Here is a 144,179-nt window from a genome sequence, read left to right as displayed (position 1 = left end):
ACTACAACAGAACAGTACATTTACTTTAGCCTTTAGGCAAGATTGCTTGGAAAACAGCCCAGTCCTCTTTTCTTTTTGTTGATACAAATCATGTGCAGAGCTTTGGTTTCTAAAAGAGATGGCAAATTGGAAAGGAGAAGATGGTAACTACAAACAAATGGAAGACCCCATTTATATCCCTCTAGAGAAGTAAATCAACAACACAGAATTATGTCTGTAATGGAAGAAAAGCTTCCGTTTCTTTTTGCCCTGTTAATGAGCACTTCCAGATATTGGAACTCAAAACATCTCCTAGTCCCACTTTGTTGAAAGCCTTAAGTGAAAGTAAGGAAGTATGGGTCTTCTTCTTCATTATTATTAGGAAGCAAAGATCTGAACCTGAAGCGAAACAGCATCTGCTTACACAGAATTGAGAAATAGACTGCTGGGTGGATTGAAAAAAACAATCCCTCTAATGTGTTAGAATCACATTAAGAAGAAAGGGCTAAGATTTCCCCAATGTGTGTGGTAGCTCATGCTATTCAGGAATACTTTATCAAAACTGGGGGTTGACCAAACCCCTAGTTTTTCTTTCTTCTCTCTATTTTTTGCTGAGCAGGATATGATCACTTCAGTGCTGTTGACATCTCCACTGGGTGGTAGAGGATCCAGACTTCTGGGAAACTTCATTATGCGGGACACAGTTACAACCCTGAAAATATTTGAAGAAAGAGACTGGGAGATAAAGCCAATTGCTCGTCCTAGGCCAGTTCACTTTTCTCAATGGGAGAGTTCTGTAGTTTCCCTTGCTACATGGTCTTAATGGGCACTCTAAACATCATTAAAAGATTAAAATATTTTTAAAAACAGGAATATTTTTGCAGAAGGATTTGTTTTCCACAGCTGCACAATAATGCTTATTATGGGTATTGTCCCATCTGCTACCAGGATTTTTCCTTCCTTCCTTCCTTCCCTCCCTCCCTCCTTCCTTCCTTCCTTCCTTCATTTATGGCAACACACTTTTTGTAAATGTCTATGAAAATTGTAAATTGTTTACAAAGTTTCAACACTTAAATCAGTGATTATGCTTCATTATCCAAACAGCTTTGTGTCCCCAATTATGCCAGATAAATGAGGGAATATTGCTGTACTTGAACTACATTGCTGGGGACTGGCCCCCCTCAATGCACCCAGCATGACTGAATATCTGTGCCCTCCCTCCCATCCCACTTAAGCCTCTCTGCCTGGCCTGGAGATGGCTTTCACAGCATCCTCTTTCTTCCTGTTATTGTCTGGGACTGCTGCCCAATCCCTGGTCCCTACCTGCAAGGAGCGGGGACTGTCTTAGGGCTGAAACTAGGACTGGAGAGGAGCCAGTGGGGCAAGGTCAGTATATCTTCACGGAGTAGACCCTGGGAATGAAAGTAAGTTCCTCTAACTTATTAATAGGTCCACTAAAATACAAGATGAGCTACAAGGTCGAAATCAATGTCTTGAATGAGGTTTGTGTATTATCAATGCATTTAAGTGACCCATAATATCTTTGTCCTGCTTTTACTGAGAAACCAGTTATATTTAAGCAAGTTAGCTTAATGCTAAGAGGTGATTTTACATGTGTTTGATAAAGCCCAAACAGCCATCATTAGGTATAAGCATTTAAGCCCTAAGCAGGCAAGTTTCTGATGACTTTTTGAGACAAGGAAAATAAATCAATAAACATACACCTCTAACTTTACCCATTCTTTGCTTCAAATTACTTAGTTCAAGCATCTCCCTTCTGACTTAAGATTTACACTATTTTGGTGGCTTTTAATAAGCCACTTCTTTGACAGAGTTATGAAGGTGACTTCTGAAAAATAACTTTAGTAATAGCTAATAGTGATGGGTATGAGGTGTTGTTTTTAAGTGTATCCTGAAAAACTGCAAAAGGAAAGTGACAAATCCTTAGCATTGTAATATTTGAAAGTGCTTCAGAATGAAGAAAAAGAAATAAAGCAGTTATAACTTTTGAAAGACTTGAAAAAATAACCCATTTAGCCATATATGACTTTTCTTCACCTACGATCACATATATTCTATTGGAACTAGATATGTAGATATAAATATCACCACAATCCAACCCCCAAATCTAAACATCATTTCTAAAAGCAAAAAATAGTCCTTCTCCATATAGTACTGGGTTTCAAGCCTGGGATCTTTGAGAGAAGAGTCTTAAGTTGTTGTTTAAACAACCTTTATTACCTGCCTCTGTCATTCCCCAGGTTACAGAGCAAGGGATATCTGAGCTTCATGTTCCATAGATGAAGCAGACAGCTGCCATAACAACTGAATCAATATAGGAGAGACATTTGGAGGTATTAGGGTGATATACCCAGCAATGATTACCCATGGCAAAAGATGGATGGCAAAGCTACTAAAAATCACGCAAGTTACCTTTGGGTGACAACTAGATTCAAGAACACCATACAGTTGGGGTCATAGGTCTTTCCCTCCCCTTTGTGCCCCCTCCCACTTCAGTCCCCATTGAGTCCATTCTATTCCACAGACTGGTCCTACTGTCCTGCTAGCTCCCTGCTGAAAGAGGGAGGGAGGGAAATGATGTCTGAGGTCTCTTCATTTTCTTTGTCTCTGTCCCTACCGCAACAGGAACCTGGAGCTGCTGCAGCTGGCCTGGCAGTGATGGCAAACCCATTGCTCTGCAGAGCGAGCAGTCCCTGGCAGCCTCTGGAGCAGCCGCCAGTTAGACGGCCCAGAGTTCTGATAGACTTCATTGCTTCAGTTCAATGCCAACTGTTGGACGTGTTGGATTCAGTTCCCAGAGGGCTGGAGCGTGGTGTCAGGGCTGTCTGAAGACAAGAGAGCAGAGGCAGTTTAGTGCATTTGGATGTGTGGGATGGGGGGTGGGATGGGGGGTGAGGTGGGTGGAGGGATAGGAGAGAGGAGGGAGAGGAGGGGAAAACTGGCCAGCAGTGGGTAGGTCTCCTGGCCTCTCATAACGGTCTGGGCCGCAGGTGAGGCTAACCCTGGAAGGAGAGGAAAGGAAAAGGCGGAGCAGCGCCCAGGGATAAGCGAGGTGAGGAGGGCACGAGCAAGTGAGCTGGGGCTGCGCTTCTACACCCCTTCAGTGCCCTGGGTGAGGGAGGGCAGTCTCCCGGGGGTGAACTGGCGGCGGCCCTCAGCCGGCGAGCCGGTGGCAGTCTCGGCGTCGGCGGCGGCCAGGGCGCCTCCCGCGGCCCACTGGTGCTCAGCGCAGGACTGGGACGGGTCCTCCTTGGCCTGGACGAGCTTGCGGGAGCGGGTGTAGGCCAGGATGAGGCCTCCGGCCAGGCAAGCGTAGAAGATCATGATGAGCAGGATGTAGAGATAGGCGTCGTCGCCCTTGGCGCTGGTCACCTCGCGGCCCACGAAGGGGTCAGGCACAACCCCCATGCCCATGCTCGGGCCGGGGCCGGCGCCCAGGCCACTGGCGTTGCCCCGGTGGTGCAGCTCGAGCAGCAGGCGGCTCAGGAGGTTTCGCAGCCGCTGGCTCTCACTGCAGTTCATGACTGTTGGAGAGTGACAAGGAGGCTCCAGGACGCTGCTGACCTTTCCCTCTGAGCGAGGGGAAGGAAGAGAGCGACGGCGGTGGCACCCAGCTCTCGGGCGGGCGGCGCAGTGGCTGGTGGAGCCCGCCGCCTGGGCCTCCTTATCCCCGCACCCCTGTCCCTCCTCCCTTTCCCCACCACGCCCCCTCCCGCCCCAGGCCGCCTCTTCCCAGGCTCCCGCTGTCTCGCCGCTCCGGGAAAAGGGGACAGCTGGTGGAAGGAGGAAAAGGGGACAGGGAGGGAGCGAGGCCGGGCGAGGGGCGGAGGGGGCGGGGGCTCGGAATGCGCGAGGCCCCAGGCAGCAGAGGCTGGCCAGGCACTTTGCTGGGGCCAAGCCTGGACCCTGGGCTGCGGAAGAGAATTCCTTCCAAGTTCTGGCCACCTGCCCTACAGGCCTGGCTTTGGCCCAGATACAGTATTTGGCCCCCCAAGGCAGGCCCTGCTCCAGGGTTCCATCAGCTCTTCAGCAAAGCAGCAGCTGAGATTGCTTATCCTCATCTTTCGGCAATTACTCTCATAGACAAGGACCTTGGCCTATCTTTTTAGCCCTCATTCCTTCCTCTGGCCTGAGGAGAGCATCTTATTCAGAAGATGTTGAGACCAAATTTGGTGACCGAATGGTTAGGCACTAACAAGAAGACCAAAGCAGAGTAGGACTCCCCAGTCTTCCAGAAAGGTTTCTGATAATGTACCAGCCTCCTTGGAAGTAATTCTGCTCTGATCTCCCTTCATAGTTTTAGAGGTGCCCACACATCTTAGCATGTGAGTCTACCATTCATGGTGTGACCCCATTTCCCCTGGGTAAGCCATCTTTCTAGAAATGAAACCAACTTCTTCCATTAAAAGGAGCGGAGACATTAAAAAGGCCCTTTAACCATACTTTCTAGATGTCTCAGGGTCTGAAAGGTACAGTTCTAGAAAACATGCCCTCCTTCCCCCATCTAGTTAGGCCATCACAGCTCTGTGCCTCTCAAGAGTTTGGTAAGAGATCTAGGGCCTGCTAGCTTATGGGGCAGCCATTTTTTTCTCATAGGGCATCTTCTTTTAGGGGAAAACAAGGCACTAAGACAAAGATCAATCCACAGTATGTCGAACTGGAAACAGGCTGGGCTACATAAAGAAAAAGTGCTCAAAGTGTTGATTTGTGGACAGTGAGTAGGCAAAAAATAATGAGGTAGTGCTGGCCAGGTCTGGGTGTAAGTGGTTGCCAAGAAAGAATAGAAGAAATGAAAGAAAAGTATATGCCCTTATGTACCTCTTGAAAATCAAGCTGCCTGTTCAAGACCACTCGGTCCAGGGGCCATCCAATCTGCAGGTGGCACGGTTTAAAAAGGAAGGTTTTCTGTTGCCTCTGCCGACCATCTTCTCAGGAGCTACAACTTTCAGTTGCTGGGGTGTGATTGGCACAAACTAACAATATCCAGGGTCTCAAACAGAGCTTTCCTTGCTTAACAACCTCTATACAGTTCTCAGACACAGTCTACGTGACCGTGACCACTGGCTCCTTCCTAATCACCTTGCCTCAATATTCTGGCTTCAGAGGGGCTCGGGGAAGAATTGTTAAAATGACTTGGCATGACAAATGCCAGAAGACAAAGCTAGGAAATCCTCAAAGCAGTACCAACTTAGGGACAGTACTGTTAAGCTAATAAACACCTCCTCTTATCTGTTAAAACATGCCCATAAATCTCAAGGCTTTTTGGGGGAGCAGGGGGAGGAAGAAGCCCCTTCACTGTAGCATAAAAATAATCACAACACATTACTCTTATTACATGGGTAGTATCCATGAGCTGCCTCTATTTCCCCACCTCTCCCTTTCCTGAAACCTTCTGGAGTCCAGCACTTCTGCGAAAACACCTTTCTAAGTAAGTTCAGTAACAACTCCCTGGCCAAATTCAAGGGTCTCTGCTCAGTTTGCATCTTTGATCTCAAGGATGAATTTGATACCATAAACCACCCACTCTTTCCTGTACCTCTCCTGCCCTGGACTATCATGGCATTGTATTCACAAATTTCTCTTCTTATCTCTCTGACCCATCGTTCTCTGTCTCCTTTGCTGGCTCTTCTTCTTTCCTCCTCCCATTAACTATTGGAATCCTCAAAGACTCAATCCTCAGCTATATCTCCTTTAATATTCATATCCTTGGAAAGTGTCTCCTTACATGGTTCTCCTTAACACCTGCCATATATTTAGCCAAATTTGAATCTTTAGGTCTGATTTTTCCTTGGTAACATCTTTCAGATCCAGCTGCTCCCTCCTTTCTGGTTTTATTACCACAAGCTTAACCCAGGCTCTCATTACCTCAGGTCAAAATATGCAAACTGAGAGTCTACTGGCAGATCTCTCTGCCTACAACCCAATCCACTCTGCTATGGCTAGAATAATTCTCCTCCAACACCACTTCCATCAGTTCACCCCTTTGTTCAGGAACCCAGAGTTGCTCCCCATTGCTTCTTTAATGGAATACCATCTTCTATGGTGGGCCTTAAGTCCTCACCGCCAATAGACACCATCTCCTCCCTTTTGCACTTGAAAAGCAGCATATTCCCGGAGTTCCTCTCCAATGCTCTGTGCCTTTTGCCTTCCTCAAAATTAACTGACTGAAGGAAGCCGTGCTTGATACCTGTTTATGCTCTCAGACTCTTTATAATGCATCCCTCCTGGTAGTGCCCCAACTCAGACTGCAGCATTCAATGCAGAAAATTTATAAAACACAGAAAAACACCAAGAAAAAAATTACCAATACTGCATACATGTGCTGCATGCATATACACAGAGCTCAAACATTGTTTTGTAGCCTATCTTTTTCACTTAATGGTATATTGTGAATTTTGTCTGTCAATTACTATTTTTATAACATCATTTTATTGTTTACACAGTATTCCGGATTATGGATCAACCATTATATATTTAAATTAGCTCTTATTATTAGATTTTTGGTTATTTCTGGGTTCTTGCTACTAAAAATAATGTTTTAATGAACACGTACAAGGCTAACTTTAATTCCATTAAAAGAAATAATTACCAGAAAGAAAGTACATTACTAATTTATAGAAGACGGGCATGGGGAGTGGGAGATGTGTGGAAGAAGGTAGAAACAGAAAGGGAAAACAGTCATAAATTTTAAAAAGGCCCAATCCTCAGGAAAAAAAGAAAAACAGGTGTGTGTGGGGGATTCTGGCCTTCTTTTCAAGCAAGGGTCTGCTGGACATCCCTTCAAATCCCAGTACCAGGCCTGTCATAAATGGCTGAGATGCCAACCCTCATTACCCCACCACACTTAATGAAACTGCAAACCCATCAGGCAAAGATTGGGTCTTCTTCCTCCCCACCCTTCCAACCCCCTTCTACACCTGCCCCACACCGTTCAAGTAATCATCTGTTTATCCATCATCCAGAATTCACTTATTTCCTGAATGGTAATCAAGTGTGTTGACAAAGGGAAGTAATTTATAATCGTGTATTTACACTTTTAAAATGTCTTGGGAAAAGTTCTGTTCCATGCCAAGGTTGTTTTCAAAGTACAATTGCGGCGCCATGGGCTAGGAAATGCATTCGCCATTCCTTGAGACTGTGAGTGCTTCCTGCCAATAGTGCAGCTCCATGGAAATTGAACTGAGTTGAGTTTGGTTAGTTGCCAAAGGACGGGCACAGATGGTAAGCATTGTTGGAGTCCAGGACGCTGGCAAAGCCACAGTGGGCTCTGAGGGACGGGAGGAAAGAGGTTTCATGAAGTATCAACTACAGACTGACATTCATTCATTCAACAAATATTTATTGCATGTTACACTGTGCAAGTCACTGTGCTGCGTCCTAGAGACACAATAAGTGAACAAGTCACATTGGTGAAATGTCTGTGGTTTCATAACTCTCACGGTTACTTCTTTGTGAATTGAGGAAAGAAGGAAGTGCCAGGATCTGGAGCTGGATGAGCAGTGGGTAGGGAGGCCAGCCAGAATTCTGGTTTTGAGAGAATTTTGACCCTGGATCCAAGGTTTAAGCACTAGAGTCCAAAGCCTTTTTTGAAAAAGGAAGATCCCAAGTAGTCTGAGCTCACTGTTGTTGCAACCCACCCTACCTGCTCCTAATAGCACCACCCCGAGGGTGCAGCCTGCCACAGCCACCACAGTAGAACCATTCTCAAAAGAAGCAGAAGAATAAATGGGACAGTTGCTGGGTCCAACTGAGGCTTCTCAGTTGTTCCATGGGAATATGTGCAGTATTTTGGGAGGACTGCGGTTTGATAAAGATACAATATTTGTGGGTTGAAATGGACTGCAGGGGCTTCAAGTACCTATTTTAGAGACTTTTGGGGGGTCTTGGTGGACTTGTACTGAGGTCACCCTATATCTAGACCACATACTGAAGCATCAAATATGGTCTCTGATCTCATTTAGCAAATGCCTAGCATGTGTTAGGCATACAAGGGCTGACGATTAAGTTTGCGAACTCATCCTAGAAAATGTGCTACATACCTCATTGCTGAATATCATTATGGTCATCTTCGAAGTACTCCCCTTAGGAAGCTATGCACTGATGCCAGCACCTAGTCCACCCTTCAAAGCAATTTTGGAACTCTTTGTCTGGAATGCTCATCAGAGCTCTCATTGTATTACCCTTGATGTCTTGAATGTCATCAAAATATATTCCTTTTAATATTTCCTTTATTTTCAGGTAAAGAAAGAAGCCATTGGGGGCCAGATCAGGTGAGTAGGGAGGGTGTTCCAATACAGTTACTTGTTTACTGGCGAAGACAGTGCCATGTGAGCTGGTGCATTGTCGTGGTGCAAGAGCCATGAATTGTTGGCAAAAAGTTCTGGTCATCTAAGTTCTGGTCATCTTTTTCACACAGCCTTTCCAACACTTCCAAATAGTAAACTTGGTTAACTGTTTGTCCAGTTGGTACAAATTCATTATGAAGAATCCCTATGATATCAAAATAGGTTAGCAACATCATTGCAACAAGTTTGCAAACTTAATTGTCAGACCTCGTATTACATACATTGCATTAATTAACCTTACAACAACCCTATGAGATGGGTAAAGTTGATATAAAGATTTTAAGAGCAGTATGTCTTGCGCACGGACCAGTCAGAATGAACTAACAAATAATCAGAATAGATGCTGTCTGGAAACAAGTATAGCTTTACAAAGCCACAACATCATGGGGCAAGAAGTAGGAGAGGGGCAAAGACTAAACAGCTTCCTATGTCCCAGAAAATGAACCCAAGATCTTATCTCTTTCTGAGTTATTCTGAACCTCCCTCTTCCCTATGGAAGCTTCCACTTACTATCTGTGCTCATTGCAGTTATGTGAAAAGCTCCCTTGCCTCACAATCCCTCTAAAGCAATGATAGTATGATATGTATTGCAGCTGCCCCTTTCTCCCAGCAATTTCCTCAGGATGTTACTTGTTGGCTCACAATTCTTGAATGGATGGGCCCCACTGGGTTGCCAAATTATCACCTTAGTGTGGCCTTCAAGATATTCTGTGATCTCGCTTAAAGATGCCTTCCAGTTATATTTCTAGCAGTAACTACACAGCATGTCTTCAGTGACACTTTTCTTTTCCTTTCTTTTCTTTTCTTGTCTTTTTTTTTTTTTTACAAATTATTGTTTTCTTATTGAGACATAATTGACATATAGCATTGTGTAAGTTTGAGGTGTACAATGTGTTGATATGATACATTTATACAGGGGGTGCCTAAAAAAGTATACACACTTTAAGAACGGAAAACTGTATTAAAATTGTAATACTCATTATATACTGATAACAAAAGAAGAATACAAGTCACGTTTGACTTCTGCAGTTACAAGAGGTGCTCAAAGTGGTTACTATCAACGTCCAGACACTTCTGATTATGGCAAACTACTGCTTGAGCAACATTGACCAAAGTGTCCACTTGTTGACAACAGACACCACAGAAATACAAAAACAAAATTTAAGAAATTACTATAAGCAACTATACACCAACAAATTAGATAATCTGGAAGAAACGGATAATTTCCTAGAAGCATACAACTTTCCAAGGCTAACTCAAGAAGAAATGGAAAACCTGAATACACTGATTACTACCAGGGAAATTGAATCAGTAACCAACAAGCTCCCAACAAACAAAAGCCCTGGACCAGATGGCATTACAGGTGAATTTTACAAAACATTCAAAAAAGAATTATCACCTATTCTCTTCAAACTATTCCAAAAAATCCAGAAGGAGGGAAGGCTCCCAAACACTTTTTACGAGGCCACCATCACCCTGATCCCCAAATCAGACAAGGACACCACAAAAAAAGAAAACTACAGGCCAATATCCCTAATGAACATAGATGCAAAAATCCTCAACAAAATATTAGCGAATAGAATTCAGCAATACATTAAAAAGATCATACACCATGATCAAATGGGATTCATTCCTGATATGCAAGGTTGGTTCAACATCTGCAAATCAATTAATGTGGCACACCATATTAACAAAATGAAAAATAAAAATCATATGATCATATCAATAGATGCAGAAAAAGCATTTGACAAAATCCAGCAGCCATTTATGATAAAAGCTTGTAAGAAAATGGAAATAGAGGGACCATATCTCAACATAATAAAGGCCATATATGATAAACCCAAGCTAACATCATACTCAATGGGGAAAAGCTAAAACCATTCCCCTTAAGATCAGGAACAAGGCAAGGTTGCCCACTTTCTCCACTTCTACTCAACATAGTTCTGAAAGTTCTAGCCACAGTAAACAGACAAGAAAAAGAAATAAAAGGTATCCAAATTGGTAAGGAGGAAATAAAATTGTCATTATATGCAGATGACATGATACTATAAATAGAGCACCCCAAACTCTGCACCAAAAAACTACTAGAACTGATAAATGAATTTAGTAAAGTAGCAGGATACAAAGTTAACATTCAGAAATCAGTTGCATTTGTATATACCAATAATAAACTATCAGAAGGAGAAATAAAGAAAACAGTCCCATTTATAATTGCTTCAAAGACTATAAAATACCTAGGAATAAATTTAACGAAAGAAGTAAAAGACCTGTACTCAAAAAATTATAAGACACTGAAGAGAGAAATTAAAAATAGAAATAGGTGGAAACACATACCATCCTCATGGATAGGAAGAATTAATATACTTAAAATGTCCATACTGCCTATGGCTATATACAGATTCAACGCAATTCCTATCAAACCACCAAAGACATTTTTCACAGAAATAGAACATATAATCCTAAAATTTATATGGAACCATAAAAGACCCCAGATAGCCTCAGCAATCTTGAGAAATAAGAACAAAGTGGGAGGTATCATGATACCTGACATCAAATTATACTACAAGGCTATAATAATCAAAACAGCATGGTACTGGCATAAAAACAGAAACATAGATCAATGGAACAGAACAGAGAGCCCAGAAGTAAATCCATGCCTATATGGTCATTTAACCTACGACAATGGAAGAAAGCATTTATGGTGGGGTAGAGACTATTCAATAAATGGTGTTGGGAAACCTGGACAGACACATGCAAAAAAATGAATCTGGACCACCTCCTTACACCATATACAAGAATAAATTCAAAATGAATTAAAGACTTAAATGTAAGATCTGAAACCATAAAACTCCTAGAAGAAAATATAGGAAGAAAGTTTACAGACATTGCCCTGAGTAATAATTTTACTGATATATCCTCTCGGGCAAGGGAAGTAAGAGAAAAAACTAAACATATGGGATTACGTCAAACTGAAAAGGTTTTTGACAGGAAAGGAAACCATCAATAAAACAAAAAGGCATCCTACTGAATGGGAGAAGATATTTGTCAATGATATATCTGATAAGGGGTTAACATCCAAAATTTATATATATATATAAAAAAAAAAACTCATTCAACTCAACACCAAAAAAACCCAAATAACCCAATTAAAAAATGGGCAGAGGACTTGAAGAGACATTTTTCTAAAGAGGACATACAGATGGCAAACAGACATGTGAAAAAATGCTCAACCTAACTAATCATTAGAGAAATGCAAATAAAAAACACAATGAGATACCACCTCACCCCAGTCAGAATGGCTATCATCAATAAATCAAACAAAAACAAGTGCTGGCGCGGATGTGGAGAAAAGGGATCCCTCATGCACTGTTGGTGGGATTGCTGATTGGTGCATCCATTGTGGAAATCAGTATGGAGGTATCTCAAAAAACTGGAAATAGAACTACCTTATGACCCATCAATTCCACTCTTAGGTATCTATCCAGAGAAATCCAAAACACTAATTCAAAAAAATGTATACACCTGTATGTTTATTGCAGTGCTATTCACAATAGCCAAGATATAGAAACAACTGAAATGCCCATTGGTAGATGACTGGATTAAGAAACTGTGGTACATTTATACAATGGAATATCATGCAGCCATAAAGAAGAATGAAATCTTACCATTTGCAATGATATGGATGGACCTAGAGAACATTATGCTAAGTGAAATAAGTCAGACAGAGAAAGACAACTACCATATGATCTCACTTGTATGTGGAATCTAAACAATAGAATAAAGGAACAAACTAATCAGAAGCAGTCTCAGAGATATAGAGGAAAATCTGAGGGTTGGTAGATGGGGGGGTGGGGATGAGGAAAAAGGTGAGAGGATTAGAAAGCACCATCGGTAACCACAAGATTGCCACGGGGATGCAAAAATCAATTTGGGGAATACAGTCAATAATGTTGTAAAGATTTTGTAGGGTATCCAATGGACACTTGTCTAATTAGGCAGACCACTTCATGGACAGTGTAGATGCCTGACCACTGCAGTGTACACCTGAAGCTGAAGCTGAATAATAATGAATGTCAACTATAATTTTATATATATATATATATATATATATATATATATATATACACACACACATATATATACACATATATATATTCACAAGAAGTGGAGTACAGCATAAGGAATAGAGACAGTGGAAATGTAACGGCTGTCAGAACTGTAGTAGATTGGGGGAGAGGGGTCATCACTTTGTGAGCGGTATAATGTCTATTACATTTTGTACATCTGAAACTAATAATAATAAATATTTTTAAAAAAACAAAAAAGTGTCCACTTGTATACATTTTTTTCGCACCCCCATATATTGAAGTATGATTATCACCATAGCATTAGCTAACACCTCTATCATTTCACATAATTATCATTTCTTTTCTGTGGTGAGAACAATTAAGACACTTTCAACTAGATGAAATTTCACTCTCCTTAGCAACCCCACAGCATAGGATAACAGTGATATGTGTGCTTGTCAGATGGTTCCTACATTCCCTTTAAGGGCAAATGCTGTGCTCTTCATCTTTGTATCCCTCACCTAGCTTGGCACAGTGCCTGGTATACAGTAAGTGCTCAGGAAATATTTACCTAGGTCTGAGGTCTGCCTTCCTCCAATAGTTTCAAGTTTGAAAAAGTATTTGTTCTGTGCAAGATGTTGAGCTTTGTGGTTACTTTTTTTCTCAAAAAAGTTTATTATGCAAAATGTCAAGCATAAGGCAAAGTTGGAAGAATTTTACAGTGGACACTTATTACTCACTAGCTAGACTCTACCACTAATGTTTTCCTGTACTGGCTTTATCCATCCCTCACCTATCCATCTCTCCATCTATCTACCAATTGTCTTTTTTCTCTTCTTCTTGAAGCTGCAGACATCAGTTCATTTCACTCCTAAGCACCTTCCACACACCTATCCTTAATTAGACCTCAATATTTGATTATTATTCTTTTTTTTTCCTTTTGAGGAAAAATATGTGTACAATGAAAACCACAAAAGGGGAACTGACTCTGGGTGGTGAACACACAGTGTAATTTATGGATGATGTGATACAGAATTGCACACCTGAAATCTATGTAATTTTACTAACAATTGTCACCCCAATAAATTTAAAAAATAAAATTAAAAAAAAAACACAAAGATAAATTGTACATTTGCTGAGTTTTGACAAATGTAACTGTGTAACTTAAACCCCTACTAAGATATAAAACATTAATCACAATTCAAGAAAGTTTCCTCTTGTCTCTTCCGGGTAATCCCCTCCCTTCACCCCCAGAGACAACCACCACTGTTCCTGAATTATTTTTCCAAAATTAATTAGTATTGCCAGTTATAAAACTTCATATAAATGGAATCATATAGTATTAACTCTTTTATATAAGACTTCTTTTCCTCAGTCTGATGTTTTTGAGAACCATCCATGTCATTGCAAGTATTAGTACTTTGTTCCTTTTTATTGCTGAGTAATACCCCATTGTATGACCATACCACAGTTTGTTCATCCCTTATCCATTTACCCATTATCCATTCTCCTACCAATAGACATTCAGTGGCTATTAAGAATAAAGTTGCTATGAATATTCTCATATAGATCCTTTTGTGGATATATGTTTTCCTCTTTCTTGGGTAAATATCTAGGAGTGGGAATGCTGCATCATAGTTTAGTTTTATAAGAAGCTGCCTTTTTCCCAAAGTGGTTGTATCTTTTTATACTCCCACCAGCTATGTCTGAGAATTGCAACTGTTTATGGTTACTTTTGCAACTTTCTGCTTCAATTGCATATTTAGTCTTGTCTCGTACTGTGAAATACTTACCCTTATACTTATAAAAGGGCCAAGCCTGTTTGTGGATTATTACTTCAAACCTGCCCCCTATTTTGCTGACTACTAAATGTACATCCAAACTCTAGATAAAGCTAAAATATGAGTCAGCTGTATGTGATAATAGCTTTTACTGAAAATTATGCGTGCCAAGCACTGTGTTAAGTACTTTATAAGCATTATCTCACTTAATCCTTGCAAGAACCCTGTGAAGTAATAGGTACAATATCATTCCCATTATACAATTGTGGAAACTGAGGCCCAGAGAGGTTAAGTAATTTGCCCAAAGTGAAGTAGCTTGTAGGTGGCCCAGCTGAGACTTGAACCAGAGTCCATAATCTTTATTACCACCATGCTATAATGCTGCGGTATGATGTCCTTTGTACATATGCTAGCAGAAAAACAAACAAACAGCCTCTGTGTTGCAAGATTTATCTGACCCCATTATTTTCCAGCTGAGGATTCAGAGGTCCAGAAAAGAGAAGGGACTTGCCTGAAGTCCCCCATTAGTCAATAGCAGAGCCATCAGAATCCAAGTTTCCTGCTTCCCAGTCTAGAAATCTTTCCACTCCACTGCACAGCCTGCTTCAATGCTTTCGGCAATTCAGATTTTATTTCCAACTTTTTAATGTTACAAGAGTCTGAAAACCACTCTGAGATCTTTGAAAGAAATACATGAATCTAAAAGGATTTGGGGCCAAAACATAAGGTCATAAATTAAATTGTCCAATTTGTGTCAATTCATGCTTAAACATTATCTTGAAAATGTTTCTCCCACCCACTCAACATTCTCTGGAAAGGGAAAGAAAACAATGTGGATACTTGGGGTATTCTGTGGGAAAGGAGTGGGAAAGAAATAGTCCCAAGGGCACTTTTCTGTTGGATTCCCACAGCGCCATCTGGTGGAAGTTTTCGTTTCTCCTCGTTTCAGAATGTTTTTCTAGGTTCCGTGGATGCGGATGAGACTTGCTTCCTACCCGGATAGGAAATAACACAAGATCATTATAACACCTTGTGGTAAAGGCTCTATTAGAAGCACACTGTAGAGCATGGGCTTAAGAGCAGCAGCTCCAGCCTTAGATAAACACGCGTTTTAGTTCTGCCTTGGCCATCTACCAGCTGACATTGAGCAGTCACTCAACTTCTCTGTGCTCTAGTTCCCTCTTCTGTAAAATGGAGATGATAATAAAAATGCTTACTATAGGATTTCTATGGCAAGGATTGAATAAGATAATGCCTGTAATGCACTTAGCATAGTGCCTTGAACATATTAAATGCTCTATAATGTCAGCAGTGATTGTTTCATCATTAATAAGAGACAGTGCTATGGGACACAGAAGAGGGGCATTTAACTCAACCTTAGAGAGCTCAGAACAGACGCTTCTGAGGATGTGATACTTGAGGTCCTTTGAGTAGAAGATAGCCACTTGGACCCTTTTTCCATGTGAAAAGCAATATCTGAAACATATAGGTAAAGAAAACAAGACGGTTCACCTCCCCTACGTCATGAGGGATGGCCCAGCCTCCTTTGTCTCAGAGGTGCCAGGGGTTTCAGTGAGGGTCTGTGATCCAGAAGATGATCTGGAAACATTAAGGAATTAGGACTCAGACCAAGTGAGAAATTGGTTCCCACAGTCGGTAGGCAGAGCTTGACGTGAAAGTAGATGTTAAGAGAAAAATCAAGACCAGTTGCATCAACTACTATGTGTTTGTTTTAATCTTTACTTTGTTTGGGGACAATAATGTTTCAGTAGCTCTTGGTTCATCCAGCATTATATTTAAAAGGCAATATGGGACCTGCTAATTTCCCACTGTTTCAAAACATGAAGAGTTCTGGACCCCTCAGCTTTTCTCCAAATTGTGCCTGGCAAACACCATGACAATATCTGACTCTATTCATATTGTTCTTCCTGAAAAACTCATAACCCTTCCACGTTATCCAAATTTTACTCATCCTTCAATGTCTAGAGTTTCTCCTTCTTCCCTTCCTTCCTTTCTCCCTCCCTTCCTTCCTTCCTTCTTTCTTTCCTTCCTGAAATATTTCCTTTTTTTAATTAAGATATAATTGACATACAATATATTAGTTTCAGATGTGCAACATTATGATTCAATGTTTGTATATATTGTTAAATGATCATCATAGTAAGTCTCGTTAATATGTCATTTTATATGGTTATAATTTTTTTCTTGTGATGAGAACTTTTAAGATCTCTCCTTGGAACTTTCAAATATGCAATACAGTATTATTAACTATAGTCACCATGCTGTACATTACATCCCCAGGACTTATCTATTTTATAACGGGAAGTTTATACCTTTTGATCCCCTTTACCCATAGTACCCTCCACCCCCACAACCAATCTGTTCTCTATATCTATGAGCTCATTTTAAAAAACAATTTTTAGATTCCACATATAAGTGAGATCATATATTTGTCTTTTTTCTGTCTGACTTATTTCACTTAGCATAATACCCTCAAGGTCCATCCATGTTGTTACAAATGTCTAGATTTCTTTTTTATTGCTGAGTAATAGTCCACTGTGTGTACCACATTTTTTAATGAAATTTACCACAGTGATATTGGTTAGTAAAATTATATAGGTTTTAAGTATACATTTTTGATATACATCATCTATATATTGAATTGTGTGTTTACCACCCAGAGTCAGTTCTTCTTCCATCACTATAAATTTGATCCCCTTTACCCTCATTTACCACCTCCTTCCCCTTACCCTCTGGTAACCACTAAACTATTGTCTGGGTCTATGAGATTTTGTTTTGTTTGTTGCTTTCAGTATTATATCCCACATATGAGTGAAATCATATGGTTCTTGACTTTTTCTATCTGACTTATTTCGCTTGGCATGATAATCTCAAGATCCATCCATGTTGTCACAAATGGTACTATTTCATCTTTTCTTATAGCCAAGTGATATTCCATCGTATACATGCACCACATCTACTTTATCCAATCGACTATCGAAGGACACTTCAGTTGTTTTCAAGTCTTGGCCACCGTGAATAATGAATGCTGTAATGAACATAGGGGTACGTATATCTTTTTCTTTTTTAAAGATTTTATTGGGGAATACTGGGGAACACGTGTTTTTTCCAGGGCCCATCAGCTCCAAGTCAAGTCGTTGTCCTTCAATCTAGCTGTGGAGGGCGCAGCTCACTGGCCCATGTGGGAATCGAACCGGCAACCTCGTTGTTAAGAGCTCACGCTCTAACCAACTGAGCCGTCCAGCCACCGGAGGGGGTACATATATCTTTATAGATAAATGTTTTCAGAATTTGGGGGTGGATGCCCAGAAGAGGGATTGCTGGATCATATGGTAATTCTATTCTTAATTTTTTGAGGAAGCTCCATACTGTTTTCAATACTGGCTGTACCAATTTACATTCCCACCATCAGTATATGAGGGTTCTGTTTTCTCCACAGCCTCTCCATCACTTGTTATTACTCGTCTTGTTGAGAATAGCCATTCCAACATTGGTGTGATGTGGTTTTGATTTGCATTTCCCTAATAGCTAGTGTAGTTGAAAATTTTTCATATATCTGTTGGCCATTTGTATGTCTTCCTAGGAGAAGTGTCTGTTCAGGTCCCCTGCCCATTTTTTAATTGGATTGTTTGTTTTTTGTTATTGAGTTGTATGAGTTCTTTATGTATTTTGTGTATTAGCCCTTTATCAGAGGTGCTGTTCACGAATATCATGGTTGCCTCTTCATTTTGTTGATGGTTTCTTTTGCTGTGCAGAAGCTATTTAGTTTGAGATAGTCACATTCGTTTATTTATTTATTTATTTTGCTTTTACTTTTTAGTAAAAGCATTATTTTTGCTTGTACTTTTCCTGCCTTTGAGGTCAAATTCATAAAACACTCTGAACCCAAGGCCCATATGTTCAGCACCTATGCTTTCTTCTATGCAGATTATTCTGTCAGGTCTTATGGTATTTTGGGATTCCATACAAATCTGCTCTTTTCTGTTCTATTTATTTTTTGAAACTGCCATTGGGGGCCGGCCCGGTGGCTCAGGTGGTTGGAGTTCCGTGCTCTTAATGACGAAGGCTGCCGGTTCGACTCCCACATGGGCCAGTGGGCTCTCAACCACAAGGTTGCTGGTTCGACTTCTCGACTCCCGCAAGGGATGGTGGGCTCCACACCCTGCAACTAAGATTGAACACGGCAACGTGAGCTGAGCTGCCGCTGAGCACCCAGATGGCTCGGTTGGAGCGCAGGCTCTCAACCACAAGGTTGCCGGTTCGACTCCTGCAAGGGATGGTGGGCTGTGACCCCTGCAACTAACAACGGCAACTGGACCTGGAGCTGAACTGCGCCCTTCACAACTAACATTGAAAGGACAACAACTGGACTTGTAAAAAATCCTGGAAGTACACACTGTTCCCGAATAAAGTCCTGTTCGCCTTCCCCAATAAAATCTTTAAAAAAAAAAAATGCCATTGGGATTTTGATGGGGATTGCATTAAAATCTGTATATTGCTATGGGTAATATGGCCATTTTAACTATGTTGATTCTTCCAATCCGTGAGCATGGAATGTCTTTCCATTTCTTTGTGTCTTCTTCAATTTCTTTTAAAAATGTCTTATCGTTTTCAGCATATAGGTCTTTCAAATCCTTGGTTAAGTTTATTCCTAGGTATTTTATTATTTTTGCTGCAATTGCAAAAGGAATTGTTTTTTATATTTCTTTTTCTGAGATTTCATTGTTAGTATATAGGAATGCAATGGACTTTTCTCCGTTGATTTTATAGCCGGCAACTTTACTGTATTCGTTGATTGTTTCTAATAGCTTTTTGGTGGAGTTTTTAGAGTTTTCTATATGTAGCATCATGTCATCTGCGAAGAGTGATAATTTAACTTCTTCATTCCCAATGTGGATGCCTTTTATTTCTTTCTCTTGCCTGATTGCTCTGGCAAGGACTTCCAACACTATTTTGAAAAGCAGAGGTGATAGGGGACAGCCCTGTCGTGTTCCTGAACGTAGAGCAAAGGGCTTCAGTTTTTCACCATTAATTATGAGATTAGCTGAGGGTTTGTCATATATGGCCTTTATTATGTTAAGGTATTTTCCTTCTAGACCTATTTCATTAAGTGTTTTAATCATAAATGGATGTTGTATCTTGTCAAAAGCTCTTTCTGCATCAATTGATATAATCATATGATTTTTCTTTTTTATTTTATGTGATGTATCACATTGATGGATTTGCGGATGTTGAACCATCCTTGTGCCCCGAGGATGAACCCCACTTTGTCGTGATGAATAATCTTTTTAATGCATTGTTGTATTCGATTTGCTAGAATTTTGTTTAGGATTTTTACATCTGTATTCATCAGAGATATTGGTCTGTAGTTTTCTGTTTTTGTGTTGTCCTTACCAGGTTTTGGTATCAGGGTAATGTTGGCCTCATAAAATGAGTTAGGGAGTACTAACTATCACTTCTTCAGTTTTTTGGAAGAGTTTGAGCAGGATTGGTATTAGATCCTCTTTGAAGGTTTGGTAGAATTCACTAGTGAAGCCATCTGGTCCCGGACTTTTGTTTTTGGGAAGGTTTTGGATGACTGATTCAATTTCCTTACTGGTGATCAGTCTGTTTAGATTTTCCAGTTCTTCATGGTTCAGGCTATGAAGGCTATATGTTTCTAAGAACTTGTCCATTTCTTCTAGGTTATTGAATTTGGTGGCACATAGTCCTTCATAGTATTCTTGGATGATCCTTTGTATTTCTGTGGTGTCCGCGACAACTTCCCCTTTTTCATTTCTGAATTTGTTAATTAGTGTCTTCTCTCTTTTTATCTTAGTGAGTCTAGCCAAGGGTTTGTCAATTTTGTTAATCTTTTCAAACAACCAGCTCTTTGTCACATTAATTTTTTTCCATTGTCTTTTTTTTCTCTATTTCATTTAGTTCTGCTCTGATTTTTGTTATTTCCTTTCTTCTGCTTACCTGGGGTTTCATTTGTTCTTCTTTTTCTAGTTCTTTAAGGTGTAACATGAGGTTATTTATTTATAAGGGATTTTTCTTGTTTCTTGAGATAGGCCTGCAATGATATAAATTTCCCTCTTAAAACTGCTTTCACTGCATCCCCCAAATTTTGGTAGGATGTATTTTCATTGTCATTTGTTTCTATGTATCCTTTGATCTCTCCTCTAATTACTTCTTTGACCTGGTCGTACTTTAAAAGTATGTTGTTTAATCTCCATGTATTTGTGTTTTTTCCTGCTTTCTTTTTGCAGTTGATATCCAATTTCAAAGCCTTGTGATCAGAGAATACGCTTGGTATGATTTCAATCTTCTTAAATTTCCTGAGGCTGATTTTACATCCCAATATATGGTGAATCCTTCAGAATGTTCCATGTACACTAGAAAAAAATGTATAGTCTGATGTTTTAGGATAAAGTGCTCTATATATGTCAATTATGTCCATTTCATCTGATGTGTCATTTAGGGCTGCTATTTCGTTATTTATTTTCTTTTTTTTAAATTTTATTTTATGTGGTAAGGACACTACCATGAGATCTAAGAAATTTTTAAGTGTACAGTACAATTTTGTCAACAATAGGGACAATGTTGTATAGGCACAATGTTGAATAAGATCTGTAGAGTTTATTCGTTTTCTCTTTATTATTAGTTTCAGGTGCACAAGACAAAGTAATACTTAGACGTTTATCATTTATATCCTTCACACTGTGTGAACCCCCCTACCCCCATCCACTAATCCTCTGACATCGCACAGAGCCATTACATTTCCACTGTCTCTATTCCTAATGCTATACTCCACTTCTTGTAAGTATATACATATATATATATATATATGTGTGTGTGTGTGTGTGTGTGTGTGTGTGTGCAAAATTATAGTTGGCATTCATTATTGTTCAGCTTCAGCTGTACAGTGCAGTGATCAGGAATGTACTTTATCTCTGAGGTGGTCTCCCAAATGGGACAAGTGTCCATCGGATACCCTACAAAATCTTTACAACATTATTTATTACATTCCCCAAATTAATTTTCAAAACCCCGTGGCCATTTTGTGGTTACTCACTGTTTTCAAATCCCCTCACCTTCCCTCTTATCCCCACCCCGCCTCCCATCTAGAAACCCTCAGTTTTCCTCTATGTCTCCAAAACTGTTTCTGATTAGTTCATTCACTTATTCTTTTCCTTAGATTCCACATAAAAGTGAGATCATATGGTATTTGTTTTTCTCTGTCTGACTTATTTCACTTAACATAATGTTCCCTAGGTCCATCCATGTTGTTGCAAATGGTAAGATTAATTTCTTCTTTATGGCTGCGTAATACTCCATTGTATAAATGTACCAGTTTCTTAATCCAGTCATCTACCGAAGGGCATTTCGGTTGTTTCCATGTCTTGGCTATTGTGTATAGTGCTGCCATAAACATAGGAGTGCACAGAGATTTTTGAATTAGAGTTTTGGATTTCTCCGGATACCTAGGAGTGGAATTACTGGATCATAGGGTAGTTCCATTTTCAGATTTTTGAGATACCTCCATACTGTTTTCCATAGTGGCTGCAACAATCTGCAATGCCACCAACAGTGTACAAGCGTACCCTTTTCTCCACATCCGCGCCAGCACTTGTTTGTTGATTTATTGACGATAGCCATTTTGACTGGGGTGAGGTGGTATCTCATTGTGGTTTTTATTTGCATTTCACTGATGGTTTGTGAGGTTGAGCACTTCTTCATATGTCTGTTTGCCATCTGTATGTCCTTTTTAGAAAAATGTCTCTTCACGTCCTCTGCCCATTTTTTAATTGGGTCGTTTGTTTTTTTGGAGTTGAGTTGAGTGAGTTTTTCATAGATTTGTGATATTAACCCTTATCAGATATATCATTGGCAAATACCTTTTCCCATTCAGGAGCATCCCATTATGTTTTATTAATGGTTTCCTTTGCTGTGAAAAACCTTTTTAGTTTGACATAATGCCACATGTTTATTTTTTCTCTTACTTCCCTCCTGTGAGGGGATATATCAGTAAAAATCTTACTCCGGATAATGTCTGTGAAGTTTCTTCCTATATTTTCTTCTAGGAATTTTATGGTTTCAGATCTTACATTTCAGTCTTTAAGCCATTTTGAATTTATTTTTGTATATGGTGCAAGAAGGTGGTCCAGCTTCATTTTTTTGCATGTGTCTGTCTAGGTTTCCCATCACCATTTATTGAATAGACTGCCTTTACCCCACCGTACATTCTTGCTTCCATTGCATAGATTAAATGGCCATACAGGCATGGATTTATTTCAGGACTCTCTCTTCAGTTCCATTGATCTATGTGTCTGTTTTTATGCCAGTACCATGCTGTTTTGATTACTGTAGCCTTGTAGTATAATTTGAATTCAGGTATTGTTATACCTCCAACTTTGTTCTTATTTCTCAAGATTGCTGTGGCTATCCGGGGTCTTTTATGATCCCATATAAATTTTAGGATTATATGTTCTATTTCTGTGAAAAGCATCGTTGGTAATTTGATAGGAATTGCGTTGAATATGTATATTGCCTTAGGCACTATGGACATTTTAACTATATTAGTTTTGCCCATCCATGAACATGGTATGTGTTTCCATCTATTTGTATCTTCTTTCATTTCTTTCTTCAGTGTCTTATAATTTTCTGAGTACAGATCTTTTACTTCTTTGGTTAAATTTATTCCCAGGTATTTTATAGTCTTTGAAGCAATTGTAAATTGGATTGTGTTTTTAATTTCTCCTTCTGATGTTTTATTATTGGTGTATACAAATGCAAATGATTTCTGAATATTAATTTTGTATCCTGCTACTTTACTAAATTCACTTATCAGCTCTAATAGTTTCTTGGTGGAGTCTTTAGGGTTCTCTATATATAGTATCATGTCATCTGCATAGAATGACAGTTTTACTTCCTCCTTACCGATTTGGATGCCTTTTATCTTTTTCTTGTCTGATTGCGGTCGCTAGAACTTCCAGCACTATGTTGAATAGAAGTGCAGAAAGTGGGCAACCTTGCCTTGTTTCTGATCTTAAGGGGAATGGTTTTACCTTTTCCCCATTGAGTATGATGTTAGCTGTGGTTTTATCATATATGGCCTTTATTATATTGAGATATGATCCCTCTATTCCCACTTTCTTAAGGATTTTTATCATAAATGCTGCTGGATTTTGTCAAATGCTTTTTCTGCATCTATCGATATGATCATGTGATTTTATTTTTCATTTCGTTAATGTGGTGTATCACATTAATTGATTTGCGGATGTTGAACCACACTGGCATACCAGGGATGAATCCCACTTGATCATGGTGTATGATCTTTTTAATGTATTACTGCATTCTGTTCGCTAATATTTTGTTGAGGATTTTTGCATCTACGTTCACTAGAGATATCAGCCTGTAGTTTTCTTTTCTTGTGGTGTCCTTGTCTGATTTTGGGATCAGGGTGTTAGTGGCTTCGTAAAAGGTGTTTGGGAGCCTTCCCTCCTTCTGGATTTTTTGGAAGAGCTTGAGGAGAATAGGTGATAATTCTTTTTTGAATGTTTTGTAGAATTCACCTGAAAAGCCATCTGGTCCAGGGCTTTTGTTTGTTGGGAGATTGTTGATTACTGATTCAATTTCCCTGGTGGTAATCAGTCTATTCAGGTTTTCTGTTTCTTCTTGACTTAGCCTTGGAAGGTTGTATGCCTCTAGAAAATTGTCCATTTCTACCAGATTGTCAAATTGGTTGGCATATAGTTGCTCATAGTAACTTCTTAAAACTTTTTGTATTTCTACGGTGTTCATTGTCACATCTCCTCTTTCATTTCTGATTTTATTAATTTGGGTCCTCTCTCTTTTTTTTGTAATGAGTCTGGCTAAAGGTTTGTGAATTTTGTTTATCTTCTCTAAGAACCAACTCTTGGATTCATTGATCTTTATATTGTTTTTCTGGTTTCTATTTCATTTATTTCCGCTCTGATCTTTATTATCTCCTTCCTGTACTTCCTTTGGGCTTATTTTGCTGTTCTTTTTCCAGATCCCTTAAGTGTGAAGATCAACTGTTCATTAGTGATGTTTCTTGTTTCTTTAGGTAGGCCTGCAATGCTGTAAATTTCCTTCTTAGGACTGCTTTCGAGTCATCCCATAGATTTTGGGTCGTCGTGTTTTCATTTTCGTTTGTCTCGAGATATCTTTTAATTTCTTCCTTGATCGCCTGCTTGACCCTTTCATTATTTCGTAATAAGTTATTCAGCCTCCATGAATTGGTGTGTCTTCCAGTTTTTTTCCTGTAGTTCATTTCTAATTTCATAGCAGTGTGGTCAGAGAAGACAATTGGTGTGATTTCAATTTTCATAAATTTATCAAGACTTGTTTTGTGGCCTAACATATGGTCATCTTGGAAAATGTTCCATGTGCGCTTGAGAAGAACGTGTATTCTGCAGCTTTGGGGTGAAATGCTCTGAAATTATCGATTAAATCCAACTGGTCCAATGTGTCATTTAAGGCCGTTGTTTCCATATTGATTTTCTGTCTGGAAGACCTGTCCCTTGTTGTCAAAGGTGTATTGAAGTCCCCTACTATGATAGTGTTACTGTTGATCTCTGTCTTTATGTCAGTCAATATCTGTTTTATATATTAAGGTGCTCCTATGTTGGGTGCATAGATGTTTACTAGGGTTATGTCCTCTTGTCAGATCGATCCCTTTATTATTATATAGTGCCCATGTTTGTCTTTTAATATGTTCTTCATTTTAAAGTCTATTTTGTCAGATATAAGGATTGCAACTCCAGCTTTTTCTCATTTCCATTTCCATGAAATATCTTACTCCAACCTTTCACTTTCAGCCTGTGTGTGTCTTTTGATCTGAGGTGAGTCTCTTGTATACAGCATATACAAGGGTCTTGCTTTCTTCTCCACTCAGTCACCCTATGTCTCTTGATTGGAGCATTTAATCCGTTTACCTTTAAAGTGATTATTGATAGGTACATAGTTATTGCCATTTTTAAATTTGTAGTTAGCTTGTTTTGATCTTTCTTCTATTTACAGAAGTCCTTTTAGTATTTCTTGCAATGCTGGCTTGGTGGTAATAAATTCCTTTAACTTATTCTTTTCTGGGAAGCTCTTTATCTCTCCATCAACTTTAAATGATAGCCTTGCTGGACAAAGCAATCTAGGTTGTAGGCCTTTGGTTTCCATCACTTTGAGTATCCCCTGCCACTCCCTCCTGGCCTTCAATGTTTCTCTAGAAAACTCATTTGATAGTCTCATGGGAGTTCCCTTGTATGTAACCCTCTGTCTTTCTCTTGTTGCTGTTAGGATTTTCTTTTTGTCTTTAACATTTGCCATTTTAACTATAATGTGTCTTGGTGTGGGCCTGTTTGGGTTTATCCTGGTTGGAACTCTCTGCACTTCCTGGGCTTGTCTGTTGGTTTCCTTCATCAGGTTAGGGAAGTTTTCAGACATTATTACTTCAAATAAGTTCTCGATCCCTTGCTTCCTCTCTTCACCTTCTGGTATTCCTATGATGCGCTTGATGTTATCCCAGAGGTCTCTTAAACCATCTTCATTGTTTTTTATTCTTTTTTCTTTCTGTTGTTCTGTTTGGGTGATCTCTGCTAACTTGTCTTCGAAGTCACTGATTCGATCCTCTGCTTCATCTAACCTGCTGGTAATTCCTTCAAGTGAGTTCTTTATTTCAGTAATTGTGTTCTTTAGTTCTAACTGGTTGTTCATTATGATTTCTACATCCTTCTTTATGTTGTCTCTAAGCTCCTTAAACATTCTTATCATCAGGGTTCTGAACTCTGTATCTGATAGGTTGGTTACCTTTGTTTCATTTGGTTCCATTTCTGGAGGTTTCTTCTGTTCTTTTATTTGGGACATGTTTCTTTGTTTCCCCATTCTGGCTGACTCTCTGTGTTTGCTTCGATGTATTAGGTAGATCCCCTAGAGTTCTTAGTTCTTGCTGGGTTATCTTATGTAGTATGTGTCCTTTATATTTGACTTGCACTACTTCGTTCTTCTCCTCTGCCTGTGCTCCAAAGGTGAATCTCGTGTTGTGTATATTGTCCTGTTAAAGAAGATCTTTAATTACTTTTCGCTTGTGAGTAGGAGTGGTTAACTCCTAGGCTGACTACTTGTGAGACTTGGCTCTGCCCACCACAGGGTGTTCTGCTGCGTGAGGGTTGACCACTTAAATGTCGTTTGGCCTCTAAGGGCTCTTGTGCCTGTAGAGAATTCCCTCTGGGTGTGTGACTTGTAGGTCAAACCCAGTAGTACTCTGGTTTGGTCTGGAGTTGGCCTCTGGGTATGTTGAATCTTGTGCCTCTTAAGCTGGGCCCTGGTAGGGCAATTTCAGTCAAAGCAAATCACCAAGCACAACAACAACAACAAAGAAAAAATCAAATGCCTTCACATGTAAAAACAACCGACAACCCCCACTCAACACAGGCAAAGATATCAAAGATATAAAGACAAAACAAAACAAAACAAAAGCCGCACCAGTCTTGGCTTAAGCCCACCAAGTAATGTCCAGGTTGTCATCTGCTGTACCAAAGAGTCCTCTGCAAAATGTGCAGGCAGAGCTGGTCACCTGGTGCCCAGAGTGACGTTGGAACTGCAGATTTAGATGCGTGGGGCTGAGGGGTCTGGATGGTAGTTTCTACAAAGTCGGTGCAGTTTCTGTCCTTACCTGCACATATGCGCACTGAGAGTAGTACCACCAGCCCTGTGTCCAGTTCTCCTGAGTCTTAGGGCACTTCTTCCGTATGTGTGTGTGTGGGGGGGGGGCGGGGGGGTTGTGTGTGTGTGTGGTGGGCGGGAGATTTCTGAGCTGCTGAAAGCCCAGAGCTGCATTTGCCACTTACTGCAGATCCCTGGGAGTGCCTCTGCAGTTGTAATTGCCCCGCCCTAGGCAGGCCAGAAAGGGTGGGGCTGGGGACGGAGGGGTCTTCTCTCTCCCAGCCCAGGCGTTTCACACTTCCCGCAGGCCAGAAAAGGTGGTGGCTGGGGGTGAAGAAGTCTCTTCTCTCCTAGCCTAGCAAAAATCACATTCTTCCCAGCCTCTTCCCTGGGTCAGAGCTGCACGCCAGTCTTCCCAGAGCCTGAGCACTAACGCTCCTCTGTAATCTGACACTACTCCTCAGTTCAGGGGCCAGTTTAAGTCTCTGGAAGGGCGGAGGTAGGATTGGAAGAGTGGGGGGAGGAACCCAGGTATGGAGTTTGTGTCCTTTATCAGGCTTAGGGCCCAACTGGAGCAATCGGCTGAGGTTATTGCCTCAAATGCTGGATATGCTGCCCCCTCGGTGGGAGAGATCAGCTGTGGGATGCAGGGAAAGAGCCTATCTCCTGGCTTTTGTGTTTTCTGTTCCGTCCTGGGATCCCCTGTGTCTGTGCAGCTGCGGATGCCGGCCGCATTTCCACCGCCACAGATGTGGGCTTGTTTCCACAGCCGCAGTCAATTTCTCCCTTTAGTTCTGTTAGTAGTTGCTTGGTATATTTCGGTGCTCCCCGATTGGGGGCATAAATATTGATGACTGTTATGTCTTCTTGTTGTATAGTCCCCTTTACCATTATGAAATGTCCATCTTTGTGTCTTGTTACCTTTTTCACACTGAAGTCTGTTTCATCTGATATCAGTATGGGTACACCTGATTTTCTCTGGGTACCATTTGCTTGGAGTGTCAATTTCCACCCTTTCACCTTGAGTTTATGTTTGTCCCTGTAGCTGAGATGTGTCTCTTGGAGACAACATATGGTTAGGTTTAGTTTTTTGATCCAATCTGCTACTCTGTGCCTTTTTATTGGTGAGTTCAGCCCATTTACATTTAGGGTGATTATTGATATGTGAGGATTTCCTGTCATTCTATCTTTAGTTTTCTGGTAAGGTTGTGTCTCCATTGTTTCTTTGCCTTTTTGTTGTTGTCTATTATTTCTGTGTGGTGGTATTCTATGATGTTTCCCTCTGTTGCTTCTTTTATTACAGTATATATTGCAGTTCTGAATTTTTTTTGAGTGGTTACCCTTAAGTTTATGTAAAATAAAGTTTGATATTTAGAGTAATCCATTTTCTTCATCACGCTTACTTTCTCCATTCCCATATTCTGGTTCAGGCCTTTACTCTCCCCCTTTTTATGTTTTGGTTGCCACAAATTGTCCCTGTTGATGGTGGTTGAATAGCCTCCTTTATTATTTCTTGTAGTGCAGGTTGTGTATTAGAAAATTCCCTCACTTCTGTATGTCTGGAAAGGTCTTTATTCCTCCTTCATATCTAAAGGATATCTTTGCTGGTTATATTATTCTTGGCTCATAATTTCTCTCTTTCAATAGTTTGAAAATTGGTTCCACTCCCTCCTGGCTTGTAGAGTTTCTGCTGAAAAATCGGATGATAATCTAATGGGCTTTCCTATGTAGGTTACCGTCTTCTTTTCCCTGGCTGACTTGAGGAGTCTTTCTTTGTTGTTGATTTTAGACAGCTTCAATACAATGTGTCTTGGAGAAGGCCTGTTGGGATTCAGGTAATTAGGTGTTCTATTTGCCTCTTGGATTCGAGGATCCAGTTCTGCCCACAAGTTTGGGAAGTTCTCATCGACAATTTATTTGAATATATTCTCTGTTCCCTTCTCTCTTTCTTCTCCTTCTGGTATGCTCATTATTCTTATATTGCTCTTTCTGATGGAGTCAGAAAGTTCTTGTAGAGTTCTTTCATTTCTTTTAAGTCTCAAGTCTCTTTCTTCTTCCATCTGTGTCATTTCCAGGTTTCTATCTTTGATGTCACTGATTCTTTCCTCCATCTGGTCAACTCTACTACCTAAGCTGGCTATTTCATTCTTAATTTCTTCTATTGACTTCTTAATCTCCAGAAATTCTATTTGGTTCTTTTTTGAAAATTTCAATCACTTTCGTAAAATGCTCATGTTGTTCTTTGATTGTGTTTCTGAGTTCATTAAACTGACTTTCTGTGTTTTCTTGCATCTCGTTGAGTTTTTTCAGAACTGCAATCTTGAATTCTCTGTCATTTAAGTCACATATTTCTATATCTTTAAGTTCCTTTTCTGGAGACTTTTCACTTTCTCTCTGAGCTGTCTTTTTGCCTTGGTTATTCATGGCAATTACTGATTTATTTCTCTTCCTAGACATCTATAGGAGTGGCTTCTGCAACAGGTTGATAGGAAGAGGTCTTTCTTTTGTTTTCCAATACTTGTTGGTAGAATGTTTTATTTTCTCTCCGACTGCAGCCTTTTTTCCTCTCTCACACTGTAGTGCTATGTTTTCTCTGCACTGTTCCAGCTTCTCACACAATGGGAGGATTCCTTGGGAGACGGGCTTCTCTTCTGTTAATAGTTTGCCTGGGTCACAGGGCACAGTGTCCATGTGGGTATGCGGAGAGCTTTTGAAGTTCCAAAGCTATTCCTGCACCAGATTCAGAGCCCGTGTGTTTCAGCAGTTCTGTTTACTCCTGCAGGAATCCGCCCAGATAGGTGGAGCCAGGGGTGGGGTGAGTTGTGAGAGGTGGCCCAGAGCAATGTTGGCGACCACCACCATAGCTCCCTCCCCTTTGCCAGAACTAGTTGGGCTGCGAATCTGTGTCTGCAGTCCACAGTTCTCAGAACAGCAAATATTCTGTTTTTTTGATCTGACACTGCTACTGTCCCGCTTCTAGCACCGGCCAGGTGGGGGCGGGGTGAGCTCTGGGAGGGTAGGGAGGGGGACGCTTGTCTCAGTGCCTACGGCTTCTGTTCTCTGCTTGGCAGTGAGGGCATAAACCACCGTTTTCAGCCTTCTTCCCTCAGTCTTTGCTCCAAGGTCTCTGCCGTGAGCGTTGGGTTCAGCCGTGTTATATGCTGTCCCCTCAGCCCTGTGGGCCATAAACGGAGCCCTAGCAGTCCGAGCTCAGAGCAATGAGGTAGGTCTGCATCCTGCGCTCACGCGGCTCCGTCTCTGTCCTTCTCCCTTCCCTTCTCCCCCACTCACGCGATTCGCCCACCTTTAGGTGAATTCAGTAGTGGGCCTTTTTATCTTGCCTGTCTGCTGTGCAGGGAGTCCTTTGTGGAGTTATAGTTGTTCGATTAGTTGTAATTTCCAGAGGAGCTTTACAAAGGCTCACCTCACGCCGCCATTTTAATGACGTCTCTTCTTACTGTCTTTTTGTTCTCTATTTCACTTAATTCTGCTCTGATTTTTATTATTTCCTTTCTTCTGCTGATTTTGGGTTTCATTTGTTCTTTTTCTCGTTCTTTAACATGTAATTTTAGGTTGCTTATTTGGGATGTTTCTTGTTTCTCGAAATAATCCTGTACTGATACAAGTTTCCCTATTAATACTGCTTTTGCCAAATCCCAATAATTTTGATACAATGCATTTTCATTCTCATTTGCTTCTATGTATCTTTTGATCTCTCCTTCTATTTCTTCTTTGACCCAGTCGTTCTTTAGTAGCATGTTGTTTAATCTTCACATATCTGTGGTTTTTCCTGCTTTCTTTTTGCAGTTGATCTCCAATTTCAAAGCCTTGTGGTCAAAGAATATACTTGATATGATTTCAATCTTCTTAAATTTGCTGAGTCCAGTTTTGTGTCCCAACATATGGTCTAGCCTTGAGACTTTTCCATGTGCACTAAAAAAGAATGTATAGTTTGGTATTCTAAGACAAAATGATCTGTAAATGTCAATTATGTCCACTTCATCCAATGTGTCATTTAGGGCTGATATTTCCTTACTTGTTTTCTGTTTGGATGATCTATTCATAGCTGTCAATGGTGTATTAGGTCCCCTGCTATAGTTGTGTTTTTGTCAGTTTCTCCCTTTAGTCGTTAGTAGTTGCTTTAAATATTTTGGTGTTCCAAGATTGGAGCCTATGTATTGATATATGTTATGTCTTCTTGTTCAATTGTCCCCTTTATCGTTATGAAATGTCCATCTTTTTCTCGTTACCTTTTTTATCCTGAAGTGTTTCATCAGATATAAGTATGGCTACACCCACTTTCCTTTGGATCCCATTTGCTTGGAGTACTGTTTTCCACCCTTTCACTTTGAGTCTGTATTTGTCCTTGTAGCTGAGATGTGTCTCTTGGAGGCAGCATATGGTTGGGTTTTAATTTTTGATTCAATCTGCTACTCTGTGTATCACATTTTCTTCATTCATACTCTGTATATCACATTTTGTTTCCATATCTTGACTATTGTAAATAATGATGCAGTAAACATGGAGGTGCATCTCTTGAAATTAGTGTCTTTATTTTTTTCAGCTAATACTAAAAAGTGGAATTGCTGAGTTCTTAGTTTTTTGAGGAACCTCCATACTATTTTCCATTGTGACTGTACCAATTTACATTCCCCCAAACAAGGCAAAAGAGTTCCCTTTTTTCTACACTCTTGCCAACACTTGTTACTTCTTGTCTTTTTTTATAACAGCCATGCTAACATGTGTGAGGTGATATCTCATTGTGGTTTTGACTTGCATGAAATATTTTCTGTGAACGTAGTATGTGCTAGGCACTGGAGATATAGCAGTGAATGAGACCAACAATCTGTCTACCTTCAGAGAGCTGACAGTCTGCCTGGGACTACAGACATGAAAACAAAGCATTGTGACCATGAGTTACCAATGCTTTCCAAGAAGAGGGATAAATCTAGAATAGTGCTTTCCAATAGTTTTCACCACACAACACACATGACCCCATGGAATAAATGGATAAGAAAGCAACCTGCCAGGAAGCTCTGGCCACCCTAAGGGCAGAGGGCATTAATATATCAGGCACACCAGCAATCTCTAGAGAATTCTGATCTAGAATCTCAAGCTATGGCCCATGAGATTGCTGTTGCTTTCATCCCACTTTGTCCTTGAAGGCTGATGGACACAGAAGGAATACTCCCACAGGTGCATATACATTCTTTGTTAGCTAGAAGTAGGTAAGGATCTCTCTTGTCTCTTCGGCATTAGGCTCAGACTGGAGGCCCCAAAGAAGCCTTCACAGACAACTGAAGCCTAAAAAGCTTTTTCAAATTCCTACATACTTAGAGTCTTCATCTCACAGTTCAGCTTCTAATTCACCCCCGTGGTTTGCTACAGTCGGTCCTGAAATAACATCATTTTGTTATAACATTGATGAGATGCTATAAGAACTCTTATTCTTATCAATTAGCCTGTAGAAAAACTGGCTTCATTATATGTCATTTCAATTAAAGTCACAGAACCTATTGATGACGTTGAGGACTTACTATATTGTGTGCTTGACAGCACAGGACCCTTTTTTTTGTCTCCCCTAAAGCACCTACATCCAGGTAAAGTTCACCCAAGTTATCTGGGCCCCTTATTTCACACTATATCTGCTTCCTTCCAATCAGGCCCACAAAGACGCTCCTTCCTCATCAGATGAGTCTTTCAGGCTCTCCTGCACCCTTATTTAAACACACTTGCTCCAAAGACTTATGAGCTTGAGGATTAGCAGATGTTGGACAGAATATAATGAACCTAATTGGTTCATCCTCCAACACAAATACACCCATCCTTCAGTTTCTCTTTTATACTACCAATCTTATCTGCCTAGGCCAGACATGTCTGACCCTACCCAGGATGCTCCTATAAACAAGATATAGGACATTTCTGGCATGCCAGAAGGGTCCCTCATGCCCCTTTCCAGGAATAACACCACCCTTTTCAGAGAAAACCATTATTCTGTATTCTATCATCATAGATGTTTTTGCCTGTTCTTGACTGCATATAAATGGAATCATAACATATTCTTCTGTGACTAGCTTCTTTTGTACAACACAATTGTGAGATTCATCCATATTTTTGCATGTAGCAGTAGTTAACTTTTTATTTGCGATGTAGTATTTCCTTGTAAGGATATAACACAACTTATCTATCCATTCTCCTGTTGATGGACATTTTAGTTGTTTCCCATTTTGGGTCATTATGAACAGTGCTATCATCATTCTTGTATGTGGACAGAATTACTGCAGATCCTCGAATAGCATCATTTCATTCAATGTTGTTTTGTTATATTGTTGATGAGATGCCATAGGAACTTAACTCTTGTTTATATCAATTAGCCTACAGTAAAATTGGTTTTGTTATACATCACTTCACTTAAAGTTGCAGAACCTATCGACATTGAGGATTACAGTACTTATTTCCCTTGGGTATATACCTGGAAGTGAGATGACTAGGTCATTGGTTAAATGTATATTTAGCTTTATGAATAATCAAACAACATTCCAAAATCGTTGCACCGATTTCCACTCCCTCTAGCAATGTATGAGAGTTGACATATTTTATTCCACATTCTCATGATCACTTAGTATTGTCAGTTATTCCTAGGTTTAGCTATTCTGGTGTGTAGCTAAGCACCTCTTAATAACTTAGATACAGACCTCACCATATTTGAAAAAGAAATCTTGGGGTGTTTTCTGAGTAAAGAATACAGGAGTTCCAGAAAGAAAACCCACTAAAACTACAGTAAATATTTTTTAAAGGTATAAACACAGAAGCACAGAGGAAATAGAAATGACAACAGCAATAATTTTTGGAAGCCAAAAGTCTGATGGAAAGCCACATCTTAACAGAACTAAGTGGGCAGTCAGGACAACAAAACCAACCTATTTATACTGTTCAAAAGGCTCTGGAAATGGCAGCATCAGGTTCTTCTAAAAGTGGAGGTAAAGGGGCCAAAGCCAAAATAAGGACTGAATTAAAGCTTTTGTTATAGACTGAATGTTTGAGTGTCTCCAAAATTCCTATGTTGAAGTTCTAATTCCCAATGTGATGGTAATAAGAAGTGGGGCTTTGGGAGGTACCCTTTGGGAGCTTTGGGGTTTGGGTGGAACCCTCATGATGAGATTAGTGACCTTATACTAAGAGAAACAAGATCTTGCTCTCTCTGCTCTCTACCATGTAAGGACACAGCAAGAGACTGGCTGTCTGTAAATTAGGAAGGGGGTTCTCATCAAGAACCCAACAATATTGGCACCCTGATCTCAGAATTAGTGCCCGTGAGAGATGAATGTTGTTTAAGCCATACTGTCTATGGTATTCTGTTATAGCACGACAAAGACTGAAGCAGCTGTTTAAAACAAAACAAAACAAAAAACACACAGATCCATCAACCACTTCCCTCATCCATACCACTGGGGCAATGACTGCCCCTCCTCTCACCCTGGCAGAATATTGAAGCAGGAAAATTGAAGAGACATTGGACACAGGACAGGGGTACTATACAGAAAACAGGGCAATACATGATGAATACAGAAACAACTCCCTTCACAGCCTTCTTTTTGCACATGATCCCCGAGAAAACTGGTAATTCAAAACTTACCCTCCATACGAGTGATTTGAAGAAACTTCTCAGGAGAATCCATTTGGCCTTAGAGGGAAAATCTCTAATCACCTTATAGCAAAGCTCTTTTAATAAGCTCCACCCATACTCTTAGAACTTCCAGTCAGCTTTCTAGTAATTTCTTCTATTAAATGAGCAGACAAGGATTACCAAGCCTTTTTTAGAACAGAGACAAAAGCAAGCAAGAAAAAAGTAGATTGGAGTCAATTAGATCTGCCCGGTAAAGAAAGCTTAAAACGAAAAACTTAAAAAGAAAAATACAATGAAACATGAACAGAAACTTGCAAAAAGGAATATATAAAGAAAACAGCTCTTGGAAATTATAAACATGATAGCAGAAATGAAAAATTCAAGAAAAGGGTTCAAATAGCCAGTAGAGGATATCTCCCAGAAAGAATATTTTAAAGATAAAAATAGGAACAAAAATATAAGAATACTAAAAGATCAGTCCAGGTGATTCATTTGAACAATAGAAGTTCCAGAGAGAGAGAGAGAGGACAAAGAAAATGGAGGGGAAGAAATCAACTAAATTCTACAAAATTTCCCAGAAGAAATGTACATGAGTTTCTGGATTGAAATGGCCTAGCACAATGAATGTAAACATACCCACACCAAAGTACATCATCATGAAATTTCAGAGAGCACAGAGAATGTATGAGCTTCCGTGAAAAAAAAAACAAGCCCTGTAGAAGGGATGGGAGAAAACAGAATGTCTTTGAACTGCCAAAAGTAACACTGGAAGCTTAATGTCAGTGGAATAAAACTTTCAACATGGAGACACTTTCTATGTAGCATTCTACACCCAATCAAATTATTAATTAAGGTCTAAAATGTACCTTCCATCTATCCCTTCTCAGTTAACTACTACAAGATGTGTTCCACCAAAAAGAGGGAATATTCAAGTAAGAAAAAGACCCAGGATACTGAAAAGAGGAGATCCAACACGTGATAAATGTGAAGGGAACTTTCAGGATGGTAGTGAAGGTAGATCCAAAGATAATGGCCTCGTACTAGGTAAGGGAGGCCAAATGATCTAGATTGGAGTAGGTCATAAGGTTCTAGTAGAGATTTCCTCCGTGAGATAAAATTGTTAGAAATCTTGTTATCTGCAAGTCTTGAGAGTCTATAGTTGTATTCTTAGTGACAAGTATATAGAAAACCAAGGAAACACAAGAGACTATGATTAGTGCCATGGGGTTAAAAGTGCAGGAAAGGAAAATGAATCATGGTTTTCCTACATGTCTTAGCTCTGAGTAGCATAATTATAATTTAAACACTTATTGATATAACCACATCTATACTGAGAAGATAGGAAGTGTGCTTCTGTATAGTGAGAGGTCAATAAATAACGACAAAGTCGAAAAGCAGCAATAAAAGCACATTAGATACAAGGCAGTAAATAAACAATCCACTAAGAATTCAAGATTGTTGCCTGAGGTAAAGGAAGTGGTGAGGTGAGGCCAGGGTGTAGCTTTCTTTCATAGACTTTGTAGTAGAGTTGACTTTAAACCAGTGCTTTCCAAACTGTGGCTTACAAACTCTTTAAAGCTGTGCTGTCTGTCCAACATGTAAATGAAATGTCAAGTCCAGTTCCTCAGTCACACTAACATTTCAAATGCTCAACTGTAGTGGGCGGGTGCCTGTAAGGCACTATCACATGACTGAGAAGCATGAGATAGAGGAAGTTACTTGGGTCTTTAGATAACACTCACATTCTGTAGGGTATGTCCAGAGGGCTTAAGACCATCAGCCTGCGGCAACCCTGCTTATGTTAATGCCCCTCCACCCAGCACAAAAATGTATATAATCCATGATTGAACTGCAATAAAGAGAGACTTGATCAGAACTCCTGTCTTGTCTCCGGTCTTTGTGTCTCCCATTTTCCTCCCTTCTAGGTGCTTCGGGGTCCCTCGTGTAGTGTCCCGCGGGTCGGGACAACTGGCGCCCAACGTGGGGCCTGAAGTCTCCTAGAAGACGAGACGCCTGAGTTCGTCCGGTCTAAGGAGCTGCAGCATATTTCTTCTTTGATCACCATAAGACTACCCAACTTGTGGGAGATCTGTACAGGTAAGCGGACGACTCCTTCAAAAAATGGGACATATATTTGTGTTCTAGACTTATGTATAGTCTACAGGCTTCCCCTCAGACACTTAGACTAGGGTTCCCCTAACCTGTTGTCCCAGTCTCCCTTTTTATCTGCTCTCAGCTCACTTTGGGTTTTAGTCGTTCACCAACGAGACAGTTTTCTAGGTGTTTGGGACCTTTTGAGCGAGATTTTGCCTGCTTACTTTCAGCTCCAATCGTCCACCCAGAGGATTTCCCAACCGGTTGAGTCCCGACTGGCTTTCGCCTGAGGGTCGTTACCAGCCGCGTCGCCTCTCGGGATCCGTGTTGGCGGATTATACCAACCGATTGCTCACGTAAGGGCTTTTTCTCCTGTCACCCCAACACCCCCATCGCTCCGGCCGGGTGAGTCCCAAAAGACATTCGTCTGCGGGTCGTTACCATCCGTGCCGTCTCGTTTGGGTCCGTGTTGGCGGATTGTACCAACCGACTGCCTACGTGAGGAGAGTCTTTATTCCTTATCATAATGGGACAAGAGGTTAGTGTTCATGACAAGTTTATCTCAGGACTAAAAGAGTCCTTACAAATAAGGAGAGTTAAAGTCAAGAAAAAAGATTTAGTTATCTTTTTTAATTTCTTAAAAGATGTTTGCCCTTGGCTCCCTCAGGAAGGAACCATAGACCACAAAAGATGGAAAAGGGTTGGAGATGCCCTTAATGACTTTTATAAAACTTTTGGCCCTGAAAAAAATCCCCATCACTGCTTTCACTTATTGGAATTGCATTAATGAGCTACTTATGGTAGATCGCTACACCCCTGACATCGACCGAGTGTTACAAGAAGGAAACACATTTTTACAAAACGCTTCCCGCCCCTCCTCCTCCTTACAGGACCCCTCTTCTAAGTCCTCCCACGATTCAGATTCTATTTCTATTTCAATGCCTCCTGAAGATCCTGAGACCACCAAAAAAGATCCTAGTAAGCCCTTATGTCCTCCCCTACCACCTAATTGTCCTGATCTTAATGTAAATTCTAGCCCACCTGAGGAAGATCAGTTAAGCCCTGAGGACGAGGCTGATTTAGAGGAAGCTGCCGCTAAATATCATAATCCTGTCTGGCAGTTTCTGGCCTCTAATCAATTGCCCCCTCCCTATAATCCCCAAATGCCTTTAGCTCCTATCCACGATCCTGATCAAACGCTCCTCTCCCACCAAGTCCAACAATTACAAAGAACCGTTCAACTTAAAAAACATCTAACTCTCCTTAAACAACTTCAACAGTTAGATTTACAACTCTCCTCTGCTGCTACTCAAAAAATCCCCCCCCTTTATCCCCCCCATAAATCCTACAAAAAAATTTCCCATCTCAAATAAAAAACCCCCTCTTAATCTTTTCCCCGTTATTGAATTCCCCCCAATAAAAACTGAAGGAGGCAGTGCAGATAGTGATGAAGACCCCGACAGAGACAATAAAGAACCCACCAGACACAATAAACGCCTTGACTTAAAAACCACAAAAGAACTCAAAAAAGCGGTGGACGAATATGGCCCCACGGCCCCCTTTACACTCTCAATTTTACAATCCCTAGATGACCTCTGGTTAACCACCCACGATTGGCACTATTTGGCCCATGCCACCCTATCGGGGGGCGATTATGTTCTCTGGAAATCCGAGTTTTCTGAGGCCTGTAAAGAAACTGCACACCGCAACGCAGAAGCGGGAGGCGAGTGCACTGATTGGACCTATGATAAGCTCAGGGGCTTTAAGCCCTACGATACAAATGAAGCTCAACTACAATATCCATCTGGCCTTTTTTCTCAAATTCACCTTGCCGCTACTAAGGCATGGAAAAAACTTCTCCCAAAGGGGCCGGCCACAACTCAACTCACTAGTATTAGACAGAGGCCAGATGAACCTTATGCTGACTTCATCAGTCGCCTAACCAACGCCACTGAAAGACTCCTTGGTAGCACAGAAACTGATAGTGATTTTTTCAAACAATTAGCTTTTGAAAATGCCAATTCTGCCTGTCAGGCAGCCATCCGCCCTAGAAAAAATGATTCACTCTCTGATTACATTCGCCTATGCACTGATATTGGTCCTGGTCACCAAATGGGCCTCGCTATCGGGGCAGCTTTAAAAGATTCATTACTTAATCTGTCTAAAGGCAAAAACAATTGTTTTTCATGTGGCCAGCCCGGACATTTCGCCAAACAATGCCCAACCCCTCGCCAGACACCATTAGGCCAACCCACTCCCACACCTATATTGCCCCCGCGAGTATGTCCCAGATGCAAGAGAGGCAAACATTGGGCCAATCAATGTAGATCAAAAATAGATGCCCACGGCAATCCTCTCCTGCCCCAGCAGGGAAACTTCCTGACGGGCCAGCCCCAGGCCCCTACAGAGAATACAAACCTTGGGGCGACTCGGTTTGCTCATCCACAACAAAACTTTGTCCCGTCTCAAGTCTCCTCCGAGCAACCCCCGGCAGTGCAGGACTGGACCTCAGTCCCTCCTCCAAATCAATATTAACTCCTGACATGGGACCTCAGATACTACCTACGGGTGTCACCGGACCCCTACCACCAAACACTTTTGGTCTAATAATCGGAAGAGGTAGTTCGAGCCTACAAGGCCTATATATTTACCCTGGTGTTATAGATAATGATTTTATGGGAGAAATACAGATTGTAGCCTCCTCCACTTCCTCTCTCATTTCTATACAACCGGGACAGAGAATAGCTCAACTACTCCTTCTCCCACTCCAGACCACCCATAAATCTGCCAACAATGAGCCTAGAAACAACAAAAATTTTGGATCCTCAGATGCTTATTGGATTCAAGATCTCTCCCCCAATAAGCCCATGCTAGATTTAAAACTTGATGGAAAAACCTTTAAAGGCCTTATTGACACTGGTGCTGATGCAACCATTATTAGACAAGAAGACTGGCCGCTTTCTTGGCCCCTTTCTGACACGCTTACTCACCTACAAGGCATAGGACAAACAACTAACCCCAAACAAAGTGCCAAGTTCCTAACATGGCTAGATAAAGAAAATAACTCTGGCACAGTACAACCTTACGTTGTACCCAACCTCCCAGTAAATCCGTGGGGCCGTGACATATTATCCCAAATGGGAGTAATCATGTTCAGCCCCAATTCCAAGATAACCACCCAGATGTTAAAACAAGGGTTTCTCCCAGGTCAGGGATTAGGAAAACAAGGACAGGGAATTAAAAAAACCCTGTCTACTGCCCAGCGCCCGCCTCGATTAGGCTTAGGACATTTTCACTAGTGGCCTCTGACCAACCTGCACCCCATGCTAACCCTATATCCTGGAAAGACAACTCGCCCATATGGGTGGATCAGTGGCCACTAAGTTCAGAAAAACTAAATGCTGCCAATCAGTTAGTGCAGGAACAATTGGCGGCAGGGCATCTAGAGCCCAGGAACTCCCCCTGGAACACACCTATCTTTGTCATAAAAAAGAAATCTGGAAATTGGAGACTTCTCCAAGACCTTAGGGAAGGCAATAAAACAATGATAATTATGGGCGCCCTTCAACCAGGCCTACCTACCCCTGTAGCTATTCCCTCGGGATCCTTAAAAATCATTATTGATCTCAAAGACTGCTTCTTCACTATCCCTCTACACCCTCAAGATAGACAATGTTTTGCTTTCAGCATACCTATAACTAATTTCCAAGGGCCCATGCAGAGATTTCAGTGGAAGGTCTTACCTCAGGGCATGGCCAACAGCCCGACACTCTGTCAAAAATTTGTTGCTCTGGCCATCGATCCCATTCGAACTCAGTGGCCCTCTCTTTATATTATTCATTATATGGATGATATCTTAATAGCTGGCAAGAATGGGTCTGTACTTCCTCTCCCCAATATAAACAAGAAAAACCTCAGCCTTGTCCTGCTGAATGCTCTACTATTTACCCTATTATTCATAGTTCTTGTTACAATACCTATAAAACATGTACAAAAGATAACTCCTCTTATTATACGGCTGTCATGACAAGCACTGCTCCCGCTGTCCCTCATTCTGACTGGTCTAACAGCCCTGCTGCGGTTGGCATTGGCTCCTATAAACCCGCACTCTGTGCGGCATCTAATATGTTAGGAAAAAATATTTGCTGACAGATCGAATCCCCTATACCATATGTTTCTGACGGCGGGGGTCCAGCCGATCTCCAATCCAATGAAAAACGCATTAAAAAATTTGCTGAAATACAAAAGACCCTTAACCCTAAACTTACCTATCACCCTTTGGCCCACCCTAAAAAACCGGGTCACGTGGACATTGATCCTCAGACTTTTGACATTCTTAGTTCTACCCACAAGTTATTGCTTTCTGTTAATTCATCCTACGCCACAGACTGCTGGCTGTGTTTACTACAAGGCACCCCTTTACCATTAGCTATACCCTACCCCTTTGTCACCTCTACTACCAATAATTCATGCAACATAGCTCTCCCTTTTTTACTCCAACCCCTTGGCTTTAACAATACCCCGTGCATCCTCTCTCCCACACAAAACGATACTACAGAGGTTAATTTAGGAAGCCTCTCCTTTACAATTTGCTCCTCCTTCATTAATGTATCCTCTCCTATATGTGCACCCAATGGATCGGTATATATTTGTGGAAATAATTATGCCTACACCTATTTACCACAAAACTGGACAGGAGTTTGTACCCTAGGCTCCCTCCTCCCAGATGTATCCATCATTCCAGGAGATGAGCCAGTCCCTATCCCGACTTTCGAACATATTGCAGGACGCACTAAACGTGCAGTCCATTTTATTCCCTTATTAGCGGGTCTAGGCATCACCACCGCACTTGCCACCGGGTCCGCGGGGATAGGACATTCCCTAGTACAATACCATAAATTATCTGGACAACTCATATCAGATGTCCAAGTACTCTCAGAAACTATCCAAGATCTTCAAGATCAGGTTGATTCCCTAGCAGAAGTTGTCCTCCAAAACAGGAGGGGATTAGATTTATTTACTACAGAAAAAGGGGGCATCTGTCTGGCCCTCGGAGAAAAATGCTGTTTTTATGCTAACAAATCTGGAATTGTTCGTGACAGAGTCAAAAAATTACAAGAAGACCTTGAAAAAAGAAGAAGAGACCTCCTTTCCAACCCTCTCTGGACCGGATTCAATGGACTTTTACCCTACTTACTACCCCTGCTTGGCCCCATACTTGGGTGCTTTATCCTACTATCACTGGGACCCATCCTCCTCAATATACTCATGCGCTTTCTCAGACAACAAATAGAGGCCTTGCAGGCCAAGCCCATACAAGTCCATTACACTCGACTGGAGATGCAAGAGCGAGGAGATCCCTATCTCCAATAACAGGAGTCATAAAACAGGACTCCTGTGAGATGAACTGGATAGCCAAAGACGGGTAAGAGGACAGCTCTCTAAGTAACATAAAAAATCAAAAACCTGTCACTGTACCAGGTTTCACAGAGATGGACTGTCCCAACCTAAGACAGGCACAGTTCCCTAGGGGCTCAGAGCTCTTTTTTATAAAACAGAAAAGGGGGACCTGTAGTGGGCGGGTGCCTGTAAGGCACCATCACATGACTGAGAAGCATGAGATAGAGGAAGTTACTTGGGTCTTTAGATAACACTCACATTCTGTAGGGTATGTCCAGAGGGCTTAAGACCATCAGCCTGCGGCAACCCTGCTTATGTTAATGCCCCTCCACCCAGCACAAAAATGTATATAACCCATGATTGAGCTGCAGTAAAGAGAGACTTGATCAGAACTCCTGTCTTGTCTCCGGTCTTTGTGTCTCCCATTTTCCTCCCTTCTAGGTGCTTCGGGGTCCCTCGTGTAGTGTCCCGTGGGTCGGGACACTCAACAGTCATATGTGGCTAGTGGCTACTGTGATGGAGAGCAGACACAAAACATTGCCAACTTCACACAAAGTTCTATTGGACAGTATTACTTTGCGGGGGCATGAACTCAATTTTGGTAACAACCAATTTATTTATTTATTTTACTGAACATATTCTCATTTTAATTGGGAAAACTGGTTCTCAGCTGTGGCTGCAAATTAGAATCGCTTAAGTGGTTTTGTGTTATTTTTTAATTATGGTAAAATGTACGTAACAAAATTTACCACAAATCATTTTTAAGCATACAGTTCAGTGACATTACTTTCACATTGTGGTGCAACTATCATCTCAGAACTTTTTCTCATCTTCCCAAACTGAAACTCTATACCCATTAAACACTAACTCTCTCATTATCCCCCACAACTGCCCCTAGCAACCACCATTCTTTCTTTTTATAAAAATTTGATGACTCTACATACTTCACATAAGTGGAATCATACAGTATTTGTCATTGCCATTGTGTCTAGCTTATTTCACTTAGCATCATCTCCTAAAGTTTCTTCCATGTTATAGCATATATCAGAATTTCCTTTTCAAGGCTGAAAAATATTCCGTTGTATGTATTTATCATTTTGTTTATCCATGCATTCATCAACGGACCTTTTGGGTTATTTCCACCTTTTGGTTGTTGTTAATAATGCTGCTATGGCTTGTACTACTGGCAACAATAATCAAAACAGTATGGTATTGGCAGAAAAAGACACACAGACCAATGGAATAGAAATGAGAACCTAGAAATAAACCCACATAAATATGGACAGGTAATTTTTGACAAAGAAGCAAAAAACATACAATGGCGAAAAGAAAGCCTCTTCAGTAGATGGTGCTGGGAGAATTGGAAAGCCACAGACAAAAGAATGAAAGTAGACTGCTATCTGTCACCATGTACCAAAATTAACTCAAAACGGATCAAAGACTTAAACATAAGACCTGAAACAATAAACTGCATAGAAGAAAACATAGGTACTAAACTTATGGACTTTGCGTTCAAAGAACATTTTATGAATTTGACTCCAAAGGCAAGGGAAGTAAAAGCTAAAATAAATGAATGGGACTATATCAAACTAAAAAGCTTCTGCAAAACAAATCATTGACAAAATAAAAAGGCAACCAATCAAATGGGAGAAGATTTTTGCAAACAACGCCTCCGATAAGGGACTAATAACCAAAATATATAAGGAACTCATACAACTCAACAAAAAAAACCCAGAAACAATCCAATTAAAAAACGGGTAGAGGACCTGAAGAGACATTTCTCCAAGGACGACATACAAATGACCAATAGACATATGAAAAAATGCTCAACATCACTAATCATCAGAGAAATGCAAATAAAAACCACAATGACATATCACCTCACCCCAGTCAGAATGGCTATCACCAACAAGACAAATAGTAACAAGTGTTGGAGAGGCTGTGGAGAAAAAGGAACCCTCATACACTGTTGGTGGGAATGCAGACTGGTGCAGCCACTATGGAAGGCAGTGTGGAGGTTCCTCAAAAAATGAAGAATTACCATATGACCCAGCAATGCCTCTCCTGGGTATCTACCCAAAAAATCTGAAAACATTTATCCATAAAGACATGTGTACTCCAATGTTCATTGCAGCTTTATTTACGGTGGCCAAGACATGAAAACAACCAAAGTGTCCTTCGATATATTATTGGATAAAGAAATGTGGTATACCGTGTTTCCCTGAAAATAAGACCTAGCCAGACAAGCAGCTCAAATGCGTCTTTTGGAGCAAAAATTATTATAAGACCCAATCTTATATTATTATATTATACCCAGTCTTAGTAATATAAGACTGGGATATTATATATTATATTATATCCAGTCTTATAGTAAAATATGACCGGGTCTTATATTAATTTTTGCTCCAAAAGGTGCATTAGAGCTGATTGTCTGGCTAGGTCTTATTTTCAGGGAAATATGATATATACACAATGGAATACTATTCTGCCATAAGATGAAATTGTACTATTTGTGACAACATGGATGGATCTTGAGATTATAATGCTAAGCGAAACAAATCAGACAGAAAAAGTGGAGAACCATGTGATTTCACTGACATGTGATATATAAAACTGAAAACAACAAAGGAACAAGACAAACAAGTGAAGACACAAAAACTCATAGACATAGACAAATAGTTCAGTGGTTACCAGAGGGTAAGGGGGAAGAGTGGTAGATGAGGGTAAAGAGGGTCAAATATACGGTGATGGAAGGAGAACTGACTCTGGGTGGTGGACATACAATGTGATTTATAGGTGATGTACACCTGAAATCTATGTAACTTTACTAACAGTTGTCACCCCAATAAACTTTAATAAAAAAAAATAATGCTATGAACGTGGGTGTACAAATACCTATTCGAATCTCTACTCTGTTATTTGGAGTATATACTCAGAAACAGAATTGCTGTACCATATGATAATTCTGTTTAGTTTTTTCAGGAATCACCATATTGTTCTCCACAGGAGCTAAACCATTTTACATTCCCACCAGCAATTCACAAGTGTTCCAATTTCTCCATATTCTCACTAACACATTATTTTCTGGCCGTGGTTGTTGTTTGGTAATAGCCATCCTTATGGGTATGAAATGGTATCTCATTGTGACAACCAGCATTTAAATAAATGAGATAGAAAAGAAAGTCAGTGAGCATCTCATTCAGTTTTTTATCGCATAAACATTGTCATAAAATATTGTTTTATATACACCTAAGTGTATGTGCACAGCATAGATTACAGTAAAAAAAGTTTGAAAGCACTGCTTTAAATTATGTGTGCACCACCCTGATTTTTTTAAGAGAGAAAGAGAACATGAAAATGACAGAGACTCCTTGTACCTCGTAGAATCCTCACTTCTTGTGATGGCATCATCCAGAGCCTTATATCCCTACAGGAAACTTGGGACCTAGAGCATCCTTGAAAAACAAACCAACCTTGGGAGAGCAGAATTACAATATGAAAGACCTTAGGGTCTATCACATTCCCTATTTCTTTTGCCATTCATCTTTCCCTTTTTGCAAAGGGCACCTTTTTTGAAGTCCAGTCTGTTTTTCTTTTCTTTCTTTATAAATAAAGAAGAAACTAAGGCTAAGAGGGTGTTACAAGTTTTGTTCATGGTTACAAAGCTAATGAGCCCAGGTCTCCTCACCTCTAAAGTCAGAACTCTTTCCACCAAGTTTTCAGGGGCAGGCAATCCTTTAAGGCCCTGGATGTGATAGCCAATATGTTAAACAACCTGACTGATGAATACTGTCTGGATACAATAAGAATGACGATGATAGCTAACATAAGTTTACTATGTTTTACACACTTTATGTGGATTAACTCACATTACCTCATAACCATCCTATAAGGTAGACCCTATTATCAGTCAACCCCACTTTTCCAGATGGAGAAATGCAGCTGAGGGATGTTAATTCACTTGCCAAAAGTCACAATGCTAGTGAGTGGCAAAGGCAGGAAATACCTCGTAGATTGAGGCAGTCGGGTTCCAGAGCTCCAACACTATTTTACATATACCTTCGCATAATTCAAGATAAATCTCTCCCTAAATTTTAATTAGCCTAAAGGTAATAGTTATTGTTTATTAGCACCTATTAATTCATGCAACATGACTATGTTTTGTCCCACAATATCAGTGTTAAATAAAGGGGTTCCACTCTTACCTACACCAAAGTAATAGCTTTGGGTTCAAATACTCCAGACTACTGGATGGATCTTATACAAGCCAAGTTAACTGCTTAATGCAATTCCATAAACCTAGAGAGATGAGTACTTTTTATTTAAAAGTTTGGCTAATATTCTTCAAACTTGCAGATTTTATCTGTGTATAATTAAGCACAAATTAACTTGATAACATGGGTGGATTTATTTTATGAGATTTGAGTACAAACTTAAAAACAAAAACAAAGCTCTTCATTAAGAATAAACACAAAAATCTAAGAAACAATCCTGCAATCGTGCATTGTAACAGAAAGTACAAAGAGGGATACATTCTAATTTGTAACTACTTTTGAAAATTAAAATATTTCATTTCAAATACCAAATACCACACAATCTTTAACCAGTTTTCATCTTCTTATCTCAGAAACACATTTGTCATATGCTACCAGGAAAATATAGACGAGGATTATTAATCAGTCATTATGATCAAAGAAACATCATTCTCCTTGACTTCTGACTTTTTGAATCATTCATCTCTATCTCAGTTCTGAAAAGCCATACAATTATACCTCCACTCTAGGAAAAAACTCAACATAAACACCAAGGAGGCAAGATACTTTCATGTTATTAAAGCAAGTCACAAGTGTTCAACTTAGAAATGTATATAACTGTAGTAAATTTTTAAAGTACAACTTTATTTGAATGGCTGACATGTAATAACCACAGCGAATGATTTAAACAGGTATAAAAACGTATGATCAAACTCTTTAGGCTCAAATACTTGAAAAGTCACTATGAATATGGAAAGCTCTGTTTACACAGACATGTATATTTCCTAATGAAACTTCAGGGGGTAGTGGCATCTCCCTGGTCCCTTAACAATATTTGGATTTTCGCAAAGAATTAGCAGCACCCAACCTTAAGTGTTAATTACGTGTTTCTAAAGGACCTATATAACAGAGTAGTTGGCAGTGTTCTAGCTTTTGGGAGATGGGAGTGTGTGGGGGTGCGAATATCTGAATATGCATGCACTCGCACATTAAAAATCACCATTCCAAATGGGAAGAAAAATCACACATTGAAAAAGTCTAAGGAAATCATCCTTAAAGGATCAACAGTGGGCCAGGAACAGTAGAAGCTGAATAGTAGTCTACTTGATAATAATGATTCTTCACTCTTCAAAGGCAAGTTGGGAAGAATGAGAATACCCACATATACATAATTGCAAGGAGAACTTGCCTCCAATTTTACACTGCACAACACTGAACAGAAATCTTTACAAAACCCTTCATTCTTGCTTATTACACCAGATGATTTTTTCCTTTTTACCACCATATACATAACATTTAAATATTTCCTTATAAATATTTTAGAGCAAAAAGAATGTATTTTGTTGCAGTGGTAGCCCACATCCATACAAAGCAAGATAAGCAACACATATATATACACATAGATGTATGTATATATATATAAAATGATAAACAAAAAGTGCAAAGAGTAACAGTATTAAGTATTTTTGCTTTTTACAGTAGCTATGGTTCAAGTGTGAATATCTATCAGGGAAATATAATCCATGTTTAACTAAAGATTCAAAAAGAAGCCCATACGCCAAAATACTGCATAAATATCAGTCCCTAATTAAGTAACTTCCCTTCTCCAGAATCTAGCATTTCCAGTTTCTAAACTCTTCTCACAAACAGGAAAAAAGTGGTAAGTGTACTCTTCCCTCTTTCACTTCCCAAAACTCATCCAAGTTAGCTAATCACTCATAGATTCAAACAAGATACTGAAGAAGTCATTCATCATAATCTGCTTTGCTAAAATTAAAGCAAAATTGAAGGTTTTCTGGAACATAAACTATTGTTCAAGAGTCCAATTAGCAACAGCAAAACTTAAATTACAAGTATAATTTAATATGAGTACATTTTAAATCAGTCCCTGTTATCAAAGATAAATTCAGAGTCTACATCCTGTGTAAGGGTTATAATTCCAAACATTTATGATTTCCTTACCTTTTCTAACAGAGAAAATGCTTCCTGTTAGAATTTGATTAACTTATCATTTTACTCTTGGTCTCAGTCTTATGTTTTGAAGAGAGAAAGGCAATTTTCAGCATTTTTTCAAATGTACTTAAATACTTTTAAGTCACTGAAATAATTACAGTTACTGACTTTAGACCTCCAAGTTAAAAAAAAAAAAACAGTTTAATTTCCCTTTAAATATGTTACTAGATATTTTTTGGTTTGTTTATGTTGTTTTATTCTTACTTCAGGCACTGTAATTATTCACAATATTACAATGATTCTATTATGAACCTAAAATGGTTTCTAATGTACTATTTGATTCTGTATGTTATATTATGGTTTTTTCCCTTCAAGATAAATGGTTGGAAGAGAATTTTAAAGGCCTTAGCACTTCTGCTTAGAGTAGTGTTAATGTGTATTTTTTGTCATGCTTAATATTTAAGCTTCTTCTCAACTAGTAAGACAACGGATATTGGAAGCCGTAAATTTCCTCAAACTAAATTGTACTCCAATTTTTTTTGCTCAACATCAAATATTTTTCTTAAAAAACAAGTACATCTTGGGCTAATTTTTAAAAACAGAATTTTTGCTCTAAAATTAACAACACAGCTAAAGGGAAATAACTATTCAAATTCAGCTTCACTAGAACTATGCAAAACCAAGTTAAAGTAGATGACAATTATTTTAATCACTTTTGGTATTTGTTATTACCATGTCTTTAGAACTATATACCTTACATTCTAACAGACAGCTAAAAAACCACCAGGCCACGTCCTGCACAACTGTAATAACAGAGCAGCATTTTATTTGCCCCCATACATTCGCTCAATGTCTTTGAGGTAATGGTTCTTCAGTTCCTTCCTTTTCAGTTTGAAAGCATCAGTAACCAAACCAGTTTCAGGGGTCCATGGCTCTGGGCTTAATCGAACCTTGATTGGAATTTCAAATCGCTCCAATTTCACTGAAATGAGAAGGGTGGATAGGTGGGGGGTGGGGGGATGGGAAAGTGGGGGAGAGTGGCAGAGAATTAATAAAACATGAATTTTGCAGGATTTACCTAGATAATGCAGGTGATGAGGCAAACTTATTTAATGATGTTAGTTAATGATACTACTCACTACCTTACCTTACCTTACCTATTCACTACCTTTATATTTCTCAAAATATGCTTAAATTGTTTCAGTTGGATAGTTTTGGTCTATGCAGTTTTTACTGTAATATATATGTAGACACCCTCCTCTTCAGTCTTTCTATTTGCTGTTCCCTCTGCCTGGAACGGTCTTCCCCCAGGAGACACACAGCTCACTTTCTTACTTCATCCTGGTGCCCACTCAAATGCCACTTCCTCAGACGACTTCCCTGACTGCTCATAATAAAACACAAATACTTTTGTCTCTCTATATCATCTTACACTATTTTTTCTTCAAAAAACTTACCACCCAACATATTAGCTATTTGTCTCCCCTATTAGAAAGTAATCTCCATAAAGCAAGGTCTTTGTTTTCTTCACTGCCATCCATAAGGCTACATTGAGAGCCTTTAATAAATAGGCCACGTCCTGCACAACTGTAATAACAGAGCAGCATTTTATTTGTATTTTACAAATATGTATTCATAAATACATATTTATTAACGAATTCTGCAGAAAATTAAACCTCTAGACAACTGTTTTTCATAAGCTTTATTATACATTCAAATCTGAATCAAAAAGGCATTGTGAGTTTCATACTTTCAAATGGCATAAGATCGAGCACATACTGTATTTGAGATAGACAACTTAACAAATGTTGAAAGGAATGGAAGAAAATGTAAATTAAGGATATAGAAGCAATCAGGATAGTATTCAGTAATTTTAAAATTCAAAAAATTACACTCCATCAAGTTACTTATTAATACAAGCTCATCCTTAAAATTCTGAAAGTCCATCAACAGCAATGTTAATCTATAGATGAGCTTTATTTTATATGCAATTATTTTAAAAAGCAATTTTGAAACAAACATCTGCATGTTTAAAAATGACTACTAACAGCCAAGTGACTTGAGAAACAACCTGGTTTCAGTGACCAACACAAGTAACTCAATTTCAGTGAAGTTTTTGTTCTAATACTAGTGTGAGTTTTATGAAAGCTTGGTTGAATTGTGAGTTTATCACTAAAATGAGAGAAAAATATAAAGCTGAGTATGAAAAATAACCTTTGAAATTACTTAGAACCAACTTCCCAAAAGCAATGAAACAGGTAAACTCTCAACTATAGATTTTGCTCTAAAACCTTTTATTTCATATTACTTTCCCTACACAGGTCCTATTCTGGAAACCTTGACAAAATTGGGACAAGGCAGGCACATTATTTCAGTTGCACACAAGCAAATTAAACATATTTATGAAAGTTCCTATATTTAATCTTTATTAACTAAATTACTGCTCAAAGGCAAAAAAAAAAAAAAAAAGGCTGTATTAGAGGTTTCACTTTCATTTTGGGAACTCCTAAACATAGCTAGTACCACAAGCTATATAGACAGCAAAGGGCAATCATGCAATTTCCTATAAACAGGATAAATTGCCTACAACTGAGAAAGATTAGGGGGAAATAACAACAAAAATGATTTTACATGTGTCATTTTATCTGAATTATCTAGAACATTATAAAATGTGACCAGCAGGTGGTAGCACATGTCAATTTTTCTAGCCATTGGCAGTTGTCAAATCACCCCAAAACAATTCCATATTTCACGTTATGATATTACCTATACCTCAATTATATTTAAAACATGAAGAGGACTGCTATGAAATATGTATGATTTCAGACAGATTTAGCCGAACTCAGTCAAGACTATTTCATAGTTTTTTGGCATAAGTCTCAGAAATTATAATTTCAAGCCAAAGGTTGGCAAGATAAATCTTTTGTGGCACAGAAATAGCTTATGGTTTATACATTTAGCTCATGATTAGTGTTCATTATACAAATCATGAATTGTTCAGTTTTATTCCTCACTCCAAGCACAGGAAAATTACAGAGGCCTAGCGGGTCCTAGAATTTTATTCCATTTTCCACCTGATTGTAATCCAGCTTGACTTTCCCCATTACTGCTTTTACACTGTTAGATAGACAATGACAAATTATTCAAGTCACATACTACTCCATTAGTACATTCAGAAAACTAAGGGGGCGGATAGAGCGCAAGCTCTGAACGACAGGGTTGCCGGTTTGATTCTCACATGAGCTAGTGAGCTGTGCCCTCCACAACTAGACTGAAGGACTACGACTTGGTGCTGATGGGCCCTGGAGAAACACATTGTTCCCCAATATTCCCCAATAAAATTCAAAAACGCGGGGTTGGTTAGAGCGCAAGCTCTGGGCAACGGGGCTGCTGGTTCGATTCCCACATGGGCCAGCGAGCTGCGCCCTCCACAACTAGAGTGAGGTTAATGAGCTGCCGCTCAGCTCCCGGGGGGCCGGATGGCTCAGTTGGATGGAGCACAGGCTCTCAACCATGAGGTTGCCAGTTCGACTCCTTGACTCCTGCAAGGGATGGTGGGCTGTGCCCCCTGCAACTAAGATTGAACACTACACCTTGAGGTGAGCTGACACTGAGCTCCCAGATGGCTCAGTTGGTTGGAGCACAGGCTCTCAACCATGAAGTTGCCAGTTCGACTCCTTGACTCCTGCAAGGGATGGTGGGCGGCGCCCCCTGCAACTAACAACGGCAACTGGACCTGGAACTGAGCTGTGCCCTCCACAACTAAGATGGAAAGGACAACAACTTGACTTGGGAAAAATCCCGGAAGTGTACACTGTTCCCCAATAAAGTCCTATTCCCCTTCCCCAATAAAATCTTAAAAAAAAAAAAGAAAGCCTAAGAATAACAGCCTATTGGCTGAAACACCTTTTGAAAAACTACATTTAAAGAAAAAATTCAGAATTTGTATGAATGAAAAGTCTGGCAGCTTGGTAACATTAATATAAAAAGTGTGCTATATCAATAATACCGTAATGAACAAAACCATCTTTAAGGAAAAAAATCATTAAGTCACTGTCTTTAAGGTTATAAAGTAACTTACTTTTCAGTCTGATTACGTTAATAGGCAATTGTTACTTAAATAACTTTAAAGTGTCCAGAGTTGACTATAAGAATGTTCTTGAGGAAAAAGAGTTTTTCAATTTCAACATGCTAATATTACAAACCATATTTTAAAACCAAAATGGAACCTAAGTAGTTAATTCAAAAAATAAATAACAGTAGCCTGGTTAGGGGAATAGGTGTGCATATGTATCTCTGATAGGAGTACAAACTAGTCCAGTTTTTGTGGGGAAAGAGGGAGGTATTTGGCAACATAGGGGAAAGCCTTGAAAATACACATTTTCTTTGACTCAGGAATTCCATTTTTAGGGATTCATACTAAGAAAATCATTATGTTAGAAAATAATTGATTATGCAAGATATGTGTTATATTTATTTACATGGGTAAAAAATAGAACTCATCCTAAAAGTCCAACAACAGGGACTTAGTGGATACTCTTATACTGGAAATACTATTTACCTATTAAAAATGATAATGCAATTCTATTATCTACTGACTTAGAAAACTATCCATGATGTTGATAGGTAAAGTGTATATACCAGAATGTAATGTCACCATCCAAAGATAGCCATTAAATAATTTTTATTTCCTCCTTTATAATTTTCTGTATTGTCCAATATTTATAATGAATAAAGATAAACTATAACCGGGAAAAGGACGCTTTTATTTTTCAGGAGGGAAAGCAACAGGTTAAAACTAGGTTAATAGCTTCCAACTAAACATGAAGATCACAGCTTATTTCTGCTTTCCCTGGAAAATAAACAGTTTAAAATAATTTTAAAAATTAAATAGGTATTAATCACAAAGAAAAAACTGAAAGCAGAGAAAGAGGACACTGGATGAGAAAGTTTGACAAAATTTTACAAGACCAAAAGCAAATGGACTAGCAGTAACTGACTGTGAGCAAAGAGAGCTAAAAGCTAACTGCCAAGAAGAGGCCCACAAGAAGCAAAGGGACCTCCCTCAGCCCATGCCTCTGAAGAGAAGAAATAAACGGTACACCAAAAACAGGAGGGCTGGCCCCCAGATGGTGGAGAGGACCGCTCTCCTTCACCTTGCTCTTCCCCAGCCAGGCTGGAGACAGGTTTACTTTTTGGAAAAATTGAACTAGAGACTCCGGACTCAAAGACACTGGGTACAATAGAGGGAGGTAAATAAAGCTGTAAACAGAAGGATTCAGTGAAGGTAAGACCCACCCACCCTAGCCCTTTTCCAATTTCCTCTATTTGGCTACCATAACACTGGCAGTCAGGCTAATATCCCCCAGGGAAGAGACTGGAGAAGTATTCTTTGGAGAAATTTGAATAACTTTTCAGTGAAGCCCAGTGAAATTTCCAAATGTGTTTTCAGTACCTCATTCTCAAATGTAAATGGACACATAAGGATCCACAGACATAAATATGAAAGGCCATGACCAAAGTAAGCAGACAATGGAACTTGGAGGAAACAGCCAATAACAGGAGAAGAAAACTTCATAGAAGGAATCCCTTTAACATCCTCAAAGGAAAGAGACAACACATTGATTGCATCCATGAAAGAGCAACAGTATGCTATTACAAGAACACTGAGAAAGCAGGAAAGAGCCCATGAAATTAAAATTCTGATATTGGAAATTGGAAATGCAAAAGACAGAAGAGATGATTAAGTTGAGGGACTCTGCCAGAATATAAAACAAAAAGGATAAGATGGAAAACAAAAGAAAAAAAGATAATAAAATTAGGGGATGAAAGCAGGCGGTCCAACGGCCATATAAAAGTCGTCCCAGATAAAAACACAAACAGAATTTGGACGAGAAAAACTATGAAAGAAGAGCAGACAAGCAAAAACAGATAAAAGGCTATTTCCGAGAACTAAAGGCCAGAGACCTCTACTTTGAAAGGGTCCACACCAAATAAGTTTACACAACGATAAACAGTGAAAGATCCATACAATGGTATATATCATTATGAACTATCAGAACAAATACTGACCATTCCAAACACAGGCTAATGACCACTTAGCAGAGATGCTGAAACATGCAATATAGAACTAGATAGGTTATTTACTATATGACGTTTAATAATTCTTCCAAATGGAAATTCATTGTATATATTTAAGAGGCAGATTTTTAAAACCCTGTACTTTATTATTAAAACAAAACAATACAGATATCTTGAAGAACATAATGCATAAGACATCACTAAATGACTTTTAGGGACTTCAACAGACAAGCAATTTCTTACTTACTGGCATTTGCAGCTTCTCTAATTTCTTTCAGTATTTCCGCTTCCATGGCAGGGTTATTGCAGATATCAACCCAACTTCCTTCCACCCCTTTCTGTTGTGCCAAAAGTGTCAACCTTTTCTGATTAGGAACCACAAAACTAATCACATAGGACTGGTCACTAAAAAAATTAGAAAATAAAACAAAACAGAAATGAAAACATTGAGAACAATTATTCATATTCAATGAAACAGTACAGATAATTTCAAATACATATTTATCTTATTTGTTAACAGTTTCATTAAAAAGTAATAAAGCCCATAGTACTGGCATAAAAACACACAATATAGACCACTGGACTAGAAAAGAGAGCCCAGAGATAAACCCTTGCATATATGATCAAATGATTTTCAACAAGGGAGCCATAACTACTCAATGGGGAAAAGACAGTCTCTTCAACAAATGGTGTTGAGAGAACTGGATATACAAATGCAAAGGAGCGAAGTCAGACCCTTACTGCATACCATACACAAAAATTAAAATGAACCAAAGATCTAAACATGTTAAGAGCTAAAATTACAAAACATCTTCAAGAAAACGGGAAAAAACTCATGACACTGAATTTGACAATGCTTTCCTGGATATGACACCAAAAGCACAGGCAAAAACAACAAAATGAATGGGAACATAACAAAAATTTAAAATTTCTGTCAAAGGATACAATCAACAGTATTTGAAAAGGCAGTCTGTGGAACTGAACAAAATATTTGCAAATCATGTATCTTATAAGGGGTTAATATCTAGAAGATATTAAAATGCCTATAATTCAGTAACAAACAAACAAACAAAAACAACAAATAACCCAATTCAAAAATGGACAAAGACCTAAAACCATAAAACTCCTAGAATAAAACATAGGCAGTAAGCTCCTTCACAGTGGTCTTGGCAATCATTTTGTTTCCACTCAAAAAGCAAAGGCAGGGCAGGGAGGCCAAATGGCTCAGTTGGTTAGAGCGCGAGCTCTGAACAACAGGGTTGCCAGTTCGATTCCCACATGGACCAGTGAGCTGCGCCCTCCACAACTAGATTGAAGACAATGACTTGGAGCTAATGGGCCCTGGAGGAATACACTGTTCCCCAATATTCCCCAATAAAATTTAAAAAAAAAAGCAAAGGCAACAAAACGAAAATAAACAAATGGGATTATATCAAACTAAAAAATTCTGCACAGCAAAGGAAATCATCAACAAAATGAAAAGACAACCTACGGAATTGGAAAAAATGTTTGAAAATCATCTGTCTGATAAGGGGGTTAATATCCAAAACATACAAAGAACTCATAGAGCTCAATAACAACAAACAAACAAAATCCCAAACAATCCAATTTAAAAATGGGCAGAGGACCTCAACAGACATTTTTCCAAAGAGGACACAGATGGCCAGGCCAAAAGGCAGAGGAAAAGATGCTCAACATCATTAATTATCAGGGAAATGCAAATCAAAACCACAATGAGATATGACCTCACACCTGTTAGAATGGCTATTATCAAAGAGACAAGAAATAAGTGTGGAGAAAAAGAAATTCTTATGTACTGTTGGTGGGAATGTAAATGGTGCAGCAACTATGGAAAACAGTACGGAGGCTCCTTAAAACTTTAAAAATAGAACTACCATGTGACCCAGCAATCCCACATCTGGGTATATACCCAAAAGAAGTAAAAGCAGGATTTTTAAGAGATATTTGCATATCCATGTTCATAGCAGTATATATACAACGTCAAGAGGTGGAAGTGACCCAAGTATCCATTGACGAATGGATAAACAAAATGCATTTTCTATACATACAGAATGCAATATTATTCAGGCTTAAAAAGGAAGGAAATTCTGACACATGCTACAATACAGATGAACCTTGAGGACATTATGCTAAGTGAAACAATGCAGTCACAAAAAGACAAATACTCTATGATTCTATTTATATGCAATTCACAAAAAAAGAAAGCAGAATGGTGGTGCCCAAGGAGTGGGAGGAGAGAAAAATGGGGATTGTCTGATGGATATAAAGCTTTAGTTTTACAAGATGAAAAGTTCTGCCGACTAGATGTACAACAGTGTGAAGAGACCTAACATTAGCAAACTGTACACTTAGTCATGGTTAAGATGGTAAATTTTATGTCTTGTGTTTTTTACAACTGAATTTTTTAAAGGAAGTAATAAAGCCCATCAAAATAAACCATATTAAAATATAAAGAAAATCTCTCAGGTTTTGTATTTAGAAAATGTGTACTAGCTGTGTTACCTTCTTGGGAAAATTACTTATGCTAAGCTCAGTTGTTATGGATGGTAAATGAAATAACTTGGTAGCATAACTAAGTATTTGGCAAGGCATAGTAAGAGTCTAATAGTTAAAATGTCTGAATTATATCAAATAATCTTCAAGCTGTTGAATCCAAGAATGCGAATTTCAAAAATGTGTAATACTGCCCAACTCTCAGGGAAGTTTGATGTTTCCCTTACAACACAATCAAAAAATTTCCCCATTATTCTTTTACTGTAAGTATATGAAACACAAATACAACTTTTAAAATTACCTTTTGGCAAAAGCACAGATGTTGTCAATAAGTGGACAGTTCTTCAGCGCAGCTTCCACTTTCCCAAGAGATACATATTCTCCTGCTTGTAACTTCACTAGGTCTTTCTTACGATCTGTTAAGTCATAAAACATGTTAAGTGATCCATCATCCATTTTATTAAGGTCTGTACAATTCTGATTTTCTTTCAATTTCATTGCCTTAATCTTTATTTACAAAGATACTACTTCTTGTTGTATATAAAATCTTGTTATACATAATGTTTGCCCATACATAGCAGTTTAAAAAAATGCCTAAATAAGTACTGGCTAAAATGTTACACCCTATACCAAAAGCTCCAACATCTTATGTCCACAATGCCTCTTGGGCAGGAGGTAAACATGAGGCAGGCCTAGAATAGGGTATATTATGGGAGATTGTTATACAGAACCACATGCAGGTGAACAAAACAAGAACTCTTCTGAACAATTTTTGTTTTCTCATTACCCATTTTCCTGCCCATCATCCCCATCCCCAATGCTCCTGCTGCCCCTACCACTTACTAAGGTGCAGGCACTGCCCTGCTCTGAACATTTTACATGTATCAACTCATTTAATCCTAACAAAAAGCCTACCAGGTCAGTATTCTTGTCCCTATTTTACAGACGGAGAAGTGCAGACGTAAGTTAAATAACTTGCCCAAAGTTTAAAACAATGGAACCATCAACCCTATTAATGACTTGACCTATATCACCTTTCATGTATGCAAAAACCAAAGAAAACCATGAAAAGGGAATTCACTGACCAATAATCTGTAAACATCCATCAGGATGAAATTCTCCAATATCACCAGTACAAAACCATCTTTGGCCATTTTCATCCACAGAATAATCTTCTGCCGTTTTCTCTTCATTTTTAAAATATCCCATGGAGATATTTTGTCCACCGATTACGATTTCACCTCTGGGGTTTGGCTTGTCGTGAATTGTATAACCACCTGGAAGTTATTAAAGCAAATTAGTTATTGTTCTAAAACAAATTTACTTGAACTAATTCTTTTTTCTAAATTAGTTTCAGGTGTACAAAACAATGTACTAGACATTTAAACACCTCACAAAGTGATAAACCCCTCCCCCAATCTATCACCCATCTGACATCGTATATAGCTGTTACAATTCTACTGACTATATTCCCTATGCTGTACTCCACATCCCGTGACCATAAATATATAAAATTACAGTTGAATTGAATTAATTCTTAAAGCTCTTTTGCTAATACTTTTATGCTGATCAAATTGTACATCATTGTATAGGAGGATATTAGTTTGCATTTACTCAGATTTCTGTGCAGATAGTGGGTGACTGATTTCAGGAATACCAGGGAAGGCTCGATTATAATCACCAACCATCACCTATCCCAAACCTTCCCATAACCACAAAATTTCACACTGAGAACATTATTGAAGCTTAGGGTTGATAGAGCTCTGTTAAGATAACATTACCCCCAAGGGTAATGCTGGAAGCTGTTATAAGTAAATTAGTAACATATTGATATCAATGCATTTCAGATTTATCCTAAGGTTTTTATCAAAGGGAGCAGACAAGACAGTAAAGGCCTACCAAAGGCAACACTGTTAAGTGAGAGAGAAAAGGAAGCTACGGGAAACAGGAGGGAAATTTTCTTTTCTTAATTTTGCCTATGGCCAGCCTGACTTTAAAAATTAAAACACTGGTAACCACTAAACTAGTGTCTGTGTCTATGAGTTTTTGTCTCTTTGTTTGTCTTGCCCTTTGTTGCTTTCAGTTTTATATCCTACATGTCAGTGAAATCATATGGTTCTCGACTTTTTCTGTGTGAATTACATATTTCACTAGATGAGGGTAAACAAGATTAAATATATGGCGGTGAACACACAACGTGATATATAGATGATGTAATACAGAATTGTACACCTGAAACCTATGTAACTTTACTAACAATGGTCACCCCAATAAACTTTAAATTAAAAAAATTAAAACACTGAATTAATTGACAATAACTATTAAAATATGTAATCACTATTCATTACCTGTTTATTACGGAATAATGCTTACTTTAAGGAAAATATACAAAAATCTGAATTCATAACCTGAGAAGCCGATTAGATTTTATGTCAAAAGGATTAAAAGCAGACTTCCCTTCAGCTGTTAGATACTATTCAATATTTCAATGTGACAAAACCCATTGTATGTAAAACATTAAACATCATTCCTATATATAAAGCAAAGGTTCCTTCATAACAAGGAAAACTCCAAATAAATACATGACCAGAATGGAGATACTCTGGAAAACTGACATTAAAGCACGATACCAGAAAATCAGAAAATAAAAATCAAAGGCAAAAATCTCCTTGCCAAGTTTTATATATCTTGTTTCTGATTCCACTGCCTAATAGACAACCTATCTCATAAAACAATTTTGAAGGTGATGCCCAAAACACAAAGATACATATACTATCTGTATTTTCTTCAGATCTGTATTCTAAAATTGCAAGGCATTATCACAGGAGAAAGGAGGACTTATTCAAGAAGATGTAAAAACACTCTTGGGAATGATTGGCTCTTCAACATGGCATTTAAGAAGGAATGGCTATTTGTTCATATAAGGCATTAGCAGTAATGCACATAAGAAAGTCACATAGGAGAAACACTGTTAGAAAGTTTATGTCAAATAAAACCCATTCATTTTCTGGGGGTTGACCAATGTATGGGATGTCCTAGAAGGTAACTGATCCTTTAAATTCTCAGTCTGTGGCTCCATCCCAAGGTGAATATTCTCTTTTAAAATCTTAAGCTTTTTAATTATTTTCTTTGTCTGGCAAGGCTAGGCTGTTAATTACTTCTATATTTTGTAATGTATATGTTTAGTATTTTTCACAATTTCATCATAGAAAGATTGGTTTCCTTTTTCTTTAGCTGATTCGTATACAATGTCTGTATAGCGCAGGTTTCCTCTAAGTGGCTTACCTTTGCAGTTACTTATATTCAACTATACAAATAGCTGAAGAGTTGAGTCTCAACTATGAAAATGTTTGCTGGGGTCAAGATCTAAGAAGGGGTGTGTGTGTGTGTGTATGATTAGTCACTCTATCCACTGAAAATGATACACATCCTTCTACCCCAGGGACTGCCCCACTAAGAATTTTTTCTTCTCTACCATATTAAGTATTTCCAAGTTCAGAATCATCATGCCTCGATTCTAGAGATTTTCTTTTCCTCTTGAGAATCTAAAGATGTTACTGAGGAAAAAGAAAGCACAGGGAGCAAGCAACAACAGAACCTAATACATTAAAGAAATGGAAGTCATTAGGCAAAATGGTTTTCAGCATATCTAGAATGAGTAACACTTGTCATAAAATTCTTACCTTCCTGCCAGTCTTTTAGCTTAATTTCACAGCAAATAAGAGGGGCTCCAACTCTTCCAGTAGTATAGTCAGTAACTATGCGGGGGGAAAAGCAATAAAGATATTATTCGCATATCAAATTCCAGACTGGCACTAATGTGATAACAGGAATACTGGAGTTAGAGCTAGGTGAATGATTTCAAAAGAGGCCATAGAAAGAAGAGTACGAAGTGTGATCATTTTTCAGTATGTCAATTTCATTTCAACAGTGCAATTGATCCCAATGTCATTACATCATTTTTGCTTCTCATGCTATATTTCAGACAATTAAGTATAAAAATCTGTTAAAGGAGAAAAGCTGGCTCCACCATTATCTACCTAGGATTCTGATAAGACAGATTTTGATTGGAATTCCTTCTCTATCACTTACTCATTGGCTGTGTAACTCAGACAAGTTATTTAACCTCTCTAAGCCTCCATTTCCTCATCTATTAAGTGGGGATAGTAACAGAACCGAATTCACATACAAATATTTTGTGAGGATTAAATGAGATGATATGTGGGCAGTGCTTAACACTTCTTGGCAAAAATAAATTGTCCAATAAACGTTAGCTGCCATTATCAAAGATGACGATGATATTATCCTTTTGTAATTTGTGATAATTGCTAGCAATAATCAAATACTTATCAACAGCCTATTATGTACCTAGCATTGTATTAAATATTTGTGAGGACAATATAAGGATAAGGAGACTCTGCCCTCAATGAGCTTACAAAGTACCTGGGAAGAAATTTAGAACACATTTAAATACTAAAACTGCATCATACTGATGGTGAGTACAACAGTACCTTAGAGACTAAAAAGATCTATGTAAAATGAAATAGTTGGGGAAGACTTAATTGAAGAGTTGTGCATTAGAAGATGGCTATGACCAGTTAGAAAAAAGGGCACTCAAAGAGAAGGGAACAGAAAATATAGAGAGGTAAGATTAAGAATGCCTGTATGAGAAAAGGTGAAAAGACTGGTTAGTCTGGAGAGAAGAGCTAGGTGTGTATACAGGTGGGGAAAAAATGGAAAATAATGATGGGTAGGCACAACGGTGCCAGATTAAAGATGTCTTGAAAGCTAGGCTCACCAGGTATGAAAAGCAGTGTTTCAGGTGGATGCGTCTGACAGAAGTATACAGGATGAATCAGAAGTGATGTAATGGAAGCAGACACAACAGTTGAAAGGCTGTTACCTCAGAGCACTGTGAAGTAAAAGGTTGGATGCCAAAGGTGGCATGTAGGGGTAGAAGTGATCCAATGAAGAAATGGGAAGATCTGATGAAAGTTAAAGAGATTAAAATTAAAAACAATCAGGACTTCAAAACTAATGTCCTGAATGACTTTAAGGATGATAACACCACTGTCACAAACAATTTGGCAATGGAGAAATGGTTTGGGATTGATTTTGGACACATTAAGTTTTAAGCTTATGTGGGCTAATCCAAAATAAATGAAAGAAAGAAGAAAAGAAAGGAAAGAAAGGAAAGGAAGGCAGGGAAGGCAGGGAAGGCAGGGAAGGCAGGGAAGGAGGGAGGGAGGGAGGGAGGGAGGGAGGGAGGGAGGGAGGGAGGGAGGAGGGGGAGGGAGGGAGTGAGGAAAGGAGGAAGGAAGGAAGAAGTAAGGAAGTACGTAATTCAGAATGACGACTGAGGAAGAATTAATGACTTACTTAATGCAGTTAATCCTCCCCCTACCATCCCTAACTCCCTCACGCACTCACGCCTCCGCCCTCCCTCCCTCAATCAAGCCCGCCCCTCCCCCCCCCAGAAACGCATCACTACTACCTGTACCCACTGTACCACAACCTTGGGTGATTCTGCCCTCCAGGGAATATTTGGCAATGTTTGGAGATATTTCATTGTCACAACTGGCGTGAGAGGGTTACTATTATACTACTACCTAGCTGTTAAACATCCTCCAATGCACAGGAGAGCCCCCACCAATAAAGAATTATCTGGTTCAAAATTTCAATAGTGCTTAAGTTGAGAAACCCTACCATACGTTGCTGAAAATAACAGAAGAGAAAACAAACAATAAGTCAGAGCAACAATAGCTTTGTGAAGGAGTAAAAAAAAGTAGTATTTTATTCCAAGCGTGTAGTTCTCCAAGGAAGTGATCATTTAGAGAGAGAAGATTAAAGGGCCAGGGTGACAAAATTTTGAGACAATGTGGCATAAATATATACAAGACTTAAAAATAAAGGGTACATATGACAGTGAACTAAAAGTTTCTAAAACTAAAATTATGTAGGTTTGCACTGAATCCTGATATTACTTAAGAAGTATAAAATGATCAAAGGGGCTTTATGAGTAGCGACCAATATAAGATTGTTTGCCACATTAAAAACGCTTACCTTCAGTAACTGCCCCAGCACCACATGATTCTGTCAATCCATAACCCTGACCAACTGGGCAACAGAAGCAGACATTCATGAATCGGTGTGTCTGAGGAGACAGCGGGGCGCCACCAGACAGCATCATACGGACATTCCCTCCTAGCAGAGCCTTCACCTTTTTAAAGAGTATCCTTAATAACAGGGAGGATAAATTATTTTAGTACATGTATGCATTATTCTTGGCAATATGCTAATTTATAAGTTCTAGGAACGATTTCTCAACTTTGGTTGAGACATTAAATTTTAGACCCATGGTGATAATGAGAGGTTAACAAAGCAACAAAGTAACACCTTGAAAAAAATGACAAATAAACTCTCAAACATGTAAACAAAAAAAAAAAATGCACTCTCGGGAAATTGCTTTGACACACAGTAAATAAAAGAAAATGATGATGTCAAAGGAAGAAATTTTTAAATTATCTTTGGAACATTTAGTCATCTATCTTATCTCACTTCCAATGAAAAATGCTTCCCCACCTCCATGTCCCAGCACATTTAAAATATTAGGTTGGTACAAAAGTAATTGCAGTTTTCGCAATTATTTTTAACCTTTTAAACCATAATTACTTTTGCACCAACCTAATAACTATTATACAGAAACAGACTCATAGATAGAAAACAAACTGATGGTTGCCAGGTGGGAGGGTGTTTGGAGAGCTGGGGTGAAAAAGGTGAAGGGATTAAAAGGTACAAATTGGTATTAAGTAGTTACAAAATAGTCATGGGAATGAATGTAAAGTAAAGCATAAGGAATATAGTCAATAATATGGTAATAACTATGTATAGTACTAGGTGGGTACTAGAATAGTCAGGGGAATCACTTTGTAAATTATATAAATGTTTAACCACTATGCTGTACACCTGAAATTAATACAAAATAATATTGAAGGTCAACTATAATTGGAAAAAATAAAATTAAAATAACTTATATTCACATCCTTATACTATTTCATGAAAACAATAAATAAGAAATCTTCATGCAGACTAAATCTTAAAAATCACTTTTTAAAGTTAGAAATGCCACTTTTTAAACTCTAATGTCTTGATTCAAAAGTCTACTCTAGCTTTTCTTCTTGAGACCAAATTTTATAATTCAATCTTAAATATTTATTCAATTATTAAAATTTGTTAAATTGCCAAGATCAGAGTTCAGGGTCCTCTGCTTGCTGTATAAGCAATGATGCTTCAAAGTAAATACAAAAGAAATTCTACCTTATGATCATGGCGGTGATGCTCAAATTAAATTAACTTGCCATTTACTTAATTTTCTTCCAGATGTAAAACCACAAAAACATTTAAAGGCTCAAATTATAAAATGTACTTACAGATTGCAAAGTGGTGCATCATATCCCTTTTTGATCTGTTCCAATTTGTAGTCATAGCCTATCTTGAACAGAGTTTTCTGAATATAATTCATCTCTTGGACTTTGCTCATAACATTCTTATAAATTCTATCCATGATTTCCTATAAGGTAAGCAAAATTTTCAATAATCTGAAAAGAATACACCAACATTGAGAAAGTCTTTAGTTGAAGATATCTTATATACAATATCTTATATAAGTTTTTAGTATAATGGATATATTCATTATATAACAAATTTCACTGACTTGCTCACTATTTCAAAAAGACTAAATAGGGGTCTCTTCCAGTTCTATATATTAGATTATCTAAAAAAAAATTTTAAATGTTACATAGAATATAAACATTCACCTCTCACATAAAGGTATTTTTTCTCAAAATTCTGTTCTTTCAAATATATTCACTTATTCTCAAATAGCACCAAAACAGCCAAGTAATCTGGTCTAATCCTGATGTTTCTCTTTATTATTATTAACTTGTGACTCTTACATGATGAAGAGCTTTACAGTTTCTTAAAAATCTTACGTCCCTGTAATTTAGGCATTTCTATACCATTATAATACAAGCTAAGATAATAATTGGGGAAAAAAAGAATAGGATTCTTGGTCACAGCACCTTGGAAAATTAGAAGGAGGACTAGGTTTGGGATATATTGACTCCCAAGGTAATATATACAAAATAAAAAACAAAACAAACTAACTAAAAAGCCCAGACTCACTGAATTATGCTTTGTTTGAAATTACTTTGCACAAATTAAGAATACTGTATAAAGAAAGCACACCTATTTATAAATACCTAGTTTTAAACATTTTAAATAGCAATTAGTGTAAATTCAGTTGTGCTACAATGAATAACTTTATGAAGGACTCTTAATAAAAGGAGGGGCAAAGATAAAGAGCCATTCACAAATAAGGACAGCAGAACCATCCCTTGGCATTATTCTAAGTGAAGTAAGTCAGAGGAGAAAGACAAATGCTGTATGATCTCACTTATATGTGGACTCTAAAAAAAGTGAACTCATAGCAACAGAGAATAGATTGCCAGGAGCTGGGAGGGTGGGGGAAATGGGGAGATGTTGATTAAAGGGTACAGACTTCCAGTTATAAGATGAATGTGGTTAACAACAATATATTGTATACTTTACAGTTGCTAAGAAAGTAAATCTTAAATGTTCCCACAACACATACACGCAAATGGTAACTATGTTAGCTGGTAAATGTGTTAACTAATCTTACTATAGTAAAAATTTCACAATAATATATAAATGTATCAAATCATAATGGTGCACACCTTAAACTTATACAATGTTACATGTACCTTTTATCTCAACTGAAGCTGGAGGTTGGGGAGGCTACCATGGCATGCATGCATGAAACAATGTTGTCTCCATTTCCACCAAAGGAATCACTATTGCATAACTAAAGTATTTGTCTAGATCTGTGACTCAGAAATCCCCAAGTTCCCTAAAAGAGCTTTGACATCCTGTAACTATCACTCTTAAAAGTGTATGGGATTTTGGGTTAAAAAAAGCATATGGGAGTGAGACAGATGTGAGACTGACAGCGCTTCCACTGCTCCTCCCAACACCAAATACCCAATCACAGGGACAGAAAGGCCTCAAAGGCAGTATTTCACATAAGGATTTTGAACACAATACAGTTGCAACAAGTTAGCAAGATTTATTGTTAGCACATCAAGTAATCTTTTTCCTTACCCTAATATTACATGATGTTCAATTGAGTCACTGCTTATAAGAAGTAGTGACTTATTGTGAATTCTCACATTGTGAATTTTATAGTACTAATTGGATCTTTTATTCTAGCTCAGGAAAAGAACAAACTCAGAAAACAGAACCTACCAAAACCAATTGTCAATAAAGTCTTTTTTTTTTAAATTCTATTTATAGAGGAGTGCAAGGAACTAAGGGAACCAAAAAACGTTTGGTGAAGCATTAGTGGACTAGCAACATGGGAGATTATTAACAATCTTTAGGCCTGGAGAAGGAGAAAAGTGTTATTGGAACCTGAATGAGTACTGTAGCCATGGGAAAGACCTGAGTACAATCAATGGGAAAGAGACTGTCCAAAGGGTGCCTGACAACTGCCCAAAATTGCAGCCCAGAATGGAAAGAGCAAAGGCAGTAAGTATGCAGACTACTCTCTTCCTGCCATCTGATCTCTCATAAGTGTCAACAGTTGGCTGTAACCAACCAGAAATCAGAAGGCACGCAAGCCCTGGTAATTCATTAACAGAAGTTAGCCTCCTAAGACATAAAGAAGAATGGAGAGTGGGCAATTGGAACATACACTGTGCATCAGTTAACTCCTTTCACCCTTTCCAGCCTAAATTTAAACATTACTTCCTAGACTCCTCAGCCCTTCCCACTCCCTAACATTGTTCTCTGATAGGGCTTACTAAGGATTCCTGTACTTTGGGTAATAAAGGCAACATACTGTTTCCCAAAACAAAACAACACAATCTTAAATAGCCACAGTGGTTAAGAAGACTCTGGGATCAGACCGGTCGAGTTCAAGCTTTAATTCTACCACTTATGGGCTGTGTGACCTCATCCAAGCTTTCCTCTTTATAAAATGTGGATAACAGGACCTGTCTAGCAGAGTCTTAGGGAAGATTAAGTGAGATAATCTACCTAAAGCACTTAACACAGTGTCTGGAACACAGTAAGTACTATCCTACCTATTACTACCGTCATTTCAGTTTGTAAGCTTGGTGAATTCTACAGCACCTTTAAATAAGGCACCTTAAAGAAAAGGCAAAGGGTACTCTGACCTACTCTAATTCTTCGGTTAATTGGTAATGTTGTCATTAGAAAGTTAAAAAAAAAAATCACAAAGTGCCTTCCATCTGTAATTCTTAGAAAAATTTGGTCTGAACACTTCATTTTGTAATCTCAGACTTTCCATGTGCAAAAACAATTCTGTGAAAGATACTGGGGTAAGATTTTAAACTCTGATCATAATACAAGCAGTAGTGATACACAGCCCCACTGAAGTTTCCAAAGCCTGAAAGTGGTAGAATATATTTGATTAGGTTGGTGCAAAAGTAATTGCGGTTTTTGCAATTATTTTTAACCTTTTAAACCGGAACTACTTTAGGCCCAACCTAATATATATAATTTGAAACACTGTTAAATATTTCAGAATTTGTCAAATTTACAAAGCTATAAAACGTAACATCTTATTTTTTTTTTTTGTAAAAGGCAGTATTTCACATAAGAATTTTGAGTATCTGGAATGAAACTGTTTTTCTTTGGGAGCTCTCTCAAATGACAGGTTTTTTTTAGCAACCATAAGGGTCAGGAGGCTTGGATGATTCTAAACTCAGCTGTCACTAACCAGCTCTGTAACCTTACAAATGCTGCCTCAGTTCTCCAGGATGGCCTAGGTTTCTTCATTTTTTGAATTAAGCAATTAAAATTATCTTCAGAGTACATTCTACCTTTAAAATATTATGACAAGTCCTCACACTATATAATTTGAACTTGGTCATTTTCATCACCTAATTTTCAAGTATCAGCAAACTACCAAACATACATTTCATAAGTTTGGCATTTCATCTTTTCCATACTTACCTAAGATTTTAAGGAACACACTTGCCATAATTACAATGAAGTAAAGTTATTTTAAAATGTACATAAATACGTAAGAATATTACTTTTTAATAAGTCCAAGTGCGGATTTCTGGTCAAGATGGCAGAGTAGATAAAGGCTATGCTTGCTTCCTCTCACGACCACATCAAAATTACAAATAAACTACAGAACAACCATCATTGAGAATCACTGAAGTCTAGCTGAACCAAAGCCCTACAACTAAGGACATAAACAAGCCAACCTGAGACTGGTAGGAGGAGCAGAGACGCGGAATGGGTTGGTCCCACACCCATGTTTGACCATTAAACCCACACCCATGTTTGAGGGGTATCTTGGCTGCAGAAGTCCCCCGGTCCCTGGAGGAGCGAGGGGACCCAGACTCACACCAGGCTCCCCAGCCCAGGGTTCCAGTGCCAGGGAGATTAGTCCCCGTAACTTCTGGCTGTGAAAACCAGTGAAGCGTGTGGCTGAGTGAGACCAGGACAGCTGCAGTCCAAGATGCTCCTCTTAAATGGCCCATGCATGGACTTACTTGCTGACAGACTCACTCACTCCAAGCTTCAGCGCTGGGGCAGAAGCTCAAAAGGCACCGAGGACACATGGGGAGGAACTGAGTTGTCCGGCTACAGGATGAAGGCTGGAGGGGCAGCTTTCTCCCTGCTCGAGGAGCTGGCAGAATCCACTGTTTCACTGTTGAGCCCTCCTGCCTCCAGGCGTGTAGTCGCGGGGAGACGACATGTCTGAGTCTCTATCAACCTGGCTAGCACTGTTCCTTCACCCCACCCTGGTGATTCCATGAAACTCTGCCCCACCCAACTTTTGGGCCCATCCAAACCATTCCAGTGGCTTTCCCATTAAAACAGCCTGTCTTGGCTCATGCTGAAGACTTTCCTAAAATATCTCAAAGGTTCACAAAACCCAAACAAGCAGCATTTGGCTTCGACATGTCCTGTACCACTTGCTGAGTAGCCCTAAACCTAACACTAGCCACAGCCAGCCACAGTTCATGGCTTGGCCTCTTGAGGCACCTTCAAGCCCAGCATGGGTGGTAGCCATCTGTGGATTGCTTTGTGGCTCATGCCAAGTGGCCCTGGGCAGGGTACAGGCTGTGGCTGAACTTGGCAAGATACAAGCTGTGGTGGGGCCCTCCCAGGAAGCACCAGAACTGGCATGCCTGGAGGCCAGCTTCGGACAGAGCCCGAGTATCACCCGGCCACCTCTAAGAACAACACACCCAAAGGACAGACTGGGCAGGCACCAGAGCCCTGTTAAAGCAAATCCTACTCTATAGGTTCAGCCCCTGCTCCACAGCTCCTCCACTATAGTCATGGCCAGTCTCACAGCCAATCAGGCTCAGGGTCAATCCCTCCCATTGACATGCAAACAGCAACCAAAGCTCAACTACAAGAGGAGGGCACACATAACCCACACAAGGACACACCTGGAGTACACAGCTCAGGTGACCAGGAAGACTGTGCCACTGGGCCCCACAGTGCATCTACTACATAAGGTCACTCCACTAAGATCAGGAGACATAGAAGCCCTACCTAATACCTAGAAACAAACACAGGGAGGCAGCCAAAATGAGGAGGCAAAGAAACATGTCCCAAATTAAAGAACAGAACAAAGCTCACAGGGAATATAGCCAATAATATTTTGATGGCATGATATGGTCAGTGTCAGATGGTTGTTGGGCTTATCATAGTGATCACGTCTTTAAATATATAAATGTTGAATAACTATGGTGTATACCTGAAACTAATGTAATATTGTGTGTTATCTACATTTTAAAAACATTATTTTTAAAAAGTCAAAGTACAAGCAATAAATGACATTTATACTCCATACTCACAGGAACAGCTGCCATGAGCGTAGGCTTTAGTACAGTACAATCTCCTTTACTTCCTTTTTTAATTTTGCTGGACTACATTGAAGAAAAAGTAAATAGGATCAGGGAAACCAACCTTAGCAAAAAATGATATAATTCAAATATTAACAATAACAAAGGCATCAATTTACACATGGAATTTGATCTTCTACTGCTCTGTGAGTTACCCATTATAACTATCATACCCTATAAGTCTGGCATGTACGTGCTTTAGTGATTTATCCTATAGATTATTTCTTCTAGCACATTTCAGCCTGCCTTAGAGGGGAAACTCTGATCCAGAATCAAGGAGAAAGGGATATTTTGGTAAATCAAGAATTATTAATAACATTATCATCAAACATAGGAGAGACCACACATTTTCAACAAAACACCTCAACCAAGGTAAATCAAACACTACAACAAAATTGAAGAAACTTTAACTATACTTGATTAGACAAAAAGGAAAGCCACATCTCAAAATCACCAATATGAACATCAATTAACATACAGAAATACTAATTTGGTAACATTTTGGTTGACAGAATACTGAAGACACTGCCAGTGATCACGTTGGGGTATACACACGTATACGCAAATGTGTACACATTCTTCTTTTCTTTCTTATATATACAAATACTATTTGGGATTTCAAATGTGAGATCAGTAGGTGATCTGAAAAATTGATAGCTGCCCAGTGAAAGAGGTAGATAAAAATAAAAATCTGCTATAATGTAGATCATTAGTCTGTAAGTTCAGCTGTATCACGTGTTAGCCGTGACCAACACAGGCAAAAAGAAAACCAGCTCTTAAAAACTAGTGTGATCCACTAGTATCACCAGCTCTGCCATATAGAAGGTTCTGCTGATAGAACTCAATAGCTTTTATCCTACTTTTCTATGACAGATGGAGAAAATAAAATAACTCCTTTATTTTACATGCGTACATCTGTAAGTGGAAACCTACACCCTGCATGCACACTATACATGGAGGGTTGCTCTGTAGAGAAAAAGATGGGTTCTTAACGTCCTTTAAGTTGGAGCTGCCCTCTATGTGCTGCTGACCAAAATTTGCTACAGAGAGCAGTAGCCACAAGGAGCCCTTCCTTCTTTCTTTATTATTCTTTGTAATATTTGAGTTCTTCTTGTCATTATTATGATCACAGTAACCCTACTTATGACAATATCACTATCATCTGCTGGCTTCCACTGTAGTGCCTCTGGTTTCCGACCTTTTTCTGATTTCCTATGTGAGGAAGACTCCTGGATTTTAGATTCCTAGTCTGACTGAGACTCTTTATAGTAAAGTTTATTAAAAAGGTATCGTGTTTCCCCGAAAATAAGACCTAGACGGACAATCAGCTCTAATGTGTCTTTTGGAGCAAAAATTAATACAAGACACGGTATTATGTTTATATTATATTATATTATATTATATTATATTATACTATACTAGGTCTTATATTATAGTAAAATAAGACCTAGTCTTATATTAATTTTTGCTCCAAAAGACGCATTAGAGCTGATATTCTGGCTAGGTCTTATTTTCAGGGAAATACGCTAGGTGCGAATGTTCCTGACAGTTTTGTTACAGACTTTTTAATGTACTACTTGGCCTAAAAGACAGAGAGAATGAAGTCAGACCAGCAACAGTTTCTGACTGCCCTCTTTCGCCACGCTGAGGCTATTGTTATCAGAAAGGCAGTGAAAACAAAGGTTGCTAGTCTCCAGCTTCCGAACTTCCCCACTGGGGAGAAGAATCATACTCAATACTTACTGAAATGTTTTTCACATTTTGAAAACATCTGAACATAAGAAAAACTCACTACAAATGCATTAAATGTACTCATCACAGATTTTTCTTTACATTTTTTTTCACAATTTATTCATAGGTCTATTTTGATTTTATTAAATCAAGTCCTGTTTATTAGTTTACATGATAATTTACTTATTCTCTCCATTACTACTATTCTAGCAGATTTTAAATGTGAACTTTTAACTGAGTGGTCTGGTGAAAACAGCTGCTCTCTATCTTACAAAGAGGTTGTACTCTAAGTACAAAGTAGGTAGGTAGTTGTTTAGAACAAAGAACATTTTTTCATGGAAAAGCCACTTTAAAAGGTGGATGGATTATCCGTGGGAGGGATAGTGGTAATTACTAGGAAGGGACACAGGAGACATTCTGGGATCTGGAAACATTCTCTTCCTTTTCTTTATCTAGATGGTGATCATCACAGAAGTATGTATGTATGTATGTATGTGTATTAAATTTAATCAAGCAGCAAATTTAAGATTTATGCACTTTAAGTTTATACCCCAAACAACCACTCCCACCCCCCCAAAAAAAAAAAACACAGAAAAAAGACAGTTGCAATCTCAAAATAATCTCAAAAAAATGTACCTAACTTTTTTGTCTAAAAATTATACAACCTATCTAATCTCTTTCTAAAACAGCGTTTCTACAAAAACAGTATTAGGTTGGTGCAAAAGTAATTACGGTTTTTGCAATTGTTTTTAACCTTTTAAACCACAATTACTTTTGCACAACCTAATATTACAATTTCTAACTGTGAACACCAAGGGCACATCTTCTTACCAAATGTATGCTCCATCGAGACTCCCAAATAAAAGGCAGCATTGCCTGGGGTTCTGAAAAATAGCAGCTGGGCCTCCAGTGATGGGAGTGGTAGAAGTCATACAGAGAATCAAGTCATTCCTACCGATACTCAATTTACCTTTCAGCATTCTGAAGCCCACAGCTCCCTTAGAAGCTCTTTTTTTACCCCCGATATCTAGTTGAAGCTTTTCTATAGCCGCTATTCCAAAGAAATGAAACAGAACTGCGGACAGTAGGTATTAGATATGTGATTTCAATGGGCTTAAAAAACATGAGTTAGCCCTACCCATTGTTGGGTTTCCTGTTATGAACAACTGGGCGAAGGGAGAAGCCTGACTCAGAGTAGAAAGCTGAGAGCTGCCTTAGTACATGCTGCAGTGCTAATAGAACTTTCCACGATGACGGAAGTGTTCACCAGTATGGTAGCCACTAGTCACATGTAGTTACTGAGAACTTGAAATGTGGCTGGAGCAACTGAGAAACTGAATTTTCTGATTCAATTACAATTAATCTGTATTTCAACATGTAACTAGTGGCTATGGTATTGGACAGCACAACTCTGGAGAAAACTCAGAGCAAAACTGGGCCAAAATGCTACCATCGACATACATCTCCCAAAAACCCAGCAGTGCCATGGCCAAAATGTCAAAAAGGCTCAGTGTATTTATATTCTCTCTCCTACCTCTCCAAAATAAAATTGAATAGAGAAAGACAAGATAAAAGAAATTATTCGTTTCAAAATAATTTTAAATAAAATATGTACATCGAGCAATGCTAACAATTCCAGAAGGTTATTTACTATAGCTACACATTGCTCTTGAGAGGTATTTTTGAAGTCATGGAAGAAGTTTTAGCTGAATTAAAATATGTCATGTTTTGGCAATATGTCCTCAGCCAAACAGTGGAACTTAATAAGATCATGCCAATAAACTGAAAAGTTTGTCACCTGGTCAGAGAGTGTAAGTGGAGAAGAATATCCGATTCTACAGCCATACGTAAAGCAAGATATCTCTGCTGTCAATTCTAGGACATGAGCTAAAGGCAAATAGCCAATGTATGTGTCCTTTGGTCTAAAACAAAATAAAAGAAACATGTTAGCCAATCTTAAAAAGGCACTGTAAATTAGAAATGTCAATAACCTTATCATTTCAATATAGATGGAGTTTAGAAAATGTGAACATGAGCTCTAATTTCTAAGAAGAATGTTCAATGATTCTCTCTTACCCCAGGCCAGGAATTCTCTCACACTGGCCTGCCATCCCAGCTATCAAATTGCTATGATGCATCATCACTCCCTTAGGTCGGCCAGTAGATCCACTGGTATACATGACGATAGCCATGTCCGAAGGAGTTGGTCTATTTGGAGTAACACTTGCTAAAATGAAAAAGCACCACATTTTTATTCTGTTAAAAATTGAAACTGCTAAATGAACACATAATTATTAGATTTTGACATAATGATAAATGATTTAAAATAAACATTCTCAGGTGGCCGGTTAGCTCAGTTCGTTAGAGCGCGATGCTCATTAACACCAGGGTTGCCGGTTTGATCCCCGCATGGGCCAGTGTGAGCTGCGCCCTCCACAACTAGATTGAAAAAACTACTTGACTTGGAGCTGATGGGTCCTGGAAAAACACACTTAAAATAAATTTAAAAAGTTTAAAAAAATATTATCTATTAAAAATCAAAAGATAAAAAACGGTTTATCAAATCTTATTAACTGCAGTGAGAACTTCAAACTCAATTTGGCCCATTTTCTGAATGTGTAACCTAATCCCTCCCTGTCTGTTCATGCCTCTCTCTCTACAGTGTTGTACACAAAGCAATATTGTGAAAAGATTTCCAGGACACTAGAGAATCAGGAAGATAAGTAAGAGTATTGTGGGTAACTCCTCAGGCCTCAGTTCTCTCATCTCTAAAAATGAGTAAATTGGACTAGATTATGGTTCTTAACCACTGGTGAGCCTGAGAATCACCTGCAGAGCTTAAATCAAACACCATCTCTGGATTCTAGTTCTTAGAATTCTGATTCTTTATGTCTGAGATGGATCAAAGGCTCCACAGGTGACATTCATACACACACCCTTGACTGAAAACCACTAGACTTGATATTTTTTTAAGTTTTTACAAAAATAATTTTATTTTAATATAATTGAACCATGGACATTGAATTAGAAAACCATTATACATTTAACATATTTTAAGATTAAATTCCAAGTAGCAAGTAAAATCCAAGGGATGTTTCTGTTTCTGTTTCTCTCTCTCTCTCTCTCTCTCTCTCTCTCTCTCTCTCTCTCTCTCTCTCTCTCTCATTTGGAATATTTGTTGTATGTCTGGCTTGGGGATTCTTTTGGGTCTTCCAGACTTAGTGCTTCTTCCCCTATCTGAATCAGATACTTGGGTTCTTTTTAATCAAAATTAGAGAGGACTTTTAGGATACTAAGAGACAGAGACCATGCAGAAGGGTTTACATGTCCTTCATTCCCTATCAAAGGTAATATCTAAACAGTATCTAAACTTCACTTTTTCCAGCACCCTGTCTGAAGATAGGAATGTTTTAATCATCTTAAGGGGCCTGAGCCCCAGTGCCATCTTTGCTTATTAAATGATTAGTGAAGGAAAATAGAGAGGTCTCCCCAACAGATTATATTCAGCCATCTTGAGCAGGTGCCAGCAGATTTTTTCCCTCCAAAGGACCACATGGTAAATATCTTTAGCTTTGAGGGCGATATGGTCTCTGCTACAACTACCCAACTTTACTGTTGTAGAAAGAAAGAAGCTGTGAGATGAACAGTTCATCTCAACTGTGAGATGAACTGATGTGACTGTGTTCCAATCCAACTTTATTTAGAGAAACAGATGGCAGGCTGTAATTTGCCAACCTGTGCACTAGAGCCATGCTTCTCAAACTATCTATGGTAAAGACCAATTTTTTCCCTTATAATTTGTGGATGGATGCTTTTGAAAAATAAAAATGAATTACTGGAAAAACAAAATAAAAAGATATAACACAGAAGCTTAACCTTTTTAGATTAAACCGACAACAAATTATACTTCAATAAATATAATTAGGACAGTCATACATAGGTAAAAAGGAAAAAATTAGGAAAACTGTAACTGTTGTTACTCAAAAGTATCTTCTAGCCTATAAATAAAGAGAATAGCTATTATAGACATACTTTTTTTTGTCATTCCACAATACTAAGCAAAAAACTGGAGCAAAACTGCAATTTCCAGTATTAAGTGCCCATATGCACACTCTATAGTATGTAGATACTATATTTTAAAATTTTAATGTGACATAAATTTGCTTCTTGTTGTGAATTTAATCTAGGTTGGACTGACAACCAGTGCTACTTATAAGAAATAATGCATACCTAAACTGTTCCTAGTTTTAAAAGTAGCTTTATTGAGGTATAACTAATACACAAAGAACTGCACATTTTAACATAAAATTTACTGCCCATTATGAAAGATTCAGGTTCCCTAAGCTGAGGGTTCCTCTCCTATAACACAACCCACTACATGTACAGATATCATCTAACCCTCTTCACATTGCCTTGTGGAAACTGGGGTACAGGGAAGCAATACAAATGCTGATACTCTAGGTACCGCTATTGCTGTGAGTAAAATACTATCCTACATCTCTCCCAGGAGTCCTGTGTCTCCAAAAACCTGTGGCAAGCTCACTTGTTTGCTTGCAAGTTGGGTAAAGTTTCAGCCTCTTTGACATGCTCCACAAGGAGTAGAATGCTATACTTGACATGTATTATTGCAAGTATGTGTTCAGTCTCTAATAATTAAATATCCAGAAGCTAAACGGATGTTCACCCAACATTTTCTGCCAAAATGAATCCTTTCCCCATCTAGTAGGGTATCATGACCTTCATGTCAAACGTGAGAGAAAAATTATTTAACTGGAGTATTAAATTTCCTCAACCCTCTGTCCTGATGACCAACTGATATTTTGTTACAAGGTGGATTTACTTGTTTCAAATGAAATACTAACGACCACCTCGGTGGTAGGAAAAAACCAAGCATAGGGGCCGGCCCAGTGGCTCAGGCTGTTGGAACTCTGTGCTCCTAATGCCGAAGGCTGCCGGTTCGATTCCCACATGAGCCAGTGGGCTCTCAACCACAAGGCTGCTGGTTCAACTCCTCAAGTCCTGCAAGGGATGGTGGGCTGCACCCCCAGCAACTAAAATTGAACATGGCACCTTTAGCTGAGCTGCCACTGAGCTCCCGGATGGCTCGGTTGGAGTGCGTCCTCTCAACCACAAGGTTGCCGGTTCGACTCCTGCAAGGGATGGTGGGCTGCGCCCCCTGCATCTAACAACGGCAACTGGACCTGAAGCTGAGCTGTGCTCTCCACAACTAAGACTGACAGGACAGGACAACAACTTGACTTGGAAAAAGTCCTGGAAGTACACACTGCTCCCCAATAAAGTCCTGTTCCCCTTCCCCAATAAAATCTTTATTAAAAAAAAAAAAAAGCATGAATCCTGGCAAACAGTTTTCCATCCTGTGAGACATCATTTAAGATCACTAGAATTAAGCATTAAAAACAGTTTACTGAATGGAAGGCCGGATATGTCTTCCTTAGGTGAGGTCCAAATTAGACGTTATAGCAGGTTACTTGAAAAAAGAAAAGTTTGGCAGCAACCACCATAAAGCATGAACCATTGAGTACCTCTCTACTACTAAGTAAATCTTAAAACAGTGGTTACCTTTTTGAGGAGAAAGGGAAGGAAACCTTTAATCATATATGGTCTTGACAGTTTTTTTTTTAACATTTTAAAACTTTGTTTTAAATCAAAGAACTTTACAGTTTTCACTCACATCACCTACTGAAATAACAAAGCAGGAATAAATTTGTTTTAACTGCTTTACTTACAGTTTTCTGGCTTGGCTCCCAACTCTTCAACTGACTGCATGCTGTGGATCTCGAATCCTTCAGGGTATTCTGTTTTATTGATAGTCTTATTGTCCACATAAATAATATGTTTAACACAAGTGATATCTAACAAGGCAGTCTGTTGAACAGAAAGAAAATCCAGCTATTAAACAGAGGCTTGCAGTAAACTCAGTTATTGAACATTTTCCTGTCCTGTCAGATAACACTACCATGAATTAAAAGAAAATTTCATATTTACCTTAAGTTTGCTTTCCAAAAGTTCAACACTAGTAATCAGATAGGCAGCCTCAGATTCATTTAACCCATGAACTACAGCTTCTTTGCCAAGTGTGGCATATAAAGTCACAACTACATAATGAAAAAAATAAACAAACACAAGAGTTAAATGGCAAACATTTATTTGGTATATTAGTTAAGTCAGCCATTAATGATAGTTATACTCACAGACACAAAGACGTTTTATAATTTAATTTGATTTCCTAGTCTCTGCTATTATCCTTCAATCTTGCCTCAAACTTCCTGGTAGCCCCAAATTTTCCTCAAATATTCTCAGGATTCTAACTTTCTAAACCTAAAGAAACCCAGAAATACAGGAAGTGCCACAACTGATCGGGAATCAGTCAATTAAGATTCTCAAGGCCAATACTTCTGGCTGAACTCTTAACGCAGGTCAGAGCTATCCCAGCTCCGCTGTGACACACACTTTCAATGGTCATAGCACCAAAGAACAGATAAGTCATTGAGAATCCTCAGATTTTGAGGATTTCAAGTCAGAAGACAGTCCATGATCATGTTCGCACTCCTTCTATGAAAACTTTTTTAATGGGGCCAGTGTCCGCACTGATTGGTGACCTCCAAGCCTGAATTGAAGAAGACACGGAGACCTACTCTTTAGGAGCTACCAGACAAAGAAAACATAAACTGAAACCCAGATCCCTTAGAATCAGTGGACCTGTGCTAAACTTAGATAAGACTTGGAAATTCAGCTCTCGGCTGGCAACCCAAATAGCAACATGGTCAGTAACAGCCACTTTTCATGAGCTCTTGATTGTTCAAGTTGGGTGACGGATACATAGGGGATCATTTCCATACTATCCACTTTTATTTGAAATGCAAACTCTTGATTCCTATACCATACCCGCCTGCGGTGTCCTATTTCATTCAACAAGCAACTGAGTACTTAGTGCATGACAGGAACTGTTCTGGACTGTTAATATTTAAAAGTCATTTCTGTAAAGTCTTGGATGAACCAATGTGTGTTTAAGTTTGAAAAGTACTGTAATAGACACAGGAGACAACTAAATAGAAAAAAATCTGCTGTATTATTAAAGAACATAGTTTCAAAATAAATAAACAAAAGTCATTTCTTGCAGCACAATAGCTAAAGAATCAGAAATACACAATTTAACTTTCTGGCCAACATATGTAATGCCATTTCAAGCTGTCACATGCTTATTCCACATGTAAAATGGAAAAGGTCAAATAAGAGGCCTTGAATTGAAGAAATGAACTAGAATTATGCTAAGCAGTGACTTTTTGTTGTCATTCTTTCGTGGGTAACTTCCTAAAAAAATGCCCTCAAACCCCAAATCTTTCAAGTGCAATTCACTTCCAATTAAAAAGTAAAATTCAAAATTCTATCCATTAATCTGCCAAATCCCAAACTAGCTCTTAGAAGTTATTATCTTTTAACTACATTATATACATATATACTGTTTTATAGATATAATTTATGGCAGAAAAATGACTAAAGAACATCTACTTTGAAAACAAGAGGATCTCAGGACAATTTCACACATAAGCAAGGCCCGTTTTCCCCTCCAAAAACACAAGGCACTTACGAGGAAAGTTGTACTTAAAGCAGGTCTGTGCCGCAATCATCCATTCGGCCCTGGTCTCACAGAAAATAGCAATAGTGCTCTTTGGTTTTAATCCCAATGCAGTGAGTCCACTACCAAAGTTATCCACTCTGAGGTTCACTTCAAGATAGTTCATCCATTTGTAATTCCCAAGAATTAACTGTTAAAGTGAGACATTCTCTGATATTAGTATATGTATTCAAACAAGCAATTAGAAATACTATTCAAAGTACAGAACTCTAAAATTTCCCTTAAGCGATTATACAGAACCTATGCGCACCCTCTCAGAATTAGCTACACAGCACTCTAATGCAATGCAAGGACATCTAAAATGCACTTGATTTATGATAGACTGTACCCTCCTCCCCTTAAAAAATTAAAAGAAAGTGCAAAACTGCTTTACCTTCTTAAAAACCTTTCCATTTGGCTGCATTTCATTTTCTTCACTTAGGATTTCCCTGGTCCCGAGGCTGTCCTTCTTCCCAAACTTGGATACAGCATGATCAAATAATTTATCCAGAGTGTCTGCCCCAGGAATGTCTATGACAGCTAGGGAGTCGAAGTGTGTGACAGAGCGATATGGACTTCCGGGTTTGTCTGAAGTGGGCTTAGCTTTTATTCTCTTTGCCATAACGTTTTTCTTCTTGGCATTGGTAAGAAAATACCACGGAATAAATATAAGGGCACTGTATACTGTTATTAACAAGTGGACAGGCAGCAAAATAATGGTGGGCACATTTAGCTTAAGATTCATAGCGGCAAGGCTTCTACAATGGTGTTTATTTCTTGTTATTCTTTGGCTTCAGAAAGCCTTATTTTGCTGAAGAAGGCAATAATGGAAGCAGCAGTAAGAGCAGCAGGATAGCCAAGGCAGTTCAATTTTAATGATACAGATAAAAGTTAGTAATCTTTGGAAGCCGACAATAAAGTACACCTGTAGGTGAAGACAATGAACCAGGCGGAGAGCAGGGAAAAAAAAAAAAGGTATTAACAAGTTGACAGCACCATCGATTTAAATACTTAGGTATTTATTAGTTTATATAATTGATTTGCTACAGAAAGCTGAAATAACTGGTCTGAAATATTGGCACATTCCCTTTTTAATCATTATTGCCATAAACTTCTGAATTTAATTTTTTCTAAGTTTTTAGGTATACTGCTACTCTGCACATCATTCTGTAAGTCAGCTGAGTAACACTACTTTGAATACTTATAGGAATGCATGAATATGATATTTAAGTTTGGCTAAACTTTGGGAGAGTAGGGCATGCCAATAATGAGGTTTCTCTTAATATGTACATATATGTAAACCAGACAGCTTTAAAAAAGGATTGGTTTTGCATCCAAAAGGGAAAACCAACACACCAATTTATGTTTATTTCTCAAAGTCAACCCAGAAATATTATTCTGAGTTCTTCATGAAGGTAAAATTCTGAGGTAAGGCTATTCACTATCTCCTATCCTCAAAATTGGAGAATACAATCATAAAACCATTTCCTAAATGTCCCCTTTGTGCTCAAAATTGTACCAGTTGCCTGGGAGTATTAAGTCGGAAGTAAGTGTAATTTCTGGCCCTTGCCCATTAAGAGTTAACACTTCTGAGGTAATCAGCACACAGCACAAACCCAGTGTTGTTCAAACCCTTTTGATGGGAGGAAGGCGGCTAAACCATTTCTTCAAATAAAAACCCATACAGATTGCCCATATATAAAACTAAAGTGGAACTGCTCTGGCTGAAGCAAAGAATGGGGGTGTCCAGAGTCCCACCCTGGACTTCCTAGAACCGCACTCCCAAGGTGACCACTGAAGCATTTCCAATGAAAAGCCCTGCCAAAATACATAACTAAGTACTATGGTGTGCAGGACAAGCAATAAATGCAATAGGAGTCCAAACAAAGTGTAAAATGGCCAAGAGTAACAGAGAGAGGCTCTGTGGAGATTAGATTTAAAAGCTGGACCTCATTTTGAGGATCTGGAAATGAAGGGGAAAGAATGGAGGGCATTCCCGGAAGGAGAACCACATAAAGAAAGATACAGAGCTAGGAATGAAAGGACTTTGGGAGAGCAGACAGCGCCAATAACGACACCGGCCTGACTGGGGCATAGAATACTCATTGCCTAAATAGGCTACAGTAGTACAGGACCTGACAAACCAGGCAAAGCAGTTTTGATTTGATGAGGCAGAAAACAGGAGGCCGCTGCAGGTCAGAAGAACAGTGCTAGTTGGAAAGGAACTGCAGAAACAGCCTCAAGGATACTATCCTTCAGGAAGTGTGCCTTCAGCTGAGAAAGCTATTTTGGTGAGTGGAGGCGATTTCAACCATTAAAATGAAAATATTAGTTCACTTTCAGGAGATAAATTGAAGCTCATCCTTCTGCAACTCTTGCAGAAATAAATAGGCAGACTATTGAGCCCTGCATAGTTGTTTGTTTTTACACCAATTACTATAAAATGGGAGCTTAATCCTGCCTCTGCTTTTGTTCATGTCCTTCGACTTTGTGTGGTGAAATGAGCAAGAAACCACAAGTGAAAAGACCTATGTTTCAATCCCCATCTCTGTCACTAACTGGCTGTGTAACCTTGAGCAAAACCATCTATCTGAGTTTAAGATCACACTAGATCAATAGCCATTCACTTCTTAAGAGGTGATGGGCCCCTTTGAGAATCCAATGAGAACTATGAACCCAATTCCCCCAGAAAGATATGCAAAGCATTACATACAATTTCAGGGGATTCAGAAGTTGCCTGAAATGCTTCCATGAATCCCAAAGGGTGACACCAACTGCGAACTATGCATTTCTGGCCTACATGGTTTCCCACGGCCTTTGCAACTTCAAATTTTATGATTTACCCTACCTAGAAATTGCTTTCTCAGTCTAACAAGTCTGGTCATTTACTTCTTCAAGATAAGGTATGTCAAGTGTCTATCACAGCACCTGGGCCTCAATATGCAAGATCCCCTCTAACAATCCTCTCCTTCAACAGACATTTCACGACTACACAAATCCACAAATCTTTCCTTTCTCTAATTTCCTCCATCACTAGAAATGTCTACCACTCATTCTGATCATTATTCCATCATTTCCAAACATCTAAGCATATAAGCATAGAGCAGTCCAGTAGCTCTCAACCCTATCAAACCCAACTCCTCTTTCTTAACCAAATATTTTATAACACTCCTTTATAAACCAAAAGGATAGTGACAGATTACCTACACACATTTTTTTTAAAAAAATGAGTACCAAAAAGAAATTAATTCAAAATGAAATAATACTTATTTCAACATATAAATTCTCAGGGGCAATACTAGAAGGCAAACATATTCAAATTGATAGAAATCCCTAAGTGATGAGTACCACTTCACTCTCACTTGAGTAACTGTCAGACTTGGGGCTGAAGATATACAAAGAAACAGAAGACAGCTTTTGAAGGGCTTTACAATCTAGTTGGATTTAAACTGTATTATATGTTTTTTAGTCATTCACTTAATCTTGTATACACACTTAATCTTTTACACGTTTGCCACAAGCCTTGGAGGGAGGGAAGTATCTTCTCCATAATCCTCACAGGACAGAGACAAATACATGTGTATATATATATGCATACACAAGTAGACAAGGCTTGAAGAACATTCGGGTGAGGAGAGATCAGAGAGATCATTGAGTCGAGGTTTTCAAATTCTTTCTGGTGGTGGTGAGGGTCATCCATTTGAATAAAAACTTACATGGACATGAAAACCCAAGTATAGATTTTTTTTAAAAAGGGAGAGTTGCTTTGGTAGGGGAGGCTATGACAGTCCCTGAAGGGACTCCTTGGAACCTCCAGTTGAACTGAGTATTTGAGCCACTGGTATTGTCTGATCCCTTATCTCACAAAGGAGCAAATGAGGGACAGTACAAATTGTAACTGAGGTCCACCCCCAAGTCTGGTGCTGTTTCAAGCATACCAGACAGTCTCCGCCCATTTTTGCCTATCATCTTAAAATCCTTCCTTGTCAAAGGTTTTCCAGGGTTACACTCACGTCTGTTGATAAATTCATTGGGGGAAAAAAAAAGATTTGAACACCTACTATGTGTAAGTTTTGAGCACATACTACAAAGATAATAGAGCATGCCCTGAATTCTTTATATGCATGCATGCATGTACATGTGTGTTCATATATATGGGAGGGACATCAGTTCACAAATATATAACATAGAGTATGATAAATCCCATAAGAGAAGCAAAAATAAAATGCTAAAGGTACTTTATTCAAAAGAGGGCGGGAGGAACTGCATTGAGTTTAGGGGAAAAGACAAAAGAGGGAGGAAATAAAACCATCCAGAAAAGTTTGGAAAAAAAAAAGCTTTTGAGGTGGGTGTGAAGGATGTGAATGTTTGCAAAAGGAAAGGGTGAAGACTGGGAAATGAGGACAGTCCTATCAGAGAGGCAAGTGGATGAACAAACGGATGTGAGCAGAACAGTGGAGGATGGAACTCAACCACAGCAAGCAGTACAGCAGACACTAATGCTCTCTGTAAAGTGCTGCAACACTTTTGTGATCCAAGTCAAGGGGAAAACTGAATTATTTCAGAGTTAACTTTACTAGATTGTAGCTATGCTCTAAGGGACACATGCATATGATGATTTGGTGACTCAAGATTAAATACCCTTGGGGCCGGCCCGGTGGCTCACACGGTTGGAGCTCCGTGCTCCTAACTCCGAAGGCTGCCGGTTCGATTCCCACATGGGCCAGTGGGCTCTCAACCACAAGGTTGCCAATTCAACTCCTCGAGTCCCGCAAGGGATGGTGGGCTCTGCCCCCTGCAACTAAGATTAAACACGGCATCTTGAGCTGAGCTGCCGCTGAGCTCCGGGATGGCTCTGTTGGTTGGAGTGCATCCTCTCAACCACAAGGTTGCCGGTTTGACTCCCGCAAGGGATGGTGGGCTGTGGCCCCTGCAACTAGAAAAACGGCAACTGGACTTGGAGCTGAGCCGCACCCTCCACAACTAAGACTGAAAAGACAACAACTTGAAGCTGAACGGCACCCTCCACAACTAAGATTGAAAGGACAACAACTTGACTTGGAAAAAAGTCCTGGCAGTACACACTGTTCCCCAGTAAAGTCCTGTTCCCCTTCCCCAATAATATCTATTAAAAAAATAAAAAAGATTAAATACCCTGCTATTGCATTATGGGAAAATGAATTGCTCTCTAAAGAAGAGAATGTCTGATATCCTGGGTGATAAGTGGGTGAAACTGAGTTAGGAGACATGGGTTCTAACTTCAGTGTCTGCTATGAAGTGTGACTTTGAACAGGTTACATGGCCTCGAACTGAAAAGCTCTGTATCAGTGGCATCACGTGAGAAACAGGAATATTGCTTGTGGTAGCATGGTATTGTTGAGAGAGAATCCTTCATCTTATCCAGCTTAAATTCCATGGGCAATAATAATAATCAGTTTCTGCAATACATGCTCAGTTCTCTCGCCTCTCTCTCACTTCGTTGTAATTCTCGGCTAAACCACGACCTGGTTAAATCCAATTCTCCACTCAATCTGCATTTGTACGCACACACCTAAACTTGGCTGGAGAAAAACCTGACTATGCTGAATTGTCCCCTGAAATCTGTGATCGCTCCCTCCAGGGGGACATACTGCATTGCACTAGTCCATGCACTGGCCATGCTTTCTTCTCTCTCCCAGACCAACACTCCAGTAGTAAGCTGCTGACATCACTTACTATTTTGCTGAGAAAACTGAAAAAGTGTGAAGAGAACTTCCACACATTCCCACTGCTGTGTCTACCCTTCTACTGGCATCTGTGGTCACATGCTTTTTTCACTCCTGTGACAATGACTGAACTAGTAATGCTACCAGCTAAGAGCAACCCCTTCACTAATGCACAGGGGTGCTTTGTCTCTACAGAAAGGACCGGCAGTGCTGTTCTACCAATTCTCCTCCTCTCTTGCCTCATTAATGTTTCCTGCTCTACTGAATTATTCCTATCAGCATCATAATGGGCTATGATTTCTTTCATTTTAAAAATCATTCCGAGAGCAGATGGAGGCCAAACTAGTAGGAAGAAGCAGGCCAATACGCCCTGCTAAGGAATTGCTGGTGAACCACTGAATTCTGTAATCAAGGGAGTAACATTATAAGATTTGTTTTATAAAAATCAGTCTGAAAGCCAAAAATCAAATGCGCGCGCGCGCACACACACACACACACACACACACACACACACTAATATAACCACCACCATCCTCTTTCTTGTACGTTCTTCTCTGGCTACAGCCCCATTTCTTTTCCTCCTCTTTAGGACTCCTTAAAAGAATGGTCTGGGCTGTCTACCACTTCTCTGCTCCTATTTTCTCTTGAACCCACGACACTCAGGCTTTTGCCCCCCACCATTCCCCCACATTGCTGTCATCAAAGTCACCAATGACTTCCATGCTGTCAAAGATGCCAAGGTCACTTAAAGCTCGGTTCCCATCTCCCCGGCCCACCAGCATCCTTTAACACAGTTGACCCCTCTTTTCCTGCTTAAAACTTCTTCACTTGGCTTCCAAGAGATCATGTTCTTCAGGTTTTCTTCCTTCTTTCCTGGCCATTCCTTCTCAGTCTCTTTTGCTGCTTCTTCCTCATCTCCCTGACCTCTAAAGGCTACAGTGCTCTGTCCCTGAGCCTCTCCTCTTCTTTATCTACACTCACTCCCAGTGATCTCATTTAGTCTCACAGCTTTAAATAGCACATACAAAGGATGCCAAAAAATATACACACATTTTAAGAAAGGAAAACTATTAAAACTGTAATAATATATACCGATAACAAAAGATGACTACAAGTCATGTTTGACTTCTGCAATTACAAGAGGTGCTCAAAGTGGTTACCATCAGCGTCCAGACACTTCTGATTATGGCGAACTACTGCTTGAGCAACGTTGACCAAAGTTTCCATTGATATACATTTTTTTGGCACCCCTGGTACATGGTGATGACTTCCAAATTTCTCTCCATAGCCTGGAGGTCTCCCTTAAACACCAGATTTGCATATGCAACTGTTTCCTCAACAGGTCCATTTAGATACCGCATCAGTAAAGTACCTCAAACTTAGTATGTTCACAACTGAGCCACTGATCATCCTTCACAAACCTTTTCCACTCAGTTGTGCCTATCTCTGTAAAATACAGTTGCTTTGACCAAAAACCTCAGATTCACTTTCACTCCTCTTTCTCACAAATTCCACACCCAACTCATTAGCAAATCCTACTTGCTCTGCTTACAAAACAGATATCAAACTCGACTACTCCTCACCACCTCCACTGCTAACCATCCTGGTTCAGCCCACTATCATCTGTTACCTGGATAAATGCAATAGTCAATCTGATCTCCCTGCTTCCACCTTTTTAATAAATTCTAAACTCGGCAGCTAGAGTGCTCCAGTTAAAATGTAAGTCAGACTATGTCATCCACCTGCTCAAAACCTTTCCAAGAATCCTCACATGATTCATTCAAGAAGAAAAGCTAGTGCTTACCATGAACTAGGAGGCTACAGAACTTTCACCTAGTTTTAAGTATCTGACTTCAACTCCTATTATACTCTCCTCTGGCTCATTCTACTACCCTCCCACTTGTCCCTAGCTGTTTCTGGGACACATCAAGCATGACCCTGCCTGTGGACCTTTGTGCATGCTATTCTCTCTGCCTGGAATGTTCTTCCAAGATACCTGCATAGCTTAATCTTTCCCTTCTTTTTTGACTTAACTCAAATATCACCTTCGCAGTGAGGCCTTCTCCAGCCACTCTCGCTAAAATTGCACCCCAACATTTCCAATCCCTTTCTCACTTTATTTTTCTCCTTAGCACTCATCACTAATGCATCATATGCTGTATTTTTCATGTTTATTAGCAATGTCCCCATTAGAACATAAGCTCCCTGGGGCAGAGTTTATTGTTTGCTGCTGAATCCTCAGTGACTGCAACAGTACCTCCATGTGTTAACTGTTCAATAAATTTGACTGAAATAAGAATGTATGTGGAATTACTCTGAAACTATAAAGAAAAAACATATGCAAGTGCAACAGCCTGAAGGCAACCAACCTGAGTCATCCTTCAAAAAAAATCACTGTTCATGCTGACATTCTAGGAAATGCTATACTCTTACAATCCCTGGTACTTAAAATAAATTTGAACATGTTTTTAGTTGCGTTAATAAGAAACAGAAAACTGGAAAAACTGTGTTGCACAGATGGAAATAATTTGTGTTATAAAAGCATGAGGGTTATACAGCTTGTACTATGTGCTTTTTTACGGGTGACTTTCACAAAGGCATGCTGTCCTTCCGTGTATAAAGAGTGACACTGCTGTCCCACTATTAGTAGGGCATGAACTCTGAGTTGTGTTTCCCTGAAATGAAGTAATGCATTCGTTTCTATATGAGCCAGAAAAGGGCAGGACATCATCTTCAATGATGGGCTAATTAATCGTCCTATTGCTGTTTACCATTCCCTGTGGAAATCATATTAATAACTACTTATTGGGCATTTACCATGGGCTAGGCACTATTCTCAGTCTTTAGATATATTATTTCATTCAATCCTTCTGGAACCCCTTTAAGTTAGTACCCTCATTTTACTCTGATGCAACAGTCTCAGCGAGGATAAATAATTTGTCCAAGATAACATACTAAGTAGGGATTCTTGACCCAGGTCTACCTGATTTTGACCCAGGGCTACCTAATTTTAAAGTCCATACTTTCAGCTACAGTGGTACCTCGGTTTTCAAATGTAATCTGTTCTGGAAGACCATTTGAGTTCTGAAACGTTTGAAAACAGCTGACAGCTAGGTCTCAGGATCTTGCACTCAGAGGAAGCTGCGAGACATGTTCGACTTTCAAGGCGTGTTTGAAAACCGAAGCATTTACTTCCAGGTTTACAGCATTCGTAAACTGAAATGTTCATCAATGGAGACGTTCAAAAACCAAGGTACTACTATATATTGTATGTGACCCTGGTCATACTGGTACAATCTAAAGAGGTGAAATTGGCAAACTTTGCGTATCAAAGAAATCCTGGCAAAAATTTTGAGCACTGATTTTGTCCTACATCCTAAGGCATTTTTATAGGGGGAAAAAGGTCCCTTAGGTATCCAGTAAGTCCTCAAAAGTTTAGGGAAAAATCAGATGCAATTTTATTTTATATTTTGTTTTGAGTTTAAGTGTAATGTTAACTATTTCATTCCAGTTACTTCAAACATTCTGAGATAGGTTAAAAATAAAAAGCATTAGTAATAAATTAAGCTCTAGTATACAAAGTAAACAAATACTACATATACTGATTAAAGACTGAATTTAAAAGGAAAAATCATCACCCCCAGAAGCAAGTGACACAACAATTTAAGAATGAAAGAGAAAAACTAATAAACTGAAGTTATATAAGGCCAAGACAATTTTTCAAAAGTTTTAGAAAATGGACTAAACCAAGCAAGGATCCATGCATCTGCCAAGTTGAAACATGCAGTAAGGACAAATTGAATTCATCTGTCCTTGACAGAAGACCTTATAAAAATGTAAAAATTTGAAAAGCAATGATTAGCTGTATCAGTGCTACTTTAAGAAATCACATTTTCAAGTCCCACATCATGTAAGGGTAATTTAAATACCAAATAAAGAGAAAATTTGCTTTCTGAAAAGGATTAGCTGTTATCTACTAAATATTAAATCAGAAAACAACTATAAAAGTTCCAAGAGGTTAAACAGATAACCATACCTGTTGTACTTTAAAAGATCATGTTTCTACATGGATGTTGCACCATCAAGACTTTTGTAAAGCGGAGGGGTGCTTTTTTAAAAATCCTATTTTCTTTCACACATTAAAAAATTCCAAATGATTTTAAAACACAGGAGAAAGCTCAAACACGATGTTTAAAAAAAGAATGGTTGCGTTTGGTTAATGAAAACAACGTTTCCAGGGGCTATATTACAACATACTTAACTTTATGCTAATATTAAAACTTAAAAACTTAATATTTTAACAAAATAAAAGGCATTAAGAGTAGCTAGCAGGATTTTTTGCTATCAGACTACAAGACTGAATAATCATGTGAAATATACATCAGTCTGCCCCTTGTCAGTCTCATCTAACTAAAATTGGTAGACCAATCGAATCAATATAAAATAGCTTATACAATCAAATATTAAACCTGGTATACAGCAATTATGATACATACATTTGAAAACTGAAAAAAAGCAAAACAAAAACCTAGGGTGAATATACAGATACCTTATACCAACACAATGCAACTTTGCCTGGCTATTTTGACTAGAAGTGTCTCACAAAGATAACTAATCTTTGGGTGTGTCTCTAACAAGATGTCTCTAACAAGATTAATCAAACCTGTTTACTTCACCACCTGGAGAGGTATTAACTCCTGAAGTCACCATCCTGCCAGTCTCCTCCCAGCTTTTCCCAGTAAAAAAAGCATCTCAGCTGCCATGTTGAAGATGCTCTTTCATGCTCTATAGCACAAGTTCCCTCCCACAACGCCTTAAGACCATCTCCAGCATGCATCAGATAATGTTTTTTCTAGGTCACAGAATGGTATAATTGGGATCCTATCTATATGTGCTGAAATGAGAAGATCTAGGAGACAATGTTGCTGCCTACACACTTCACATGCATTATGTACATCTATTTCCTCATTTTCACAACATACTTGATTTTTATTTTTTTAACACTTTATTTTGGCATTCAATATTATTATATATTAATTTCAGGTGTATAGCATAGTGGTTGGACATTTATATAATTTAAGAAGTGATCCTACTGACTAGTCTAGTACCCACCCGGCACTATACATAGTTATTACCATATCATTGACTATATTCCCTATGCTGTACTTTACATCCCCATGACTACTGTATAACAACCAATTTGCACTTGTTATTTCCTTCCCCTTTCTCACTCACCCCAACCCCACTCCCATCTGATAACCATCAAAATGTTCTCTGTATCTATGGGTGTTTGTTTTGTTTGTTTTGTTCTTTACATTCCACATACAAGCAAAATCACATTGCATCTATCTTTCTCTGTCTGACATACTCCACTAGGCACAATACCCTCCAGATCCATCCATGTCTCTGCAGATGGCGAGAACCCATTCTCATGCATGGCTAAGCAATATTCCATTGTATATATGTACCACCTCCTCTTTATCCATTCATCCATTGACAAACACCCAGGTGGCCTCCACATCTTGGCAATCATTGTAAACAATGCTGCAATGAACATATGGATGCAAGTCTTCTTGAAATAGTGTTTTGGGATTCTTCGGATAAATAACCATAAGTGGGGTTACTGGGTCCTTCTGTCTCTTGTTATAGCCTTTGTTTTAAAGTCTATTCTGTCTGGTGTAAGTATCACTACCTCAGCTATTTTGTTGTTTCCATTTTCATGAAATACCTTTTTCCAACCCTTTACTTTCAGTCTGTATGTGCCTTTTGATCTGAAGTGAGTCTCTTGTAGACAGCATATGTAAGGGTCTTGTTTTCTTATCCATTCAGCCACCCTGTATTTTTGATCGAAGCATTTAATCCATTTAAAGTAATTGTTGATAGATACATAGTGATTGACATCTCATTATTCATATTTTTGATCTTCTTTGTTTTCTTCTTCTTCTTAAAGATGTCCCTCTAACATTTCTTATAATACTGGTTTGGTGGTGACGAACTCCTTTAGCTTTTTCTTGTCTGGGAAGCTCTTTATCTTTTCTTCGATTCTAAATGATAGCTTTGCTGGTAGAATAATCATGGTTGTAGGTCCTTGCTGTTCATCACTTTGAATAGTTCCTGCCAATCCTTTCTGCGTACAAAGTTTTTTGCTTTTCTTTTGTTTGTTTGTTTGTTTTTGACAGTCTTATGGGAGCTCCCTCTTGTAGGTAACTACTTTTCTCTTGCTGCTTTTAAGATTCTCTATCTTTAACCTTTGGCATTTTAATTATGATGTGTCTTGGTGTGGGCCTCTTTGGGTTCATCTTGTTTGGGACTCTCTTTGCTTTCTGGGCTTGTATATCTATTTCCATTGCCAGGTTAGGGAAGTTTTCTGTCATTATTTGTTCAAATAGGTTTTCAATTCCTTGCTCTCTCTCTTCTTCTTCTAGTACCCCTATGATGCGAATGTTGGTCCACTTGATGTTGTCCCACAGGCCCCTTAAACTCTCCTCATTTTTTTGTATTCTTTATTCTTTCTGCTGTTCTGATTGGCTGTTTTCTGCTACCTTATCTTCTAAATTGCTAATTCGATCCTCTGCTTCATCTAATCTACTGTTGAGTCCCTGTATTCATTTCCGTATTATATTCTTTATTTCTGACTGGTTCTTTTTTATGTTTTCTATCTCCATTTTTATGTTTCCTACCTCTTTACTGATGTTCTCCCTGAGATCACTGACCATCCTTATAGCCAGTGTTTGGAACTTTGTGTTTGGTAGATTGCTTGTCTCCATTGTTTATTTCTTTTTCTGAAGCTTTGTTCTGTTCTTTTTATTTGGGACATATTTCTTTGTTTCCCCACTTTGGCTGCCTCTCTGTGTTTGTTTCTATGTATTAGGTAGGGCTGCTATGTCTCCCAGTCTTAGTAGAGCGGCCTTGGGTAGTAGGTGTCTTGTGGGATCCAGTGGTGTAGTCTCCCTGGTCACCTGAGCCAGGTGCTCTAGCTGTGTCCCTTGTGTGCCCTCCTGTTGTAGTTGAGCCTTGGTTGCTGTTAGAATGTCAGTAGAAGGGACTGACCCTCCCGTATTTGATTTTTAAACATGTAACTTTCTAAAGCCAGGAGTTGTATATGATTTAATCCAAAGCTGACATTTCAGGAATTTTAAGGATTAAATCATGCTAGAAGTGGCACCTACTGACAAAGCATGATGTTACAATCCAACTTTATTAGACATCATGAAAAAGACAGAAAATTAAGTTTTGGGAGTTATGTGTTTGGAGAGAAATATAAAGGGTTCAGTGCTGTAAAAGGAGAGCCGAAAGCACAATGGCAATTTCAATGTTCTCCAGCTGCTGCTAAAGAGTAATTGTTATGTGTCCATACAGACAAAATCTTGCTGCCAGATTAAGATGACCCAGTGCACCATGGTGTAGATTTTAATTTTGTCTGTAGTCTTCAATTTTCTGGGTATTTTTTTTCTCTATGGGAACACAGCTATGATCTTAACATAAGTTTATAAAAAAGAATTTGCTTACCGAAACCTTAAAATTAACTTATAGCTATAATAAATGTGTTTTGTTCAAGTGAGGAATATACAGTAGTTCCCCTTATCTGTGGTTTTGCTTTCTAAAGTTTCAGTTACCCACAGTCAACCATGGTCTGAAAATATTCAATGGAAAGGTCCAGAAATAAACAGTTCATAAATTTTTTAATTGTGTGCCATTCTGAGTAATGTGATGAAATCACACACCTTCTTGCTTCTTCCTGCCCAGGATATGAATCTTCCCTTTGTCCAGCATCTCCACACTGTAAATGCTACCTGACCATTAGTCACTTAGTGGCTGCCTCGGTTATCAGATTTACTGTCACCATGCTTGTGTTCGAGTAACACTTATTTTGTTACAATTGTTCTATTTTATTATTAGTTATTGTTAATCTTTTGCTGTGGCTAATTTATAAATTAAACTTTATCATGAGTATGTGTAGAAAAAAACATAGTGTATGTATAGAGCTTGGTACTATCTGCAGTTTCAGGCATTCATTGGAGGTTTTGGAACATATCCCCTGCAGATAAGGTGGAACTATTGTACAGGCTATATCTATCTCCTGTCATCTTACCTATTTATTATAATCAAGTAACACAACTGTGGGCTGCAAACCATGAGTACAGGTTGGGAAAAAAAAAATCTGTCACTAGCAGTAATACTTCCCACAGGAATATACTTGTGCTACGGTGAGAATTTTAGCAACTGTACCTTTTTGCCACATGACCTACCCTCTACGTTTGCTTGAGGAAATCCAATTTAACAGGTTAGTTCTTGCTAATGTTTCCCAGTCCTTAATGTTAAAAACTATGCAACAATGTTGTCTTAAACCATTTCTTACAAAATGGCCTAATAAGTCAGCTACCTGGCCACCATAATGTGAAACTGTATCATAGTTTTTTTGGAGGGGAAATCTCACTCTGCTCTTCAGTATCAAATACACCTTATAAGTGAGACTAATAAAAGAACTCAGAGACTGATAAGTCTATTGCAAATGGAAATCTTATGGCCATTCAATTAACGCTCAAATATTTGTGCTAGTAAAAGAAGGGCACAGATATTCCAAAGACAGCAGATAATTCAAAATGTATTTTTATTTTTAACGCTTCATTATGGGTGTGTCTGATGTTTCAGAAATGAAAGAATTCTTAACTAAAACAAGAAGGCACATGGAGCCAAACACCAGAAGCCATGGAAAAGTACTCCAAGAGTTAATGTCTCCATGTTAGGGATGGGGAGGATACTTTCCATTCTCTTCTCTCTCTTCACGTTCAATTGTTTACCTGGCCCCGGTGTGCTTCAGTAAGATGAGAGAGGCAAGGAGACATAAGGGAATCAGGTATTTCTGTTTTGAAGTGTATTTTTGGTTAGCAAAGGCAAAAATATGCTAATGGAGTATCTAAAGTGTCACAGACTCTCCAAAGTAGCTATAAACTCATGAACACAATTGGCTAGATATTCTTGCTAATGCTTCTGGCAACTCCTACTTCTTCACCTTGGTAGGTATTTCTCTTACACATCTAGATGGGCTGCAGGCCAACTGTTATAAATGTTTATCTATCTGTGTAAGTGTGTGTTTGACAGGGGAGAGAGAATATGATTAAGCAGACTCTCTGGGTAAATAAATTTAGAAGCCTGACAAAGAGAGAGAGAGTAGGGGGAGAACGAGAGGGGAGGAAGCGAGGGAGGAAGGGAGACGGAGAGAGGGGAAGAGAGAAGGAGAGAGGGGAAGGGAGAGGGAGAGAGGGGGACGGAGAGGGAGAAGGAGGGAGAGCGAGGGCGGCAGTGCACATGATGAAGCAGAGAACACATGATGAAGCAGACTCTCTGTGGGTAAATAAGTTAGAAGCCTGAATTCTAATGCCCTCATAATGACACTATTGTCTATTTCCCAAAGGACACACTAACCTTATTGATATTGTCAATCATGGGGTAGCATGTTGCCTAAGTAGCTGAATTTAGAGACACCTCATTCTGGCCTGCTGATAAAAATCTTTGGACATATTTAAGGTTTTTCTAATGCAGGTTAATCTATAGACTTGAGCGCTCAGTGACACAAGAATATTAAGTCTCTCAAATTTCTTTATACTTACAATTCAAAAAATAGTTACTAGCACACACAAACTACTACAGCTTCTGCTTCAAGTTCATAACCTATTATAATGAAAGCAATTCTCAGAAGACCAGAAATACAAGAGAGGCAGCATCAAATACAGGGCTTTCATCCTGGTTCAGCAAGCTTGCTGAGCTATAAGACCTGAAATAAATTAAATAACTCCTAGTCTGTTTCCTCATCTGTAAAATGAGAAAATTGGATTTAGATTTTAAGATACCACAGTCAACTAAAACTTTTATAAAGAAAGGATGGTGAGGGGAATAACAGCTGTCAATTTTTTGCCTGGCATGGACATTAAAAAAAAAAAAAAAAACTACCATTATTTCATAAAATACAGAACATGTTTAACTCCCCCAAATTAGAAGGATATCTCTTACAATAAGAAGTAATCCTTTAAATGGAAAAAGCTTACCTTTAAAAAAACTCATGGCCTGTTGTCCTTATTTTCCTCACTTCAACATGGACTGATAAAAAAACTATTCACTGCCAGCACTAGTCTAAAAATCAGTGTTTCGGGGGCAGTGGGATAGCTCAGTTGGTTAGAGCACTAGCTCTAAACAAAAGGGTTGCCAGTTTGATTCCCACATTGGCCAGTGAGCTGTGCCCTCCACAACTAGATTGAAGACAATGAGCTGCCACTGAACTGCCCGAGGGGCAGCCGGACGGCTCAGTTGGTTAGAGTGCGAGCTCTCAACAACAGGGTTGCTGGTTCAATTCCCACATCGGATGGTGGGCTGTGTCCCCTGCAACTAAAGATTGAAAACAGCAACTGGACTTGGAGCTGAGCTGCGCCCTCCACAACTAAACTGAAGGACAACAACTTGGAGCTGATGGACCCTGGACAAAAACACTGTTCCCCAATATTCCCCAATAAAAAAAAATTTAAGAAAAAAATAATACTGTTACTAAAATGAAATTAAAAAATCAGTGTTTGGGAACTACTAGACTAGTTAATTTTCAAGATTCACAGTTCAAACACTAAAATGCTAATTGTAGGTGCTCTGTCATATTTCTTTTATTCTATAATTGTCTGTTAGTTTGGTGCAAAAGTAATTGTGATTTCAAAGTTTAAAAAAAAATTTGCAAAAACCGCAATTACTTTTGCAGCAACCTAATACAACAGATGCCTCAGTGAAGCATAATGCAAACACTTAAATTTTTGAAGATCAGAAATATATTTCAATCAATTTAAGAAATACTAACTAGAATAAGCTTCAATTTATTGGGGAAAGTATACACTACTACAGATTTGACTTCAATAATAATGAACCATTCACTGGACACTTACTTATATTAAGCCCATTTCACAGATCAGGTAATTGAGGTAAAGGGAAGCTAAATAGCTTGCCAAAGACACACATAACCTGTAAGCCTCAAAAGACTGGAACTCCAATATGTGACTTCATTTTTTGGTATCACTCAAAGAAAAAAGATTTTATTTAGATTTTAATTATCACATCCTCTTTTATAAATGACTGACAGATGATTTAAATTATAGGAGTCACACAGGGTGAAAAATTTACCAATTACTTTTCCAAATACTGTCTTTTTAACACAAACATAAATATTGAGAAGCTTTTTCTACTACAAAAAGAGTCAAGATGCCTGTTAGTGTGGCCAGCTAATTTTCTCCAAAAGCTGATAAAATTAAAGTTTATAATTTTTTAAGGACAAATACTTACAGATTTCCTCTTCTACTCTTAAGAACACGTGTATCTTTTGTGATTTCAATCTGTAATAAGAAACATTTATGGGTACAGTGACATGAGAAAAGAGCCCCAGTACAAAACACACGAAAAAAAATACCCTCAAGTTATTTCACATTACCTGTGCACCTTAGTTCATGATGAGCCAAGTACCAACGGAAAAACCAGAAATGACTAGAGATGAGTGTCTAACTAGAAGTAGTGATATTAGGATCTCAGAAAAGTAACTGAGACTGACTCTCAAAAGCAGTAGTCCAAACTCTATGGTAAAATGGCAAGATTGAAAAATAGACAGAGGAACTAATCGATATTTTTCCATAAAGGACATACAAATGGCAACAGGCAGATGAAAAGGTGTTCAACATCACTAATCAAAACGGCAGTGAGATACCACCTCACACCAGTAAGAAAGGATATCATCAAGATAAATAATAACAAGCGTTGGCCAAGATGTGGAGAAAAGGGAACTCTTGTGCACTGCTGGTGGTAATGTAAATTGGTGCAGCCACTATGGAAGGCAGTGTGGAGGTTCTCCATATGACCCATTCATATGATCCATCAATTTCTCTTCTGGGTATCTATACAAAATTTTTCGAAACATTTATTCATAAAGATATATGTGCCCCTACGTTCACTGCAGCATTATTCATAGTGGCCAACAAATGGAAACAACCAAAGTGCCCTTCGATAGATGACTGGATAAAGAAGATGTGGTATATATACACAGTGGAATACTACTCTGCCATAAGAAAAGATGAAATAGTACCATTTACAACAACATGGATGGACATTGAGGGAATTATACTTAATGAGATAAGCCACAGAAAGACAAATACTGTATATCACTTATATGTGGAATTTAAAAAGGGTGAAGGCATAAAAACAGAGTAGAATGGTGACGACCAGGGGCAGGGGGATACGGGAAATGGGGAGATACTGTTTAAGGGTACAAATTTGCAACTAGATGATGAATGGAGATCAATTGACGTCATCAAAATGGCGGCATGGGGTGAGCCTCTGTAAAGCTCCCCTGGAATTTAAAACTAATCGAACAACAATAACTCCACAAAGGACTCCCTGCACAACAGACAGGCAAGACGAAGAGGCCCACTACTGAATTTACCAGAAGGTGGGCAAATCGCGCAAGCAGGGGAGAAGGGAAGGGAGAAGAGCGGAGACTGAGACGCAGGGGCGGGCGCAGGACACAGACCTGGCTCAGTGCTCCGAGCTCCCTGCATCCCTGAACTACCGCAGTTGCGGGAGAGGGAAGAACTCGGACTGCTAGGGCTCTGCTTATGGCCCACAGGGCTGAGGGGACAGCATATACCACGGCTGAACCCAATGCTCACGGCAGAGACCTCGGAGCAAAGACTGAGGGAAGAAGGCTGAAAACGGTGGTTTAAGCCCTCACTGCCGAGCAGAGAACGGAAGCCTTAGGCACTGAGACTAGCCAACCCCTCCCTACCGTCCCAGAGCTCGCCTCCCCGCCACCTGCACGGTGCTGGAAGCGGAACAGTAGCAGTGTCAGATCAAAAGAACAGAATATTTCTTGTTCTGAGAACTGTGGACCGCAGACACTGACTCGCAGCCCAACTAGTTCCAGCAAAAGGGAGGGAGCTGTGGAAGCAGGAATGGCTGTGGTGGTGGTCCCCACCATTGCTCTGGGCCGCCTCTCACAACTCACCCCGCCCCTGGCCCCACCTATCTGGGCGGATCCCTGCAGGAGTAAACAGAACTGCTGAAACATACGGGCTCTGAATCTGGTGCAGGAAGAGCTTTGGAACTTGAAAAGTTCTCCTCATACCCACACGGACACTGCACCCTGTGACCCAAGTGAACTATTAACAGAGGAGAAGCCTGTCTCCCAGGGAATCACCCCATTGTGTGAGAAGCCGGAATGGTGCAGAGAAAACATAGCACTATAGTGTGAGAGAGAAATAAAGGCTACAGTCGGAGAGAAAATAAAACATTCTACCAACAAGTACTGGAAAACAAAACAAAGACTCTTCCTATCAACCTGTTGCAGAGGCCACTCCTGTAGATGTCTAGGAAGAGAAATAATAAATCAGTAATTGCCATGAATAACCAAGGCAACAAGACACCTCAGAAAGAAAGTGAAAAGTCTCCAGAAAAGGAACTTAAAGACATGGAAATAATGTGACTTTAACGACAGAGAATTCAAGATTGCAGTTCTGAAAAAACTCTACAAGATGTAAGAAAACACGGAAAGGAAGTTTAATAAACTCAGACACACAATCAAAGAACAACATGAGCATTTTACAAAAGAGATTGAAATTTTAAAAAAGAACCAAACAGAATTTCTGGAGATTAAGAACTCAATAGAAGAAATTAAGAATGAAATAACCAGCTTAGGTAGTAGGGTTGACCAGACGGAGGAAAGAATCAGTGACATTGAACACAGAAACCTGGAAATGACACAGATGGAAGAAGAAAGAGACTTGAGACTTAAAAGAAGTGAAAGAACTCCACAAGAACTTTCTGACTCTATCAGAAAGAGCAACATAAGAATAATGGGCATACCAGAAGGAGAAGAGAGAAGGGAACAGAAAATATATTCAAATTGTTAATGAGAACTTCCCAAACTGTGGACAGAATCCAAGAAGCAAATAGAACACCTAATTACCTCAATCCCATGAGACCTTCTCCTAGGCACATTGTATTGAAGCTGGCTAAAATCAACGACAAAGAAAGAATCCTCAAGGCAGCCAGGGAAAAGAAGACGGTAACCTACAAAGGAAAGCCCATTAGATTATCATCAGATTTTTCAGCAGAAACTCTACAAGCCAGGAGGGAGTGGAACCAAATATTCAAACTATTCAAAGAGAGAAATTATGAGCCAAGAATAATGTATCCAGAAAAGATATCCTTTAGATATGAAGGAGGAATAAAGACCTGCCCAGACATACAGAAGCTGAGGGAATTTTCTAATACACGACCTGCACTACAAGAAACACTAAAGGAGGCTATTCGACCACCATCAACATGGACAATTTGTGGCAACCAAAACACAAAAAGGCGGAGAGTAAAGGTCTGAACCGGAATATGGGAATGGAGAAAGTAAGCGTGCTAAAGAAAATGGAATACTCTAAATATCAAACTTTCTTTTACATAAACTTAATGGTAACCGCTCAAGAAAAATCCAGAACTGAAATACATACTGTAATAAAAGAAAAAACAGAGGGAAACATCACAGAATACCACCACACAGAAATAATAGACAGTGACAAAAAGGCAAAGAAACAATGGAGACACAGCCTTACCAGAAAACTAAAGATAGAATGACAGGAAATCCTCACATACCAATAATCACCTTAAATATAAATGGACTGAACTCACCAATAAAAAGGCACAGAGTAGCAGATTGGATCAAAAAACTAAACCCAACCATATGCTGTCTCCAAGAGACACATCTCAGCTACTAGGACAAGCATAGACTCAAAGGGAAAGGATGGAAATTGACACTCCAAACAAACGGTACCCAGAGAAAATCAGGTGTAGCCATAATGATATTACATGAAACAGACTTCAGGGTGAAAAAGATAACAAGAGACAAAGATGGACATTTCATAATGGTAAAGGCGACTATACAACAAGAAGACATAACAGTCATCAATATTTATGCCCCCAATCAGGGAGCACCAAAATATACCAAGCAACTACTCACAAAACTAAAGGGAGAAATTGACCAAAACACGATTATACTAGGGGACCTAAATACATCACTGACAACTATGGATAGATCATCCAAACAGAAAATAAATAACGAAATAGCAGCCCTAAATGACACATTAGATGAAATGGACATAATTGACATATAGAGAGCACTTCATCCTAAAACATCAGACTATACATTCTTTTCTAGTGTACATGGAACATTCTCAAGGATAGACCATATATTGGGACATAAAATCAGCCTCAGCAAACTTAAGAAGATTGAAATCATACCAAGCATATTCTCTGATCACAAGGCTTTGAAATTGGATATCAACTGCAAAAAGCAGGAAAAAACACAAATACATGGAGATAAAACAACATACTTTTAAAAAACGACTGGGTCAAAGAAGAAATTCGAGGAGAGATCAAAAGATACATAGAAACAAATGACAATGAAAATACATCCTACGAAAATTTTTGGGATGCAGCGAAAGCAGTTTTAAGAGGGAAATTTATATCATTACAGGCCTATCTCAAGAAACAGGAAAACTCCCAAATAAATAACCTCATGTTACACCTTAAAGAACTAGGAAAAGAACAAGGGAAACCGAAGGTCAGCACAAGAAAGGAAATAACAAAAATCAGAGCAGAACTAAATGAAATAGAGAACAAAAAGACAATAGAAAAAATTAATGTGACAAAGAGCTGGTTCTTTGAAAAAAATTAACAAAATTGACAAACCCTTGGCTAGACTCACTAAGATAAAAAGAGAGAAGACACTAATTAACAAAATCAGAAATGAAAAAGGGGAAGTTATCACGGACACCACAGAAATACAAACGATCACCCAAGAATACTATGAAGGACTATATGCCACCAAATTCAATAACCTAGAAGAAATGGACACGTTCTTACAAACATATAGCCTTCCTAGGCTGAACCATGAAGAACTGGAAAATCTAAACACACCGATCACCAGTAAGGAAATTGAATCAGTCATCCAAAACCTTCCCAAAAGCAAAAGTCCGGGACCAGATGGCTTCACTAGTGAATTCTACCAAACCTTCAAAGAGGATCTAATACCAATCCTGCTCAAACTCTTCCAAAAAATTGAAGAAGAGACAGTACTCCCTAACTCATTTGATGTGGCCAACATTACCCTGATACCAAAACCTGGTAAGGACAACACAAAAACAGAAAACTACAGACCAATATCTCTGATGAGTACAGATGCAAAAATCCTAAACAAAATTCTAGCAAAGCGAATACAACAATGCATTAAAAAGATCATTCATCACGACAAAGTGGGGTTCATCCCCAGGGCACAAGGATGGTTCAACATCCGCAAATCCTTCAATGTGATATATCATATAAACAAAATAAAAGACAAAAATCATATGATTATATCAATTGATGCAGAAAAAGCATTTGACAAGATACAACATCCATTTATGATTAAAGCACCTAATAAAATGGGTATAGAAGGAAAATACCTCAACATAATAAAGGCCATATATGACAAGCCCTCAGCTAATCTCATAATTAATGGTGAAAAACTGAAGCCCTTTGCTCTACGTTCAGGAACACCACAGGGCTGTCCCCTGTCACCTCTGCTTTTCAACATAGTGTTGAAAGTCCCTGCAAGAGCAATCAGGCAAGAGAAAGAAATAAAAGGCATCCACATTGGGAATGAAGAAGTTAAATTATCACTCTTTGCAGATGACATGATGCATATATAGAAAACCCTAAAGACTCCCCAAAAAGCTATTAGAAACAATCAACGAATACAGTAAAATTGCTGGCTATAAAATCAACGGAGAAAAGTCTATTGCATTCCTATATACTAACAATGAAATCTCAGAAAAAGAAATACAAAAAACAATTCCTTTTGCAATCGCAGCAAAAAGAATAAAATACCTAGGAATAAACTTATCCAAGGATGTAAAGGACCTATATGCTGAAAATTGTAAGACATTTTTGAAAGAAACTGAAGAAGACACAAAGAAATGGAAAGACATTCCATGCTCATGGATTGGAAGAATCAACATAGTTAAAATGGCCATATTACCCAAAGCAATATACAGATTTAATGCAATACCCATCAAAATCCCAATGGCATTTTTTAAAGAAATAGAACAAAATATCATCAGATTTGTTTGAAACCACAAAAGACCTCGAATAGCCATAGCAATTTTAAGAAAAAAGAACAATGCTGGAGGTATCACACTCCCTGACTTTAGCTTGTACTACAGGGCAACAATAATCAAAACAGCATGGTATTGGCAGAAAAACAGACACACAGACCAATGGAATAGAATTGAGAACCCAGAAATAAAACCACATAAATATGGACAGATAATTTTTGACAAAGAAGCAAAAAACATACAATAGAGGAAAGACAGCCTCTTCAATAAATGGTGCTGGGAGAATTGGAAAGCCACGTGCAAAAGAATGAAACTGGACTGCTATCTGTCTCCATGTACCAAAATTAATCCAAAATGGATCAAAGACTTAAGCATAAGACCTGACAGAATAATCTGCTTAGAAGAAAGCATAGGTACTAAACTTATGGACCTGGGGTTCAAAGAGCATTTTATGAATTTGACTGCAAAGGCAATGGAAGTAAAAGCTAAAATAAACGAATGGGACTATATGAAACTTAAAAGCTTCTACACAGCAAAAGAAACCATTGACAAAATAAAGAGGCAACCAACTGAATGGAAGAAGATTTTTGCAAACAGTGCCTCCAATAAGGGGCTAATATCCAAAATATACAAGGAACTCATGCAACTCAACAACAAAAAAACAAACAACCCAATTGAAAAATGGGCAGAGGACCTGAAGAGACATTTCTCCAAAGAGGACATACAAATGGCAAATAGACGTATGAAAAAATGCTCAACATCACTAATCATCAGAGAAATGCAAATAAAAACCACAATGAGATATCACCTCACCCCAGTCTGAATGGCCATCATCAACCAGACAAATAGTAACAAGTGTTGGAGAGGCTGTGGAGAAAAAGGAACCCTCATACACTGTTGGTGGGAATGCAGACTGGTGCAGCCGTTATGGAAGGCAGTGTGGAGGTTCCTCAAAAAATTACGAATAGAATTACCATATGACCCAGCAATCCCTCTCCTGGGTATCTACCCAAAAAATATGAAAACATCTACACATAAAGACTCGTGTGCTCCAATGTTCATTGCAGCTTTGTTTACGGTGGCCAAGACATGGAAACAACCAAAATGTCCTTCGATAGATGAATGGATAAAGAAGTTGTGGTATATATACACAATGGAATATTATTCGGCAGTAATAAAAGATGATATAGAAACATTTGTGACAACATGGATGGATCTTGAGAGTATAATGCTAAGCGAAACAAGTCAGACAGAAAAAGCAGAGAACCTTATGATTTCACTGATATGTGGTATATAAAACAAAAACAACAAAAGAACAAGACAAACAAATGAGAAACAAAAACTCATATACTCAGAGAATAGTTTAGTGGTTACCAGAGGGTAAGGGGGGTGGGGGTGGGAGATGAGGGTATGGGGGATCAAATATATGGTGATGGAAGGAGAACTGACTCCGGGTGGTGAACACACAATGTAATTTATAGATGATGTAATACAGAATTGTACACCTGAAATCTATGTAATTTTACTAAGAATTGTCACCCCAATAAATTAAAAAAAAAGATGAATGGATATCTAAACTACTGCTAGTGATTATAGTCAACAAAACTATGTTACATACAGCATTTCAAAACTGCTAAGAGACTAGACCTTAAATATCTTCACCACTAAAAAGAAATAATAGTTATGTGACATGAGAGTGTTAGCTAAAGCTAGGTGGTAATCATATTAAAATATATAAATGTATTAAATCAATATGGTGTATAGTTTAAACTTATACAATGGTATATGTCAACTATATCTCAATGAAATTTTTGTAATGCAAGAAGCAGGAGTCATGTTCTTAATGGTTTTATTTGTACCTCTTATTCCCCAGTCAGGTTAGGAGCCACGTTCAGAGACAGAGACAAATCTGACAACAGGAAACTAGTCAGTCAATCTATACAGACATTCCCACCCCCAAATGCCTGCAGGCACCTATTTTGCCATCAAAATGAAAAATGATATAATTTCATTTAAACAATGCAAGGCTCTTTCCAAATTCAAATACAGCACTAGTCTAGGTAGCAACCTAGAGATATTTTCATCCTCCCTCAAGGAATATACAGATTGGTTTTGTGATGATCTTCAAAATAGACGATGAAGGTTTAGAGGTCATTTTACAGTTGAGGATTAACATATTTTGGACAATGCAAGAGAAAACAACTTACTATATGAATACACAGAACAGTAAAATAAGGCCCTTTAGTAATTTGATATTGCTTATTTACATTTCAACAACACTGGGGTGCCCTGGGTATGATACTATGTTTCTGAAGAACTGTGCTTTTATTTCTATTCAAGAGTACTCAGTACTACTTGCATATTATGAGAATAACCCTTTACTTTTTTTTAATCTAGACACTCTCATGGAAGCCATAAAACAAACATCCATGTAACTAATCACTGCACTAACTAGCTGGTATTAACTAAGACAGTTAATTTTCTACTTTGTTACCATTAGAAGGATGAAGGAAAGAATGATTTATACAGAGGCCTGTCACTAAGTAACAGAGTATGCCTTCTGTCTTTGTTTAACAGAACTACTTTTCAACTTCAAGTTAATATCCACAATCTACTTTTGGGGAGGAGGTGCTGGTTCACAAATGGACTGATACATTTGAGAACACAAATGGCTAAAACTTCTTATGAACAGCATGCTATATAACATTTTTTTATTTTTCTCCCAGAGAACATTTGATATTAACACAAAGAGGGGGAAACTACATATACATTCATGTGCCACATAAAGACATTTCAGTCAACAATGGACTGCATACAGGACAGTAGTCCCATCAGATTATAATGAAGCTGAAACATTCCTATCACCTAGTGACACATGACGTCATAGGTTGCAATGCATTACTCACTTATTTGTGGTGATGCTGGTGAAACAAAGCTACTGGGCTGCCAGGTGTATAAAAGTACAGCACATACGATTATGTACAGTACACAATACTTGGTAATAATTGACTATGTTACTGGTTTATGTATTTACTATGCTATACTTTTAATCATTATTTTAGAGTGTACTCTTTGTACTTACATTAAAAAGTTTGCTATAAAACAGTATGATGTATCGCCAGCAGCAGCCTCATACATCTCATGTTTATGCATCTCTTGATTGCATAATTTTCTCTTGTGCTTTATTTAATTGTGTTGTTTTGTACAGTAACATGCTGTACAGGCTTATAGCCTTGGAGCAATAGGCTACGCCATATAGCGTAGGTGTGTAGTAGGCTATATAGCATCTAGGTTTGTGAAGTGCACTCTATGATGTTTGCACAATGACGAAATTGCCTAACTACGGAACATGTATCCCTGTCATTAAGGGGTGGATGACTGTACATATTAAAATAAAGTTCAAAGAGATCACAAAGAGAATGTTGGGGGGGGAAACTTAATATTTCTATATACAAAAATGTATGTATTTTCCCCACAGATTAATTCAGGTAACTGGTAAACGACAAAAACCAACCTTCTATAAAATCATTTAAATTCCTACAGGTGGTGGGGTCGGGGGAGGATACAAAACTATCCACAAGTTTGCTTAATTTGGAAAATAATTTCATCAGTAAATATTTGCAAAGGATAGTGAACACTTAGTGACTGGTACTGTGGAGAGAGAAGTTGGAGAGATCAATCAAAAGTGTCAGAATTCTCTCAGATGGATAAGTGCTCCAGTTTCAACTTTCTACTCATTTCCAGTCTCATTTCAGTCAGGTGGGAAGGATGAAGCAATTCAGAGGTCCTTTAATACAAAAGACAGACACAATTTTTCTTAGTGCCTATATCCTTAACAGACATTTCTCTCATCAGAGAGAAAGAGAGAGAGAAAGGAAGCGAGCGTTGGCTGCCCAGTAGATAAAAGGGAACCAAAACATGTTTTCTAACCTAGCCTAATTAAGTTTTTCTGCACAACAGAAAACCTGATGCTGCACCTCCCTCTCTCCTAGCTTCCCCCCCAACAAAATAGCACCCTCCTCTTAAAAGCATTCTATTCAAATAAACTGAAGAAATAATTTTATATAAAATCACTAAGCAGATTATCACTATGCAGGTTCTATTTACAGTTAACAGGGAAGAGGTATGATCTCGCTAAAATTGTAATGCAAATTTTAGTCATAGTTTTCACTTTCACGTATATGTAAGTTTTTATAACTTAAGCAAGTTGGAAACCTTAGCATAGCAAATTTTTAGCACACTGAAGCGTATACTATGGTTTGTTTCTACTTAACAATCACTTTGTGGCATGAAGAGATAATACAGCATGTAGAGTAGGGGTGTCCAAACTTTTTTCAACGTTTATTACCAAGGGCCATATGCGGTAAAATACACAAACAGCCGGGCCACTCACTCGAGGTGAAGTACGTATTGCCTCACCTGGTTTATTGAAGTAATCTAAATATATTTTTGGAATTTGCTGCGGGCCAATTAACAATGGATTGCGGACCGCAGTTGGCCCGCGGGCCGCAGTTTGGACACCCCTGATCTAGAGTTTATCATCTCTCAATTAGGAAATGATGTAGCACTGAGAAAGCCTTGCTCACTGAATACGAGGGTACAAAACAGTTTCCATGCAGCTATCAGGAGAGTGATTAAGGGCAAAAGTGATAGAAATCCAAGGCAATTTTGTTCAACTCCAGACAAAGCCTCATATTTTGAGAGAAAGTTAAAAAGAAACCATTAATGTGCTTAGTTTTTGCACTTTGCAAATAAATTATAATTGGTTAAACAATATTTTGAAAACATTCTTCTAGAAGTCAATACTAAACTTGATAGCATCTGTTGGAAATGTTTCAAGCATGATAAATCCTCCTGTACTTAATGTCTCAAGATCCAATCTCAATGGATTTTAAAAAGAATGTTTCAGAAAAAGACTAGAAAATATTAACAATGTCCTAAGCACTTAGTGCTCAAATCCAAAAGTAAATTCTGGCAAGTCCCTTACAAACAATTCCCTAAACAACAGTCTTTTATAGGTCTTGTTTTAGATAAATATATATGTCACAAATGGGTGAAGGGGTCAATTGTATGGAGATAGAATGGTGACTGGATTTATTGTGGTGATCACTTTTACTGCATACCAATTTTGAAATATGTTGTACACTTGGTACTAATATAATGTTGTATAGCAGTTTTACCTCAATAAAAAAATTTTAAGAAAGAAAAAATATATACATATGTATATGTCATATATGGCGAGTACTAACTAATGAATGAAAACTGCTATACTAGAATATAGTTCAAAGGTTAGAAATGTTGAAATCAAGAAATAACACAGGTACAAAAGAGTATGTGTCACTCCAATATACAGACATATGTTTGAGTGGGTACATAATCATAGAAAAGTCAGGAAGATATGCAACAAATATTAATGCTAGTTATTGCTATGTGGTAGAATTACAGATTAATTTTATATTACTGTATTCTTTGTACTAATTTAGTATCTTCCGCAATTTCCGTAAATAAAAATTGTTTACTTAAAAATTGATTTTAAAAAATCACAAAGGAACAAGAAAATGACTCATTTAAAATAGGCAAACACAACTGTCATAAAAGCCAGTCAAAGTACCTACTAGAGGATGCTACTCAGAATTTAAGCTAGAGCAGAGTATCTTCTTTTCCCCTTAAGAATATACATGAATATAAGTGGTCCAGAAGCCTTAAATGGTCATAACATTGTGGGCCACTTCATTTGTAAACATTAAACGTATTAAAGAAATGTTATAACCTAAGTAAAACCACCCAATATATGTTGTGTATAGTGTAAAGTGTATGGAGGTAATTCCAGACTGTCAGACTAGAATGCTGCTTCATGAAAAAAATTAGGTAACCTAAAACAAAAAGTGTTCTTAAAACATTCGTGAATCTCAACAAAGCTGTTTCAAAAATTCAAACATTACAAAATATAAAATACAAAGTGACAGTATCTTTTTTTTTATTCAATCCTCTAGAAATAAGAGCTTTTAAGAGTTTGATGAGTACCCTTGGGGACTTTTTTTTAAGCATATTCTAACACATAAACAATTTTTAAGCAAAAACTGAATGATACTATCTACACAGGTTTGCAACTTTCTTTTAAAAAATTACTCTCTAACTTGTCTTTCCATGCCAGAGCATAGATCAAAAACTTTAAACCAGAGGGAAAGGGGGGTGGAGGGTGGGAGATGAGGATAAGGGGGATCAAATATATGGTGATGGAAGGAGAACTGACTCCGGGTGGTGAACACACAGTGGGATTTATAGATGATGTAATACAGAATTGTACACCTCAAATCTATGTAATTTTACTAACAATTGTCACCCCAATAAATTACAAAAAAATAACAGTGAGAAAAAAAAGAAAACTTTTTAAAAAGTCTATGGTATTCCATTCTATGACCATATCAAAATTAAGTCTAACCAATCCTCCCTATTGGTAGACACTTTGGATTTTTCTAATTTCTCATCATTAGAAATACAGCAATGAACATCCTTAGCAAAATATTTATGCCAGTGCTTCTCTAGGATACATTACTAGCAAAATTGCTAGGTTAAAAGGCTATGACCATTTTAGATTTTAGTCTATTAAAACTGCCCTCCAGGTCTAGAAGCAGGGACACCCTCGCAGCAATGATTATACCCAGCATTCAGATCCTGGGTTTCCAATTACCATTCTCCAGTTAAAGGAACTAAGGCTCTTTGCAGAAATAGTTGATTGCAGAGCCAGGGCAGGAAAAATGCAAGTCGCCTGGTATATTCTGGTGCCAGAAGGTAAAGAAGTGCGTAAAAAAAGAGAGAGAGAGAGAGAGAGAGAGAGAGAGAGAGATGGGAACATGTCAAAAAGACACAGGGCCAACCCAAAAGAGCTCCCAACCATCAAAGCTGGAAAAATTTGAGCAAAATAAATTATAGTATTAGATTATATCTCAAAGAATAAAATAAATATCCATAAGACCATACCAATACAGATATATGATTGATTGAATAAATAAATAAATGAGGTAGAAGGGACCAATCTTCCTTACAAAAGAATTCTATTAATAAAGGTGGAATCAAAAAAGGAAATAGAAATTGTCCATTAGAACACCACAATAACATTTGCTGCAGGCAAAATCCATCAGTGGATGCTAACACTGTTGAGTAAAAGTTTAAAGTTGAACTGGATACATGCATGGTCTCAAAGTTATCCCCTCCAAATATGTATATAATATAGTACAAGTATTAATATTATTAATTGCAAAGAGGAAAATTGTAACTTCACTGTAGTGAAACACACTTGATACCACCTTAGCCAGGTGATCAAGGTTACCATCACCAGTATAATAAGGAACACCTGACATCAGGACACACTGAGAATGACACAACTTTGTTTCTGTGGTATTCTTGCCCAAATTGCACAATCTCAATCTAACCATGAAAAAAAATTAGATATACCCAAGTTAGGGACATTCTACAAAGTAACTGATCTGTACTCTTCAAAATCATCACGGTCTTTCATGGCAAAGGCTAAGGGTACTGTCACGGATGGGAGAAGACTAGGGATACATGAAAACTAAATGTAATGTGGGGTCCTGGATTGGATTCAAGAATAGAAAAAAAATATGCTAGTAAAACACTGATGAAATTTAAATAAAGTCTGTAGTTTACAGTATGGTACCAATGTTAATTTCTTAGTTTTGGTAATTGTACTATAACATAATTAATTATGTAAGATGTTAACATTAGGGGGAGCTAGGTGAAGGGTCCATGGAAATGGTGTACTATTTTTGCAATTCTTTTGTAAAGGTCTAAAATTTGTTTCCATGGGTGGCCAGTTAGCTTCAGTTGGTTAGAGCACGGTGCTAATAGAACCAAGGTTGCCAGTTCGATCCCCACCTGGGCCACTGTGAGCTGCACCCTCCTTAAAAAAAAATAAAATAAATAAATTAAAATTAAAAAAAAAAATTTCCAAAAGAAAATTTTAATGCCCTCTAAAAAAGAATATACTATTTCACATTCCTACCAGGAATGCCCATTTCCCCACATCCCCTCCAACACTGGATTGGACTCGGTTTGGTAAGTACCAAAACATTGTTTTAATTTGATACTTTTCAATGAACACAAAAATATTTCACTATATCTGAATTTCTTATATGAGGGACTTGTTCAAGTCATTTGCCCATTTTTTTTTTTTGGCTCTTCATTTTTCTCTATTGATTCATATTAAGGAAAGAAGCCCTTTGTCTGATGTATTACAAATATTTTTTCCCAGAATAGCTTTTCTCTTTGTTTTGGATGCTTTGGGCCAAATACTGGTTTTTAAGTTTTAAGTAATGAAACATATCAATAGTCTCCTTTGTAACTTCTGGGTCATTTTCCCACTTCAAGATTATAAAAAGTTATTCCCTCATATTTCCTAAAAGTGTGACTACCAGGTTCAAGACAGATCTTTTGGGGGTGTGTACGGGAGAGTGGGGCTAGGAAAGGAAGCTCTTAATATATAAAATTACTTTCCAATAAGGCTATACCTATTTATATTCCCATCAGCAGCACTGAATATCTTACTATAATTTTATTAATTTAATAGGAAAAAGTATCTACCTTATCTGAATTCCACTCAAAAGAAACCACTTATTACCTTAAAGAAACTATCATTCACATTCTCTGGGTTTCTCTTGCTTCAGAGCCTTTATTCATGCCCTTCTTTCTATCCAGTATTCTGCTCAAAAGCCACCTTTTCTGGGATACCTTCACTAATACCTTGAGCTAAAATTTTCTAGCCCTCTTTTGAACGACTATAGCTCTTCTCTAATAGCTCTAAAATTGAATTATATTATTTTGTATTATTTATGAATTTATCTTAATCACTAATCTAAACTGTATGCTCATTCAAGGCAAGGATTGTTTCTTATTATCTCTTATATCCCACTATGGCTTGGAAATAGCATCAAATATTTGTTGGAATGGGTAACAGACATAAACTAACACTTGTCAGAGAATACAGCTGGTTTAAGTCATTTTTTCCTTCACAATATCAGACTTCATTCCATTTGCAACAATTTTTAAGCTAGGCATTTTTTATTTTATCATCTTCACCAGATATTTCAACAAAGTACTTATAACAAAAAGCTACCATTATATTTTAGAATGATGATGATCAATTTTGGCAAAATAGAAAACCCTGGGTTCTACTCATAACTCAAAGCTTATTTTCAGTGCTAGAAGAACATATAAATTGCAGATCCATGACAACAGTGGGTATTTCTATGCATAGTAAAATCTGCAGTATTCTGAGGTAATTAACTAGTACTGCACCTGTAGCCGTGTACCCAGGCTAAAAGACATAGTTTGAATGCCAAGAGAAATACTCCAATGCTAGCTAAGAATTCTGTTATCACCCATTTTATTATGTAACTTCTCACTCTATAATTAGTATGGTAAACACACACACACACACACACACACACACACACACACACACACAGAGTTTGTGAATCTCGAGAAGGAATATATCTGCTAAAAAGGACTCCTCATAGTTAACTGGGCTGAAATTCATAACCAGAATCTAGCAGCCATTGCTGGCATTAGCATCTCATGCACTCTGCATTTCACGGGAAAGCCACAGACTGAGCTGCCAGCCTCCTGCATTGTGCTCCTGTCTTCTGAATCAACTCTTATAAGGGAGCTCCTGGCATCATCATTCAACCAATAGGACTGAAACCTGCCCTGTCCAATCAGAACTACACAGATATCTCATTTACATATATACTGACCAAACAGAGTGGCTCCATAACAACCAATCAGTACACATGAAACTGGCTAATCAGGACAGTGCTATCTGGACCAAGCAGACTGTGAAAATTTGGGTTCCTCATTTGCATAATAGACTAATTAGGGACCAAGGCAGGAACTTTGTCTATAAAAGGTGCCCTCCCCTTTGTCTTGATGGAGCACACTTTCTGTTTCTACCAGAGGTTGCAATTCCCCACTTTGCAAACTGTTCATATGAATAATTTCTCCTCTTTCCGCACCCCAGACTGTGGACTCCTACGGGCATTAGATTGTTGGCAGCAACCTTTTGTTGACAAGTTTTACCATTAGTATGGTAAATTATAACACACACACAATTTACTTGTGTGTGTGTAAAAATAAAAGTACCTAACCTACAATCTAAGTACCAGACTTCACCTAGGTAGGACAGGAAGATAAACTACATGCAAATTAATTCCATTCCTTACTTATATAGTTGAAGGCTTTCAGAGCAGAAATAGGCTCTAAAATCAGAGTAGTGAACTAGTGTCTAAAAAGAAACTTTTCTCCCTCTCCCCTCCAAATGACTATAGGAGCTAAAACAGAGTCTATTTTCCAGAACATTAGGAAAACATCTTATGTGCTTCCCTATACAATAAAATTAAAAATTTCTTTCTAATCAGTATTGATTAGTTTAACTCTTAAGAGCAGTGTCAGAATATTAGAAAACAAAATATATGGTGATGGAAGGAGAACTGACTCTGGGTGGTGAACACACAATGTGAGATATAGATGATGTATTACAGAATTGTACACCTGAAATCTATGTAACTTTAAAAGAGAAAAACACATTCTCTTTAAAAACTCTCAATATATCAACTGCATTTAAATAGGAATTTTTAAAAAGTCACAAACATCAATAAATCCTACTTGTAATATCTGCCTAAGACAGAACTTGAGTATTATGAAACAACCACTGGAGGGGAAAACGTTTTAATAGGGGTAATTTGCTGTCACACTTGGTAATTCTTGAACCAGTACCAATCTTACGATACTGATTTTTAAATATGTTGGACAAATAGATTGCAAAGTATCAAACCTTGGATTTACCAAATCTCTTCCTTCCAAGTTTATTCAAGAAGTGTGTTGACACGTGGATGGTTCTGAATTTACAAGGCTTTCATTAAAATACTAAAGACCCGAACAATACTTAAAAAAAAAAAGTATCTGTTACTCTAAGTGATCCTGACCAGAAACTATTCCTGTGTGAACAATCAAAACTTCCAAAAAATTATGCAATTTTTGGCAGAAGTTACATTTCGTTTTTAAACACAACAAAATATGGGTCTTATTAAATACACGCACAGAAAGGACTAACATAATCAACAATAAGCACTCATAGAGCAATAATTTTAGGAGAAAAAAATTAGCACTTCCCCTACATTAAAGCTGAGACTGATAAACTACTTGAGAAAGGGAAAATTTCTATTTTAGAAACACAGACTTTAGAGCTAAAATACAGCATGTTAAGATGCTTCTCATAGTATCTGGGGCCACCAGTCCCTTGTAGTACTACTGTTTATAATATACCATCCACACTTTCATTTCTGCCAGGAATAATTTTGATTTATTCAAAAAGACAGCAGTGTACTGGGGTTTCATCAAAAGTAGTGATAATTAAGAATAAAGAAATTACTCAGTGCTGCCTAATATACACAAAAAGGAACTTTCTATACTGTTGACAGAAGTGTAAATTGGTACAAGCTTTATAGAAAGCAATTTGGCAATATGCATCAAGAGGCCTTAAGTCATACATACTTCATAACCTAGTAATTTCACTTTCGATTTCTAGGAATATCCTACATAAATAATCAGAGATGTACTCACAAAAATGTAGACAATAGTCATCACTGTGATATAAATAACAGAAAAACTAGACATAACTTCAAATGCCCAAAAGGAGACTGGGAAAATAATGATGTATCCATATGGTTAAAAACTAGTCATCAAATGCAGCATTGTCAAAGAATATTTAAGGAGATGACAAAATGTCCAAGATATATGAAGTGAAATCGGTTGAAGATGAAACTCAAAGTACAATATCAGCTTCTTCAAATATATGCAGGCTACAAGCCAAAATGTTCAGCTCTGTGTTGTAGAACTATAGGTTGTTTTTAGTTTTCGCTTTACATTTTCCTTAAATTTTCTAAAACTTCCACAGTGAATATATTACTTTTACATTTAATAAATAAGTAGAAAACATCACACCAGTCTTTCAATTAATTCTAGTGTGTGTCTGCATATGTTGGTAAGTGACAAAGAATATATAACTGTTCAGCCTACTCAAGCGGTGAAGTGATACTGTAAAAGGAGCCACAGGATGACTTCAACCACTAAGGAAAAAAGATTGGATACTTCTGTCTTTAAACTCAAAGTAAAATAAACTTCTGTTGCTCATGTACTATAATCTATTAAGCTAAATAAAATGAAGTTTCTTTATTCTTACCATAACTACAATGTTAAATGTTTCCTGAAAGCTAAACATCCTTGCAGTCCCCTATGATAAACTGTAACTAACAAAACTGACTACTACTAGCAAGTGAATAGATAATATCAAACAGCCAGATAATCAGGAGGGGTTCTGCAGAGATGGAAATATAATTTCTTTAAAGCCCAGAGTTCCATTTGCTTAACCTATTAAAACAAACAGGAACTCAAATGCCAGATGATATCTGAGTGAGATTTATTTTAATAGGTAGCACGTCATACTCGTACTTTTTTGCTCCAAAAGGAAAATGTTTCTCAGCTGACCAGAATCAGCCCCCGCCTGCAGGAAGTAAGGCCTGCCACCGGAAGAGGTATCACAAGCCAAGAGACACCAAATGGGTGTCACTTCTTTGCTTTCCACTCAGGCGATGAGAGGGATTTCAAAGGGAGGGAATTTCAGAAATTAGTTCTCCGGTCAGTATCCTCTTGTTTACTTCTCCCATCAGTATCCTCTTGTTTACAACCTGAACTCTGGGACCAACTACTGAAACTTCAGAGGATATCATCTTACCAAGACTGTCTTGCTTCAGACATTACAATCAACTGTGAGATCACGTTACAAATGTGTATGAGCTACCTTCTAAAAGAAGTAAGAGGCAGAAAAGGCTGAATCATTTTCTTTCCCTTAAAGTTTTCATTTCAAAATGTTTCGGGCAAGAGAGCATTAAGTAATCTCACTTCCTGTAAGGCCCACACAGCTTCGAGTGTGTCCTGTAATAACCTCTACAGGGCCTAGGAGGACAGAGTTCACAATGCTAAAAATGTTACAAAAATACAGCTGCTACATACACAATTCCACTGCAATATACAATAATACATTTACTTGAAAACTAATCTTTTTACTCCAAGGTAAAGGGAAATCTATCTGTGGCTGCTGGTTAACTCAACTGAGTTGAGCCAATGCTTCAGAAGCTAACTTCACAAGTTTGATCCCCGTGTATGAAGTAGTTAAAACAAGGGTGATCACATTTCCCAGCTTGCCAAGGTCTGTCCCCTGGTTTACACGTATTGTCCCAGAGTAATTATTATCAGAGTTCCCCCACATTTTTTTTGCAGAAACATCCCTAGTAATAACCCTAACTGTGGTCCTCCAGAGAACAACGCGAGAATGTATGGCTACATCAACAGGAGCCAAACTTCACCACTAGAAAGACACTTTTAAGCACCAACTCCTAATTGAATCCAGTCATATACAAATGGACAAGTAAATGAAAGCACTAGTTTTGTGCCATTACACACACACACACACACACACACACACACACGAGTCTCTATTCCAAGTGTTTCCACTTACAATATCAAATTATGACAAGCTTAAATAGTTTATGTACAACTGAATATCCAACTTCTAAAATCTAGATTAAAACCTTAACTGGTAACTTCAAACTGAAGTCAATTTCTCATCTTACAAAACACACACCTGTATGCATTTTAGGTACATAAAGGATAAATCAGATCCACTGTAAGAAAATATGGCCATGTATGTATAGGTTTTCAATTTATGTGACTTTTAAAGACTATAGTCCTACTTAGGAAGTTGTGTTTACCCTTTAACTTTAAAAGTCAGAGAAAAGGATATGGCCAAGTTAACTTTAGCAATCAAACAAAAATTCTAACCTTACGGGAAATACATACTTTATACTTTTTTTATTTTGGAAAGAAATACAACCAATTATAACTTCCCATCTATGATTTTCTGGAAAATACGGGTTAGCCACTTAAGAGCTGCATATCGAATGAAGTATCTGATTCCCAATGAGTGCTAAAAGCCTAAAGCAAACCAGAGAGTTTCGGGGCTAACCCAGATGTTATAAGCTTAAGGAATTTTTCTCATATTTTTAAGTTATAACTTGAAATAGTCTGTGCCCAGAACAGTTTACTAAAAAATATTTTATTGGGCCGGCCCGGTGGCTCAGGCGGTTGGAGCTCCATGCTCCTGACTCCGAAGGCTGCTGGTTCGATTCCCACATGGGCCAGTGGGCTCTCAACCACAAGGTTGCCGGTTCAATTCCTCGAGTCCCTCAAGGGATGGTGGGCAGAGCCCCCTGCAACTAAGATTGAACACAGCACCTTGAGCTGTACTGCCGCTGAGCTCCCTGATGGCTCAGTTGGTTGGAGCACGTCCTCTCAACCACAAGGTTGCCGGTTTGACTCCCACAGGGGATGGTGGGCTGTGCCCCCTGCAACTAGAAAACGGCAACTGGACCTGGAGCTGAGCTGCACGCTCCACAACTGAGACTGAAAGGACAACAACTTGAAGCTGAATGGCACCCTCCACGGCTGGGATTGGAGGGACAACAACTTGACTTGGAGAAAAGTCCTGGAAGTGCACACTGTTCCCCGGTGGGGTCCTGTTCCCCTTCCCAATAAAATCTTAAAAAAAAAAAAATTATTTAACTTGGCCCATCAGAAAACAAAAACCACAGGTTAACAGGATAAGGTGCTCCGCTTCAAGGAAGGCCAATGAAGCTCCAACACAATGCTCTGCTGACAGGCAGTCTTCCTGCTAGTTAGGGGCCAACAGTCTGGAGCCGGCCAGATGGCCTGGGTCCAATTCCTGGCTATGCCACTTCCTAGAGTTGCGTGACCTCAGGCAAGTTATTCACCTCTTTGCCTCCTTTGCCACAACTCTAAAATGGAGGGAATAATGCCACCTACAGGGATTGCTGATCTCACAGCTCCAGCCATCATAAACTTTAGTTTCTCTAAAGCACCAAACTTAATCTCTCACCTCTGCATCTGACACAAGCTTTTTTCCTCTGCCAGGAACAATCTCTTCTCCCTTTCCCTGGCTTCTTTTAGGTCTTAGTTTATTTTTTTTAAAGATTTTATTATTATTATTGGGGAAGGGGAACAGGACTTTATTAGGGAACAGTGGATATCCAGGACTTTTACCAAGTGGTTATCCTTTCAATCTTAGTTGTGGAGGGCGCAGCTCAGCTTCAGATCCAGTTGCCATTGTTAGTTGCAGGGGACGCAGCCCACCATCCCTTGCGGGAGTCGAACCGGCAACCTTGTGGCTGAGAGCCCACTGGCCCATGTGAGAATCGAACCGGCAGCCTTCGGCGTTAGGAGCACGGAGCTCCAACCGCCTGAGCCACCGGGCCGGCCCCTAGGTCTTAGTTTAAATGACACTTCTTGTGCTCGCTTTGGCAACACATATACTAAAATTGGAACGATACAGAGAAGATTAGCACGGCCCCTGTGCAAGGATGACACGCAAATTCGAGAAGTGTTCCATATTTTTATAGAGGAAAAACTGATGGTTGGTAGATGGGACGGGGGTGGGGATGAGGAAGAAAGGGAAGGGATTAGACAGCATAAATTGGTAACTATAATATTGCCACAGGAATATGAAAGAGTTTGGGGAATATAATCAATAATGTTGTAAAGATTTTGTAGGATGTGAGATGGGCACGTCTTATTAGGGAGAACACTTCATGGACGGTGTAAATGCTTGACCACTGCGCTGTACACCTGAAGCTGAATAATATTGTATGTCAAATGTAATTTAATATACTGCGTTTCCCCGAAAATAAGACCTAGCTGGACAATCATCTCTAATGCGTCTTTTGGAGCAAAAATATAAGACCCAGTCTTACATTACATTATATTATATTACATTACATTATATTGACCCGGTCTTATAGTAAAATAAGACTGGGTCTTATATTAATTTTTGCTCCAAAAGATGCATTAGAGCTGATTGTCCGGCTAGGTGTATTTTCAGGGAAACATGGTATATATAGTCATGAGATATGGATTACAGCATAGGGAATAGAGTCAATGTAATTGTAATAGATATATACAATGCCAGAGGGGCAAAAGATTGGGGGGGGGGTTATCACTTTGTGAGGGGTGAAATGTCTAACTAGTACATTGTTTTGTACACCTGAAACTAATAAATAAACACTTCCAAAAAGCCTTCTTTGACTTTCCCACGTGTAGGGAAGATGTTAAAGAAAATTTGCCTTCATTGGTTGATGTGAACTTTTGTCTATTAGCTTTTATCTGTTCCTGTTGTGTGAGGTGATTTCTGTGCTGTGACCAGGGGCTGAGTAAATTCCCCCTTTAGTCTCATCCTCCCCAGCAGGGGGAGATATGAGATGATGTTTGCTGTTCTGTCTGTGCTGTGAGGTGATGGTTAGCTTAGGGTTAAGGAAATTCTTGATCAGGGGTTGAGAGAATTCCCACTTTGTTCTGTCTATTTCGCCCACATCAGCAGATGAAGTGAAGTGGTAGCTAAGTTATATCAAGACGATGTGACAGGCACGTTGTCAGGCTTTGGAAGACCTTGGGTTGATGGTTCCAAGCAGGAACAGTAGATATTGCTGGTCCAGATGAACTAGCACTTCAATCAGATAAGCAATATATTTTCTTTTTTTTATTATTGACTGCCGGACTGTCCCGGAACTGGCTATTCCTTGAGAGGGGAGGTAGGAACACAAAACTTGGTTCTGGGGTGCATCTAAAGAGATATATGATAGACCTCAGGTGGACTAATATTGATTAATTGCTGTTTCAAGAGATTGCTATTCAGAAGATTTGCTGTTTCAGGACTGCTTTTCAGGATTGGATTGTTTCAGAGTAAGAGATCGGAACTTGCCTCAATGCACAGTAGAGACTTCTTTTGTTGGTGAATTGTCATCATTCTAGCATCTTTGGGAACTTGTATGCAGCTTGCAGCTTGCAATATCAGAAGACGTCCTAACGTCTAACAACAACGCCAACAGCAACAGCATTCTTGGGAACTAACAAGCAGCGGTGTGGGAGACGCCTGAGTTTCTCTCAGCTACAGACCTGGCAAGGTTTTGATTTATGACTTTTCCAGTGCTGTTCTTCCCCGGTTTGGTGAGCTTTTGGCATCTACTGTAATAGTAACTATCCTATAAAGCTAATTACTGCTTTTGGATACTCCTCACTGATGTTATTTGTGTATTTAGCCAAGTGATTTTTGATGTAAACAAATGTTGGGATCTCTTAAACTTATATGTATGTGCACTCCTTTGACATAACATTGTTATCAATGTATATAGTTTAGTCTTAACCACCTTTACTTTCTGTCATCAGCACATTCTATTAATTGCCCTTGTCTTTTGCTATTGCATATTGCTAAATAAATTGATTAGATATTAATAAATTCATTAGCCCCATTCTAGCATGTGTTCCCCGCCTTTTCTTTTCCCCATTTGTCATTATACCACATTTTGCCAGGTGACTCTGCTATTTGCTCTCCAAGCACCAATATAGTACGGCACTTAAAGTTGTTCAAGTTTCTGTTTTGCTGCTGGGCTGTAAGCCCCTTAAAGGCCGAGGTCGCATCTATCCTGATCATCACTATTATCCCCAGGCCCTAGCACAGTAGAGGTACACAGCAGGTGCTTACTAAACAGTTCTTGAATGAATGTGTGATGAAATAACAAGTCATACTAAGGAGAAAGGAAACCAAGAATGACTTCTGAGTTACTTATTTCACTTTAGGTAGAAATTTATGCCTCTTCACATCTGAGATATATAGGAATGTTTCCTCTCACACATTGGGAAGCTTGAAATTAAACATGAGAAGTGCCATATTCTGACAGAGCAAAAACTTTACACCCATTTTGGGTAGGAATCATGACTTTATAAGCAGAGAGAAGAGCAGCAGTCTGTTCAAAGTGTTTACACATATTTCATGTCTCTTATTCCAAAGCCTTTATGTAAAGAAGAATATCACAGCAAAATTATATGGCTAGTATAGCTCCCTGAATATTATCAGCTGGGGTAAATGAAATCCGTAAGTGCCACTGGCACAGGTGGGAAGAAAAGGTGAGACCATGTACATGGAAGAGCATAAACGAAAAGAAGTATTTGATATGCTGGAAAGTAGCAGCAATATCAGCTGCTTGTCTATAAGGTACCACTGGGTGGCACCAGTGCCACCCGGTTATCCAATACATATATGGAACCAGAAGACAGAGCCATCAGGCTATCTTGCATAGCTTATGTTGAATGCTCAGACGTCTATTTTCAAAACAGTGACAGGCAGATGCAATTCACTGGAGTTCAAGTTCTCTGCATATGTCATTGACACGGGCATAGGTCTTACAGGATGCTGTGTTTATCAGAGCCACCTGGAAGGTGAGTTTGTCAACATTTTTGCCAGGCCAACATGTTTCAGAGTCAGCTCACCATTCTAACATGCAGAAATTCTCAGTTGAGTGAGAGGAGAGGGAAAGAGATCAGAACAACCTAGAAAGCTTTTTTAAGCTATTAGGTTGAACTACATAAAATTTCCAATAGTCAAAAATCTGTTACATACAAAAAACAGCAATTTCAAACAGTTAAACTGAGTACACACGTATTTTTAGAATCACTGACTTAATGAGCTACTGTCACTGATAAGAGTGTGTCACATTTCTCAAGTTTGTTGGGAGAAAAAATATTGAGAACACATGCATAGTAAGTCATGAAGAATTAACTAAGTCAACAAACGGTGACAACAAAATATCTAAGAATAGGGAATAGATTAAACTGTAACTACATTAAAAACAGCAGACATGGAATGATACTCACAAAAAAGTAAATGCCATATCAGGGTAAAAAGGAAATTACAAAACAGTATATAAAACACATTTGTAACCTATCTTTTAGGAAAAATCCAAATAGTTTTTGGGAAATGGATTTATATTCCGCCTTGAAAAAAATACAAAAGGATATATATTAAAAATTTCAGTAGTTATCTCTGAGTAGGGGGATTATCCGTACTTTGTATTGTCTTTTTATGTATACATGTTTTCTAAAATAAACATGTATAATAAATTTGGAACCTGGAACTGAAAAAAGGCGTTGGTAGAAAAACTAGGGAAATCCAAATAAATTCTACAGTTTAATTAAAAGTACTGCACCAATGCTATGTTATGTAAAATGCTAACATTGGGGGAGCTGAGTAAAGATATACATGTAGGACTTCTGGACTGTCTTTACAAATTTGATGTAAATCTAAAATTATTCCAAAATGAAACATTTATTTAAAAAAATAAGCCATGTATTAAGATCATACTTTAAAAATCTAGAAGAATCCATTTGGTCAAGAGATCCCTATATATAAACAAGAATATGTTGGAATAAAACATCTTTGGTAGTAAATCACTATGCCTTCCAGCATCATAACAGAAAGTTGAAAAGACTAAAACTAATATAATATTGTATGTCCACGGTAATTGAAAACTAAATTTTTAAAAATTAGGAAAGGAAGAAAGTTGTAAAAACTATTACATAATATGGCCTTTCTGAAATGAAAGTGATGTCATCCTATTGGGCATAAACTCACTGAAGCGGAAAACAAATGGCTGTCTCTATTTTCTTTGGTTTTGTAAACATCGCTGAAGACTACCATAGTAACATTTTTATTTCAGGAAAAGAATTAAAAATAAGTATAGCCAGTAACAACCCTTTTTCTTTTGTAATATTTTTTAAAATCCAGTTTCCCAAATCCTGGGCATTGGAGGTGCATGTGCATTCATTTGTTCAAGAAATATTCAGTGAGGATATATTATGCTCTATCCTTGTGGAGCTTACTTTCCAATAGATAATATTTTAAGTGGACATTAGACCAACACAGCAGACATATAAGTAGACTAGGAAAGGAGAGCACCCCTGAGGCAACCCTGAACCCTACAATAATAATAATATCCAACCAGACAAGTACTGTATATACCTTTTAGAAAGCTAATGGTAATAGTTATCCACAACTGGATAATGGATTATCCAGTTATACCTGTTACTGCTTAGGTATCAGCTGGCTTGCCTAAACATGTGTTTTTTAAAAACTTCTTTCAAATATTGGGGCAAGGAAACGTGTATGCAGAGCTGTGGGGACAGAGTTCCAGAGAGCAGTTTCCAGGCTCTTGGCTTCACATGGAAAGGTGCTGGCTCGGTTAGTAGATGGCCATTAACTGTAATCAGATGGCCATCCGCTGTGGCTGGTTAGCCATCAGCTGTTACTGGTTAGCCATTAGCCACTAATATAACTGCCTTGGCTATGCTGTCAGAGGGTTGTTGGTTGGTTGGCAGAGAAGCAGATGGCGGATTGCCGCTAGCAAATGTGGGTAGCAGGCAGATGGTGGACAGCGGATCCTGTTGATCCTACTTCCTGTGTCTCTCCCAGCCACCAGCGAGACTGGGGTGCAGGAAGACCCCTAGTTGGGGTACTGGTGGATGTTTGCTTTTGAGTCTCCAACCCAGCCGCCATCAAGAATATAGTGGTATGAACCCCCTATCTATCCATGGCTCCATTGGTGTTCCCTTTTAGACTGTGTTCTTGTGCAGGGAGCTGGAGCTGAGACCCTGCATGACAAGAGCCAAAGGATGAAGGGGAGGTTCTACAAAAGAATAAAAAGAAGAAAAATGCAGAGCTAAAAAACACAATGAGAAAACTAAAAGAACTCAATCAATTTCATCTGTGGACTACTATCAACTGTTATCAAAAAACGCTGCCTTCTGATTATATTACTACTCCAGCGAGTATAAAATTTGGAATAGGTTAGTTCCACTGTGGAACACATCCAAATGAAGGTTTTGTTACTTGCAGGTTTCAGTACTTAAGTATTTAAAATGCCTCAATATAAGGCACTTATACATAGGATGAGATACAAAACAAGAATTTCAAGAACAGATTTCAAGAGAAGCACCAGACTACTAAAAACTGCAAAGCAGAGCAGAAGCCTTTTCCCCATCTCAATGAAACACTGTTTAAGGAAGAGGAGTTATGTACTCCCACACAAAAAGGTCAACCAAGAAAGTTGCTACAGTTTCAATAGTGTTAATATTTCCTACTAGTAGAGTAGATATCGCCCATTTATCCCCAAAGCATTTAACTTCTGCTGCATCTACAATGTAATTTGCTTTTAAGATATTTCTTTGCAGTTATTTCTGTGAATATTTAATAGAAAATATATCATCTTTAAACTAAGTTATAATTCAATCCTCCTTGAAGTATCTGCACATTCGTACTCTTCCAAAGCAAAAGTAAGGTCCACACAAAGGGAAGTTTTGAAAACAAAAGTTCTCTTTTGCCATACATCTCGAGGTCTCAGGTTATGTGACAGCATCTTAAAGTATTATCAAAATGCTTCCAACACCCTCATGTTACGGTTTCCAGGGCTACTATACCTGAGAGTAGAAGGGAAAGGCTCTGAGGTTCAGAGCCTGGTGCCAAGCCCAGGCAACATCCTGATCTTTCAACAGCAATGGGACAGTGCCGGTAATTAAAAGCAAGAAAAAAGTTTAAAAATAATAATAATAAAAAGGTCTATCAATAGCAGGGCATGGCCCCAAATCTGGCCAAGTACCAAACTCCATCCAAAACAAATTCCTAGTCACTCCTCCCAATGCAAAAGATATGATCTCATGAGAAAATGTTTTCACCTCTAGAAGAGAATGGACAAATAAAATGACCTTAGTGTTACATTAGCTAGGAATGGTGCAAAATTAGAGAATCAACTCTAGTTCGAAAAAAAACATTCTTTCAATCAAAATTGACGGCTTCAAAGTGAGTAGCCTGCATCTCACTAAAGTCATTAAAGTAACATAAGTGTTATATAACAATACTCCCACCTTTGAGAAGTACACGTAGAGTTTTCACTCAAATATTGCAGATTTCCGCTGGAGACTGTGATATTAAATACTGTAGGGCCTCTCACTACATATACAGTAAGTCCTCACTTAATGTCATTGATATGTTCTGCAACTTGAAACAAAACCATGTATAAGGAAATCAATCGTTAGCATAGTCTGGCTGACATACACAGGAGTTAAGTTCCTCAGGCAACTCACAAGGTTATAGTGAAACAATACGGAACTAAATGACGCTGTTTAGTTATACACTTAGCTTAAGGAACCCCATGGGCTACAACTTGTTTTAAAACTATGTCTCTGAAGTACAAACTGGAGTCGAGATCCCTGTTTTCAAAACTCAAGGTACACTGGCTAGACAGCATAAACTCACTGGCACCTCTTCCACCTCTGGTCAGCCCCTAGCATAGCATCCACCTCCTCTTTCCTGCCCGCTGTGCCCTCAGCAACAAGACCCTTCAGACGAAGCAGGGAGGGAGGTGGTAAACAGTCTTCTTCAGTTGAGGTAAATTCGAAACAAGATTGAAATCAAGACCTTTCTCCACAAAGAAGTTTAAAAATAAACTACAATCTTTAGGGTTATGGGCTTTTTAAGAAAAAGCTCAGCTGTCTGAAAACTTTATTAGGAACAAACCTCCCATTTTAACAAAGGTTATCATTGCAATCATAGGCTAACCACTCCACACCAACATTTCATGAAACCAAAGAACAATGGCATAAATGCAAGGTACCTGCAAGACACCTTCAGGGGGATTCTGGGGAGGGGTCTATATCGGAGCACTGGAATGTTCTCCCAAGTTAACCCCACTGAGCTGAGTGGGAAGCAAAAATTAATATAAGACCCAGTCTTATATAAGAGCCGGTATTATATTATAATTATATTATATTATATTATATTATATTATATTATATTATATTATATTATACCCAGCGTTATAGTAAAATAAGACCAGGTCTTATACTAATTTTTGCTCCAAAAGACGCATTAGAGCTGATTGTCTGGCTAGATCTTATTTTCGGGGAAACACGGTAGTTGGTACAAATGTCTTTTTATCCCCACTGTATACTTGGTAGTCCTGAGGTCGAGAATCACCCCTTGTTCAGTTCTACCACTGAGTCCCCAAAAATGATTAAAAGTGATGTGGGGAAACTCCATTTCAAAACAGGCATAGAAAAAGAGGTGGGGGATTCACCACAAAGGTTTCCATTTGGCAGTGTCTCTTCCAAAAATACTGTAAAGGACACCACCTGTAAAGAAGCAAACTTTGGGGGTATTTCCTAAAGAAAGCTACTTCCCTACAAATATTTTGATACTCAACAATCTCTTGGTGGTCAAGATATGAAAATTAATGTCAATATGTGTATAAATTACACACCTACTCCCACATAAAAATCCTGACCTTCATACTTGATACTAAAAACAAAATCTAGGTCAAGAAATTTAAAAATTTGGGGGGGGGGATATTTGAGCTGTACAGCATCCTTACAAGTTCAGTCATTTTGCTTTTAAAATGTATAACCTGTAACTATATTTGAATGAATATGCTATGACATCTCTATTAGGGGAAATAAACACTACATAGCCTCCCATCTGCAGGTTGCTATAATTCACCAGCAGAAAGCCCGAACCCTGCCTTTTCTAGTTTCCACGTTATGGAAACTACTTGCTTCACAGAAATTCTAACCTACTCCTGTAGGGAACTGCCTGGGCACAGAGAGAATCCCAAATATTTTACTTTATACCATCCTAGACTAATCTTGCACTTGACCAAATCCTGAATATTTCCGTGGTTCCACGTCTAAGAATACCATTTTCCCTGGTCTATTTTTTCCCCTGCTCTATTTGTCTGAAACACATTCATCTGACAATTGTTTATAGCTATTATAGTTCTGCCCAGTTCGATCCCTTGGTCAAGTTATGATTTATTAGCTATTCTTTTAAGCTACATCTCAACTTAGTATCTTCAGTGGTCATGTGGAACATAGCATCTTTTTACTTGGATTCATCCCATGAGATATTAGCATTAGTTCAGTCTTCTCTTATGTTTTCAAAGCCAAGACTGAATTTTAAGCTCATTCACCAAGTCCGTTTCCTGTCTGAGGAAGTTTTCAGCTTTCAGTTTATTTGAGAAGCAGGAATGATTAACATGCAGGTATCCCCCACTTTTCAAAAGTTCATTTTATTCCATTCTGTTTTTGCTAACAGAAAGAAATCCAAAGAGGATTTTTGCTTTTGTGAAAAAAGCATTCAGCATTTGCTTGTTTGTTCCTTTGTTTGTTTGCAGCAGCCATTACAGAGGCAGCACACACCCCCAGCTCCTTCCCTGGGAACTACACTCAGCATCTCAGCACAGAACTGAACTGTGTCTGTGAGCATCTCGATTTATTCTGTACTTTATCTCGATTTATTCTGTGCACCCATTAGCAAGATGTGTCCTAAGGTGATTGTTTCTGCGCTTTATGCTATTTCGGCTTAGGAAAGTTTTCATAGGAATGCTCTGCTTTCAGGTAGCAGGGGAAACCTGTATTCTGAGCAGAATGACTGATCACCATCTCAACTACAGCAGCTCTGCCCATTTCTCCAGGTTTCCTTTTATGACTCATCACTCAAATAACCCCAGAGGAGTGGTTCTTCAAAACCCTATCATTACTTTTTTATGGTATTAAAATACTTCCAGCACATATTAAAGGCAATAATCAAAACACAGGTATTTCACCATGCCTTCCACTGCATTAATTTCATAACCACTAGAATCCACCAATGACATTTTCAACTTCTCTCTAATGCTACTCTTACATGCCCCTGTCATTAATCAAGTGAGAGAAATAGGGAACCTCTATCCTGGCTCCCCTGTAAAATCTGCTAATTTGACAGCACCTATGAGAGACAAATCCTCATGCTGTGAAATCAATTCCAAAAAGGCCAAGACACACCGTGTGCCTTGAAGAACAGGAATAGTTTCAATCGCTGTAAAAAAAAATATGAGCAGCTACAATGGCCCTCACATTAACACTACTTTCTACACGGTAGACTCTTCTGTTGTAAAATAGTCTATGAATTCATGGAAAATGATTCAAGTATCGAAAAAGTCTTCAGCGTAAAGTGAGGTATTTCACCTCTAAGACTCCCTGCATAAACCTGAAGATTTTATACTGAGCCTTCAGCAGATGTGCATAATTAATGCTTCTAGATGACATGAGAAAGTAGAATACATACATACTTGCCAAAATCAAGTTTGGTTGTCCAACACAGTTCTCCTAATATTTCATTTTATATATGACACACTGAGATACCATACACAGAAGATTCATGTTGCTACAAATACCTAGGCTTTTTTGTATGTTGTAAAAGAATACAATTATGCCCACGCCTTTACCAAAAATTAGTTGTTTTTCCCTTGAACCAAAAAACTGTTCAAGCTCACTTTTAAAATCTTCATTAAAACCAAACTCCACCCAACTCCTAATGACATTTTAATATATTGCACTTATACATCATTCCTAGTCACTACAATTTAAATAACATGTTCATAGATCAGAACTGAACTGGTTCAACATTGAGGATTTAAAAATTCCATGGTTATTTACTTTTGGTGACCATGACTTTTTTTTTAAGATTATATAGTTTGTCCTAGAGACTAGTTATTTTAACGAGAATAGAACACTATATTTACGTAGTACTGTGTTGTTCTTTTCTGACCAAGATGTCTTTTTCACTTATTCAGAGTTAACCAATCTCATGAGAGACGCTCACAATATAGTGTCAAGTTAAAGAAAGCAAGTTACAAATTCTTCAGAAAGAATCCATTTTTGTAGAAAGATACATGCTTGCACACATGCCTGCACAAGTGTATACTCGTATATGTGTATGCACGTGTCCATACATGCATGTAAACAAACATGTGCACAAAGTTGACAACAGAGCTGTCTGGGTACGGGACTACAGTGTTTTAAATTCTTATTTATACTTATATCTTCAGTGGAGAAAATTTAGAAAATACAATACTTTAACAAAGGGACAAAATTATTTTTTTAAATACCTGTGTGCTCACTAAGTATTATACAAAGCACTACATTTCTAGCACAGTGTCATTGTATAATGTACAATGAAGAATAGCACTGCAAGTATCCTCCATTGTGTAAATGTTTCATATTATTAACCTGTATAGTTACTATCAAAATAGTAATCATAAATTTAGAAATACACTGTAGAATTGTTTAGGGTTAAAAGTAAAAGCATCCCCATGAGGACTTCCCCTAACACCACTCCCTTTTCCTCTAGAGATAACTATTTGTGGTATCGATTAGACCTTTTTGTATTATCTACACACATGATAAAGGTCTTGTTTTTTCAGATAAGTGGAATAATGGTATATGAAATGTGCTATAACTCACTCCCTCCCCTCACCCCTTTAACAACATACTTTAGAACTCCTGAGTCAGTTTATATAGGTCCAAGAGGTTTCTCTCCTTTAAAAGCTCTATGGTATTCCATAGAAGAGCATATTACTATTTAAACCATTACCCTTATTGATTGACATTTAGGTTGCTGCCAAGTTTTCATTGTTATGACCTGTTTGTTTCACGGCAGTGAAATCTTATACATATGTTCATACACATGTGCAGGTATTTCCCTAGAATATTTTCCTAACAGAATTGCTGGGTCAAAATACATGTATAACATTTTAACATGAAAGAATTTTGGTATTGTTTATCAAAAAGTTATACAATTCGCTCTCTCATTAGCAGTGTACAACAGTACCAATTTCTTTTTAAAGTGGATATTATAGATTTTGCCAATGTATTTGGTGAAAATGGTGTTTTTTTAAAAAAAAATAAAATAAAAAACAGCCAAAATGGAGTCACTTTTGCTAAGCCACATAACCAAACCAAAACTTAATAACCTAATTGCAGCTTCATTGTCTTCCAGGAGTGGAATTTTAAACCAGTCTTCATCAATACTAGTAAGGCAATCTGTACGATAAAATCCCTGCCATTCACTTCTCCACAAAATGATCCTTTCTTTTCCTAAAAACACCCCTGCCACACCCTTCTTCCTATAAAAACCTTCCATGTTGTACAACCCCTAAGAACACCCTGTTAGATAAAAGGGATGTTGCCTGATTCATGAATTGCTTAATAAAGCCAATCGGAGTTTCAAATTTACTTGGCTGAATTTTGTTCTTTAACAATGGTTTTCATTTCCCTAATCACTGGAGTGAATTTGAGCATCTTTTCTTTTTTTAGTCATGATCTTCATTTGTTTTTTCTGGGAAATGCCAATTCATAACCCTCTGCCACTTTTTCTAATGGGTGCCTTTTTATTGATTTATTGGAGCTCTTTACATATCATAGATAATATATAATAGAAGCCTTTTAATCTAATATTATTTGGAACAGTTGATTAGTTAATTGAAAAGGTCAAGTAAGGTAAACAATCATAAAAAATATGCACATGACAAATGTTTGTTTTATCTTCATTTCATTTTATCAGTAGTAAATATACACTTTCATCAAACTTTTGATATAGGGCCAAGAGGACAAAACCTTTTTAACTCCAGGTCCACTGACTGTAAAGAAATTTAAACTGAATTCTTAAAACACAGAAGTTCAAAGAACTTAAGACACTTGCAAATCAAATGAGTGAATAACCCTTTTAGAGTTCTATATTTATTTTATACAAATCATTTATTGTTGTCTTACACTAACTGAACAGTAATAACTTACTTTCATCAACTCTTTCCAAAACACTCAACTTGTTTTGAATAAAAAAAACGAACGCAATGTAACTACCACCCAGCTTCAGAAATTATCCGTATGTGCTGTATTTTATTTCTTTTGTATCTCTATGCACTCTGTACATCCACCAAACCCCATATAACTTGAAGTAAATCCTAGACATATCATTTCATCTGCAAATCAATTTCCCACTACTCATATTTTATATCATGTTACAAAATATGAAAATAAATTACATATTTACAAAATCAAGAATAACCAGCATATACAGGTTCAGTAATAAAAGCATCTGTTCTACTGATGGGTACACAAGCGTACTGGCATCTGGAGACCAACTTAGCAACAGCAAGTGTTCAGTGTATTTTACAAAGGAAATGAAGAGCATCATTTAATGTGGTGAGTCAGTTAAGTGGAAGCCAATAAATCTTCTACTGCATATGTAGAAGTCATTTTCCCCCAGTCTTCTATTTGTCTTTTTAACTTTGTTATGGTTGCCCTCCGCTTTCCAGAAGTTTTTTTTAAATATATGCTTAGATTTTTAAAATACATAATTTATTTTTGTGTACGATGTGAGGTGGGAACCTCTTTCTAAATGTATAGCCAACTATCCTAACTCAATTTCCATTTTCAGCATCACACATGGCATTTAAAAGAACTAAAGTATCAACTTTTAACTTACAAAAGGAAGCTGTGGAAAGAAAATAATAAACTAACAGTCTAAGTTCAGCTTGATAGGCTCAAACTACTATGTTTTTAAAAATCACATAGAAATTTTGGGAGCAGGAGCAACAGCACTGCCATTCCTGGCTCTCATTAGCACCCTCACAGCAGGATTGCCAAAGAACATCCGGACCACACAGGCCTCTTTCTGAATGAACCCCACTAATTGTGGTACCTGTAAATTTACATTCACATTGAAACAGCCCATACTTGACAACAAAATGGACCTTCCCAACTCCCCAGCCATTCCTTAATGCTGTTCCTAGACCACAGTACCTTGTGGACTTAGTAAAGAAAATGAATACAATCTTCCCAACCACAATTTCCCATGGAAATATAACTAAAAGGTACTGAAAATCAAGGTAAATTTTGTTAAATTTCCTTTATAACTCAGAGACTCAATGATTTATAGGGTTGCTTTGTCTCTGGGCAAACTTTTTATGTAAAGGACCAGACAGAGATTAAGTAGGCTTTTAGGGCCATAAGTTCTGTTTCAACTCTGACATATTTTGAATGCAACCAGAAAATACATAAATGAAAGGATGTGGCTGTTTTATAACAGAAGAAAAAAAAAAGGCGGTGGGCAGGATTTGGTCATTGGCAGTTTTTTGCTAGCCCTTGCCTTATACCTATGATTCATCTTTTCAAAGTAGGAGTCCACTACTCTAGCTGTACACGTATTGGAGCAAATATGGTGAAATCGAAGGGACAAGTAAGCATTTCAATACCACCTTACAGAAATGAATATTCAAAAGCAATCACTAAACTTTTCCTGTAAGTTCTTCTCATAATGAGCATATACAGTTTTCAAAATATGAAACTGCAAGTCCCCTTAAAGCTGTTTATTTTAAAAGACAATTAGAATGAACATTAAGGAGCTACTATAAAAGGAAAATATACAGAGTCTAGACATACAAATTCAATGATCTTTTATCTATTATTCTGGTAATCAATAGTCAGTATAAAAAGTCCATGGTCATGACTCACAACTTCACTACTAAAAATGCAGAAGTGAACATCCAAAGTACATTTAAATGAGAACATAAATGTATTCTTTGGATTATTTACCAGAAACCTTGATTAATTAAAAAAACTATACATTTTGCCAAAATATTTTTAATTTAAAAAGTAAAACCAAAATCTCTTTGGCACACTGTGTGCCTATTTAATTTTAAAATATTAATTTTAATATTTCACTTGACAGTCTGGTAAGGCAGAAATTATATGTTTAAGGCACAAAAGGACAGCAGCCATTTTAATAACTGAGAGCACGTATGAGTATGTATTCACACTCTAAGCCATCAAGAGCACTTGTTCACAGAATACATTTGAGCTCCAGGACGGGTGAAGGAAAAAAAATGTTCACACTGCTTACAGAAGTACTGGATTTATACAGAACAGCAAGGAATAAATTAAACAACAAAGGTACATAAGACTCCTTGACACCAAAGGCACAATCGATAAAAGGAAAAGTTGATAAACTGGGCCTCATCAACACTAAAGACTTTTGTTCTTTGAAACTCCCTATGAAGAGGATGAAAAACCAAGCTACAGACTGGAATAGTACACTTGCGAACCATGTATCCAACAAAGGACTAGTATTTAGAATATATAAAGAACACTCAGAACTCAACAATAAAACAAACAAAAAAATCCAACTAGAAAATTGACAAGAGACACATCACACATTTCACTGAAGATAGAGATGGCAAATGAGCACATGAAATGATCAACATCATTAGCCATTGGGGAAATGCAAATTCAAACTATAGTAAGATATAGTAAGACATAGTACCTATCAGAATGGCTAAAATAAAAAAGTAGTAACAACATCAAATGCTGGCAAGCATGAGGAGTACTCGTATGTTATTGGTGGAAATGCAAAATGGTAAGCCATTCTGTAAAAGTTTGGCAGTTCCAATTAAACTATAAAGATGCAGCTACCATACAATCAGCAATTGCACTCTTGACAAATTGCACCCAGAGAAATGGAAATTTATGTTCACACTGAAACCAGTACACAATTGTTCATAGGAGCTTTATTCATAATAGGTCAGGAAAAAAAAAAAAAACAGGAAACAGCCCAATGTCGTTCAAGAGATGAATGGTTAAACAAACTACCGGTAGTATATCCACACCATGGAATATGACTCGGCCATGAAAAGGAACTATTGATACAAGATACATGCCCTGCATGAATCTGCAGGGAATTATGCTGAGTGAAAAAAACCAATCTCATAAAGTTACATACTATATGATACCATCTATATAGCATTCTTGAAATGGCCAAATTATAGGCATGGAAAACACATTAGTGGTTGCCAGGGGTCAGGGAGGGAGGGAGATGGCTGTGACTCTAAAAGGGTGATGGAACTGTTCTGTTTCTTAACTTTTGTGGTGGTTACACAAATTTACACATAATACTGCATATAACTAAATCCAGTTATGCATGTTACCATGAGGAAAATTAGATAAAGTGTATTATTTCTGACAACTGTATGAAAATCTACAAATATCTCAAAATAAACAGTTAAAAGAGAAAGAAAGAAAGAAAAGAGTATATAAGACCAGTCAGTGGCAGGAGTAGAAAAATGAAACTTTTATTTTTGCTAAAGTCTCAGCAATTGAAAATCAAGAAAGTAAAAAAAAAAAAAAAAAAAAAAACGGAATGCCAGAAGACAGCCTACAGGATACGATTAATACAATCACCTCCTCCTCCCCCATACAGCTTCAGTGTCTCCAGAATTTTCTTTATGTCCCTGATTTGATTGTTGTTGTCGTTAATAAAAATAAACGGTACATACTTCTATCTCTCCACAACCCCGTCCAACATCCCAGACTATAAACTCATAAGGTAGGTACTGTCATAACCATCATATCCTGGTGGCCTGGCACAAAATAAGTGACAGATGAAGAAACAAGATAAATTGAATCAACTAACGAATGAATGAATGAGATGCTTGCATATTCTTTTAAAGTTCCTAGTCAATTACAGTTACATTTGCAGTTCTTACAAAATCTTAAAAGCCATGAACATTTTTTTAAAGAGTGTGGTATGCACATATTTCACTTGCAAACAGAAGTTAACAATACCTGACTTTTATAAAATGCTTCCCCATTTATAGACTCCACAATATAGTATAATTCATCTGATAAGGATGAATTAAGAATTATGCATATATAGATTGGAACTAGCCTTTGCAGATCTTTTAAACAACTGGAATAACTAAGGATATATGGCACAGCCTTAATGCACATTGCATCAGATAGACAGACAGATGATAGATTTAATATATATGTGTGTGTGTATATACATATATATACACACACACATATATATACACACACACATATATATGTATATATATATATATATATCAGTATAAGAATTCAAATTGGGGGACGCTTTTACGGATGCAAAAACTAAGAGATAAAAAGACGTGTTCAAAGTTATACAACTAGCTAGGGCTGAAACTGAGTCTGAGCCTCTCCAGGGTCCCAATAAATTTCTCCTCTAGTAAACTGGGCAAGACTTTCCTTTCTCCATCTATCCCACCCCTACCCAAAACAAAAATCTAAATAATCCGAATAACTTATTTTTTCAAATAGGATTTTTTTAAGGGGGGAAAAAACCCTGAATTTACTCAAGCTTTTCATTGTTGCATTACACCTTCAATGGACTTTTAGGTGTCAACTTACTTCTCACATCAGAATAAGGTACTTTATGGTGTAAGGGCTGTACTAACAGTTTAATGTTTCATTCTTCACCTAAATGACAGAGAGGGTGTTAATTCTTACAGGAGTCTTACATGGCTTACTTAGCAGCTTCTGTGGAAAACATGAACTATTTTACAATTCAAGGAAGAAGCCTTACACTATTAAAATCTTGATTGATATGGTCATTGTTGGTACTGTAATTGAATCTCCAGTTGCATACAGCCTTATTTATCAAGAACATTTAAAACTATCTGTTAGAGGCCACTAACTAGTGGTTAATGGAGCTTTAATCAGGATAAATCTCCGTTACGCAGCAACATGTTACTAACGCATGAATTTAGAAGTCCTAGTATCAAAGCGCTAGAAAGAACCTTAAGTTCAACACTCCAATTCTTGTAACTGAGGAAACTGAGGCGTTGATTAAACTATTAGCTCATAAAGTAGACCGTTTACTTTTTCAAAGGGATTCATTTAAATGCCATTTTGCCCTTATCCTGCACCTCACCGTCGTTTCTTAGAGCGATGATTTTTTTTTTTAAGGTCAAAAGAGCGAATAGAGCACATTCATTAGAAGAGGGTGAAAAAAATGCCTTTGAAGGAGGAGATGATGGAGTGAAGAGGAGAAATGACGTCTTATTTAAAATATGTAACCCCTTGATGGGTGTTAGGCAATGAATCATGTTCTCCTCAATTTTCCTATGTGCTGTAGGCATCAGCCACAGTTCTTTCTGTAGGGCATTGAAATGAGAGGAAGAGGAAGTGAATAAACGTAACGCTAAATATTTAGCACCCACCGAGAACAGGGATATAGACGGAAAGAACAGGAAAAACTAAGAGCACGCTTCTGCTAAAATTTAGCTGTTTTCTTACAGACCTAAAGAAACGGAAGCTAAGAGGATATCGAAAGCCACGGCATCCCTCATATTCGAAGGGCGGATGCTTCTGGGGCCAGAGAAACGCGCTAACCCTCCGATATGGAGCGACCCAGAGGGGACAAAAATGGAGCTGAGGTCTGTCTAGGGGCGCCCTAAAGGTCGTTGGGAAGTCTGGCAAGCGCTTGGTGTACATCTTTGGGAAAGGTCATGGCAAAGGGTAGTACCTCGATCAGGAAGATGCTTCTGGCTTTCGGGGGGCGGTGAGCGGCAGGAAGAAACAGTCCAGGGTCTCAAGGACCCCCGACTCCATTAAATGTGAAGATACAGAGACCTCGGGGATCTTCCTGACCCTGGGGGAGGCGGGCGAGTAGATCGTCCGGGCTCAAGAAGAAACAGAACCGATTCGGAGAATGGAAACGACCTCTCAAACGCCTCGGGGCTCAGGTACGGGACGGTGGCGCCGCCGGAGCCAGGGCCGGAATGCGCAGGGCAGGGGCGCTGGGGCCGCAGCCTCGCCAGCGGGGGTTACTCACCGGAGGCGCTGCTCACCACGTCCTCACAGCCGGCCGGCGCCTTGCCCTCTGAAAGGCGGCCGAAAGGAGCCGCTTGCCCGCTGGCGCTGGGGCGACGAGGGGCGCACCGCGGAGGCCGGAGAAAAAGCCGCAGCGGCGCGCGCGCACCCCAACGACCGGCGGAGGCGGAGCGAGGAGCGGCGCCGCGCGAGACCGGAAAAGACGCACCCGGAGGGGCGGGCGGAGTGCCGGCGCGCGGTGGTGTGGCTGAGCTGGCCGAATCGCGGGCGGCGCAAGGCTCGGCCCACCCACGCTCCCGCCTCCGCTCGCCCTGGACGTCAGCCGAAAAGGCGGGGCCGAGCGGGCCTGCAGCGGCGAGGGAGGGGTGCTGCAAAGAAGCGGCTTCGGCTAACGGCGCCCGGCTGGCTCGTTGCAGGGTCTGACTCTCGCTTCCCAGCGGCTGCTGCGGGGCTGGCTGGCCGGCCGCGTTACCCAGTGTGTTTTCAAGGTCCGTGTGCCTGTCTGATTTCAGTGAGGTGCGGAATGGCCCATGCCTGCACCTGTGGTGGCCTCCCAGGTTGAAAGTTCCCCTCGGGTCATCTTCCAGCTGCCCTTTAAAGATATTCATCTTTGGACTTCACTGCCCTTCCTTGGGAGAGAGATCTTAACATTTCTCTGTTTAAAGGCATCTTGCACCTCCAAGCCTCAGCTAATGCTTCTATCCATTTATCTTGTCTCTGACAGCGTTAAGACCCTCGCTCCCTCCCACTTGTGAAATATCACAAGGATGCAGGGTTTTCACTTTATGCCTTCCATATCCACGATGGTGTAATGCCAAGAGAGCCCACAACTGATAAGGAAAAGTCACCGCAGCACTGTGACATCTTACTGGCCCTAATGGCTGCTTATGAGCCAGTCCTACAAATGCTGTTTCAGAATTACAAAAGGGACAGACCATAGTTGCAAATGAGCCACGACAAACTGCCAAAAATATATCACCAAAAGAAATAAAGTGCCAGTATTCTTCCAGTTCCCTGGTGCATAGTGGAGGACTAGCTTCCTCTTCCCGCTAGTAACGGACATTTCATTTCACTTGCTGTTTTGCATTTTCCTGTAGAACTACCGGAGGTAACAACGCGTGTGTGCGTGTGTGTGAGGTGTGAGACCACCTACGAGTACAGGCTGGAGTCGTTCTTAAACTTTTGTTTGCATCTGAATCATCTGGGGTACTTGTTAAAATATGGGTATCTGGAGCTACAACCCTCAGGTATTGTGATTCAGATCTGAGTGGAGCTGAGATTTGAATTTTTAATAAGCATTCCAGGTGACACTATAGGTGGTTGGAGGCTCACAATTAGAGAGCATGGAGTTACAGCTTTTGTATGTTACTACTCTGCAGTCGGATCACTCATCCAATTTCCAACAGGCCCACCCACTTATATGTAATATGCCAATAATTATTGCTATGGCAGTCCTGTTACTTCCTTTTTCGATTGACCTAGAAAGTTCAGGACTTCAAACAAGTTTGTCATGTTTATTTTATGAGATCTGTTGTAATACCAGAAATAAGTAATCATGTGTCAGCTATATAATTCACTGGATATCTACAGTGTACATCAGGTCCTTGAATAATGTCATTTGTTCAATGTCGTTTTGTTAAAACATTGATGAGATGCCATAGGAACTTAACTCTTGTTTATATCAATTAGCGTAGGGTAAAATTGGTTCATTATATATTTCGTTTTGCTTAAAGTCACAGAACCTACTGATGAAGTTAAGTGAGGATTTATCATACAGAGCACTGTCATCTATAGTAGAGTTAACACATGCAAAATAGAAGAAAAGATGATCCCTGCCTTCGAAGAACTTAGTGTCTTGTTGTGGAATTAAAACACAGACACAGTATAGACCCAGTGTAGCACATAAATCAATCTGTTAGACCAAAATGGAAAAGAATTTGTAATTAAAGAGTACGTTCATCTATTTCCTTTACTATCAGTCACTTTATCAGTCACTTAGCCCAGACCTTTTCAACTAGGTAATTTCATCTAAACACTGAGTCCTCAGCTTACTGAAATTCCTCCAGCTCTAGAAGGTATAAAAAGAGCCTGAAGCTATCAGTTTTTGTATGTATGAATTTGTATACATACATACATACCTACGTATATGCATGTGTGTATAATATAGATATAGATATATTTACCAAACCAAGAAACTACTTGAATTTTCAAGATCTTTATCACTTAAGCTATTCACTAATGCTGATTGCTCTGGCTACCCTATCACCTACCATAACTCACCTTTTACTCTACAGTTAATCACCCCCAGGATGTAGAGGGAAGAAGAGCTACATCTCCAAAAAGGAAACTATTTCTAGCTTTTCCTTTTTTTTTTTTTTTTCATTTTTGCAGGGTCAAAACAAACCTTGTTTAATTTCTTGACATCAGAAACCCTCCAGAACTACTACCCAGGAGCAAAACATTCCCCCTGTCAGCTGTCTGACATTTTAGAGAGAACATTTGCACCATTGTTTACTAGTTAGAAAGACAGGGGATTATTATCCTTATTTTACAGATGGAGAACCAGATGCAGGTCAAATGACTTGTCCATTCACACAACTAAGTAGTAGCAGAGCCTGGATTTCCTACCACAGTTCTCATGACTCCTAGACCAGGGTGCTTGCCACTGCATCAGGCTTCCTCGGTGGTAAGTCCTCCCCAAAACTACCAACCCAATTAGTAACAGAAGAGATAAACATGTGGAAATTGAAAAGAGGAAATTGAACAGTGCAACTGACAGATTCAAAATACAACATAAAAAACACAGAAAGCATGAAAATTAAACTGTCTGAAGACAAACAGACTTGAATAGGACAGCTCTGTTAGCAGGTACTGATATTTTGGCCTTGCCCATTTTACTTTCCTGTAACAAGAAGCTGAAACAGATAGCCGGGCTGCTCCTGGCATTAGTTATTTATGGAAGAGCAGAAAACAACTGTTCTTCATTGACTAGGTAACAAGACTTTGCATGTTAAACATACTTCACAGGTTTGTAAAATAATAATTTCCTCCTGTGGAGGAAATTACAAGCAGCAGGACTTGATAATAATATTTGCACAGACAAGTTATGTTTTGTCATTAACAAGAATTTATTTTTTTTCAGACCCAATCACCAGGTCAAATATTGTCTTCAATGGCGTGTCTGAAACAACTGGTGAAATCAGAAACCTAGAAACACGATCTCACTGTGAGCATAAATATTAATAATAACCCAAGCTACTCCTTCCAAAAATGGCCAAAGGCATAGTAGCTAGATATAAATGTAGCTAGATATATAATTTTTTTTTCAAAAAATAACTATTTTATCTTTTCAAGCAGCCATTTCTTTTCATTCTGGTACACTTTACAGGTTTTTTAATTAATTGAAGAACCAAAACAAATGGAAAGACATCTAATGTGTCTAGATGGTAAGAGAGAGTATTGTAAAAAGTCAGTTCTTCTCAAATTAATCTATAAAGTCAGTGCAGTCCAAATCGAAATCCCAGCAGGATTTTAATGGAACTTGACTTCACTGTCTCTCACTAACTCATTCTTTATCTTTTTAAAAGCAAAATCCTATCTCCTTGTGGGGACAGAGTCCCAGAGAGCAGTTTCCAGGCTCTCGGCCTCGTGTGGGGAGGTGCTGGCTCGGGTAGTGAATGACCATCAACTGTGATGGGTTGGCCATCAGCTGTAACCAGTTAGCCAATTGGCTACTGATGTAACTGCGGGGCTGTATTGATGGGTTGGTTGGTTGGCAGGCAGAGAAGTGAATGGTGGACTGCGGATCGTGTGGCTACTACTACTGCGTGTGTCTCGCCCAGCCGCCAGTGAGACTATAGTGGTATGACTCCCCTATCTGTGGCTCCGTGGGTGTTCCTTTTTGGCCTCGCCGTATCCTGTGTTCTTATGTGGGGAGCGGGAGCTGAGACCTCGCAGGCCACCCTGCACAACACTCCTCTAAATGAAATCCTCCACAGTATCCTTGCAAATTGCTTTAGCAACCTTCCCCAAAAAGGGGGATGGGGGAGAACGAAATATATTATCCATAAGGCAAGAGGCAAATGAAATGGGCTATAGTTGTCACTAAGTCTGCAAGAAAGTTACTTTTGGTATATTTTTACCTACTTTCTATAGTGATTCAAGCCTAGTAATATTAGGGGAAAATGTCATCAATATCATAATTCACCTTAAATTTCTCTTTGTTTTCTTTCCCTTTCACATACAAAAAGATTTGATTTTGTCTCCCATTCTTAAAAGACAAGTCAAATAACAACAAAAATTTAAAATTGGAATCATTAACTATTACAGACAGGAAGCCACATAGAGGCAGAGTAGCAGGATAGAAAACATATGAGTTTAAAACTTGGACCACCCTAGACCATGTTACATAACCTCATCAGAGCCTTAGCCTCCTCATCTGTAAACTGGGGATAATAATGGTACCTCATTCATAAGGTTGTTCTCAGGGAGGATTATATGAAATCATGCTCATAAAATGCTTGGCTCATGGCAAGTGCGTAGTAAATGGTGGCTAATAATTACCAAGTCCAGTCTCCTCATTTTACAGATGAGAAAAAAAAGGAAACTAGAAGCAAAACTCATATCCTTCCATTATACCACACTAGTCTTTCTCCAGGTTCTATTTATTGAGTGACTTTCTTTAAAGCTGAGGGTTAATGTCCTTAAGAAGTGGTTTACAACCACTACCTTCACTTTCATGCATTAAATCACTCTCTGACCTCCAAGCTAACTTCCATTTCCTTCAATCTTCTAAATATACCCTTTGATAATGCCTTCTATGAAATGGACAAACCCTGTCATTATACCTAGATAGTCACTCTGCTTAAGCCTTGGAACATTTATTCAAAACAATCCTTCAAACTAAAATGCTGTAATAAAACTGTCTCCTTCACTTGGACCATATACAGCACCTGGTACAGGCCAAGCTATTGTTATTCAAAAGGAAAATCTTTAGCAATATGTTTGAATAATAATGGCCACCAGTTGTTGAGTACTTACTATGTATCAGGGACTGCCCCTGAAAACTTTACATGTATTATTTCATTTTACCCTCACAATAAGCCTGTGAGATAGATACTATTATTATTTCAGAGGAAAAGGTGCATATAGCTGAATAAGCAATGTGTCACATGTCCATCTCATTATCACATAAACCCATCCAGAAGACAAGCCAAGTCTCATTTTGGAACATTCTACTTCTATCATAGTGACAGGGGGATGCCCTACTATGAAAAGACATTTAAAGCAAATACCTTGAAGGTAAACTCACAGATTTTGAGAGTCTCTTTTAGCTATGATATGTATCTAATCCAGACCATCTATACAGGTAGTTTTCAAATGGGTGGCTAACCTCAACTTTCTATTGTGGGGACAGAGCGAGGAGTGCAGTTTCCAGGCTCTCGCCCTACATGGAAAGGTGCTCACTCAAGTAGTAGATGGCCATCAGCTGTGGCTAGTTGGCCGTCAGCTGTAACCAGTGAGCCATTGGCCACTGATGTAACTGCCATGGCTTCGCTAGCAAGAAGATGGTGGCTGAGCTAGCAAGCGTGGATTGCAATTAGCATGGCAGATTGCAGTTAGTAAGTGGGGTTGGTTGGTTGGCAGAAAAGCGGACGGCAGGATGCAGATCGTGTGTCTCCTGCTTCCTGTGTCTCCAACCCAGCCGCCAGCGAGACTATAGTGGTATCACTCCCAGATCTATGGCTCCATGGGTGTTCCTTTTTGGCCTCACCATGTCCTGCGTTCTTCTGTGGGGAGCAGGTCCAGAGACCCCGCATGACAGCCTGCATGACAGCTATTTTCAATGCTATTTATGAAACCATAAATTTCTGATTTCGTTGCCACTGGGAATAATTTACATATAGCAAACTAGGTAAGTTTATGAATAAGTTCATCCCTGTGACTATTCTCTCTTTATTGAGCCATGGTTTAAATTAGGCCCCATGTGAAGTTCTCTAAACCTTTGTAATTGTTCATCAATGTACATAGACTAATACATCCCTGAAAGGCTATTTGCAAAGCAAATTTATGCATGGTAAGCCCTAGTTTTCTACTGATTGGCTTTATTATTTTTTTTTTTTTTTACAAAAGAAGTATATGTTCACTTCTTTTGTTCAAATGGAAGTATATAAAGTAAAAGAATCACTAATCCCGCTCCACAGTGATAATTATGAACAATCTGGTATATACACATTTTAAGAAAGGAAAATCAATTAAAATTGTAATTCTCAATATATACTGAAAACAAAAGATGAATACAAGTCACGTTTGACTTCTGCAATCACAAGAGGTGCTCAAAGTGGTTACCATCAGTGTCCAGATCCGTTTTTTCTTTTTTGTGTTGAGGGCACAGCTCACAGTGGCCCATGTTTGGATCAAACCGGCATCCTTGGTGCTACCAGCACTACGCTCTAACCAACTGAGCTAACCAGCCACCCCAAGTGTGTACATTTTAAATTTTAAAAGATACTGTCAAATTGTCTTTTAAAAGGGCCAAACCGATTTGTACTCCTACTTTCAGTATGAGTGCTACTTTCCTCATATTCTTGAAAACATTGATTATTAACAATCTTTAAAAATCTTGCCAATCGTGGGCGGCCAGATGGCTCAGTTGGTTAGAGCACAAGCTCTCAACAACAAAGTTGCTGGTTCAATTCCCACTTGGAATGGTGGGCTGCACCCCCTGCAACTAAAGACTGAAAACAGCCACAGGACTTGGAGCTGAGCAGCGCCCTCCACAACTAGATTGAAGGACAATGACTTGACTTGGAGCTGATGGGCCCTAGAAAAACACTGTTCCCCAATTAAAAATTTTAATAAATAAATAAATAATATTGACTCAAACCCTGAAAAAAAATCTTGCCAATCCAATAGACAAACAATGCTATTTTCTTTCATTAAAATGTTTGATAACTTTTTATATCTTTTTCTAAAAATAATAACTATTACATAGATAATATGGAAAACACAAAAATACCTAAAGAATGCTTTGTAAATCCACAATTCTGTTGCCCAGGGAGAGCCACTATTAACATTTTGGTTTTTTTTTTACTAGTTTCTTCTTATGCATATTTTTTTCCAAAATTAAAACCATTCTGTAAATATATATAGTGTTCTGTGCTTTTTTTGACTTATCATTTAACAAGAGCTCTCCTCCATGTTATTAAAAAAGTCTTTAAAACTATGTTTAGGGGTGCATAATATTCTAATACATAGATATCACATAATTTATTTAACTAGTCCCTCATTGTTTGTGGGGCATTTAGGTTGGTTCCTAAATTTTTCCTGTAATATAAATGGTGCTGTTGCGAACATCCTTGACTACGAATTTGCGTGTCTCTCTAATTAGTTTGATACAGTAACTCCTATATGTAGACTTGATGAATCAAGTGATACATTTCAAGGTAACTGACTTATATCACCAAAACACTTTTCCTCTAGTTTTCAAAAGAAATTGAAAACAATTTGTAGTGATAGTCCCATTGATAAATAGACCCCCATAAGAAAACAAGTGCATGCACTGATCCGCTGTAAAATCGTAAAGGTTATTTTAAATTAAATTAAATATAATGATTCTTGAAATAAGTCAACAACACAAAATAATGTTTAATTCAGGGTAGAGAGGTTGTTTCTTTTATTTAGGATGTGAGGTTGGAAAAAATTTTGGCAGGAATCCAATATTTTAACATTCTACTAAGGAAAAGAAGTCATGGGTGAAACAGCTTAATTGAACAGAATACACTAACCTTAAAAGTCCCTTCAGCTTAAATCACACCTCCCTCTCCTACACCCCATACTCTGTCCCGTTTCCCAGAATTTTTCAGAAACTGCTGCTTTTTTGGAAATAAACAAGCGACATTAGGGCTGAAAGAAAGGCTAAATACAGAAGCCTAAGGAAAATACTGATGCAAAGTACACCAGTAAATTAACATAAGAGAAACAGGGGAGGTAATAAAAATATCAAAAACAGGTCTTTAGATAATGCAGATCAGATCAGCTCCCTGATAAAGTTTTGTGATAGTAAATTTTGATAGAGAGTCCTTATCTGCTAGTTTTTAAACATGAGGAAACCTCTAAAATTGGAAATAAATACTAATGCAAAAACCATGTCGGCTACTTTCATCTGCGATGACGAGCTTCTCCTTTTCCATTGGCTTCATATTTTTTTTAATCCCAGGATTATGAACAAGCTCATGCTATGCTGTACCTAAATGTAACATAACCCTTCCCAGAGAGATCTTAAGCTCTTGACTTCTCATCAGGGACTAGCATAGCCAATTGTGCTCTCCTGGCAATGAGGTGACCTAGAGCTCCCTGGGTCCTGTGTTAGAAGGCCTGAAGGGAAATCCCTATGGAGCCAGGGAAAAATCACCTTACCATTTATTATAACTTTTCCTTCAAGTGAGGTGGGGGGAGGGGCAAGTTTCAAAACCCAATATCTTTCTTCAGAAAATAAAATACATCATCAGATTAAATGAAAGTCAATGTGTCTTTATTTGTGGTTGAAGAAGTTATGGAATTTAAGACTGAAAAAGTTCAGGAGATGACAAATGTTTTAGCCACTGACTAGGAAATAGTGCTGTGTCCTGTCTGAGCCAGTTGCACTGTGTTTGATAAACAAACATGTACAACACAC

At 38.5% G+C, this 144,179-nt stretch overlaps 2 protein-coding genes and 1 non-coding gene across 9 annotated transcripts; 1 reads left to right on the top strand and 2 right to left on the bottom strand.

Annotated features, from left to right (window-relative positions):
- Positions 1 to 2,225: 2,225 nt before the first annotated feature.
- On the bottom strand, positions 2,226 to 3,678 carry KCNE5 (potassium voltage-gated channel subfamily E regulatory subunit 5). The gene has a single exon (XM_033112116.1). The coding sequence runs from the start codon at positions 3,520 to 3,522 to the stop codon at positions 3,091 to 3,093; it is 432 nt and encodes a 143-aa protein (XP_032968007.1). The 5' UTR covers positions 3,523 to 3,678; the 3' UTR covers positions 2,226 to 3,090.
- Positions 3,679 to 46,387: 42,709 nt separating this feature from the next.
- On the bottom strand, positions 46,388 to 135,713 carry ACSL4 (acyl-CoA synthetase long chain family member 4). 7 transcript variants are annotated; one of them, XM_033104595.1, is made up of 16 exons: positions 135,504 to 135,712; positions 96,165 to 96,214; positions 79,538 to 80,068; positions 79,117 to 79,294; positions 77,514 to 77,623; positions 77,255 to 77,393; positions 73,584 to 73,734; positions 73,306 to 73,429; positions 69,729 to 69,800; positions 64,230 to 64,369; positions 62,863 to 63,035; positions 60,483 to 60,557; positions 57,885 to 58,076; positions 57,101 to 57,215; positions 54,533 to 54,690; positions 46,388 to 49,186 (listed from the first exon to the last, which is right to left on the bottom strand). In XM_033104595.1, the coding sequence occupies exons 3-16, from the start codon at positions 79,886 to 79,888 to the stop codon at positions 49,029 to 49,031; spliced, it is 2,136 nt and encodes a 711-aa protein (XP_032960486.1). In that variant the 5' UTR covers positions 79,889 to 80,068; positions 96,165 to 96,214; positions 135,504 to 135,712; the 3' UTR covers positions 46,388 to 49,028. The 7 variants fall into 7 exon arrangements, with proteins under 7 accessions (XP_032960486.1, XP_032960512.1, XP_032960522.1 ...); XM_033104621.1 differs by having other exon boundaries at positions 79,538 to 79,777; positions 135,504 to 135,710; XM_033104631.1 differs by having other exon boundaries at positions 79,538 to 79,774; positions 135,504 to 135,710.
- Positions 117,445 to 117,551, top strand: LOC117030617 (U6 spliceosomal RNA). Its single transcript, XR_004424426.1, has one exon. It is a non-coding gene; the product is annotated as a U6 spliceosomal RNA (small nuclear RNA).
- Positions 135,714 to 144,179: the final 8,466 nt, after the last annotated feature.

Source organism: Rhinolophus ferrumequinum, chromosome X (assembly GCF_004115265.2).
Source record: "Rhinolophus ferrumequinum isolate MPI-CBG mRhiFer1 chromosome X, mRhiFer1_v1.p, whole genome shotgun sequence".
In the NCBI taxonomy this organism is placed as follows: Eukaryota; Metazoa; Chordata; class Mammalia; order Chiroptera; family Rhinolophidae; genus Rhinolophus; species Rhinolophus ferrumequinum.
This window is presented reverse-complemented; position numbering and strand designations above follow the sequence as displayed.

Bases quoted from the DNA above. Each gene is read 5' to 3' on its own strand.
- KCNE5 (XM_033112116.1), bottom strand. From the start codon at position 3,522: ATGAACTGCAGTGAGAGCCAGCGGCTGCGAAACCTCCTGAGCCGCCTG.
- ACSL4 (XM_033104595.1), bottom strand. From the start codon at position 79,888: ATGAATCTTAAGCTAAATGTGCCCACCATTATTTTGCTGCCTGTCCAC. The intron at 79,295-79,537 runs GTAAAGCAGTTT...TCACTTTAACAG, and splicing joins ATGGAAAGGTTTTTAAGAAG to TTAATTCTTGGGAATTACAA. The intron at 57,216-57,884 runs GTCAGTGAATTC...ATGACTTAACAG, and splicing joins TGGATGTTTACAGATTATTG to ATCGTAAGAAAGACCTAGTG.